This window comes from Salmo trutta, chromosome 2 (assembly GCF_901001165.1).
Source record: "Salmo trutta chromosome 2, fSalTru1.1, whole genome shotgun sequence".
Taxonomy (NCBI): domain Eukaryota; kingdom Metazoa; phylum Chordata; class Actinopteri; order Salmoniformes; family Salmonidae; genus Salmo; species Salmo trutta.
Genome location: NC_042958.1, coordinates 22,964,526 through 23,108,704, shown reverse-complemented (window position 1 = coordinate 23,108,704; position 144,179 = coordinate 22,964,526). Strand labels below are relative to the sequence as shown.

Below are 144,179 nucleotides of genomic sequence, written 5' to 3'. Positions count from 1 at the left end.
TAGCTGAAGGCCCATACTGGGAAATGTTTACACAGACAAGCATGCACAGTAGAACAAATCGCAGGCACTGCAAACTGCACACACCTAGTTATAGTTATGTGTTGGTGTACTGATGTTGAATTGTAGCCTAGACATACTTGCCTCTTTGGATTGACCTCAATAATAATGTTTTTCCCATGCAGGAAATGGCATTATGAGTTCTTGCACTACTATGTGGGCCTACAAGTTTCACCTGTGACATACTTGTCTCTCCTAGACAACCCTTATCCATCACAACAGCCATCCATGTCAAAACAATCTTAACCAATCAGCGGTGAGACAAACAAGTACCCCCCCCCCCCCAAAACTCACACAATATTTACTCCCAAACTCCTGTCACTTGCCTTTTCTCCTTCTCCACACTTTAATTGCAGTCTTGACATTCACATTTTCCCAAGGCCAAGTTTCTGGGTCTGCTATTCCAATTGTAATTGTAATAATAATTGTGGTTTGGGCTAATCTGTAGTCTCACTGTGCCACTGCTCTGGTGTTAGCAGGATTTCAGATAATGAAATAATTATGCCTAAACGCAGCAGTCCACTTTTCCTCAGCGCAGCAGTTGAAACCTCCTGCACCCCGGGACAGAGCATTATCATCATTCATTGAGCATCTTTAAACCCTGTTTTCCACTTTCATTGAAATGTAGATTATTGTTGACCCCTGGGGTGAGGGTTGGTGGACTGAAGAGGGAGAGGATGCTATAAACCACTAACGCGTTCTGTATCATTGAGATTGGAGGGGGATGCCATCTATCTTTAGAGTGTGTGTGTGTGTGCGTATGTATGTGCGTGTGTGTGTGTTTGTGTCAGTCGAGGATGGTGGGAGGAGCTATAGGAGGATAGGCTCATTGTAATGGCTGGAATGGAATTAATGGAACAGAGTCAAACGTGGTTTCTATATGTTTGATGTGTTTGATACCGTTCCATTTATTCCATTCCTGCCATTACAATGAGCCTGTCCTCCTATAGCTCCTCCCACCAGCCTCCTCCTGTGTGTGTGTTTTTTGTATGTGCGTGAATGTAAGGCTTAATAACTGAAGGGTGTTCTCTCTGTGTTAATTACCAATGCAGGCCTCTGGCCAGATAACCGCTCAACGGGGACGAGAGGCCAATCTCTGCAAAACTGGACATACTGTACAGTCACGACCTAAATTATTGGCACCCTTGATAAAGATGAGCAAAAAAGATGAGCAAAAAAAAATAATACAAATACTGAGCTATATTGTATACTAAAAAAAAGTTGGAAAGTTATATTATTTTATACTAACACAATTGCTCAGAGAAAGAGATTTTGTTTATCAAGTAAAAAAAAAAGTAAATAAATTATTGGCACCTCTGTTTTTAGTACTCCGGCACCCTCCCCTTGCAAGGACAACAGCACTGAGCCTTGTTTTATCCTGTAGTTAACAACAAAGAGATAGGATAAAACATTTTCTATATGTCTGAGGTTACTTACTTTGTCCTTTCACCCCAATAACTATTGGAGTGTTCTCTAAAATAACCTCATTAATATTTTTATTAACGACTTATACACCCTATAAATCCTTTATTATCATGGCAGAAGGACTGCACTGGGCAATGTCACACATGCATGCACCTAGACAAGCATGCACAGCAGAGCAAGTCACAGGCACTGGGATCAAGCAAACGGCACACACCTTCTAGTTATTATCCCATGTGTTTGTGTACTGATGTTGAACTGGCTTATTATCTGTCACTTTCCTCTGTCCTTTTCCCTGTCTTTCTCTTTCTGTCTCCTCTTCTTTATAACAAGACCTGAGGGATATCATTGGAGTGATCTCTATAAACACAACACCGACCGGTGGCCATGGCAGCTCTGCTAGCACCTCTCTCCCAGGGACCATTAGCCTGCTCTGTCTGTTTGCCTTGTTTTCTCTTTCAAGATCATCTCTAAAACAGGAGTCAGACAGTCAGAACGAGCTCAAATGGAAAATAATTGTATCGTAGAAATGTTTGTATTAAAATACTACATACAAATCCTAGTTTCTTATGTATACCTACCTCTGCTTTATTTTTTTTATTTAACTAGGCAAGTCAGTTAAGAACAAATTCTTATTTACAATGACGGCCTACCCTGGCCACACCCTAACAACACTGGGCCAATTTTGCACCGCCTTATGGGACTCCCAATCACGACCGGTTGTGATACAGCCTGGAGTTGAACCAGGGTCTGTAGTGACACCTCTAGCACTGAGGTGCAGTGCCTTAGACTGCTGCGCCACTTGGGTGCTTCCTCAAATCACTTCTGTAATTGTATGTGAAACAAGAACATTAAATGTTTTTCACTCCTAAATGGTTAACAAAATTTTAAATGGGGGGGGCCGCTACAGTATTTGGAATGGAAGATTTTGCATTGTCTTTCTAATCCAAAAGGTAAACTAAGATAAGGACATTGTCTCAAAATGAGGGCTGGTGGAGAGAATAACACACACACACATACAGTACCAGTCAAAAGTTTGGACAAACCTACTCATTCAAGGGTTTTTCTTTATTTTTTACTATTTTAAACATTGTAGAATAATAGTGAAGACTATGAAATAACACATATGGAATCATGTAGTAACCAAAAACGTGTTAAACAAATCAAAATATATTCTTCAAACTAATCACCCTTTGCCTTGATGAAAGCTTTGCACACACACACACACACACACACACCCTGTCTCCTCATGCAGCCCCATGTGCCTTGCCTTGTCTCCAGTTACAAGTCACAATGGGAATAATTATTTCTGTTAAGCCACTTCAGGGCCACTGTGACCTGAGCCTCCAGGAATCTATCTGGAAATCAGAATTATTGAATCCATGGAAAAGACTGGGGGTAATGGGAATATGGGACACCACTTAGGATTCAAGGACACTCATGTGGGGTAATAGACAGACAGAGACTAACCAGATATTAGTCTGGATCGGGCTACTGTAGCTACATGATTTGATCAGAGACGGACTGTCACACCCTGATCTGTTTCACCTGTCCTTGTGATTGTCTCCACCCCCTCCAGGTGTCGCTTATTTACCCCGTTTTATTCATCCCTGTGTTTCCTGTCTCTTTGTGCCAGTTTGTCTTGTCAAGTCAACCAGCATTTATTTCCCGTGCATCTGCTTTTTCTATTCTGTATTTTGCTAGCCCTCCTGGTTTTGACCCTTGCCTGCCCTGACTCTGAACCCACCTGCCTGACCATACTGCCTGCCCTGACCTCTAGCCTGCCTGCCACTCTGTACCTCCTGGACTCTGACCTTGTTATGATCTTTTGCCTGTCCACCACCATTCTCTTGCCTGGCCCTTGGATACTCATGAATATCAGAGACTCGAACCATCTGCCTCCCGTGTCTGCATCTGGGTCTCGCCCTGTGCCCTTATAGGACAATGTAAAAGGGCTTTGGTTTGATTCTTCCAGTATTGGTCCCTGGCTTGCAGAGTACTTGACGGATGTTGTACTGTTCTTGTTTATTGAATGAGGCTCCAGCTATTAGAATTATGTACAAGAGTTTAAAAAATGATGTTTAAAGGCCATTAGCAGTGCTAGAGTAACAGGGACATAAGAGATTTTATATTTCCCCAGTCAAAATGAATCATGATTTAACACGCCTATTGTTTCTTGAATAGCTGAAGAAGAACAGAACAAGCCATTTTTTTGTCTCCAGCTTCTATCTGAAGAACTTGTATGTCCTCGTTTTTCTGAAGACGTTCACTCAGCAATCTAATTAAAGTTTCTGAAGGAACAAAAAGCTGAGCCGAGTCGATTGAGGGCCATTAATTGCTTTTGACACAACACATAGCAGATCATGGTAGATCAGATCTAACCGTGGACTTAAGGCCGATTTTAATTAGCAGGGTTTTGTAAGAGCGATTTGTAAGGCCAAGAGAAGTCTCTGCACTGTCTTTATATTCCTATTTTAGACTATTACAGCCAGCAGTTTAAGGGAAGCCCTTGAGAGATAATGGCATAGAAACTTCTAATATTATCCTCAAGGTTTTATTGGAATATACAGTAATATAAAAATACTGTACAACTTTCACAAATTGGACTCTCTTGATACGTGGCGAAGGAGATGGAAGGAAAAGGATCTAACACTAGGTTATACTTTTCATAATACAGCTCATTATATAATCATCAAGCACTATTGTGTAAAGCCTAAAGTCAGCTGTAACCTGGGCAGAGGGGCGGACAGTTCGGGTTGGGTATTGATTGGTTCCAATTATTTTCAACTGTTTTTCAAAAGTAAACTTCAGAAGCTTGCTTACACCTGTACACTGTTGAATGTGATATGAAATTGAATGCTTCTGATATTACATTCTTAGACAGATGTTTTATGTGTGTTTATTTTAGGAGGGAGACCTTGGTAATTTAAAATGGCGCCCGGTTGTGTTGGCTGAGCCACATATAGCACAGATTGAACAATGAGACAGATATTTCACTGGATGTATAAATATGAAGCCTCTGCTTGGCGTTTCCACTCACTACCAAATATGGTAGTGAGAGGAAGCCCACTGGCGGGAAGTGGTGGAAGATTGAACAAGATGGATTTTGGCCTACATTCTGCACAGTTTCTCATCAATAAAACGTTTGATCTCAATACAGTTATCTGTTCCCTAAACTAGAATTTGTTATAAACAGAGCGGACATTAGCCTTTGCCAAATTTTTAAAAAATCTCATTGTTTAGAAGGAGTGCAAAGTCGAATTGAGTTATTGCACACGTGCATTTCACAGAGTAGACGTTCCCAAATGGAAATATGCAGATATATGCTAGAACGGGCCAATAAGATCTTGCTAGCTCGTGCTTGGCTCTGCCCACCTCCTTGCTTGTTCTGCCCACTATGACTCATCTGTTCCCATTCGAAAGGACAGGCTGCGGTCTACTGTATCTGTGGTTGTCTGTGGTGAACCTGATTGGTCAACCTCAATGAGGTCAGCAAGGCTACGCTGCCATCACTCTGAAATGACAGGCTTTGGGGATTTGGGAGGTGTCCATCATGAATCCCTGAGGTGTTCTAAAATCCCCTTAGGAATGGGACCATGGGTCTTTTTATCTCAGACTTTGTATGGTCTGTCTCCCTCTTTCTCTCTCACTCTTCCTTCTCTCGCTAAATGAAAGCATAAAATGAAAATTAAATGAAACATGCCCCTAAAATTTTTTTTTTATGAAAATAATGTGTCACTGTATGTACTCGACCAACACTATTTTACTGATAATTACCTAATAAGCAGTAGTCCTTTAAGGCTGCAGGTATGGGTATGGTTGGAGGTGTGTTCAACCCGCAGGTGCCATTTTGAATTGTTTGAGAGAGCCTAGCAGGGTTGTTCCACGAAAAGGGTGCCTATTGCATCCCTTTGATATTTTAACTAGAAATTGTTCACCAATATAACATTTTAAAAGCCTGTTATATTTAACTTAAGTGCCCTTTAAAGAGATTGTCTGGTACTTTTGTATACTTTTTAGCCAGTAGTTCTGAAAGTAGCACTTACAAGCCAAAAGTGGTCCCCGAAAATTGCGTACTACGTCACATAGTGTATGTGCAGATACTGTATGTGCACAACGTCATTGCTCTCCCTCTCTCTCTCTGTTGTGTACACTGAGCCTTATGAATGAAGGCTTGCTAAAATGTTGTGTACACTGAGCCTTATGAATGAAGGCTTGCTAAAATGTTGTGTACACTGAGCCTTATGAATGAAGGCTTGCTAAAATGTTGTGTACACTGAGCCTTATGAATGAAGGCTTGCTAAAATGTTGTGTACACTGAGCCTTATGAATGAAGGCTTGCTAAAATGTTGTGTACACTGAGCCTTATGAATGAAGGCTTGCTAAAATGTTGTGTACACTGAGCCTTATGAATGAAGGCTTGCTAAAATGTCCCTCCGTCAACCCCGTGTCATTTCTAGAAAGATTTCAACCCACTTAATCCCCAAAATTCTCAAAATGTCACCATCATTGCAAAGCCCTAGTTATTTTGTTGCTTTGACAAAGTAATTTCTGAAGATTATTATTTATTTCACATGATTAGTGATTCATTTACGTCTGTCCCTTGTTTTAACATTGAACATCTAATAATATATGTATGTATCTCTGTCCTTGACCTGGTCTTGTCTATTATTGTTCTGAATTACGTTATGTTTTATGTTTTGTGTGGACCCCAGACAGAGTAGCTGCTGCTTTTGCAACAGCTAACGGGGATCCAAATTAAATCCTAACTCCTAATCCTACTGTTCAAATCATAGTTTAAAAACAGGTGAGCTGGTTCTACTCTTTTTGTCCATTTCTTTTGTGTTTTGGGGTGTGAAACTAAGCGGGTCAAGCATAACACGTCAACCCTGTTACTCATAAATAGACACGCTAGAAATGTTTTGGCAATTATTGTTTTTTTAGGAAACTCCCTGTTGTACACAACAAGCTTACATTCCCACTGTCACGAGGGGATTTATGGGTAATTTAAGATGAAATTGTCAACCATGTTACTGTCAACCCTGTTACTTTATTTGGCACTTTAAGCACTTACTATAGTCATTTTTATTTAACCTCTTGAGATGTGAAAAAAAATGTATGAAGTGGAACATACCCACTGGGCACACAATGGTTGAATCAACATTGTTTTCATGTCATTTCAATGTAATGATGTGGAAACAATGTGGAATAGATGTTGAATTGACATCTGTGCCCATGTCACGTCCTGACCAATATTTAGGTATTATTTGTATTATATTTGGTCAGGACGTGGCAGAGGTATATTTGTTTTGTATTGTGGGGTTTTGTGTGTGGTGTAGTGGGGTGTGTTCGTTTTGGTATAGGTTCTAGGTTTGTTTTTCTATGTGTAGTGAGGAAGCCGGAGAGGCACCCCCAATAATTTTTTTGGGGGGGGCACACGGGTAGTTTGGCTGGGCGTAGGAAGAGCCATAAGCCAGCTACCCGTGAGTGCAGGAAGGTGCGAAGAAGGTGGAGAGCACCGTGTTTCGCCGAGGTGCGCACTATCTCGCCCATACGCACGCACAGCCCAGTCCGCCGGAACCAAGGGGGTCGGCCTGCGACCCGGGACTGAGGGAATCTGCCTGTGACCCAGAACCGGGTGAGTCTGGCTACGATCCCAAAATATAATTAATTAACTGTGAATGTAATGAGTCTGCCTACAGCCCGGGACCGAAGGAGTCGGCCTACGACCTGGAACCGAAGGAGTCTGCCTACTGTCCAAAGCCAAGCAAGTCTGTCTACGGTCTGGAGGGCAGTAGGCCAGAACCGGAGCCACCTCCAATATAGGTGGGTTGGGGAGGGGGGGTGTAGCACAGTGCCGTCGTTGACAGCAGCCACCCTCCCTTCCCTCCCTTTAGTTTAGGGGGTTTATTTTTGTATTGGGTTTTCTTTATGTTGGTGCATTCGGTGTATGCACCTTTAGGGGGGGGGGGGGGGGGGGTAATGTCACGTCCTGACCAATATTTAGGTATTATTTGTATTATATTTGGTCAGGACGTGGCAGAGGTATATTTGTTTTGTATTGTGGGGTTTTGTGTGTGGTGTAGTGGGGTGTGTTAGTTTTGGTATAGGTTCTAGGTTTGTTTTTCTATGTGTAGTTTTGGGTGCTGGACTCTCAATTGGAGGCAGGTGTTTCGAGTTGCCTCTGATTGGGAGTCCTATAAGTAGGTGTGTGTTTGTTTGGTAGGTTGTGGGTAGTTGTATTTTGCACTGCGTTTATTCTGCCTGTAAAACTGTCACTAGTCTTTATTTGTTTTCTTGTTTTTTCTCCGTGTTCTCTTTATTCAATTAAATAATAAGATTAGCATTCACATCCCGGCTGCGTTTTGGTCTGTACAACCCAACGTACTCTGTGACAGCCCAGCTCTTTATGAGAGAATTTAAAAAGTTGGTGAAGTCAAACCTTTTTTTGACCAAGTTACACTTCTCAAAAGGCACCAAATTGGTGGAACCACCCAGCATTGTTTGCTACGGAAAGGGAATTCACAATTCTTTTGGTAGAAAATAGAAATTTAATAGTTAAAGGGCGGCTGAACTCACCGTTTCCGCATGTGTTTTTCTGATGCTCATTTAGAAAAAGTGTGAAAAAAAGGGAAAAAAAGTGGGAGTGTGTTTCAATGTGGGTGTGTTATGTTGGCTAAATCGTAACCTGGCAGTCATTTTGCCCTCAAAATAGTCTGAATTAATATATTAAGATAAATAAAAAAATCTGTAATTAATGTTGACATTTTTGCCAAGGAGATCTTACGGCGTCCGCATCCTTCCGAGCCAAAACAGTTTGGAAGAGTTTGTACATATATTATGACAATATTTTGTGATGTTTTTTTTCGTCTTGGACTTAGGTGAGGGTTTTTTCAACTATTCGGGCAAACACATTTTTTTCTAGAGGCAAGCCAAAGTCGATACCTGAAGTCTACGCCCCTTCATCTGTGATTGGTCATCAGTAGGTATTCTTCAATAAAGTCTTTGACAAACAGAAAGGTTTTTTTGTTTAGAATCTATTAATTATATTTGATTAATGGCTATCAATCGATCTCTGATTGTGCTACCGTGATGAAACCCCTCTCTCCTGCTGTGCTACTATGTAACGATTGCAGGCATGTGCTTTGTCAGTGGCTGCAATGCAGGGTTCAGCCAGGAGTTGATGAACAGTTGGAAAAAGGAAAGAAATTGTAGGAGGAACATCCCAGCTTCAAGTGGTTTCAGATTCACATCCTACACAGTCTCAGAAAAAAATACTACTGTGATTGTGGGAACCAGGGCTATCGCTCGATGCAAGTCATTTCGATCTTCTGTGTCCACAGATCGATTTATAAGTGAAAATGTTGGTCAGAACTGGTACCAGTACCAGAACCATGCTGGTCCCCAAAATAGGGGACATGTTGTGGAAAATATTGAATCAAATACTTCTCAGATACTGGAGCTTGTGAATTCAAATAGACTTTATTACAGAGAGTAACAAAGCCAAGCAATTCCATGGAAGAACCAACTCTTCATTCTTAGTACTTGGCTTTTATACAGTCTTACCCTTACATAACATCGTCATCACTCCACTTTATGAATCTTGTTGTCTTACATAGTTTCTATTCTCTTATTGGCTCAGACATCGGGGCATATATTCTATTGGTGGCGTGACATGCATCACTGATTAGCTAATGTTCCTGACCAAAGGTCTTCACAAGTTCCGACCGAAGTTGTCTATGTATGATTAACCCATGTGTGTGTCCAGTAGTCTTCACAAGATCAGACATGGCCCAGACCAGACAAGTCTTGTTGGTTTACCTTGCCTAATCCACACAGATTCTGCTTACGTTCTGTTTTTTTACATGTCCAATGGTCAATTCGATGTTGATCTAGCTTTGTACACTCACATGGGCTTCAGCCTTCATTCTGCTTACACATGTCTAATATTTAAACTTATATCGATTATTCTTTCTATTTCAAAGAGAACAGTATAGTTACTGAGAATCATCAGATGACTGGAAAATCCTCCCACAGACCTTACATCTAAGAGGTTTTAAGGGAGTATGCAAGCTCGGAAAGGCGCCAGCCGAAGTGAAGCATGCTGATGCCTTGAGTCACAATTGAACATCTAGCTAAAGTGTTTGGTGCGGTATTTCTCAAGTAAAAAAATGGGCATGACTGCAGACCGTATCGAGTCAGCTGCTGCTGCACCCAGGAAAGATTTCTGAGAACATGTCAACAACTTCATCAGCAAGCTGTAAAACGATCTTAAATACTCTAAAGGCACAAGGTACACTCTCTTTATCAGTGCACAAAATCACTAGCCAGCTAAGCTCCATCTCTGTGTTTGTCAATGAAGCTGGCACATTGAGCAGACATTCCACGTTAGCTACTGTAAATCAGCTTACCAAGTCACAAGTGGCAAAGTGCTTTGGTCTCGTTTTTACAACTTTCTCACAATCTATTACCAGAGTGTGCGTCTGTCTAATATTGCTTCATAGCGAATCATGAACACAAGAATAGGTTTTGAATTTTGGAATATTGTCAAGTGGCAGTTAGGATGCAAGTGTGCACCTTCTCAAATCTTACTTTGCACAAAACAGTGGTAGACTCGAGTGATGACTATCAAACATATCAGCAAGTAGCCGCTCGATAAAAGGCTTAGGGACCAAGTGATGTTTTAACAGAACATTGGCGAGTGTTGTCTGAGGTTCTACATAATGTGGGCAGTTCTGTCTGCCATACGATTGGATAGAGCGTGCATGACAGTTCTCCGTAGGAGCGGTGGCAACCCATCATTCAGGGCATGTGAGGCAGAGCCCCACCTGTATTGAGCCCTACCTGTTTAGCAATTGATTATTTATTTTTTGCCTGTTTTGCATGTTATTTTGGCATTAATATGTGTCACATATCAATTTGAAAACAAAAATGTATTGAGTTAATAAAACAGCATACAAACATGGTCTCTTTTTTGGTTTCTTGAGTTTTGCAGCTGCAAAATGCAGATTTTTCAGCCTAGCTCTGTGCTTTCTGTGGTGGAGGGGCAGCCAGCGAAAAATACAAAGCGTAGGGGTTAACAATCTTCTCTAGTTGCGCCGTGATTGGCTCAGTGTTCTGTCACTCATGGGGACCCTACGTCACCGCAAAATCTACAGGGAGAGCTTGAAAGTTCAAGCCCTCTTGGGTGCCACCATAGATTTACGTTAGAGGTGCACATCCAAGATGGTTCAAGGTAATTGGCCACAGATTAAATGACATCAAATCACGTTATATCTACTGATTGGACTGATCATGTTAACAACATACCTTCAAAATCTTAGCTAGCAAGCTAGACAAGCAGTCATCATCATGAATCACGTCGACAATCTACTGGCAAATCCTTTTCAATCCTTTTCATATGAAGAGAAATTACAGATAAAACGTATCAGTGCTTATCGGCCATTTGACATAAAAATTACACAAGAAGTTGGAAATCGCAAATTCAACAATTTTGCTTCCCCTGCTATTCGGTGTAAAGTGTCCAAGTCTGGGTTTAAGGGTCTCTTTTCCAAGCCTGAAAGGATAAACATTCACCCGCAAAACCATGTGCCAGAAAAGGTTGAATACATTGGCCATGCTGTCAATCCAGCATGACACCTGCCGCGTTCAAATCAACTGGAAACTCGGTACTGGGAAATCTCAGACTTCAGTGAGTTCAAGACAACTGGGAACTAGGGAAAAAACTAGCTCTAACTGGAAAAATATGTTTTGAAAGGTCATCCAACTCAAAATTCCAAGTCGGGAACTCTGGCATCGTTCTAGAGCTCTGACCTGAAGATCACTGACCTCATGATTCAACCTTGTTTTATTCTGAGTTCCCAGTTGTCTTGAAAGCACAATAAATCCAGAGAATGTCAGACTTTGATGACAAAGTTTCATGACAAAATTTGCCCACAAGAAGGACTGCTGCACCGCCTTCCTGTTCAAGTGAGAACAGCACAACGGTGAGTCCAAAAATGTATTGTATGCTGCTGCATAAATTATGTAATATGCCAGGGAGATATCTTTACTGTAGCTAAGAAAGTAATACTAAGTGTATATTGTTTAGTAAGCTTCTAGTTGCCCATGTGCCTCACCCTAATAATTTGGTCCCTTTCCCCTCTGCTCTGACTTGGTGGTGCCAATGTAGCCTATAGCCTGTTTTAGAGAAATGTCATCATTGAACATTGTAAAAGGTTTCATTGTCTGCTTATATGCCCCCTTAATTTATCCTACTGTTCTGACTTGGTGTACAGGGAGAATACTGTAAGAACGGCCCATGTTCTGAATTCTGTCGCTGTACATTTCAAAAGTGCTGAACAAATAGTTATATTGACTACGTCTGTCTTAGCACGCTCATTAATGTCTTAATCAAAATTACGGATTGCCTTTTATCCACTCATCGTTCCCTTATGCCATGTTTACACTAGAATCATAAGCGTTTTCAACCAGATACATTTTAGTTCAGCTGCCCTTTTAAGAGCAATCCATTTTCCATTTCAGGAGCATAGACAAAAATTCGGGGGAGGGGGGACTGAGGAGTATTTAAAAAAAATAAAATAAAAATGTTGGGGTTTTTTCTCAATCTGATTGTGGGCCTTGCAGGGCCTGACTCCCCAGTGGGTGGGCCTGTGTCCACCCACACCCACTCATGTCTACAGCCCCTGATTTCCATTACATTTTTATTCCCCATTGGATTACAAATATTTATGTAGACTTGGACTTGGTTTTCCTTTCAGACCTTTTCATTTACATTGTGGGTTTGCTCTTTGGACTGTACAAGCAAATCAAGGGACAGACTGCAGGCTTATGGAGACAGATACTTTACTTGAGCTTACATGTTCCCGCACTCTCAGATTGCAGATCTGTGTGAAAGGCAACCAGCATTTCATAAATAGTTGAACACAGCCCATCTTATGTGTATACCTTCATGAAAAACCACATTATTTCACTTGTGAAATTATTCACAAAGTTTCACGTGGATATTTTTCACAGGTGATGCCCTGCAAACAAAAATGTGTCATTAGGATGTCCCCGGAACATTACGCAGTCAGTGTTCAACTTACATATTTGACATACACAAGTACATTGTTACATATTCGACATACAGTGCATTCGGAAAGTATTCGGAACCGTTTTACACATTTTGTTACTATCACGACTTCCGCCTAAGTCGGTCCCTCTCCTTGTTCGGGCGACGTTCGGCGGTCGACGTCACCGGTCTTCTAGCCATCACCGCTCCACCTTTAATTTTCCATTTGTTTTGTCTTGTTTTCCCGCACACCTGGTTCACATTCCCTCATCAGACTAAATGTATATTACCCTCTGTTTCCCCCATGTCTGTGTGTGGAATTGTTCTTTGTGTAGAGTGTTACGCTACAGGCTGGCTTGCGTTAGGTTTGTTTGTTTTGTTTAATCCGGTTCATGTTAACGTGGTTGTGCTTTGTGCTGCCTCGCCTGTGCCTTTGGGCCAGGGTGTACATTAAAGTTTTCCTGTTATCACCCATCTCTGCTCTCCTGCGCCTGACTTCCCGGCAACCAGTCACTCACCCCGTTACAGTTATATTACAGCTTTAATCTAAAATGAATTAAATGTGTTTATTTTCCTCACCAATCTACACACAATACCCCATAATTACAAAGCAAAAACAGTTTTTTTTAAATGTATTAAAAGAAAAAACTGAAATCACATTTACATAAGTATTCAGACCCTTTACTCAGTACTTTGTTGAAGCACTTTTGGCAGCGATTATATCCTTGGGTCTTCTTGCGTATGACGCTACAAGCTTGGCACACCTGTTTTGGACTCCCGAGTGGCACAGCGATCTAAGCCACTGCATCTCAGTGCTAGAGGCATCACTACAGACCCTGGTTCGATCGGAAGTCCAATAGGATGGCGCACAATTGTCTCAGTGTCGTAAGGGGAGGGTTTGGTTGGGGTAGGCTGTCATTGTAAAATAAGAATTTGTTCTTAACTGACTTGCCTGGTTAAATAAAATACAATTTGGGGAGTTTCTCCCATTCTTCTCTGCATAGTGGTTAGAGCGTTGGGCTAGTAACCGAAAGGTTGCAAGTTCAAATCCCCGAGCTGACAAGGTACAAATCTGTCGTTCTGCCCCTGAACAAGGCCATTAACCCACTGTTCCTAGGCCGTCACTGAAAATAAGAATTTGTTATTAACTGACTTGCCTAGTTAAATAAAAATAAATATATATATATATATATATATATCCTCTCAAGCTCTGTCAGGTTGGATGGGGAGCATCGCTGCACAGCTATTTTCAGGTCAACCCAGAGATGTTCGAACGGGTTCAAGTCTGGGTTCTGGCTGGGCCAACTCAAGGACATTCAGAGACTTGTCACGAAGCCACTCCTGCGTTGTCTTGGCTGTGTGTTTAGGGTCGTTGTCCTGTTGGAAGGTGAACTTTCACCCCCAGTCTGAGGTCCTGAGCACTCTGGAGCAGGTTTTCATCAAGGATCTCTTTGTACTTTTCTCTGTACATTTTTCCCTCAATCCTGACTAGTCTCCCAATCCTTGCTAGTGAAAACATCCCCACAGCATGATGCTGCCACCACCATGCTTCACCATAGGCATGGTGCCTGATTTCCTCCAGACGTGACTCTTGTCATTCAGGCCAAAGAGTTGAATCTTGGTTTCATCAGACCAGTGAATCTTGTTTCTCATGGTCTGAGAGTCCACAGTGTTTTTGTGGACCTTCAATGCTACAGACAATTTTTTGTACCCTTCCCCAGATCTGTGCCTCGACACAATCGTGTCTCTGAGCTCTACGGACAATTCCGTTCGACCTCATGGCTTGGTTTATGCTCTGACATGCACTGTCAACTGTGGGACCTTATATAGACAGGTGTGTGCCTTTCCAAATCATGTCCAATCAATTGAATTTACCACAGGTGGACTCCAATCAAGTTGTAGAAACATCTCAAGGATGATCAATGGAAACAGGATCCACCTGAGCTCAATTTCGAGTCTAATAGCAAAGGGTCTGAATACTTATGTAAATAAAGTTAAAAAACAAAAAAAATGTATATATATACACATAAATACATTTGCAAAAACAAAGATAAAATGGTTTTGCTGCTTTGTCATTATGGGGTATTGTGTGTAGACTGATGAGGACATAAAAAAAAAAATCTAATTTAGAATAAGGCTGTAACGTAATAAAATGTGGAAAAAGGGAAGGGGTCTGAATACTTTTTGAATGCACTGTACATGAGTACATTGTGTATGTTAATTTATACAGTAATTATTATTCAACATGTCCTCACCTGGGATTTCTAAGTGCAGAGATGTATTATAGGTAATAAATCTGTTGTGGACTTTGAAAGTGCTACAGACTTTGTGGCTCAGCAGAAAGATCAGCGTATTCTCAATCCAGAGGTTGTGAGTTCAAATCCCAGGTTGGGTCATATTGAAAAGTCAGTACTAAGGGATCAGGTCGAATGTAATCATATTGTTTAAAGATGTTTACACTAGCGTGCCACTTACCTTAAAACCCTCATACCATTTAAAATCAAATTGTATTAGTCACATGCGCCGAATACAACAGGTGAAATGCTTACTTATGAGCCCCTAACTAACAATGCAGTTTAAAGAAATATGGATAAAAAAGAAATAAAAGTAACAATTAAAGAGCAGCAGTAAAATAACAATAGTGAGACTATATACAGGGGGGGTAGCAGTACAGAGTCAATGTGCAGGGGCACCTGTTAGTTGAGGTAATATGTACATGTAGGTAGAGTTATTAAAATGACTATGCATAGATGATAACAGAGTAGCAGCGGTGTAAAAGAGGGCAATGCGATGCAAGAGGGCAATGCAAATAGTCTGGGTAGCCATTTGATTAGATGTTCAGGAGTCTTATGGCTTGGGGGTAAAAGCTGTTAAGTAGCCTCTTGGACCTAGCCTAGTCCATGACTAGGGTGGCTGGAGTCTTTGACGATTTTTAGGGCCTTCCACTGACAGCGCCTGGTATAGAGGTCCTGGATGGCAGGAAGCTTGGCCCCAGTGATGTACTGGGCCGTTCGCAATACCCACTGTAGCGCCTTACGTTCGGAGGCCGTGCAGTTGCCATACCAGGCAGTGATGCAACCAGTCAGGATGCTCTCGATGGTGCAGCTGTAGAACCTTTTGAGGATCTGAGGACCCATGCCAAATCTTTTCAGTCTCCTGAGGTTTTGTGGTGCCCTCTTCACGACTGTCTTGGTGTGCTTGGACCATGTTAGTTTGTTGGTAATGTGGACACCAAGGAACTTGAAGCTCTCATGGACATGAAGCTCTCTCTTCCAACAAGCTCTCATAGTGTCACGTCAGAATTAGACATTCATCCATGTTTATCAAACATCCAATTTCAAAATTGTTACAAACGTCAAGTTTCAAGGTGTTTAATTCTACTTCCCTTCCAAAAGAACACGTGAAATGTGCAATTTCACATGTGAAATAGCTGTTTTCACATTGAGCTGAAACTTTCACATGTAAAACAAAAGAGACACATGTGAGGGCAGTTGTTCACATGTTAACACCACCTTTTCACATGTGAGGAAAATGTCATATTTTCACCTCATGTGAATTGGAGATTCGCATGTGAAAGTCGAATTTGTATTTTCACATGCAAAAGACTTAAATGTTGTCACGTGTAGTTTCATGGTATCAGTTGTTGAAATTTTGCATCCCCATGTTGTCAGATTTATTTAATATGAGATCATGTTTTCACATGTGCTCAATGTTTTCATATGTGTAGTTTCATGTTATCACGTTGCTTTTACATGTTGTCACATGTTATCACATTAACTTCACATGTGATTACATGTTAAATGTAGGTGTTTTTTCAGTAAGGGTACTGTATACAAACCCATTGTCTTGAGAATGCACACACATTCATCATACATCATTTGTGAAATCTCTAATACAAGAAATATTCACAAGAATATTAATGTAATGTAATGTTGATACTTTCCGGTGGATAAAAAAAGATATGTCTAGACACACATACCCCCCCCTCCCCTCCCCCCCGTTTGAGATGCTAGGGTCTCAGGTCTCCATGGTGATGTTAGTTAGGCTCAGTAGTGGTCGTGACATGATGGCTGAGGACTGACCTGGTTTAGAGTCCAGCATCATGAATCATACATACAGGCCTCAGGGCAGAGAGATGGAGAAAGAAACTCTGCTGTCTGTCCGTCCATCCGTCCGTCTGTCTGTCTGACCATAGAGCACTTAACTGTTCTGTTGGATCACTGCAGTCATCTTCCACTGAGCTGAGCCCTCTCACTTACACACTGATACACACACCTTGGACCTGTCTATGTTGAGTGCTCTCTTTATCTCTCTCTCTCTCTCTCTCTCTCTCAATTTTTCCCCCATCCCCATTCTTGCTGTAGAGTCTATATCAGCATCCTCTCTTCCTCCACAGCAGCCAGGCATCATCATCATCATCATCATCTGTCTGTCTGTCTGTCTGTCTGTCTGTCTGTCTGTCTGTCTGTCTGTCTGTCTGTCTGTCTGTCTGTCTGTCTGTCTGTCTGTCTGTCTGTCTGTCTGTCTGTCTGTCTGTCTGTCTGTCTGTCTGTCTGTCTGTCTGTCTGTCTGTCTGTCTGTCTGTCTGTCTGTCTGTCTGTCTGTCTGTCTTCCCCTCTCTTCCCTCTATTCCTTCACGGCAGGCTTAATTAAGCAGAGATGTTTTGATTACCCCTGAGAGGGAGGGAGCAGGGAGAACAGGGACAAGAAGTGATGGTTCAAACAGATGGTGGAGGAAAAATACCACTTAGAGGAACAGACCATCCTTAATCTTAGCTCTCCATTCAGCAAACCATTTAGTAAACACCTTGGAATGATAGCTCATGTGAACATATACATGTTTTTAGCATCTCATTTGTTGTGTACCTATACTTTAACAAAGTGTCTGAATGTCAGAAGAACAAATATAATCTAGTATTTTCTAGTCACATGTTGGTAATATGGGGCTAGTAAGTGGTTCCTTCTAAGGTGTACCACAGAGCAAGAGGGAGAGTGCAGAGTGACACACACAGCATTTGATTTCATTTTAGCTGCCAGTGATTGGCAGGACTCGCAGGAGGTACAGTATGTTTGTAAATTAATTTGATCAACTATGTAGCCTATTCCTTCTTGATGAATAAATAATACTTAAAATGTTTTGTTTCTCTGTAATACCACCCACGTAGAAATGTTATGAAGTTGGCTTTAGGTAGCCAGCTAGATAGGTTCCTAATCTCCCAACCTCATACCTAGCTACCAAGCCATTTCAGGCTATCAATCATTTTAGCTGGCATGTCTGCTGGCAAGTTTGCTAGACTTTAGAAAAGCAAGCAATTAGTAAATGTACTGAATAAGACTCACATTCCTTGCAATCATTTCCCCAGATTTATTTTGCAGAGATGCAGAGATATTTAGTTTATTTAAAAAAAGAAAAACCAGTCAGGAAGATACAGACAGCTCAAGAGGTATGCTTAGATATGAAGAAAATACTTGGTTTCAATGTAATCTAGCACCTTATGATAATATCATGATATTTGTGTATTAATTCCGATGCCATGATATGTGCCTGTATTGATGATATGTATAATGATTCCATGTACTGTGCTGTAATTTGGATGTAATAGCCTATGCATGTAATAGCCTAATAACATGTGTTATTTACAACAGGCAGCATGACCCTGTCATTAAAATTACAATTGAACAGGTAAAGAGGTATGCTTAGATAACCTTTGCAGAAATGTTTTAATATATTTCATATATTTTAAATATAATTAGGCATAATGATTATGTCTCTAGATTGCAGGAAAAAGTTTCAGCTGTTTGAAAAATGCTAAATTATTAGTGCACTATAAAGGGAATAGGGTGCCATTTGGGATGTAATTTGGTGCAGCAGATTGCCACGAGGACACAGCTCAGTAGGACTAGAGCCAGGGACACACTCTCCAGACTGTCCCCTGGACAGGACAAAAGAAAATGTGTGAGCATAAAGCTGAGACAATTTTTCCGTGAGAAATGTAGACTTCGGTTTGCTATTGTAAAAATGATGGATCACTCATTCACTGAGTATGAAACTTGCTGTGCTCAGTGTAAAACTTTCAGCAAAAAATAATTGCTAAACACGAAACACTAAACTAAACATGATGGTCTGTTAGAGCTATACTGTACAATTGTAGATCTAGGGAGCCGAACCTCAACAGTGTAAGTGGATATGAGGCTAACATTGTTGCCAATAGCCTCCCCAACACAAAAATAACTGGAGCAAAGACCCAATTAACTTCACAAGGCTAGACACAACACAAATAAATGGAAAGTAAATATATCAGACTGCCGACTAACGAGTAGCCGGTGTTTTTCAGTTTTTGAAATGAACGCGTTACATTTCCTAAACCTGTGTTTCCACAAGGAACCCATGAGAAAATAAATGAGCAGAAAAATGTCTGAGGCTATGTTTGCTTAAAAAACGTGTTGCTGAGGTATTCAGAATGGTGCAGAAGATCACATGGGGCTGTAGACTAGCTAGCCCGTGTCTCTCTCATGTCTTCTTTTGAGAACAATCGAAAAAAAACTTCACAGAACGCAGAAAGAATTCACAGGACTAACAGCTGCATTCATTCAATATATGGATTTTTTGGAAATGGGCTATTTGACTTCTGTACATTGTCAAAAAGTCAATGTTGACAGAGTGGTTGGGTTACTTTCTTATATTTCTATGGAGATTACAGAACCACAGAAATTCAGATAAAGAATTGCCCTTAGGACTATGTTGTACCGTAAAAATATGTATCTCAACAATAGGCCTATGTGTACTTAATACTCCCCCGGCCCAAAAAAAGGTTTGGGACTTTGGGTCTGTAAAATAAGATATTTCTGTTGGCAGTGAAATAAATAACTAGTGTACATGGCAAAGTTGTATCCGGTCGTGATCAGTGGCAGCTGAAACATCTGCTGCAGTGATCACTGACCTCATCCACCCCTGCCAGTTTTCAGGGAACGTCTCTTCTCTCCTCTCCCACTCAGTCTTTTTTTCTTCATTCTCTCCCAGCCTTTCGTTTTCTTTTCCTCCTCTCTCATTCTCATGACTGAGACCAGAAACATAATTTCCCTTGGTCTCTTCTTCAAAGACTGAAGCAGGGATGGGAAAACACATAAATGGAAATCCCATCTACTATTCTTTTTCTCATGGAGAGAGGGAGCGTGAGAGACAGGGAGGGAGAGGGAGAGAGGGCGAGAGAGGAGAGCGAGAGCAGGTGAGAGGATAGATGGATAAGATCGATATCACCACATCATTTAGCCTGGCTGACCGCTCGTCTTTAGACAGGAGATCCCCATGACAACGGTAACAAAACACAGGTGAATCCACGCATTAGCGTCTGATGATCATCCAACCACATCCCACCTCTCAGACAAAGGAGATAACGTATCATATTCAGCAGAAACTATTGTTAACTTTCGTCTTAAGTCCATGCTTGAATTCTCACTGACTCCGTCCCAAATGGTACCTTATTTCCTAAGTAATGCACTACTTTTGACCAGGGCCCACAACTATTATTCAGTTGTAAGCCGGAGTCAGTGGTGTGAGTCGCCGGTGTGAATGCTCAATTGGTTCAGAAGACAACTGTGGAGTATTTCTATTTCTCTCAGACACACACAAGCACCATGGTAACAGTGTATTCCTCTGAAAGGTAGGAAATGCGATACATCAATCAGATATAAATCTTTCTCACCCAAAAGTTTGGCCCCTCAAAATGAGAGCAGTTAATGGTCTCTGAAAAAAACGATAGTCTCTGGTGTTGGATCTGACTGGTGTTGGATCTGACTGGTGTTGGATCTGACTGGTGTTGGATCTGACTGGTGTTGGATCTGACTGGTGTTGGATCTGACTGGTGTTGGATCTGACTGGTGTTGGATCTGACTCTGGCTGAGAGCTCTCTTGAAAGATGAAATGAGAAGTGTTTGGGGACAAATTATATTTGAGAGTCTCCTGCGAATGAACAAAGAATGGGGAAGTTTTCAAGCCAGATACTTAATCTAAATGACGACAGTTATTGATTGCAGATTTATTTCTGCAAATAGGAAAACACAAACCATTTCAAATTTCAAAGTATTTTTCCTCACTCTTGACATATACTTTAACATTTAACTAGTTTCAGTCCCCACTGACTGTATCCTTCCAGTAGCTGGATTGTGAAAGAGAGGAGAGAGGAGAGGAAGAGAGGGAGAGCGAGGAGGGACTGTAAAAGGGCAGGCAGGCGGGGCACAAAGCACAGCATGCTGGGTAGTGGAATGGTAGTGGAATCAATGTAGTGATAAATGGAGCTAATTTCACCTGGATGCTCCAATCATTACCTTAGCTTTGTCTCTCTGAATCCACAGAGAAGTGTAGTGTAGGGAAAGTCTCAAACCAATAACTACCTCCAATCATTACCTTAGCTCGGGTTCTGGCCTCTGTCTCCTCCTGTACGACCCTATGAAACCTCTCTACTAATGAGTTTTAAACATGGATGTATAGTGCATTGTACTGTATGACCAGTCGTATAGCCAGTCGTATAGCCAGTCGTATAGCCAGTCGTATAGCCAGTCGTATAGCCAGTCGTATAGCCAGTCGTATGGCCAGTCGTATGGCCAGTCGTATGACCAGTCGTATAGCCAGTCGTATAGCCAGCCTGGGAGTGTCCTCTCTCACTCTTTCCTTTTCAATTTCTTCTTTCTAATTATTTTCCCACTCGGCACACACTGGTTGAATCCACATTGTTTCTACGCCATTTCAATAAAATTACGTTGAACCAATGTGGAATAAGCGTAGAATTGAAAATGAAGATGGCGCTGCAGTGGATAGCTGCCGTTTTACTGGCTTCTGACCAATTTATTTACGCTGATCTTAACTTTTTTTCATATAATATTTCCGCCATCATTTCCTATGACCGAAAACAGCTTCTGGACATCAGAACAGCGATCACTAACGATCAGCTGGCAAGTGTCTTCACTGACATTTTCAACCTCTCCCTGACCCAGTTTCAAGCAGACCACCATAGTCCCTGTGTGCCCTCCAAGCTAAGGTTGGCACAATAGTGCCCTCCAAGCTCATCACTAAGCTAAGGACCCTGGGACTAAACACCTCCCTCTGCAACTGGATCCTGGACTTCCTGACGGGAAGCCCCCACGTGGTGACGCTAGGCAGCAAGACATCCATCACTCTAACCCTCAACACGGGGGAGCCTCAGGGGTGCACGCTTCATCCCCTCCTGTACTCCCTGTTCACCAACAACTGCGTGGCCGTGCACGACTCCAACACCATCATTACGACAGCCTATAGGGAGGAGGTCAGTGACCTGGCAGTGCGGTGCCAGGACAACAACTTCTCCCTCAATGTGAGCAAGACAAAGGAGCTGATCTTGGACAACAGGAACCATACACATCAACAAGACTGCACTAACTCTTTTCACTCATCACATATGCCCCTGCTACAGTTTATTATCATCCTGTTGCCTAGTCACTTTATCCCTACCTATATGTACATATCTACCTCAATGTACAATGGTACCCCGTGTACATAGCCAAGTTATCGTTTCTCAGTGTGTATGTACCCAGCTAGGACTGAGACCCACAGTATAGACAGTATAACTGTGGTTTTAGTTTGGGTCTCCTGTAAGACTATGTTTGCCCACTGCGCTAAAGCCTAGGCATTCTCTCGGAGAGCTAACACCAGACTTCAGGTCTCAAGCAACTCCTGGGAAACACTGAATCATGGGTCAGTGATTAAAACAGCTAAAGTACTGTACAGTCAGGAATCCTTTAAGTGATCGATCTCATTTGAGTATCTGGAACATATAACACATGTTAAATATGTTTTCATACCACACTAGATGTTGTTCTAAGTACATTTCAGTAAGTATCATTGAAATGGGGGAAACATTGGAACCATTGATAGAAATTGAAAACAGATGTCAGTCCAGTGCGTTCTGAACACCTTATTGGAGGCCAAGGGATACAGCCAGGCGTTAGAGTAGGGCTATGTCCCAAATGGCTACCTATTCCCTATTTAGTGCAATACTTCGACCATGGGCCCTGGTCAAAAGTAGTGCACTATATAGAGAATAGAGTGCCATCTGGGACACAACCTTATTTCTGGATCAGACCTTTACTTTACCACAGCTGGAGAGGAATGTACTGTACTGTATGGAAAGGAACTCTAATGTATAGTTTATATATGGAATGGAACTCAATGTACTGTATTTTGTTTCTATATGGGAGCTAACTGAAGACCTGGGAGAAACCTCTCACCTGTTACTTCCTTCCTATAATGGTTTTATCCTTGTGGGAGGTTCAGTAAAAGTACTGAGGTGCTGTGGGAAGATATTTGATTTAACATGACCCCTGGTGTGGTATTGTATGGATAGAGCAATAATGAAGATGTAAAAATAGTTAATTGACCAAACCATCCATGGAGGAAATAGTTCAAATGCTTTCCTGCCTTGATATACACTCTACTGCAGCCATAGTAAGACCTGGCTCATGACAGTGAAACACTGAAATGCCAATTGATTTAACTTATTTTATATTGCTGAGGTTGAATGAATATTAGTGAACATCAATGGAAAACAAACTGAAACTTGGACATGGAAAAGATGTGTTAGTATCACACATGCATGAACATGACAAAACGCAAATGAGGACATTTTCAAAATGTCTTTATTGATCAACAAGATGGATCCAGGCTCCATAGATACAACACAATGTAGAGAATGATGCTCAGTATGTATGCAAGATGGAAAATAGTATACAAAAGATGGTTAATGTGTTTCATTATGTTTCCTATTTAACTTAATAAGACCCTTCCCCAAATGTAATGACATGAATACAGGAATATTAAGACACAGCATAGTGTTTGTGTGTGTATGGGGGGGGGGGGGGGGGGGGGTCAGTCCCCTTGATACACACATACTGTACACACACATATACAATGAAACAGCATACATCTGACTCAGTACACACACACACGCACACACACACACACACACACACACACACACACACACACACACACACACACACACACACACACACACACACACACACACACACACACACGTCCTGTGGTTATCACTGTTAACCCCTCCACTCTCTGTCTGATACACAAGGTGATAACAGGTGTGGACGATGGTGAGAAGAGGTAAGAGGATGGTTGAACAATTATTTATATTTCTTAGCTATTCCAGAAAACAGAGGATCAACCTGTATTTCCAACCCGCTTACAATCGCAGGTGTATTACAGTGAAACATAAATAACCTTCACCTTTTCAATTTCTTGATCCCTCCTTTCTTTCCTCCCTCCATACCACCAGACCTTGTAAGCTATGGGAACTTACCAAATGGCACCCTATTCCCTTTATAGTGTCCTACTTTTGACCAGAGCCCACAGAGCACTATAAAGGGAATACGGTACCATTTGGGATGCATCCTATACACCACTGTGTCTGGGTGACTACTTGACCCTGTGACCTTTTAGTAGCGACCCTGGTCTCAGCAGAGTGGCTGCTGGGATACATTACATTAACAACCACCAGGATGATATGTGCTTTCCATTTACCTACAGCCATTAAACACTGCACCATAACGACTTGTGTTAAATGAAAATGTATTACTCTTGTTCACGTTGTAATCACTCAAGTTTAAGTCAATGACAGAATAGGAAGAAAAAAAAAGAAAAACGGAAAGAAAAACAGCACCATAAAACTAGCCCTGCACGGCCATAGCTCCAGCCCTGGCTAGTGTTCTGTAGGTTCGGTTAGCACCAATGTTTCAGCCTGCCTCCCAGAGCGACACGTCTCCAAGGGATAGTCCAGGCTCCAGTCTCGAGCTACAGAAACAGATACAGACGTAGATACACACACACTGTCTGACATGTAGACGTAGACAGAGACCCAGACATATATTTGTGAATAAGCACACAGTCAGTGGTAAGTAATGGTAGAGCGTTAAAAGGCAGACAGGCAGGCAGCAAACACGCCCGCACACACACACACACACACAGGCATTTGAAAAGAAACAGGAGTGTATTTGCATCACTGGGTAAGTGGTAAAAAGTGCAAACAGAAGAAAGAAAGCCCTAGAAGAAAGCCATGGCTGGATTGTGCTCTAAACATAACTGTAACCATTATGCCATTGTCTAAGTCAGACTCACAGCACAGACGCCATTTTGCAGCTGAGTTGTATTGTGACGGGGGAACAGTGAACTCTCTAGCCACAGAAGGGCTATCGTCTTACTACCGTATGTGTGTTCATGACCACAACCAAAGCCCAAGTAAGTGAACTGGGTCGACCTCTTTGTTGATGGCAGTTAGTTACCGTCTGGACTGGAGTGCAGTGGCAGTAGAATAAACACTACTGTCTGGCGTCTGCCCTTGTAGCCTGCTATCCAGCATGTTTTTAAATGATCAAAAACAGCTGTAAAATTCACAGAGTGGGCCTTTAAATGCCTGCATATCTTTAAAAGGTCTGATTTTTATCATGTGACTTAATGTGACATATAATACCAGTTAGAAGGATGTTGAGCTTTCAGTCTTGGTATTTCCCACATAAACATCAACATGGTTTAACTCTGAAATATAAATGTTGTCATTTTTCCTTTTGTGGTCAGATTAGACTAAGGAAATCCCCCTAGAGTTTGGAGAATATATTTAGAGTTTGTTTTATTTGTCCAGGCTGCGGTATACTTGCTGAGTGTCTGGTAAATAAGGTTTAAGTACATGTCTATTGAGAGCACTGTACTGTGTCTGACATCACAAACCAATTGAGTTGTTTTCTACACATCAGACACGTGTGAGTTAATCTCTGAGAGAAATGGATTGCGAGCAGAAGTAGTTTTGATTTGGTGAGGATTTACCATTAAGAACACAGCAAGGGGCAAGGGGAGAGCTTACACACATAGCTAAACCATGTGAAATCCCGCCTCACACCCCCATAGCAAAACTATTCACATAACACACCCTTACTCCACAACTTCATTGGGTATATCATGTATATATAAATATAAACAATGAGTTTCAAGGCATCATTTTTTAATCATATACTGATCAATTTATTAATTCTGTCAGGACATTTTCCATTGTCCCAATCTGTCTTACACGAAGAAGGAAGAAGGATGTCGCATTTGTTTTTGCAAAAAGAAAGAAAGTAGAAACCATTATCATGAAACAGACACACATTCAAACACTGCTCACCATGAAGCAACGACACTAGTAACTTTTTTAGGATTCGGTGACCAAATCAAATCAAAGTTTCCTCTGGCCAACCTAACCTAACTCGCCAATGACCAAGAAATGACCTAAACGCCTGCTTCCTATAGCTCAGGTGAGATATTTTCCATTTCAATCGTGAGGTTCCAATGACTCTTTTGTTTTTATAGTACCAGAAAGGGAACCCGCAGCCATGAAACATAAACAAATAGATGCAAACAAGGTATATTCAAGAGTTTGAGCATCGTCATCAAGTCCTTCCGTAAGCTTTGGGCAGAACCACTGGTCAAGCTGCATGCCACATGGTGTGTTCTATTCACATACAAGGAACCTGCAGGTTTGTTCCACCGAACTGTAACTGCAACCTGTTTTCAAGCACTGGAGGAACAAACTGCTGTATCTGTGAATCCGGTTTGTCCATATTGTTTGTTTTCACTTCTTCTGTTTTATTTTCGTAGAGGTTTTCTGAGCAGTCCAAAGTGGATGTAGATGCTTGCATGCACTTGGACACAGGAGAAGACACTGCATTGTCTTAACTGACGTCACTGTCACTCCTATTGGTCCTCGGTCGAGAGACAAGTGCATCATGGGTAGTAGGCGTCTGTGACTTAAGTAGAACTCTCTCAACAAGGCAGTCAAGAAGATTAAACACGGTCTGTCCGTACGTTTACAAAGACCATACAATTATTTTGGGATGCAAACTTAACCAATACAGAACTACCATTTCAGAGGGGTTTGTGTCGGTTGACAGGACCAAACAATAAGCAAATCTATAGTGTAACAGCATTTTCATCTCTTTAATTTATCAGTCTTTGCTATCAAACTGATATATATATATATATCAAGTCAGATACCATAACAATACCATAACACTCAACTTTAGTGGCTTTTTTTCAAGAACCTTCCTCCTCCCTATTTTGACTAATATCTTAAACTCTATATACAGGCAGAATCTTTCCCCTGTTCTGGTGGTCTGGCAAACCAGCGGTGAGGCCTCTGGGTAATATAACATGGGTTGCGTCCCAAATGGCACCCTACTCCCTAGATATTATATACTACTAGTATCTAGGGAATAGGGTGTCATTTGGCATGCAACCTTGTTTAACCCATGACTATTTATCTTGGATAGCAACCAATATGGCCCCAACAGCTCTTTCAAGAAACAAGTAAACAAATAAACAAACAAAGCAGTATACAAAATAGCAAAAAACAAGAAAATGAAACACAAGAAGAACACAATTGATCTTTAATTAAGGCGATTAAAAATATTGCAAAATATTTTGGCCCCTGTTTTTGAGACAGACTGCCACAACAGTCAAAGTTTCCACTGCATAAAGGATCAAGAAAAGCAGGGAGAGAAAAAAGAAAAGAAAATAAAAGAAAAAGAAAGTGATAGCAAAAATGATTATGAAAAAAAAGCATCCTCTTTAGAGAGAAAAAAGTATTTATTTGGTTTGGGTTGTACTTTTCTTCCTGACTGTTTTAAATGGGACTGTAAAAACGTTCATTTTTGAAAAATAAATTATATTTTGAAGGAAAAAAACAATAAAAAGAGACAGGAGTTGGTAACTCGGTGGTTAACTTCAGCAACATTTGTTATTGGGGGTCTTTTGTCTTTCTGAGCGCGTGCAGTAGGGGTTAAGACCTAAGATACTGTAGATAAGAACCGGCTGTGTTCCTCTGATTGGGCGACAGCCTGATATGACAACAGGAAGATGACTGACGCAGTGCACCATGGGAAGAGTTGAAAGCCACATGAAAGTTCTTCCCCGTTTAAGAGCGGTTGCACCAGGCGCCGTCCTAAAAGGGCAGGGCTAGGAATGGGGGTTGATGGGATACAAAATAACAGTACCCTCTGTTCAATCTCAGGGTGGAGGGGTATCTAGGCAAAGGCCCCACCCTCTCCCGCCCCCATTTAAAAAGACGGGGGAGTCTTGGGAGTAGGCCTAAAATTAGATCAGATCATAGTGGAGTCACCGACGTACTGCAACCACCACCACCTCTGTCTGGATGTAATTTCCGGACCATTGATTCCATTATACTGGAGGGTATAATAAAGTCATATTGGTCCAACTAGCGGACCCCTGTGTGTCACCCAGAGTCATCACACCCACTCCTGCATGGAGCGTTTGCAGTACAGTATGTGTCTGGGCGTTCCCTTCCTCTTAAACTGGAAGACGGTGTAGACCAGGACAAGAAGACAGAGCGCCAGGACACAGGGGATCACGATGGCAATGGCCTTCACTGTGTTGGCCTCGTTTTCCAGCTCAATGACAATGTCGACGTCCTCCGTGGGCGGCCACTCGGGGTCGATGGGGGTCAGGTCGCAGCCCATGAAGTCCTTCAGGATGGAGCGGGGGTAACCGGGTTCGACTCGCAACCTCTGATTGTTGAACTTCCAGTACTCCTTCCCTTTGTAGAAGTAGGTGAAACCTGGAGAGATAAAGTGATGGAGAGAAAGCGACAGAGGGGGATCAGAGAGAGAGAGAGAGAGAGAGAGAGAGAGAGAGAGAGAGAGAGAGAGAGAGAGAGAGAGAGAAAGAGAATACATTTAAGTACAATCTGTTCACAGTCTAAGTCTCCTAATATGGTCTCCACAGGATTCATTTGGATGTCAATCTGAGGTTGGTAAAGAACTTGTTTCCATGTAGTTTGTAATTCTCTCTTTATTCCAGGGGCCCAATATATCCCTGGGGGTTACAGGCCAGTAGAATAAAGCCCTGGCAGTGATAAAGACAAGTGCTTACTCCTCTCTGGAGGACCTGAAACACTGGACCACAAACACACTGTAAACCAGTGACATATCCCCAGCATGACAACCTGGCTAAACTCCCCATCTCTCCTCTCCTCTCCTTTCCTCTCCTCTATACCTCTCTGCATTATTCATGAATTCTTCTAAGAAAAGAGAGAGGGAAGAATAGATGAGATATACGCTCTATTTCCAAGTGCACAGAGGAGAGGAGGAGTCCTTTAGAAGGGAAGAGAGAGAGAGAAAGAGGGAGAGAGAGCGAGAGAGAGAGAGTAAGAGTCCTAGAGAAACAGAGAGAATGGGGTTCTAAATCACATGGGCAGCTGAGTTGTTTACGGTTAGCAACCCAGGGAGTGAGAGAGCGCGCGAGCGAGAGAGAAAGAGCAGTGTCCTGAAAGATTCATCTTGGGAAAGAAGAGAGGGAGAGACTTGGCTTTTAGTTGAGCTCTGACTGGTGTGGGCGAAAGAAGAGTTTCATTCCAAAACGCTATATATCCATTTTCTATTTACCATATCCATTTTCAGAAATGTTGGTAAATTAGGTTTTATTGTTTAAAGAAATTATAGAAGAGATTGGTGTGTTTTTTCACTATCTAATCATGGCCCAGTTGTTCAATGACAGACAAGTATTTGTTTAAAATCTATCACTTGATGGTTTCATTTCAGAAAGACAAATAATCACACTATAAGACCGAGCACTGTGTGAAGGTGTGTGTAGGAGAGGATGAGCATTACAACACACACCTTTGTTCAAGCATCCCAGCTCCCAGTCACACTGACCCAACCAAACATCTATAAAGAGTGGAGTATAGCCTACTGTCACCTGACCTGATAACGGCTGATGATCAGGGTACATTTTCCAGGTGACTTGTTTTCCCGACATCGTCATTACATTTACATTTCAGTCATTTAATCAGACGCTATCCAGAGCTACTCACAATTAGTACATTCATCTTAAGATAGCTGGTCCATTTTCTGGGCATTTTCCATGTGAAAGGACCCATGAGCACCAACGTGAGAAGTTCATAGGTGCATGTCAAATTGGGTGTCAAATGAAAGCTAAGAGCCTATATTTTTGAGAAATGAAGGCATATATAGATTTTTTGAACAATTTCCCATCTTATAAACTTAGAAATAAGCAAAGGTTTTGATTTCTGGTCAAAAAGATGGAAAAGGGGTATTAGACACTCTCTCCCTGTTCTCTCTCTCTCCAGTTAATGTCACCTCTCCTGGCTCTTACTGACACCTACCATGACACCTACCACCTATCCTCTTTCCATTTACTGGAACAAGCATCCTCACCCATTGAGCACTGATCACACCGGATGTCCATTGACGTTGAAAAGAAGTTGAAATTTGCTCAGTCCGGCCTGGCCGGACCAAATCTGAACCAATCATAGACATCTATGTTTCACAAGTTTAGGCAGCACAGTAAAAAAATGTCTTATTTAGTTCACCTTTATTTAACCTGGTAGGAACAAGTTTAACCAGTTGAGAACAAGTTCTCATTTACAACTGTGACTGACCAAGATAAAGCAAAGCAGTGCGACAAAAACGACAACACAGAGTTACACATGGGATAAACAAACGTACAGTCAATAAAACAATAGAAAAATCTGTATACAGTGTGTGCAAATGAAGTAAGGAGGTAAGGCAATAAATAGGCCAATAGTGGCGAAGTAATTACAATTTAGCAATTTACACTGGTGTGATATATGTGCAGATGAGGATGTGCAAGTCGAAATACTGGTGTGCAAAAGAGCAGAAAAAAATATATACATATGGGGATGAGGTAGGTAGTTGGTTGGTGTCACGTCCTGACCAGTAATAGGGGTTATTTGTTATTGCAGTTTGGTCAGGACGTGGCTGGGGGTATTTGTTTTATGTGGTTCGGGGTGGTTGTGTGTTTAGTGGTGTGTTTAATTTATTATTCCGGGGTTTTGGGCACTGTTCTATGTTAATGTATTTCTATGTTTAGTCTAGTTCTTTGTATTTCTATGTTTAGTTTATTGGGGGTTGAACCCTCAATTGGAGGCAGGTGTTTTCTCGTTGCCTCTGATTGAGGGTTCTATTTATAGGTATGTGTTTGTTTGAGTATTTGTGGGAGATTGTGCTGTGTATAGCTTTGTGCCTTACTGGCCTGTTATTAGTCGTTGTGGTTTTTTTTGGTGTACGTGTTTTTTTGGTTCACCTTCTTATCCATTTAATAAAAAGAAGATGAGTGCACATTTCCCCGCTGCGTCTTGGTCCACTTTACCCTACGACAACCGTGACAGTTGGATGGGCTATTTACAGATGGGCTGTGTACAGCTGCAACAATCGGTAAGCTGCTCTGACAGCTGACGCTTATAGTTAGTGAGGGAGATATAAGTCTCCAACTTCAGTGATTTTTGCAATTCGTTCCAGATATTGGCAGCAGAGAACTGGAAGGAAAGGTGGCCAAAGGAGGTGTTGGCTTTGGGGATGACCAGGGAAATATACCTGCTGGAGCGCGTGCTACCTGTGGTGTTGCTATGGTGACCAGTGAGCGGAGATAAGGCAGAGCTTTACCTAGCAAAGACTTATAGATGACCTGGAGCCAGTGGGTTTGGCGACGAATATGTAGAGAAGACCAGCCAACGATAGCATACAGGTCGCAGTGGTGGGTAGTATATGGGGCTTTGGTGACAAAACGGATGGCACTGTGATAGACTGCATCCAATTTGCTGAGTAGAGTGTTGGAGGCTATTTTGTAAATGACATTGCCGAAGTCAAGAATCGGTAGGATAGTCAGTTTTACGAGGGTATGTTTGGCAGCATGAGTGAAGGAGGCTTTGTTGCAAAATAGGAAGCCGATTCTAGATTTCACTTTGGATTGGAGATGCTTAATGTGAGTCTGGAAGGAGAGTTTACAGTCTAGCCAGACACCTAGGTATTTGTAGTCCAGAGTAGTGATACTAGTCGGGTGGGTGGGTGCGGGCAGAGATCGGTTGAAGAGCATGCATTTCGTTTTACTAGCATTTAAGAGCAGTTGGAGGCCACGGAAGAAGAGTTGTATGGCGTTGAAGCTCGTTTGGAGGTTTGTTAACACAGTGTCCAAAGAAGGACCAGATGTATGCAGAATGGTGTCGTCTGCGTAGAGGTGGATCAAAGAATCACCCGCAGTAAGGGCGACATCATTGATATACAGAGAAAAAAGTCGTTCCGAGAATTGAACCCTGTGGCCCCCCCCATAGAGACTGCCAGAGGTCCGAACAACAGGCCCTCCGATTTGACACACTGAACTCTATCTGAGAAGTAGTTAGTGAACCAAGCGAGGCAGTCATTAGAGAAACCAAGGCTGTGGAGTCTGCCGATAAGAATACGGTCGAAAGCCTTGGCCAGGTTGATGAAGACGGCTGCACAGTACTGTCTTTTATCGATGGCGGTTATGATATCGTTTAGGACCTTGAGCGTGGTTGAGGTGCACACGTGTCCAGCTCGGAAACCAGATTGCATAGCGGAGAAGGTACGGTGGGATTCGAAATGGTCGGTGTTCACTTGGCTTTCGAAGACTTTAGAAAGGCAGGGCAGGATGGATATAGGTCTGTAACAGTTTGGGTCTAGAGTGTCTCCCCCTTTGAAGAGGGGGATGACTGCGGCCGCTTCCCAATCTTTAGGAATCTCAGACGATACGAATGAGAGGTTGAACAGACTAGTAATAGGGGTTGCAACAATGGCGGCGGATAATTTTAGGAAGAGATGGTCCAGATTATCTAGCCCAGCTGATTTGTAGGGATCCATATTTTGCAGCTCTTTCAGAACATCAGCTCTCTGGATTTGGGTGAAGGAGGGGGGGGGCTTGGGCCAGTTGCTGCAGGGGGTGCAGAGCTGTTGGCCGGGGTTGGGGTAGCCAGGTGGAAAGCATGGCCAGGCATGGAGAAATGCTTATTGAAATTCTCGATTATCGTGGATTTATCAGTGGTGACAGTGTTTCCTAGTCTCAGTGCAGTGGGCAGCTGGGAGGAGGTGCTCTTATTCTCCATGGACTTTACAGTGTCCCAAAACTTTTTGGAATTAGTGCTGCAGGATGCAAATTCCGATGCTAGCGCAGTACGTCATAGGGTGTTTTTGTGCTGGTCAAGGGCAGTCAAGTCTGGAGTGAACCAAGGGCTATATCTGTTCTTTGTTCTACAATCCACTTCACCTAATGTAGGTCAATAACCAAAATACATTTTTCAAACTAAAGGTGTCGTGTCATAGCTGACACCCCAGTCTTTATGCAGACATCTTTGAATCTTAATTCAGAGCAGATATTTAACATTGTTTTAGGAAAATGTGGTCACATAAAAACCTGATAAAGAGTTTACCATCATTCCGTTACAAACTTCACATCTGCACAGTTTTCCAGTAAATGTGTTTTTGTAAAATATTCAGTGTAAAATGTTCAAAATTGTCTTCTGCATAGAGTTGTATGGTTTGTTAAACTTTGAAATCAATGGTTTTTGTTTGGCATACATTTTAAAGTGAAAAATCTAAATCAAAGCTCAATTCCGTTATCGTGGAATTTACCTTCCCTCAATAAAGCAGTTATCAGCTAAGTCAGTGCTGGTATGAAAATACCATGGTACCAGACGTTTACCTAGGTTCAGACGTTTACCATGGTACCAGACGTCTACCTGGGTTTCAGACGTTTACCATGGTACCAGACGTTTACCATGGTACCAGACGTTTACCTGGGTTTCAGACGTTTACCATGGTACCAGACGTTTACCATGGTACCAGACGTTTACCATGGTACCAGACGTTTACCTGGGTTCAGACGTTTACCATGGTACCAGACGTTTACCTGTGTTCAGACGTTTACCATGGTACCAGACGTTTACCCGGGTTTCAGACGTTTACCATGGTACCAGACGTTTACCTGGGTTTCAGACGTTTTCAGAAGATGGGCAGGGACTCTGCTGTCTGAGCTTCAGGGGGAAGCTGGTTCCACCATTGGGGTGCCAGGACAGAGAAGAGTTTTGACTGGGCTGAGTGGGAGCAGTCCTCCAGTAGGGTTGGGAGGGCCAAGAGACCAGAGGTGGCAGAACAGAGTACTCGGTTTTGGGTGTAGGGTTTGAGCATAGGGACGGGGACAGATGGCATGAGTGTGCTCCGCCTCCCAACCTGGCCTGTTTTTTTCCCCCATAGAGGCACTGCCAGGTCCGCTCAAACCCCGCCCTGCTGGCCATTACCAACCAATAGGAGCCATTCTCAGGCTTTTTGTACAATCCACTTGTCTAATAAGTCTAGGCCTGACAAAAAAAAATAGAAACCTCATCTTTCCCACCCTCTGTGCAGACCAACTGGCCTCAACCGGATTGGGCAGCAGACTGTGGTATTTTGTTTTCTGCTTCCCTGTCATATTCCAACTGGGTCTTACAATATACTGTCAAAACATGACTACTAAATCATAGCTTATTGTAGCTACAAGGTCTTAAAATGTGTAGTTACGAGGCTGAAGTAAAGGCTATGTTTGGTATACATTATGTGAGTGTTACTGTCTAGCGGATGGAAGGAGAGGATTAATAGATAGGGAGACGTGAGTGTCATTATGTTACTGTCTAGTAATAATGGTATTATGGGATAGATAGGTGGACATACCATTGGCTTTGTCTACGAAGGCTCCTTGTGGAGAGTCTGGGACGCCCTTCCAGACAGTGATGGATTTAGGGTAGCCTGGGTCCATTGTCCTCATGTCCTCATTGTAGCGCCAGTACCTGAACAGACAGCCATGGGGATTAGGGTGTGGGATAATCAGACATCAAAACACACATCTCACAATTTCATAGGCATCCCAGTCCCAATACATTAGAAACACACACACACACACACACACACACACACACACACACACATGAACTGACACACACACACACACACAATTCCCCACGAAGGCACACACACACACACACACCACTCCACACACACACACACAGCTCAGCTCAGTGTACACACCTGTCCCCTTTGAAGAAGTACGTCTTGGCTACGTCCTCCCACCAGACGGCGGTCTCGATGCTCTGGGTTGGCATGCCGTGGCCGAACATAGAGATGTCCTGGGGGTAGCCGGGCTGGAGCATGGTGTCCTTGAACACCCAGAACTGCTTCCCTGGAAGAGACACAAGGACAACAGGGCTCAGAGGGACTGCTGGGACATTACACGTCTCAAATAGCACCCTACTTCCTTTATAGTGCACTACTTTTGCCATAGGGCTCTGGTCAAAAGTATTGGACTATATAAGGAATAGGGTGCAATTTGGGACGCATCCACTCACTCACCAGCACTGAAGGTATTTAACCCAGGGATGACATTTGGTTGGCCAGGAGGGGTTACTAAAACCTGGGGATGACATTTGGTTGGCCAGGCAGGGTAACTATAATCCAGTCTGCCTAATGTGAGCCATACCAAATCAGTTTCAGAACCCCAAGGTGTACAGTATCTGAAGCTGTAGTGTTGCTAGACTACTACATCACTGGAGATCATGAATGTTACAGTACAGTGAGTCATATCACATTGCACAAGAGTTGCAGCATTTTAAATTTTGGTTATATATAACCACATGATAATATGTTAGGTGCAATAGTCACATTATCATTGAACAGAACATTCTCTCTGGAACAATCAATAATCTCAAAATGCTGGTTCAGTAGGGAACTACAATATCTAAGCATTAGTCTAATATTTGCACGTTTCAGCCTCATATTTGGTGGAGTTCATGATGCCGTTGACCTTAACAATGGCCCCAGGACCAGTGGACGTAAAAAAGCCCCAGAAAATCAAAGATCCACCACCGTATTTTAAAGTAGGCATGAGGTTTGTTTTTGCATACTTGTATGCATCCTTATTTTGAGGCCAAACCCACCACTGGTGTGCGTGGTCAAAGAGCTCTATTTTCACCTCATCTGGCCATAGCACCGGTTCCAATCAAAGTGTCAATGGTTTAAGCAAACTCCAGGCATTTACATATGGTGGTTGCTCTAAATAAATTATTTTTTTTATGGCAACACTTCCAAATAGCCTACTGGCATGGAGTGGGCATCGAATTGTAGATTTAGAGACTTGTTGACCCCAAGATAAAACCAAGTTCTGTAATTCTCCAACTGTGGCCCTTGGTCTTTTCTTTGCCTCCCGAACCATCTTCCTCACTGCTAGTGGGGACAAGATACACTTGGGTCTTCTACCAGGCAAGTTTACCACTGTTCAAGTAGTATTCAACTTCTTAATTGTTGCCTAATTGTGGTAAGTGGCATATTTTTTTTTTTCAGTTGTTGATTTTCTACCTCTCACAAACCAAGAGGCAGTCCCAAATGGCACCCAATTCCCTAAAAAGTGCTCTACACGTGACCATGGCTCAGGGATAGGGTGCCATTTGGGACAATGCGTTAAGAGTCTAGATGCCAGGGCCTGTATTCAAGAAGTATCTCAAAGCAGGAGTGCTGTCCATATAGTGTTATTCATTATGATCAGGTTCGAGAAGTGCAAAGCCGAGACTTGAGGAAGTGATGTCTTGTGTGAGGAATGGAGGGAGGAGGAGGGAGGTAGAGAGGGATGGAGAGAGTGGAGGGGGGAGTAGAGAGTTATGGAGGGAGGTAGAGAGGGATAGAGAAAGAGGAGGGAGGTAGAGAGGGATGGAGGGATAGGAGGAGGAGTGATATGTTTCTGGTAATTAGGTTGTGGCACGGTTTTGACTTGGTGACCCCAGGAAGTGTTTTTTTTTTATTCACTGGCATAGGTCTGGGGAGGACTCGAGGAAATGAACTGGTTTTAATGTCTATGGAAGAGAAGGGCAACTGTGATTGTGGTGGGAGGAAGGGATGGAAGAAGGGAGAGGGAGTGAGGGTGGGCCATAGGGATGTGTGAGGGAGGGTGATGGTTTTAGGGGAAGAGGAAGGGGAGGGAAGGTCGCAGGAGTACAGCCTAGCTCTCGTGGCAGGGCCATGTGACAGGAAATGCCTGTCATTACACCTGTTTTATTCTCATGCTCCAAACATAGCAGGCTCATGGTTACCATGGTTACTCCAGCCCTGCCAAGCCCCTCTCCCTGGCACAGGCACTAAGGAAGTCTGGGTAAACTGGGTCAGGGGGCATTGGGGGGTGTGTGTGTGTGTATGTATGGGTGTGTGTGTGTGTTAAGACGGGTGTGAAGGATATTGGACATAAGGGACTTCTCAGAACTCACCAGGGTGAGATATTTGGGGAGTAAATAATGATTCAGACTAGACTGACTACATCTTTTAACTTTAACTGTCAGTATTTAATGTTAGCTCAGATGTTCCTCCTGCAGTGAACACTGCTAATCTCCTGCTATCTCCTAACAATGTCTAAACAGTGTTGTACAGGGGATGGTGATCATTGAGTCTGGGCAAGGTGCCAAGAACAACAGGCTCCTTCCTCCTCCACATGGACCACACAGAGTGTATTGTACACACACATGTATATGTGTGTAGATCACACACACACATTACGTAAACACACACACACACACACACACACACACACACACACACACACACACACACACAGGGTCCCATGGCCACTCCACTCTACCCTAAGCCCTGATTGACTTCAATTGTTCAACATTTTCTTCTGTATGGGACCAGTAATTGAAAACAGATCAAACACACGCACGCACGCACGCACGCATGCACACACACACACACACACACTTTCGCTACACTCTTTCACATAGTGACCACACAAAACATTACAAAACACAGGGCATGCATTGACCGTGTAGGCTAGCTTTCTCTGTATAAACAACGAAACATAATCAAGGCCAAGCTAAATAAATCATTGATTGGCTCTAGCAGTATACATAGCTAAATTGTCTCTCTCTCCCCCGAGTGGTAGATTGTATAGATGCATAATTCTCTTAGAACCAAGCATTGATATACCCATTGTGTGTGTGTGTGTGTGTGTGTGTGTGTGTGTGTGTGTGTGTGTGTGTGTGGAGGACATGTACACACACTTTCTCACACACACACACACACACACACACACACACACACACACACACACACACACACACACAGCGTCCCATGGCCCCTCCACTCTACACTAAGCCCTGATTGATTTCAATTGTTCAGCGTTTTCTTCAGTATGGGACTCAGCCCGGTAATTGAAAACAGTGTGTGTGTGTGTATATATGTGTATGTATGTGTGTGTGTGTGTCGGGCTAATCAGAAAGACCATGGATGCAGTGCTACCGAATTAATGGGTTGATGCAGTTATTCTGGTAGCTCTTCTACATTTAGTTTAAGTCTCAAAAGGAACCCAATTCCCTTTATAGTGGACTACCCATAGGGCTTTGAACAGAACCCATAGGGTTCTCTTCAAAAGTAGTGCACTATATAGGGAATAGGGTGGCAATTGGGACACAACCTTATAGTCAGTGCACTTTGATACTATAACTTCCTATCTTATCGCATTGCTCCCATTTAAAGGTCAGCAGGGTATGAGTGGACAGGGTATGAGATTTCACCACACCCCTAGTCCTAAAGGCAGACAGCTAAGGAACAAGGTTGTTATGAGTGATGCATATTTATTCAAATGAGGGTCTAATTTACATGCCGATTCAGTGTTTGTATAACACAGCTTTAAAAACAGGGAGTCTGCGTCACAAATGGCACCCTTTTTTCTAAATTAGGACTCCCGAGTGATGCAGTGGTCTAAGGCACTGCCTCTCAGTGCAAGAGATGTCACTACAGTCCCTGGTTCGATTCCAGGCTGTATCACATCCGGCCGTGATTGGGAGTCCCATAGGGCGGCGCACAATTGGCCCAGCGTTGTTCGTGTTTGGCCGGGGTAGGCCGTCATTGTAAATAAGAATTTGTTCTTTACTGACTTGCCTAGTTAAATAAAGGTTAAAGATAAAAATTCAAAATATATATTCCCTGGTCAAAAGTAATGTCCTAAATAGGAAATGAGGTGCCATTTGAGTCTGCATGAGTCTGTTGCAAACAACGTCAGAACGTCTTTATAAGCTTTGCCTTATAAGGCATTCAAAGTCAATTAATAAACATTCATGAAGGCTTTTCTCCACAGTCACCTACATGAATATGCGTTGCCTACATTGTTACCTATAGAGTCACTTTCTTCTGGTTGAAAGCTCACTGTTGTTTTATTACAGGACAGTAATAAACCCTCTTATTTCATGGAAATCTCAATGCTACAACCAGAAAAAGAAAAGAAAAGAAAAAAGGGATTTCAGGAGCCCTTGGGTACACAGGGGACAACTATTCTGTTTTTCGAGGAACTGTGAAAAATAGAAATGTGTTTGCGAGCCATCTGTGATTTGTAGTTATTATCAAGACAGACCCAGATTTACACCCGTCTCCTCGCTTCCCCACATCCCTCCCTTCCTCTCTCATGGGAGTATACAAGTCTGTTTGTTTGTTTATTTGCTGTCTCAGTAAATGTATATATTAAGACATCCCCTTCTTCTGCTATAGGTTTATATGATGTAAACACGTTCAGAGAAGAGACTAATCTGTGCTGCAGTGGGGCTAGTGAGGTCATACATTCAAATAGACTGATTATGGAAGAGACAATGCATGAAAGCACACGCACATTTTCAAAGGACAAACTGCTTTTGACTGTCTGAGATTAAGAGGCAAATTGCCTGGGTTACAGTAAGTACAGGGTCTATAGTCACGTAGTCTAGAGAGATAAGCCTCTGGTTAATCCTTCTACTACAGCAACGTCACTCCACGCACACACGTACGCATACACACACACATAACCAAGAATAAGGAGCAGGACCCATCCTACTGTATCCTATTGAAAATGCTTTTTGGTCCAGGATTTGTCTGATTATGCAGATCAGGGAAGGGCAACATTGGTCGGGGGGAAAAGAGAAAAATGTGCAGTTTTACAGCTAATTTCCTGCAATTCTACACATGTTGCTATACTGTAGGTTGGAGGCAAATGCGTGCAGCTTTTAATATGATAACTGATGATCAATGGTCCACACGCTGGTCGGTAATTGGACCATGCTTACTACAAGTTTAGATAGCTGGCCGTTAGACTAACTTACCAAACCCCCCAAAATAAGCTGACATGGGCTAATTGAGTAACTGCTGATGCACAACCAAATTTCGAAATTGCACTTTGTGTACTATTATTCTAACTCTCAACAGTAAGTAAGAATGAGCTCCCCCAAAAACCTACAAAAGGGGGGCCATGCGACCCGCGGGCCGCCAGTTGCCCATCCCTGATATAGATCATGTATAATACATCTGTGGGCATCCTCACCTTTGAAGAAGACAAATTTCCCCTCGCTGTTCTCGTAGACGGCGTCTATCTTGGGGGGCAGTCCTCTCCAGAAGACATTGATGAGCATGGGGTACCCCGGCATCACTGCATTGTCCCGTACCCTCCAAAACCAGTGATCCTGAGAGGAGAGAAGAGGAGAAAAGGGAGGGAGAGAGAGGAGAGAGAAAGGGTCATTAACACACTGGCATACCAACATATCAACACAAGCTAAAATGTGTTTTTGGAAATCAAAACCCAGCTGGTTAGTTTGACAGCTGTGAAGCTTAATGACCGAGAGATGATTCCATTACTCTGCATCAACATCCATTAGGCGTATTAGTATGTAACCTGTACACTTCAATGTAAACATGCTAAACTATTCAGGTCAAATGGCTCCGTTTTTTTAAAGAAACTTGAGGAAAAATAAAACAATCTAAGGAAAAATGCGCATAGCCAAGTTTAAGGTGTGCCTGTCTTTTTGATGCTGGATGTAACCTGAAGATAAGAGAGTTGGGCCAAAACTCAAAGGAAAGAGCTCACAGGCCCAGCTGAGAAAGACATTATGGCTCAGTAAGACACCACACCCTTGGCACGGAATGGCCGCTCTAGCCTTTCACAGAGGCCAAACACACAGTGACCTGCCCTCAGAGAAGTAGAGACAGAGAGAGAGAGAAAGAGAGAGAGACAGAGAAAGGGGGGGTAGAGAGAGAGGGTAAAGAGAGACAGTGAGAGAAAGACGGGTGAAAGAGGGAGAGAGAGAAAGAGAGGATGAGGGGAGTGAGGGGGAAAGAGAGAAGGGTAGAGATACCTCATCACTGGCATCATCACAACACCACGCCTTATTCACATTAAAACCTGCACAGCCCATTTATCAAACTCTCTCTGTCTCTCTCTCGTGTGTGTGTGTGTGTGTGTGTGTGTGTGGAGGACATGTACACACACACACACACACACACACACACACACACACACACACACACACACACACACACACAGCGTCCCATGGCCCCTCCACTCTACACTAAGCCCTGATTGATTTCAATTGTTCAGCGTTTTCTTCAGTATGGGACTCAGCCCGGTAATTGAAAACAGATCAAACTGTGAAATCGGAGCTATTTGATTCCTTTAGACTCTGTAGAAGACAAAATGTTCCAATCTCCCTCTTTCTCCTGCTCTGAAAATATGGACAGTGAGCCAACCTGAGATGTAGGCAATTTCTGCTGGCAATTGGAATTACCCAAATGTCCAAACTAATCAAAATAACTCCTATAACCTCTGTAACAGAAGATTATGGCTCTGTTTCATTTCTGCTTTGTTTGGGAGAACCTGTTACAAATGCAGACAAACAGACTCACAGTGCTACCTTGCAATACTGATGATGCATTTAGACAGTGGTACAGCTGTAAAACAGGACAGCAACAAAATAAAAAACTCTTAACACTGAATGTTTGAGTTCACAGATGTTCCTCAATGTAGTGCAAATATCACTGCATGTATGCATGTAGAGCTATAAGTCAACAACTGACATCTATAAATGATCTGCATTAAAAGTGCTGTAAGTAAGAGCACCTAACCACAGAACAGCCATAAAGCAGCATAAGGGCATCCCTGAGAGACTGAACATGACAGAGGTCAACAATGAGCTCAGCTGAGGCTAAACAAGCCAATTGGGGTTGATCTGATGTGCGTGTGTGTTAAGGTGAAAGGACAGTGGGGAGAAAGGAGTGGAGATTAAAGAAGCCAGGTCCTGGGTTCCCCTCAGAGGGATAAGCACAGATAATACACACACTTTGTTACCCACTTCCTAGTAGACCTCGTACATCAACGCACATGTACGTATACATTATGGTCATTTAACAGACGCTCTGATCCAAAGCGACTTACAGGAGCAATTAGGGTTAAGAGCCTTGCTTAAGGGCACAACGACATATTTTTCACCTAGTCGGCTCGGGGATTCAAACCAGCGACTTGTCGGTTACTGGCCCAACGTTCTTAAATGCTACGGCTAGCTACCGCCTCAGAGAGGGGAAGTCAGGCAGTAGAGACAAGCACACTACTCTAGTTAAGACAAGGAGGAAGGGAAGAATGGAGAAAGATGGGTGGGGATGGACGAGTGAAAGACACTTGGTTAAGTGATGCACGCTCTTCTCTTCAAGCCCAACTGAAGAGGAGAGAGGAGGGGAAGGGAGAGAGCAGTGAGGAGAGGGCGGAGAAGGAGGGAAAAGAGGGTGGGAGGCGAGAAAGAGAGAGAACAAGAGAAATAACCCCCATTTACAAAACAAAAGGTGTAGTAACAGTAAAAAAAGAGATTGAAAGGTGGAGGGATAGAGGGACGAATCAGATGGGTCTTCCTGCTCTGCATCCTAGTGTGACCAGCCAGTCCAGCACTAAATCTGTTCACACATTCAGGACAGGAAGGAAGCGTCTCTCTGCTGCTCTAGTCTAAATCGGGCTCTCGCATGAGAATGTGTCCCTCAATCCCTGTACGCAGGGGCACGGGAGAGGAGGGGGTAGGAGGAGGTGGGTGGGAGCCAAGGGGTAGCATAAGGAAGTGTGCAATTTTTGGGGGCATGTACGGTATCATGTGGTGGTGATTGCTGGACGCAACATGTCATGTCTGTACAGTTTTACTGTTCTCTCTGAAACCTTGCCGACCCTCTTCAACCCCTCCTCTCCACCACTGAAGATGGCAGGGTCATAATAACTGTAAATCCAGACTTGGCTGTATGGTTTTACCGTTGGCTCTGAGCTCCGTCAAGGACACTGGAAAGCTACTGAACAGCATGTGTTTTCCTTTCATCCGTTCCCTCCTCTTCCTGTTGAAAGCAGAGCGGAGAGGAGGAAAGGTAACTCCTTCTAAATGCAGAAAGTCTCCGTTATACATCACTGTGGTACGTCAGATAGGCAGGGGGTACAGAAGAGGCCCCAGAGTTTGAGACTGTAACTGTAGTTATGATGAGAGATACTCCCTCAAGGGGTCTCTTGATGTTTGATGGAAGTGTATGATATTTTCCTTCATGGTTTCATATAACTTACAGCTGAAACGATTGTAGGTCTACCACACCATCCTCTCTAGTCCTATTTCCCATTATGGGAACACCTGTGTTTCAGTCTTTCAGGGCTGAGGAGATTTCATCTTTAATGACTTGGCAGGTAGCGACAACGTGTCTTCCAACACAATCAACTGGAGGACGAGGTGAGCCAAAATAGCCAAAGCTCGCTCGTACTCCCTCCCTCCCTCCCTCCTCAGTAACCCATCAACCAGACAGACTGTCACTCTGCACACAGACCTGCTTCAGAGGAAATACCACAGACACAGACTAATGAAGATTCCAACTCTACTTGTTACTGGCGCCAATTCATGTACATTGCAGAGTACAGCCCTAAGTATGAGTAGTAAACATCCTTCCAAATTGCTATTCAATTAGAGGACTTATTTGTTCAGGAAACTGTTTATCTCTATACATCATGTATTCTATCTACTTACGTATCCCTCCCTCCCTCCCTCTCTCCCTCTCTCCCTCTGTTGTTATTCACCCACTCTTGACCAGTCAGTCTCCTCCATGACAACCTCAGTTACCCTGAACAGAACATCCATACTCTCAGCGTCCTGCTTCCTGTCTGATGTGTGTGGGAGGGATTGTGATTGGCTCTGAGTAGCTGTGAGCCAGTCAGAGAGTAGCACTAGCTTCCTCTTCATCTCCCCTGCTGCTGGTTAAGTGATGCTAATAGAATCCCCCACACCCTCTCTCTCTCTCATAATACCTAGCTTAGATGTGTCTTGACCATGCGGAGCACATTTGGATTTGGGAGAAAACATGCATTGTGCTTTTGTTGCAAATGATGGACAAGCTGAGAGCTTCTCTTGAAAACCGGATTCAAGCCACACACTATAATTACAATGAGCTCAAACGCATAGTGTAAAAAACAACTTAGAAACACAATTCATATACATAAAGGAAGTTGCATAATAGGTGATTTTGTGTTGTCTCTTCACGAGAGGAGATAATGATGATGGTTAGAACAGGAAATGTGATTTATTTTCATTTTAGCTTCGTTAAATATGCTCATTGACAGCTTAAAAACAGAACAAAAAAACAATAGTACAACAGCCCTTGAAACCAACTCTTTCTGGAGTTGAAAAATTGGAGGGAAATACCACTAAACCAAACCAATAAATAAAATGGGTCAATGCTCTCTTTGATCTGCGAGTTAAATATGACCTCTATCCATGGCCTGAATCATGAGTAGTTGGCCAGTGTTTTGATTCATATCCACAGAGTCGTTATTGTGGAAATCTATCCATCCATCCCTGAGCTAAGCTGAGGTGCCAAACTCATAAACGATCAGACTGAGACTTCCTGTGTTCCTGTGTACATCCAAATAGCACCCTATTCCCTATATAGTGCACTACTTTGTCAAGAGCCCTATGGGCCACTATTTGACGTAATATCTGTCTTTCTTAGCTCTGTCTTGAAATCTTATGTCTCTCTCCACTACTGACTATCACCAAGGCCGGGTCGTTCCACGCCAACTTTTGCCAGGGGAGAGGAGGGAGAAACCATGTGAGGGGGGTTCTTAGGCAGACATTTCCATGGAGACACAGGTCACTGAGACTGATGGCCTGAAGGTTTTTCCTACACACAAATATTATACATTTGTCCTTTTATCTTGTCTCCATGATTAAGTACAGCGGACTGAGACAGGAGAAGAGAAGAGAAAAACCTGCAATGGCTGTTACTGTTTTTTGGAAAGCCGAATGAGAATGAGGATTTTTCCAAGCAATGTAAGACACAAGTAGAATCACTGTTGAAATGAAATAAACCAAACCACAGTGTAAGTGTGTTTGGCAATATTCTATGAGAGGGGTATTTCCCCAGTGAGTTCCACGTGTCTTAGCCTACTTAACCAATGAATACTAGCTATTTATAACCCCTGAAAAATACACACAAAAGAACAGCCGCTCTCTCTCTTTCTCTTTCTCTTTGGTGGAGAACATAGCTGATCTTTGTGTTGCCTGGAGGGCTTTCCCCTTTTCTCCTGTGTGTGTGCATATGTATATGTGTGTGAGGGCGTGCATTAGCTGACTGTGAGCTGCCAGGGCCTTGTACTCGGAGACTCTGAGTTTCTGGATGAGGATACATAAGCATAGACACATCACGACTCTGTGTAAAACTGGACAGAAAGCTACTGTGGGGTTTGTTACTGGACAGAAAGCGACTGTGGGGTTTGTTACTGGACAGAAAGCTACTGTGGGGTTTGTTACAGGACAGAAAGCTACTGTGGGGTTTGTTACTGGACAGAAAGCTACTGTGGGGTTTGTTACTAGACAGAAAGCTACTGTGGGGTTTGTTACTGGACAGAAAGCTACTGTGGGGTTTGTTACAGGACAGAAAGCTACTGTGGGGTTTGTAACTGGACAGAAAGCTACTGTGGGGTTTGTTACAGGACAGAAAGCGACTGTGGGGTTTGTTACTGGACAGAAAGCTACTGTGGGGTTTGTTACTGGACAGAAAGCTACTGTGGGGTTTGTTACTAGACAGAAAGCGACTGTGGGGTTTGTTACAGGACAGAAAGCTACTGTGGGGTTTGTTACAGGACAGAAAGCTACTGTGGGGTTTGTAACTGGACAGAAAGCTACTGTGGGGTTTGTTACTGGACAGAAAGCTACTGTGGGGTTTGTTACTGGACAGAAAGCTACTGTGGGGTTTGTTACCGGACAGAAAGCTACTGTGGGGTTTGTTACAGGACAGAAAGCTACTGTGGGGTTTGTTACTGGATAGAAAGCTACTGTGGGGTTTGTTACAGGACAGAAAGTGACTGTGGGGTTTGTTACAGGACAGAAAGCTACTGTGGGGCTTGTTACTGGACAGAAAGCTACTGTGGGGTTTGTTACTGAACAGAAAGCTACTGTGGGGTTTGTTACTGGACGAAAAGCTACTGTGGGGTTTGTTACTGGACAGAAAGCTACTGTGGGGTTTGTTACTGGACAGAAAGCTACTGTGGGGTTTGTTACTAGACAGAAAGCTACTGTGGGGTTTGTTACTGAACAGAAAGCTACTGTGGGGTTTGTTACTGGATAGAAAGTTACTGTGGGGTTTGTTACTAGACAGAAAGCTACTGTGGGGTTTGTTACAGGACAGAAAGCTACTGTGGGGTTTGTTACTGGACAGAAAGCTACTGTGGGGTTTGTTACTGGACAGAAAGCTACTGTGGGGTTTGTTACTGGACAGAAAGCTACTGTGGGGTTTGTTACTGAACAGAAAGCTACTGTGGGGTTTGTTACTGAACAGAAAGCTACTGTGGGGTTTGTTACTGGACGAAAAGCTACTGTGGGGTTTGTTACTGGACAGAAAGCTACTGTGGGGTTTGTTACTGGACAGAAAGCTACTGTGGGGTTTGTTACTGGATAATCTCTCATGGACAGACCACGTAAACATAAACCAAATTATGCACCATTTTTTGTTCTGGGTAAACTGAGATGAGTTTGCTACTGTGGGGTTTGTTTGGGAAGAGAAAACCATATTCCATCTGGACTAGATGTTATTTCTATGTAAGCTAATAGATATCCAAACAAGTCCTGGGCTTGCGTCCCAAATGGCACCCTACTTCCTATTTACGGCACTACTTTTGACCAGGGCTCTTGTCAGAGGTATTGCACTATATAGGATATAGGGTGCCATTTGGAACGCATCCCTGCCATAGCGTACAGACCTCACATTTAGAATGTGTGAGTCACTCAGTCACTTACATAATCACTATAAAGTGCTATGTGTAGACTATCCTACAGTGCAGTCTGATAAATTCCTCTTAAGAAAATGAATGTGGAGGAGAGTTACATTTTAGAGATGTTAAAGTGCTAATTACATGAGCTACAGTGACGTACATATGTCCCCTTGAGTTTCAATGATGATAACGCTTGAAATCTCCGGACCAACAGAAACCACTGACTACTCTGTAGCTATATATAACTACGGGTATACCCACTACCCAGAGTGCTTCAGTTATCTGCTACATTAGTACATATTAGGCACATATATGAATCCCTCCCACACAGAGCCTTTACATTAGTTCGACTCTGAGATCTGACTTACTGAAAGCACACTTTCCGAAATAAAGGTTTCTATTTGTTCTTAAAGGGGTACAAATGCTTGCCACTGTAGTGGTATCCTGTAAGGTATTCGTTTGTACCTTTAGTATATAATTGTACCCTTGCAGTTCGTACCTTAAAAGAGCCAATAGTGTACCTTAGGGGATGAGATAGTACTTTATTATATGTAGTCCACAGAAGCATACATTTGGAAAAGGTAAACGTTTCCCTTTTTTTGTTGTTGCCTTTTTTCTTTTTAAGGGGCAAAAATGTATGTCTTAAACGGGTTTTAGGTGTTGTTTTAACACTGTAGGGTGTAAAACCTTATTTGAATATTTCCCAGGGTGTCTGTTTTGTGCATGCAAAAACAAACGGGTGCAATAAATCCAACTACTAACAGATCAGTTTTGCTATATTACATGTAAAACCATATTTTGACAGCCTAGTTTTATCCCAACACAGTGGTCTGAAACTCCTGGTTTGCTGGCCACATCGGGCAAGTCACATTATGCTGCTTGCAAAGTGATAAGTAGTTCTTATTGGAATCCAGCCAACTTCTTTTCACCTGTAACCTGCATTTAGAATGACTGCCAAGGTAGGGAAAATTGATAAATGAGACTACCTAAACCATCTAAATGGAAACAACCATCTCAATAACGGGTGCAATAAATCCAACTACTAACAGATTCGTTTTGTTATGTATGTAATTTAACTTTGTGTAGCATAAGATCAATCAATCAATTCATGTGCATGCAAAAACCCACATATTGAAACAAAAAAAATCTAAAAATCAACCTGGAATAGAGCATGCTGGGAAATAATATAATAATGGGAAAGGTTTTGAGAGTGTGTGATGATTGTAGCTTTATATTCAAAATATTAAGTACAAAAATGTACCATTATAATAGATTCTCAGCACATGTATGCTAAAATGTACCAGGTGAGAAACGTGTACCTCTGAAGATATATTATGTGTATTTTTATATTTTTGTACCCCCGGGAACAATACTGTACCCTAAAAGTACCTTGTGTGCAGCTGATCCACAGTGTTTCCCTTAAGGCTTTAACTTAAGGAATAATTCTACCTTACCTAAGGGAATTGTTTAAGTGCATAGAGCCCCTCAAATAGTTCCGTAGGTAAAGGCAAACTTAAGGGGTTTTACGGTAGTTTGAAGGCATGTATGGCAGAAAGAGTATCTGGTTACCACGGAGACGGCCTGACTAAACGACTAGTCAAAAAGGTTGCTTTCATTTTGTAAGATAACAAAAAAGAACTTCTAAAATCAAGATAGGATAACCATATTGCTTCAGAAGATAATGAACAACGTTTCTTGTAGTTACTTTTTTCTCAACTTACATGATATTACTTTCTCGTACGTCAAGCTAGCTTACAGAGTAGCTATAGCTAACTAGCCAGCTAGCTTTATAGCCATGGATTGTGCACCTTCCATTGTTTACCTAAGTAGCTAAGTTAGTTGGTTGACCTTTTTCTTTTGTAACCAGAGCAGATGAAAACAACATTCATCTCCACAAATGCTGTTTAAATTGATATCCATACTGAATGAAGCAGTTACAGTAAGTGACCTCATGGGCACCCTTACATTTTTCAATTAATTTAAGGGGGAAATTCACATTAACATGTTTTGTGCAACTAACTTAAAGTTAAGGAAACTTTAAGGGAAAATATAAGGGGAAAAGTAACTGAAGGTGTTTTATGCAACTGGGCCCTGGTCCTTTGAGCTGGATACACACACAAGTATGCACGCACACACACACCCAGGAACATGCCATGTTGATGTTGTGGTATCTTGCTGTGAAGTTGCTGTGTTGGTCATATGTGGTTTGTTTGTTGTATGCCGTCATGATGTTGTTGTTTTTCTTGTTGTTGTTGCCACTCAGGTAGTTATTTTGAATGTAGTTGAAGTGGTGGATGGTTAAACACAGTGACTTCCTACCTTGAACACAAACATCTCTCGTCTCAGAATGGCCAGGGTGTTGAAGCCCCCATCACAGATGTTAGGCTTGGCGTTGGGCTGGCTGGGCTTGTCCCCCGTAGGTATCCTGGGGGGTCGCGTCTGCCTGTCAGGCTTGCGAGGGTCCGAGGGGGGTTGTGAGCGGTGTGGGGGGGCTGTTGGTAAAGGCTTGGTCGGCTGGGGTACCTTATCTGGTGGACCTGAATGAAAACAACATCAACAATATTACTAAACAAACAAACAAATTAACAAAAACAATCAAAAGACTACAGAACATTTTAGTAATTTAGCAGAAGCTCTTATCCAGAACAACTTACAGTACATTCATCTTAAGATAGCTAGGTGGGACAACCACATATCACAGGCAAAGAAAGTACATTTTCCCTCAATAACGTAGCTATCCGTAGACTCAGAGCTAGAAGGTGGGGTGGGGTCTACACAGCATTGTACTCTCAGGTTGAGTCCCAAATGGCAGCCTATTCTCTACGTTATGTCCATAGGGCTCTATAAAGTAGTAGTGCACTGTAGAGGGAATAGGTTGCCATTTGAGATGCGGACCTAAGGGTATCTGAAACTTTTGGTCCTGACGCAATAGCCGACAGACACAGGACACAGGACACGCATAAGTCATTCTCCTCGGAGCTTTGTGTCGCAGGGTTCCACCAAAACACTCGACTTTAATCCTCTCTAACTACCTGTTACAGAGAGGTGGTGTAATTGGCTTAGCAAATGTAATAGTCATTTAGATTGGTAATAAAGGACAGAGAAACACAGCGTGACACACTGTCATCATTAACACATCAATTACAGTCCAATGTAAACCTAGCTAGACTACAGCCATTAAAAGGAGACGAGACCTGGCCTGCATCACAAATTACACCCTATTCCCGATATAGTGCATATGGCTCTGGTCAAAAGAAGTGCACTTTACAGGGAATAGGGTGTCATTTGGGACTTAGCCCTGCTATCCAACCAGACTCAACTCTCACTTTGTTCTTATTAAATGAATTGACTGTGATTCTTTGACATTATTAGTTCAGTAGTGTTATTGAATGTTAAGCGGCTTGTGTTCAGTGTTGGTGTACTTATTTAGTTTATATAAATAAACAGCTGAAATTCTATAATGGATGTCTGTCCATAGCTGTGGGTTATTAAATCATTAATCCCATTTGGACAGGACCGGTGCCAATCATGCAGCCGGATAACAAGGCCAGGGCCAACAACAGTGATAGGACTATTACACAGAGGTGACAGCTTTAGGAAATAGAGAAAGAGAGGGTGAATAAATTCATTAGCGAGTGAGTGAATGACTGAATGAACGACTGAACCAAAAAAACGAACGAATGAATGGACAAACTAACCAACAAATGAATACATGGACGAACACATGACCTTGGGCAATCATCCCCAGGGATTGTAGGACCATGGGATCAGGAGATTACAGTGCTACTCCACTAGTTATCATCATCATCATCATCATCATCATCATCCCAGTCAGTCAGTACAGTGAACTGATCAGCTGCTTTCTGGGAGGACCACGGGGATTTATTCATTGACTGAATTAAATCTCTTGAAATAGACCCTGGATTAGCGGGGGCAAAGCACTTTGCAATTATATAATGATAGCGAGAATGATGGAGAGATAAACCACACACACCATAAACAGAAATAGAATCTGCACTCGATGCTATCCCTTATGACGGTAGCCTTCCCTTTAGCCTTCCCTGTAGCTCAGTTGGTAGAGCATGGTGTTTGCAACACCAGGGTTGTGGGTTCGATTCCCACGGGGGGCCAGCACAGGAAAAAAAAAAAAAAAAAAAAAAAAAAATGTATGAAATGTATGCATTCACTACTGTAAGTCGCTCTGGATAAGAGCGTCTGCTAAATGACTAAAATGTAAAAAATGTAAACCCTCATGTTGGTACGCACACACACACATGCCTCCAATACAACCCTGATTTTAAGAGGAGGAAGAGGGGAAAGGTTAAGACCCATCCGCTTTATAAGAGTCCTGTCCACTTCCCTTGAAGACCAAAATGACAAGGAAAGGAAGGACGAGGAGAGGTTTGATGGTGTACCCAGGTCTGCCCTCCCTCCCTCCCCCCCTCCTCCCTCCCTCCCTCCCCCCCTCCCCCCTCCCTCCTCCCTCCCTCCGGCAGCACACTGATGATATAAGCAGATGGTTGTATTTAACGAGAGGAAGGCTAGCCTACCGTAGATCTTCTGGATGCCTTGGAGGTCGTCGTGGGGCAGCTTGAAGTTCTCTGTGTCCATGTACTGGTAGAAGGGGGCCATGATGGCTGTGGGATCGTTGGAGTGTTCCAAACCAAGGGCATGGCCCAGCTCATGGACTGCCACTAGGAACAGATCATTACCTAGAGAGAGAGAGAGATGTGTGTGAGACATGTGTAGTGTGAGATCAGATCAGAGCACTAAGGGTGACATCTGCCTTTCGCACACATACAATCCCTATGAGTAAATGCACAATCATACTTCAAATGGACGGGATGTGTGAATTATAATCTGCAGCGCAATTTATTCTGAAACTTTTCTTGGAGTTTTACTATACACCCAAGAAACCCACAATCGCTAAATATGCACACACAGAAAGAGATGAGTGATATGTGTGTGAGAGGCGAGCAGGGTCAGAGTAGGGTCAAAGCAGGGTCGGAAGGGTCAGAGAGTGTGTGTGACAGCGACAGAGAGTGTGTGTGATCCACCACTGATCCCCCAAATGAAAGGATAATGCAGTAAAAACAACCACTACCACTGATGGGAACCATTATGGTCTTAACACACACACACACACACACACACACACACACACACACACACACACACACACAGATCAAAATGAACTGGAGTGTCTTCCCTCTGTGAGAGCATGGGAAGCACTGGTCCCCTTTCTAATTATGCGGGTAAGCCGGTGATTTTACGCTGCGTTGAACTCTGACCCCAGAAGGCTCCAGTGGCAACCAGCCGTGTCCCAGTCAGAGTGTACGTCCCAAATGACACCCTATTCCCTATATAGTGCACTACATATGGAATATGATGCCATTTGGGACGTAGCTTTAGAGTCATTCACTAACTGGGACAGAGGAGGACAGGAACCAGAAAACCCAGAATAAATAGAGAACAGTCGGAAAGCCACATTATCAATTAGTCTCTCTCTTTCTCTCTCTCTTCCGCTCTCTCTATCTCTCTCCCTCTCGCCCTCCTACCGTCTCCCTCTCTCTTCCTCTTTGTCCCCCCTCTCTCTCTCTGTCTATCGCTCTCTCTCTCTCCCTCCCTCTCTTCCTCCTACCGTCTCCCTCCCTCTTCCTCCCTCTTCCTCTCCCCCTCACTCTCACTCTTTCTGAAGCACCCGGCATGGATAAAAGGAGAATAGTTTATTTATTCTGTTCTCATTGACTTGAAGCACTTATCTACAGAGGAACGTATACCATGAATAACAGATCTAGTAACACAGAGCACACCCCTGGCCAGATGTGCTCTCTCAATAAGTATGCTGCTATAGACAAACACACAAATGACTGGGTCTGGATTTGTGTATACAGCAAATAAAATAGATGCCAGTATAAAGTCATATATAGTACCCACTGGGCACACACTGGTGGAATCAACATTGTTTCTACCACATTTCAATGAAATTACTTTAAACCAAAGTGGAATAGAAGTCGAATTGATGTCTGTGCCCAGTGGGTAGTGTCTCACAGTGCTATAATAGGCAATGTAAAAAATGATTCCAGCTGTATTTTATTATGTAAATGACTGTTATGGTTTAGCTGACATCAAAATGAAAATGTGAGCAAAATGCTAACAATCACAGAAAAGATTTATGCAAGAATATAATGAGGGTGAACGAGATAAATAATGATAGAGAGAGAGAACGAGAACGAGAAGAGAGAGAGTCCAATGGTTTAAGAATCACTTGGGAAATTGGGGCATATTGCTATGCAAATGAAGAGCGCGAGATGTCTACTCCAATCTATTTCCCTGATGGAAAGCAGAAGAGAAGCGAGGAGAAAAGAGAAGAGGAAAGGTGAGTAGAAGAGAGGAGGTGAGGAAAAGACAGGAGAGGACAGGTGAGGATAAGAGAGGAGCGGTGAGGAGAGGTGATGAAAAAAGAGCAGAGGTGAGGAGAGGAGAAGAGAGGTGAGGAGAAGAGAGGTGAGGAGAAGAGAGGAGAGGTGAGGAGAAGATAGGTGAGGAGAAAAGAGGAGAGGTGAGGTGAAGAGAGGTGAGGAGAAGAGAGGAGAGGTGAGGAGAGGTGAGGAGAAGAGAGGTGAGGAGGAGAGGTGAGGTGAGGAGAAGAGGAGAAGTGAGGTGAGGTGAGGAGAGGAGAGATATCGTTGGAAGTGGTTCTCCTGAGCTGGCCCATGTGGACCAACTGAGGACAGAGTTGAGACCGCCTTGAAACGAATCTTAATCACCAAAGCTTTATTTTAGGGAGCAGCAAAACAGTGAGCGGACGTTGCCATATGTCCATCATGGAATGAGAAATGCGTTGATGCCGTTGACCCTGGTATTTCGAAACTTTTACGTTTTTTTCCTGTAACAATTGTAACAGAAGCTATTATTAGGGGTTCAAACAGTGAAGCTTGCGAGTCAAGTTAGAGATTATCCTGAAGCATGTTCCTCTTAAATCATGGAACTGGGTGATGTCAAGTGGATTGTTCTGGTTACCAACAGGGATTAACTCCCAAGAAGGACGCTCTGAACTCTCAGCCAGAGTCTGATTGAGGCTGCGCTGCTCCAGTGAACTCAGGAGTTCCTCAGAGGTTGAAGGGGCCACCTGGGAGCCGCCCACTGAGAGAAGTCCCAGGACAACAGTCACAAACACCACCAGCATCATTTCTCAAATGTCTCACTATAATCTCTCAATATGTCTCCGTTTGTCTCTGTACAGAAAGTCTCTCACTCTAGCTGTTGATATTTTAATAGTTGCAGTCTTTTATCCACTGTGGTTTGCTCTCCTGTCCCTCTCTACCGCCAGATTCCAGGGACATTTGCTGTTTGCGCTGTCTGGGTCTTAGCACTGTTACTAAATATTAACAAGGTGAAAGTTGGGAATCAATGTAGGCCTGGATTCATTCAGATCCAGCGTTAACCAGCAATAGCAGACACCCACATAACGGATGTTTTGGCCGTGTCGGAGGTGGAACTTCAGGTGGAACTTTTGAAGCCGTCAAATCAGTGAGCAGCTGCTCTTGACCATTGTCACAAAGCCACACCCGTCCCACTCTGTTAATTAGTCAGAACGAGAAAGTGTAGGCTATACAGAAAGAATGCCGCTCAAATAGAAAAATGATTAAATTAAATAATGAGGGTTTCTATCATCCTAATAGAGGTGTAGATTACATCTCTCATTCCAACTCGTAAACAAGGCTGCATGGGATTTCTGTTAATGTGCAGCCAATGGCAATGTCCGCTTTAGGTGTAATGCCAGGAGCCACTTGTGGATTTGACAGCTCTAACGCAGTTCTATTTTCGACACCACCAAAACCACCGCCATGCGGATTTTGGCTCAATTGAATTGAGTAGCAACCAGAGATTCTTTGATCACGCCCATATATGGACTAATATATGGACTGATATGTGTCAATTTGAAAGCTTCTTTAACAAAGCTTATCTACTGGACAGCATGTGATTATTCTTCCGAAGAACTGTATCAAAAACATTTAAGCCACTTAAATGTTGCTAAAAGAAATTAGGTCATTTTAAAATCCTCTGAAAATGAAGAGTATTCTCTTTACTGCCCTAACTCACAGATAGTGATAACATGGACCAACAAGCTATTTGATTCTCTATTTTAGCAAACAAATGTGTACACAATTATTTAAAGAGGGAATCAGCAGTTTATACCTGTTAGGGACAGATGTTCCGCTAGCGGAACGTCTCACCAATATCCAATGGTAGAGCGTGGCGCGAAATACAAATACCTAAAAAATGCTATAACTTCAATTTCTCAAACATATGACTATTTTACACAATTTTAAAGACAAGACTCTCGTTAATCTAACCACATTGTCCGATTTCAAAAAGGCTTTACAGCGAAAGCAAAACATTAGATTATGTCAGGAGAGTACCCTGCCAAAAATAATCACACAGCCATTTTCAAAGCAAGCATATATGTCACAAAAACCAAAACCACAGCTAAATGCAGCACTAATCTTTGATGATCTTCATCAGATGACACTCCTAGGACATTATGTTATACAATACATGCATGTTTTGTTCAATCAAGTTCATATTTATATCAAAAACCAGCTTTTTACATTAGCATGTGATGCTCAGAACTAGCATACCCACCTCAAACTTCCGGTGAATTTACTAAATTACTCACGATAAACGTTGACAAAAAACATAACAATTATTTTAAGAATTATAGATACAGAACTCCTTTATGCAATCGCGGTGTCAGATTTTAAAATAGCTTTTTGGCGAAAGCACATTTCGCAATATTCTGAGAAGATAGCCCGGTCATCATGGCTAGCTAATTTGACACCCACCAAGTTTGGCCCTCACCAAACTCAGATTTACTATAAGAAAAATTGGATTACCTTTGCTGTTCTTCGTCAGAATGCACTCCCAGGACTTCTACTTCAACAACAAATGTTGTTTTGGTTCCAAATAATCCATAGTTATATTCAAATACCTCCGTTTTGTTCGTGCGTTCAAGTCACTATTCGAAGGGTGACGCGCAAGCGCATTTCGTGACAAAAAAATTCTAAATATTTCATTACCGTACTTCGAAGCATGTCAAACGCTGTTTAAAATCTATTTTTATGCTATTTTTCTCGTAAAATAGCGATAATATTCCAACCAGGCGACGTTGTTTTCATTCAAAGGCTGAAAGAGACTGCAGAGACGTCATTCCACTTTCTGGCGCCTTCTGAGAGCCAATGGAAGCCTTAGAAAATGTCACGTTATAGCAGAGATGCTGTATTTTCGATAGAGATGCCACAGAAGGAGAACAAATTGTCAGACAGGGCACTTCCTGTATGGAATCTTCTCAGGTTTTGGCCTGCCATATGAGTTCTGTTATACTCACAGACACCATTCAAACAGTTTTAGAAACTTTTGTGTTTTCTATCCAAATCTACTAATTATATGCATATTCTAGTTTCTGGGCAGGAGTAGTAACCAGATTAAATCGGGTACGTTTTTTATCCGGCCGTGAAAATACTGCCCCCTATCCCAAACAGGTTAAACAATGACAAAGTGCTTCCCCGCCCCTGTTTCCATAAAAAGCTGAAGGATGGAGCTGGAGAAATGTAACCACTCTCAAATTCATAGACAGAACTAGGGAAGCAAGGATTGACCATCCATGATATCAACATGATAGTTTTAATTAATACATTTTTTATTAATGTTCAGAACTGATCAAGAGGCCAGCCGAAATTGATAAAAGGGCCAGATCTGGCCCGTGGGCTGCCAGTTGAAGAGCCCTGCTGTACAGTATATGGTACAGAGTGCAGAGAGATTCACAGGCTACCTTGACTCTCACCTTGACCCCTGACCCCTGTAGTCTCTGTGACATCATATCCTGTCAACAGCCATATCTCATCCTCCAACAATGGAACCGGATGAAGGGAGGAGCACTGTCCTTCAGATATCAGTTTAAAAATCACTACCGTATATCTTCTCTATATCTCCATCCCGCGTGACCAACAGACAGTGTCATTGTGAAAACCTGCTGGAGCTCTCCTCTCCTCCCCATGTCTCCCTTTTACCTCTCATCTCTCCCCCTTTCTCCTCTCCGCTCCTCTCCTTCCCTCTCTCCCCCATTCTCCTCTCCGCTCCTCTCCTTCCCTCTCTCCCCCTTTCTCCTCTCCTCTCCTTCCCTCTCTCCCCCTTTCTCCTCTCCTTCCCTCTCTCCCCCTTTCTCCTCTCCTTCCCTCTCTCCCCCTTTCTCCTCTCCTTCCCTCTCTCCCCCTTTCTCCTCTCCTTCCCTCTCTCCCCCTTTCTCCTCTCCTTCCCTCTCTCCCCCTTTCTCCTCTCCTTCCCTCTCTCCCCCCTTTCTCCTCTCCTTCCCTCTCTCCCCCTTTCTCCTCTCCACTCCTCTCCTTCCCTCTCTCCCCCTTTCTCCACTCCACTCCTCTCTCCCCCATTCTCCTCTCCGCTCCTCTCCTTCCCTCTCTCCCCCTTTCTCCTCTCCTTCCCTCTCTCCCCCTTTCTCCTCTCCTTCCCTCTCTCCCCCTTTCTCCTCTCCTTCCCTCTCTCCCCCTTTCTCCTCTCCTTCCCTCTCTCTCCCCCTTTCTCCTCTCCTTCCCTCTCTCCCCCTTTCTCCTCTCCTTCCCTCTCTCCCCCTTTCTCCTCTCCTTCCCTCTCTCCCCCTTTCCTCCTCCCTCTCTCCCCCTTTCTCCTCTCCTTCCCTCTCTCCCCCTTTCTCCTCTCCTTCCCTCTCTCCCCCTTTCTCCTCTCCTTCCCTCTCTCCCCCTTTCTCCTCTCCTTCCCTCTCTCCCCCTTTCTCCTCTCCGCTCCTATCCTTCCCGCTGTCCCCTTTCTCCTCTCCTCGCCTCCCCTCTCCTCTCTCTGCCACTACAGTCCTCTCCTACTGAACAGACACTGGAGGTCATACTGTTATAAATGAGGCAGGGAGGAAGCTAACCCTCTCGCACAGAGAGAAGAGATAGGGAGGGAGGGTGGGAGGGAGGGAGGGGAAGACACTGGAGATTTATGATCACCATCTCATTTTCTATTCTCTCTCTCTGCCCCCTCTCTCTCTCTCTCTCTCTCTCTCTCTCTCTCCTCCTCTCTCTCTCCTCTCTCCTCTCATCTCTCTCTCCTCTCTCTCTCTCTCTCTCTCTCCTCTCTCTCTCTCTCTCTCTCTCTCTCTCTCTCTCTCTCTCTCTCTCTCTCTCTCTCTCTCTCTCAATTGAATTCAATTCAAAGGGCTCTATTGACATGGGAAACATATGTTTACATTGCCAACGCAAATGGAATAGACAATAAACAAAGGGGAAATAAACAAGGGAAATAAACAAGGGAAACCGTAGTGAACGTTACACTCAAAAGTTTCAAAGAATAAAAGACATTTCAAAGGTTATATTATTGGCTATGTACAATGTGCAAGTAGTTGAAAGGGAAAGTAAATAAACAGATCTCTCTCTCTCTCTCTTTCCTCCTCTCTCTCTCTCTCTCTCTCTCTCTCCTCTCTCTCTCTCTCTCTCTCTCTCTCTCTCTCTCTCTCTCTCTCTCTCTCTCTCTCTCTCTCTCTCTCTCAGCAGCAGCAAAATATACAGGAGCTGTGATTAGGAACCTGGAGCTCCACTAGATCTGCCCTTTCCTCATAATTGATTGGTTACGTGGCTAGCTGCACATGCCACAGTGCAGGGCTGCTCCCGGGGACACACGTGACTCAGTCTGTTTCTTACTCACCAGACTGACTCTGAGTCCTTCGTCTTTCCACTAGATCTAGGGCTCTCGACACACAGGAGTTCTATTGCTCTGCATGGCAGTGCTGGCCTCTACCTGCGGTTGTAACTCTGACCTCCTATTCCCCATACAGTGAGAGGGACGACAGTATTTCACCACAATAAACTTTCGCTTCGACAAGAAACAAAGTCATATGGATCTGACCGTGGTTTACTGTACCTTTCTCTGCTCTACCTCTTTACGTACAGTACTGTACTGTACTCTCTCTCTCTCTCTTTCTGCTCCTAACTTAACAAAATAAAAGCATATCATTGCTTTTGTCATGAATGCTGTTTCAGTTGCTCTGTATTTATCTACTCATTCAATTCATCATGGGTTTGTGAAAGGGCATGCGAGAGAGGGAGAGGAGAGAGAGAGAGAGGTAGGGAGACAGGGAGTGAGAGGGAGAAAGAGAGTGAGGGGGAGACAGAAACAGAGACAGAGAGAGGTGTTTGTACGATATTAAAAGGCTGACACTGCATCTTCTGCAGGAACTAAAACAACAACAATTGAACTGCATCATCCACATGCCATATAATTACCAACGATGTAGTACAACACTCCCATCTCTAGCAGAGCTCCCCAAGGAAAGACAGATCTGCCGCCCATCAGCCTTCCCCCACTCAAGGCCTGACACTTGTGTTGACAACTGTGTTATTATTGCATGCTTGCTGTTGCTGCTGTTGTTTACGCCCGAGTCTTAGCACTGAGAATAAGCACTTCCTTTGTCCCTGGAGGAGCTAAATGTTCCCATTGTCTTCCTCCTACCCAGAATTCCCTGGGTCGAGGCCCCTGAAGAGTAGAGCGGCCGTCTGAGAGGTGTGAGTGTGTGCGCCGGCGTGCGTGCGTGTGAGTAACTGGTTGTGGTACTAAAGGACTGGAAGTGAGTGGGAGGAGGAAGAGGAAACGGGAGAGGAGAGAAACGGAACGGAAGAAAGATGAGAAAGAAGCTGAAGAAATACAGGGAAACAGTGATTCCCAATATTTTGACAGCAGTGCCGCTTCAGTCAATTGTCAATAACATGTCACGCATATGTACTGGAGAGTCAAACCGAAAGAGATAAAGTGTGAACGAGAGCAAGGCGAGGGAGGGAGGGAAGGAGTAGCTGAGTGCTGAGATTCCAGGAGCAGTCTGAGAGTTTGGTGCCCCTGCCTGCCTGTGCTGTTGCCAGCAGGGCTCAGGTTCTGTTTCTTATGCTGCGCCTGGCCTGGTTTCTGGGTGTGAACAGACAGACTGGCCATTATGGCTGCAGCCAAACTACAGCACCCCGCCACAATGTTATCTCTCTATCTCCCTGATTTACACTCTCTCTCTTTTCTCGCACCACCTCTCTCTCTCTGTCCGCCCCCATTCTGCATACCTGTGCTCTCTGCTTTGGGGAAATTCCATGCTTACAGAATTACGCTGAGTATATCACACAAAAAACGGAAAAATGCGATTCTCAGCGTAATTCCCTTTCGCAAAAACCTTATCAGTGATCTCCTGTTAAAACACAATTGTGTTGAATGAATCCATCTTCTCTACAAAAGAGCTGAAAGAGGAGGCAGGAAAGGAAAGAGGGGAAGTGGCTGTGTATGGAGGTTGTTTAATTAATGGCCTTGTTGGGGAGGTTATGAGTTTGACTTCCAGCTCCCTGCCTGAAGTGCTGTGGCAGAAAGAGGCATGTGAGATAAACTATGTAGAGAGAGGTCTGTGTGTGCGTGTGTGCGTGCGTGTGTGTGTGTGGGCGGAAGAGGCTGATGCCACCCACATAGCAGCTAGTGCTAGTGTCAGTGGGTGAGCGTCTATTTCTAGAGGCAGCCTGGTGGGGTAGAGAATGGTGCTAGCTTTCTCTCTCTCTCTCTCTTTCTCTCTCTCTCTCTCTCTCCTATATCTCTCTCTCTCCTATATCTCTCTCTCTCCTATACCTTTCTCTCTCCTATATCTCTCTCTCTCTCTCTTTTATATCTCTCTCTCTCTCTCTTATATCTCTCTCTCTCTCTTACATCTCTCTCTCTCTCTCTCTCTCTCTTATATCTCTCTCTCTTATATCTCTCTCTCTCTCTTACATCTCTCTCTCTCTCTCTCTCTCTTATATCTCTCTCTCTCCTATATCTCTCTCTCTCTCTCTTATCTCTCTCTCTCTCTCCTATATCTCTCTCTCTCTCTATGCCACACACTGTGTTAATAAAACAAATCAAGTTAGTTCTCACTGCATAGATTCATTGCTATACAAACATTTGGAAAAATCATTCAAAATCAAGTTCTTCTAATTATTTTGTCTGCTAGTTCATGTATTTGTTTGCTTTTCCCTCAGTACAGTACAGTACCCTAGCCTCCTCAGTTCCCTCAGTACAGTACAGTATCCTAGCCTCAGTTCCCTCAGTACAGTACAGTACCCTAGCCTCCTCAGTTCCCTCAGTACAGTACAGTATCCTAGCCTCCTCAGTTCCCTCAGTACAGTACAGTACCCTAGCCTCCTCAGTTCCCTCAGTACAGTACAGTACCCTAGCCTCCTCAGTTCCCTCAGTATAGTACAATACCCTAGTCTCCTCAGTTCCCTCAGTACAGTACAGTACCCTAGCCTCAGTTCCCTCAGTACAGTACAGTACCCTAGCCTCAGTTCCCTCAGTACAGTACAGTACCCTAGTCTCCTCAGTTCCCTCAGTACAGTACCCTAGCCTCAGTTCCCTCAGTACAGTACAGTACCCTAGCCTCCTCAGTTCCCTCAGTACAGTACAGTACCGTAGTCTCCTCAGTTCCTTCAGTATAGTACAGTACCCTAGCCTCCTCAGTTCCCTCAGTACAGTACAGTACCGTAGTCTCCTCAGTTCCTTCAGTACAGTACACTAGCCTCAGGTCCCTCAGTACAGTACCCTAGCCTCCTCAGTTCCCTCAGTACAGTATCCTAGCCTCAGTTCCCTCAGTACAGTACAGTACCCTAGCCTCCTCAGTTCCCTCAGTACAGTACAGTACAGTACCCTAGCCTCCTCAGTTCCCTCAGTACAGTACAGTACCCTAGCCTCCTCAGTTCCCTCAGTACAGTACAGTACAGTACAGTACCCTAGTCTCCTCAGTTCCCTCAGTACAGTACAGTACCCTAGTCTCCTCAGTTCCCTCAGTACAGTACAGTACCCTAGCCTCCTCAGTTTCCTCAGTACAGTACAGTACCCTAGCCTCCTCAGTTCCCTCAGTACAGTACAGTACCCTAGTCTCCTCAGTTCCCTCAGTACAGTACCCTAGCCTCAGTTCCCTCAGTACAGTACCCTAGCCTCCTCAGTTCCCTCAGTACAGTACAGTACCCTAGTCTCCTCAGTTCCTTCAGTACAGTACCCTAGCCTCAGGTCCCTCAGTACAGTACCCTAGCCTCCTCAGTTCCCTCAGTACAGTATCCTAGCCTCAGTTCCCTCAGTACAGTACATTACCCTAGCCTCCTCAGTTCCCTCAGTACAGTATCCTAGCCACCTCAGTTCCCTCAGTACAGTACAGTACCCTAGTCTCCTCAGTTCCCTCAGTACAGTACAGTACCCTAGCCTCCTCAGTACAGTACAGTACCCTAGCCTCCTCAGTTCCCTCAGTACAGTACAGTACCCTAGCCTCCTCAGTTCCCTCAGTACAGTACAGTACCCTAGCCTCCTCAGTTCCCTCAGTACAGTACAGTAACCTAGCCTCCTCAGTTCCCTCAGTACAGTACAGTACCCTAGCCTCCTCAGTTCCCTCAGTACAGTACAGTACCCTAGCATCCTCAGTTCCCTCAGTACAGTACAGTACAGTACCCTAGCCTCCTCAGTTCCCTCAGTACAGTACCCTAGCCTCCTCAGTTCCCTCAGTACAGTACAGTACAGTACCCTAGCCTCCTCAGTTCCCTCAGTACAGTACAGTACAGTACCCTAGGCTCCTCAGTTCCCTCAGTACAGCACATTACCCTAGTCTCCTCAGTGCCCTCAGTAGAGTACAGTACCCTAGCCTCAGTTCCCTCAGTACAGTACAGTACCCTAGCCTCAGTTCCCTCAGTACAGTACAGTACCCTAGCCTCCTCAGTTCCCTCAGTACAGTACAGTACCCTAGCCTCCTCAGTTCCCTCAGTACAGTACAGTAACCTAGCATCCTCAGTTCCCTCAGTACAGTACAGTACCCTAGTCTCCTCAGTTCCCTCAGTACAGTACAGTACCCTAGCCTCCTCAGTTCCCTCAGTACAGTACCCTAGCCTCAGTTCCCTCAGTACAGTACAGTACCCTAGCCTCAGTTCCCTCAGTACAGTACAGAACCCTAGCCTCAGTTCCCTCAGTACAGTACCCTAGCCTCCTCAGTTACCTCAGTACAGTACAGTACAGTACCCTAGCCTCAGTTCCCTCAGTACAGTACCCTAGCCTCCTCAGTTCCCTCAGTACAGTACCCTAGCCTCAGTTCCCTCAGTACAGTACAGTACCCTAGCCTCCTCAGTTCCCTCAGTACAGTACAGTACCCTAGTCTCCTCAGTTCCTTCAGTACAGTATCCTAGCCTCAGTTCCCTCAGTACAGTACAATACCCTAGCCTCCTCAGTTCCCTCAGTACAGTATCCTAGCCACCTCAGTTCCCTCAGTACAGTACAGTACCCTAGTCTCCTCAGTTCCCTCAGTACAGTACAGTACCCTAGCCTCCTCAGTTCCCTCAGTACAGTACAGTACCCTAACCTCCTCTGTTCCCTCAGTACAGTACAGTACCCTAGTCTCCTCAGTTCCCTCAGTAGAGTACAGTACCCTAGCCTCAGTTCCCTCAGTACAGTACAGTACCCTAGTCTCCTCAGTTCCCTCAGTACAGTACCCTAGCCTCAGTTCCCTCAGTACAGTACCCTAGCCTCCTCAGTTCCCTCAGTACAGTATCCTAGCCTCAGTTCCCTCAGTACAGTACAGTACCCTAGCCTCCTCAGTTCCCTCAGTACAGTACAGTACCCTAGCCTCCTCAGTTTCCTCAGTACAGTACAGTACCCTAGCCTCCTCAGTTCCCTCAGTACAGTACAGTACCCTAGTCTCCTCAGTTCCCTCAGTACAGTACCCTAGCCTCAGTTCCCTCAGTACAGTACCCTAGCCTCCTCAGTTCCCTCAGTACAGTACAGTACCCTAGTCTCCTCAGTTCCTTCAGTACAGTACCCTAGCCTCAGGTCCCTCAGTACAGTACCCTAGCCTCCTCAGTTCCCTCAGTACAGTATCCTAGCCTCAGTTCCCTCAGTACAGTACATTACCCTAGCCTCCTCAGTTCCCTCAGTACAGTATCCTAGCCACCTCAGTTCCCTCAGTACAGTACAGTACCCTAGTCTCCTCAGTTCCCTCAGTACAGTACAGTACCCTAGCCTCCTCAGTACAGTACAGTACCCTAGCCTCCTCAGTTCCCTCAGTACAGTACAGTACCCTAGCCTCCTCAGTTCCCTCAGTACAGTACAGTACCCTAGCCTCCTCAGTTCCCTCAGTACAGTACAGTAACCTAGCCTCCTCAGTTCCCTCAGTACAGTACAGTACCCTAGCCTCCTCAGTTCCCTCAGTACAGTACAGTACCCTAGCATCCTCAGTTCCCTCAGTACAGTACAGTACAGTACCCTAGCCTCCTCAGTTCCCTCAGTACAGTACCCTAGCCTCCTCAGTTCCCTCAGTACAGTACAGTACAGTACCCTAGCCTCCTCAGTTCCCTCAGTACAGTACAGTACAGTACCCTAGGCTCCTCAGTTCCCTCAGTACAGCACATTACCCTAGTCTCCTCAGTGCCCTCAGTAGAGTACAGTACCCTAGCCTCAGTTCCCTCAGTACAGTACAGTACCCTAGCCTCAGTTCCCTCAGTACAGTACAGTACCCTAGCCTCCTCAGTTCCCTCAGTACAGTACAGTACCCTAGCCTCCTCAGTTCCCTCAGTACAGTACAGTAACCTAGCATCCTCAGTTCCCTCAGTACAGTACAGTACCCTAGTCTCCTCAGTTCCCTCAGTACAGTACAGTACCCTAGCCTCCTCAGTTCCCTCAGTACAGTACCCTAGCCTCAGTTCCCTCAGTACAGTACAGTACCCTAGCCTCAGTTCCCTCAGTACAGTACAGAACCCTAGCCTCAGTTCCCTCAGTACAGTACCCTAGCCTCCTCAGTTACCTCAGTACAGTACAGTACAGTACCCTAGCCTCAGTTCCCTCAGTACAGTACCCTAGCCTCCTCAGTTCCCTCAGTACAGTACCCTAGCCTCAGTTCCCTCAGTACAGTACAGTACCCTAGCCTCCTCAGTTCCCTCAGTACAGTACAGTACCCTAGTCTCCTCAGTTCCTTCAGTACAGTATCCTAGCCTCAGTTCCCTCAGTACAGTACAATACCCTAGCCTCCTCAGTTCCCTCAGTACAGTATCCTAGCCACCTCAGTTCCCTCAGTACAGTACAGTACCCTAGTCTCCTCAGTTCCCTCAGTACAGTACAGTACCCTAGCCTCCTCAGTTCCCTCAGTACAGTACAGTACCCTAACCTCCTCTGTTCCCTCAGTACAGTACAGTACCCTAGTCTCCTCAGTTCCCTCAGTAGAGTACAGTACCCTAGCCTCAGTTCCCTCAGTACAGTACAGTACCCTAGTCTCCTCAGTTCCCTCAGTACAGTACCCTAGCCTCAGTTCCCTCAGTACAGTATCCTAGCCTCCTCAGTTCCCTCAGTACAGTATCCTAGCCTCAGTTCCCTCAGTACAGTACAGTACCCTAGCCTCCTCAGTTCCCTCAGTACAGTACAGTACCCTAGTCTCCTCAGTTCCCTCAGTAGAGTACAGTACCCTAGCCTCCTCAGTTCCCTCAGTACAGTACCCTAGCCTCAGTTCCCTCAGTACAGTACAGTACCCTAGCCTCAGTTCCCTCAGTACAGTACAGTACCCTAGTCTCCTCAGTTCCCTCAGTACAGTACCCTAGCCTCAGTTCCCTCAGTACAGTACCCTAGCCTCCTCAGTTCCCTCAGTACAGTATCCTAGCCTCAGTTCCCTCAGTACAGTACAGTACCCTAGCCTCCTCAGTTCCCTCAGTACAGTATCCTAGCCACCTCAGTTCCCTCAGTACAGTACAGTACCCTAGTCTCCTCAGTTCCCTCAGTAGAGTACAGTACCCTAGCCTCCTCAGTTCCCTCAGTACAGTACCCTAGCCTCAGTTCCCTCAGTACAGTACAGTACCCTAGCCTCAGTTCCCTCAGTACAGTACAGTACCCTAGCCTCCTCAGTTCCCTCAGTACAGTACAGTACCCTAGTCTCCTCAGTTCCTTCAGTACAGTACCCTAGCCTCAGGTCCCTCAGTACAGTACCCTAGCCTCCTCAGTTCCCTCAGTACAGTACAGTACCCTAGCCTCCTCAGTTCCCTCAGTACAGTACAGTACCCTAGCCTCCTCAGTTCCCTCAGTACAGTACAGTACCCTAGCCTCCTCAGTTCCCTCAGTACAGTACAGTAACCTAGCCTCCTCAGTTCCCTCAGTACAGTACAGTACCCTAGCCTCCTCAGTTCCCTCAGTACAGTACAGTACCCTAGCCTCCTCAGTTCCCTCAGTACAGTACAGTACCCTAGCCTCCTCAGTTCCCTCAGTACAGTACAGTACCCTAGCCTCCTCAGTTCCCTCAGTACAGTACAGTACAGTACCCTAGCCTCCTCAGTTCCCTCAGTACAGTACAGTACAGTACAGGACAGTACAGTACCCTAGTCTCCTCAGTTCCCTCAGTACAGTACATTACCCTAGTCTCCTCAGTTCCCTCAGTACAGTACAGTACCCTAGCCTCAGTTCCCTCAGTACAGTACAGTACCCTAGCCTCAGTTCCCTCAGTATAGTACAGTACCCTAGCCTCCTCAGTTCCCTCAGTACAGTACAGTACCCTAGCCTCCTCAGTTCCCTCAGTACAGTACAGTAACCTAGCATCCTCAGTTCCCTCAGTACAGTACAGTACCCTAGTCTCCTCAGTTCCCTCAGTACAGTACAGTACCCTAGCCTCCTCAGTTCCCTCAGTACAGTACCCTAGCCTCAGTTCCCTCAGTACAGTACAGTACCCTAGCCTCAGTTCCCTCAGTACAGTACAGTACCCTAGCCTCAGTTCCCGCAGTACAGTACCCTAGCCTCCTCAGTTCCCTCAGTACAGTACAGTACAGTACCCTAGCCTCAGTTCCCTCAGTACAGTACCCTAGCCTCCTCAGTTCCCTCAGTACAGTACAGTACCCTAGCCTCCTCAGTTCCCTCAGTACAGTACAGTACCCTAGCCTCAGTTCCCTCAGTACAGTACCCTAGCCTCCTCAGTTTCCTCAGTACAGCACAGTACCCTAGCCTCCTCAGTTCCCTCAGTACAGTACAGTACCCTAGTCTCCTCAGTTCCCTCAGTACAGTACAGTACCCTAGTCTCCTCAGTTCCTTCAGTACAGTACCCTAGCCTCAGGTCCCTCAGTACAGTACCCTAGCCTCCTCAGTTCCCTCAGTACAGTATCCTAGCCTCAGTTCCCTCAGTACAGTACAGTACCCTAGCCTCCTCAGTTCCCTCAGTACAGTACCCTAGTCTCCTCAGTTCCTTCAGTACAGTACCCTAGCCTCAGGTCCCTCAGTACAGTACCCTAGTCTCCTCAGTTCCTTCAGTACAGTACAGTACCCTAGCCTCAGTTCCCTCAGTACAGTGCAGTACAGTACCCTAGCCTCCTCAGTTCCCTCAGTACAGTACAGTACCCTAGCCTCAGGTCCCTCAGTACAGTACAGTACCCTAGCCTCCTCAGTTTCCTCAGTACAGTACAGTACCCTAGCCTCAGTTCCCTCAGTACAGTACAGTACCCTAGCCTCCTCAGTTCCCTCAGTACAGTACCCTAGCCTCCTCAGTTCCCTCAATACAGTACCCTAGCCTCCTCAGTTCCCTCAGTACAGTACAGTACCCTAGCCTCCTCAGTTCCCTCAGTACAGTACAATACCCTAGCCTCAGTTCCCTCAGTACAGTACAGTACCCTAGCCTCCTCAGTTCCCTCAGTACAGAACCCTAGCCTCCTTAGTTCCCTCAGTACAGTACCCTAGCCTCAGTTCCCTCAGTACAGTACAGTACCCTAGCCTCCTCAGTTCCCTCAGTACAGTACCCTAGCCTCAGTTCCCTCAGTACAGTACAGTACCCTAGCCTCCTTAGTTCCCTCAGTACAGTACCCTAGCCACTTCAGTTCCCTCAGTACAGTACAGTACCCTAGCCTCCTCAGTTCCCTCAGTACAGTACACTAGCCTCAGTTCCCTCAGTACAGTACAGTACCCTATCCTCCTCAGTTCCCTCAGTCCAGTACCCTAGCCTCCTCAGTTCCCTCAGTACAGTACAGTACCCTAGCCTCCTTAGTTCCCTCAGTACAGTACCCTAGCCTCCTCAGTTCCCTCAGTACAGTACCCTAGCCTCCTCAGTTCCCTCAGTACAGTACCCTAGCCACTTCAGTTCCCTCAGTACAGTACAGTACCCTAGCCTCCTCAGTTCCCTCAGTACAGTACACTAGTCTCAGTTCCCTCAGTACAGTACAGTACCCTATCCTCCTCAGTTCCCTCAGTCCAGTACCCTAGCCTCCTCAGTTCCCTCAGTACAGTACAGTACCCTAGCCTCCTTAGTTCCCTCAGTACAGTACCCTAGCCTCCTCAGTTCCCTCAGTACAGTACCCTAGCCTCCTCAGTTCCCTCAGTACAGTACCCTAGCCTCCTCAGTTCCCTCAGTACAGTACCCTAGCCTCCTCAGATTCCTCTCTGTGTGTTCAGCTCTTCACAGTAACCGTCCCTGCTGCTGGCCTCCAGCAAGGTATACCACTGACAGTCATCAATATCAATACCTCTTCTCCAAATGTCACTACACTGGGTGTTTGTAGAAGCAAACTGTTTGTGCACACACGCATGCGCGCGCACACACACACACACACACACACACACACACACACACACACACACACACACACACACACACACACACACACACACACACACACACACACACACACACACACACACACACACAGTAAAGAGACAGAGATCAGTCCCAGTTCCCTGGCAGCCGAGCAGCATCAGTGTATAAATGACTGTTTTCTGCTGCTGCAGTTTGAAGGCTGCTCCATCTTATCAAAGCTCCACATCCCGTCACTGGCCGCATGCTGAGAATCCAGGCCTAAAAATAGACCCACAAGGACACCATATGTTCCTTCACAACACAGCCTCCTTCACTGCCACATCTACAACATCCACAACACCAAAGCCTGAAACGGTGTTGAACCATGTTCTACAGTAGGTTATCCCTGTGAGTCTTTCATGAGACACAAGGACTGTATTTCAGCTGCCGGCATCTGAATAAGGAATCAGTTCAACGACAGGGAAAACAGATTGGAAATAGACGATTAGCAGTTCATTCAATCAATGGAAATGTTTTAAGCTTCCTGCTATGTTGCAGGGTGACAACCAATCAATAAACCGACGAGTCAATGGCTATCAACTCCCACGTGCCTGTATGGCCCATCCTCAAACATGTTATTACAGATCTAGGATCAGCTTCCCCTCCCCCAATCCTAGCCTTAACCATTAGTGGGGGAAATGCTGAACTGATCCAAGGTCTAGGGGCAACCCCACCCTATTCCTGTTATTCCATACGATCTCCAACCCAGCAGGATGTGACCCATGTAGAATGTAGACTCATAAAGTCTTGACATTCTATCTCCTAGTGCATTGTTTAGCTAACCCCTACATTCATCGTAGGTTCAGAGTGAAGAAATGCCACCCTGGAACCTTCATTTCCTGTTAGGCACATCAGCTAATATGTATGTAAAGTTGAAATAGTTTCCACTGCGTTAGGCTAGTCGATGCTATCGCCACATGAACGCAGGTTGTAAAGCATACCACTCCTTATAAGTCACTATGGGGATGTCAGTATGGGAAATACCAGTTTGGCACTTTATCTGGTTTGACTGTTATCGTGTTGATCTCGTGCCAGTCTTTTGCCAGTCGACTGAACATCAAAGATTAGGAGTACATACGACTGATTGCTCACAGGGTGATGTGGCCTGTAGAAGGCCACAAATAATCCCACAGCATGCCATGTGGCCAGGTCTGCACCGGATAGTCAAGGAATCTTGGCTTTAGATTTCACTTTTTCTTTAAGTATGTCTGAGCTAAGGCTCTCCGCACTATACGAGATACTACACACCAACGTTGCAAGTGCATTTGGAACTAACACTACAAGCCCTGCTAGAGATCAACCAACCAGATCAACTACATTTGATGTGAATGTTACTTCAAATGTTACTTCACGACTTCAATGTTTTTCTAAGTACCTACGAGGTTGAACACGTAACATGTGGTCCTTGTTATAACAAACCTTTCAGCAAACCAAAGGGTGCTCAACTATAATCCATCCCTGACCAAAATACTTCCCTGTTTCCCATCGCAACCCCTCCCTCCCCTGTCCTCGAACTCTCCACACTGCCTAGGGTGTGTGTAGAACAGCAACAGCCGTGGTAGCTCCAGAGCTCCAGGACAAGAGGGGATGGATCTCTCTGTTCTAGCCCCCAGGCCTCCCACCCTCACTCTGGCTACAGCAGCTGAACATCACCCCCTCTCTGGCTCTCTCCTCTCTCCCACCACCGCCTGTGCTAGCACGACGCTGGCAGGTGTTACTGTTCCCTCTCTCTGTCTGTCTGTCCTCCTGCACCTCAGGGAGTTGAAGACACTGGAGATAGATAATGTTTTGAGAGAGAGAGAGAGAGAGAGAGAGAGAGAGAGAGAGAGAGAGAGAGACTACTGTAGTGTATGGATGCATGTTGTTTTAATGAGGTTGAGCTATAAGACTGTACACCACCTCCATACTCCATGCTGGGAGAGTTATGGGGATGCTAGAGCTAATTATCGCCTCCCTACCATTAGCATGTGTCTACTGTATGTCAATGCATGCACATGTCCAGTACCAACAGAGAGAGGCATAATCACTTAACTGGCAAACACCCAGACTTCCACTCAGGTTACATGGATACACAGCCTCTCTCTCATAGAAATGCATCTAGGCAATAATGCAGAGCAGGAGTGGTTGGGATAGGTATGATGATGGGACATGGTAGATAGAGAGATGGATGTGGCATGAGGAATAGCTTCATCCCCATCTGGCCAGGCCAGCTACTGGAGACAACCACACACACACACGCACGCACATAACCACACACACACAGACACACACACACACACACACACACACACACACACACACACACACACACACACACACACAGACACACACACACACACACAACCACACACACACACACACACACACACACACACACACACACACACACACACACACACACAGACAGACACAGACACACACACTCTCCCCTGCCCTCATCCTCACCCACTCCCTCTCCCAAAATGTTGTATATCGTTATATAACCATCATCTGACTCAGCTTTCTGCTCTGCATCGCTACCTCTCTTTCTCTCTGTCTCTCTCAGTACTGTCTCTGTCTCTTTCTCTCTGTCTCCCTCTCTCCATCTCCCTCTTGCTCTCTTTCTCTCAGTGTTCTATAAGCATCAGGTCATTGTAACTAACAAAGGATTTCATATACTGTATAATACTGTATATTAAATATAATATCAGTACTAATATTAATATGCTGTATTATCTAATATAATGGTCAGGTATGTTCAACTGTATAGAGATGGACACACATTTTTGGTGGTGGTTGCCTTGACGAATGACACAGTGTGAAAAATGTCATCTTCTCCTTGAATCTCTCTTTCCCTTTCTACTGCAGCACTCTCCCCTTCCTCATCTTCCTTTACCTCTCCTTTCTTCAATCTCCATCCATTCCTTTTAATGCACTGCACACACTACAGCCCTTTCTATTTTTGCCCTATCGCTTCTTTCTTCCATTCCTTCCTGGCATCGCTACAGTTCATGAGTGGGTCACAGAGTCCAGATTATAATCAAGGTTTTGGTAATACTGTTCATTTTTATCCTTCAAGGCAGACAAAAATGGAAATACATTTTTATTCTGAAGCTCAAGGATTAGTCCATAAAGTATGGGATTGGGGGCAGTTATACTTAAAAATGTAGGGCCAGACAGAGACCTATATTTGATCTGTTGCAAAAAAGACGTTACAATTTTTACATATATTTCTTGGTATAAAGCTTTAAAGTGTGATATGTGTTACTGAGTAATGATATGTTGAGACATGGGTGTAATCCTATCTGATGTAGAGTGGACACAGCCTAACAGTACCCCTCAGGAGCAAAGACGCTGAAAGAACGAAAGAGAGAGCGATAAAAGGAGCGTGAAAAAAGGAGGAGAAGAAGGGGACCGCGAGGAGTGGCTTCAATGTTCAGATTAAAGAAGGATTGCATGGCAGCTGCCCTTCTAATGTCTGTCTGTCTGCCATTCTGTTATTCTGTCGCTCTGTTTGTCTGTCATTCTGTCTGTATATCTGTCTGTTTTTCTGTCTGTCATTCTGTCTGTCTGCCTGTTTGCAAGTCAGACGGTTGTATAAAAAGAGGGAGGAATGTGATTTCTAATGAGTTGAGTAAGGCTGCTAGTTAAGTTTCTAGAGAGGAAACGGGTATTCTATTCTCTGGTTAACCAGGTTTCAGTATAGGACTTGTTCCCCAGGAGATGTATAGCTAGTAGCTAGGGGAAAACTCAGGAGATGTACAGCTAGTAGCTAGGGGAAAACTCAGGAGATGTACAGCTAGTAGCTAGAGGAAAACTCAGGAGATGTACAGCTAGTAGCTAGAGGAAAACTCAGGAGATGTACAGCTAGTAGCTAGAGGAAAACTCAGGAGATGTACAGCTAGTAGCTAGAGGAAAACTCAGGATATGTACAGCTAGTAGCTAGAGGAAAACTCAGGAGATGTACAGCTAGTAGCTAGAGGAAAACTCAGGAGATGTACAGCTAGTAGCTAGAGGAAAACTCAGGAGATGTACAGCTAGTAGCTAGAGGAAAACTCAGGAGATGTACAGCTAGTAGCTAGAGGAAAACTCAGGAGATGTATAGCTAGTAGCTAGAGGAAAGCTCAGGAGATGTACAGCTAGTAGCTAGAGGAAAACTCAGGAGATGTACAGCTAGTAGCTAGAGGAAAACTCAGGAGATGTATAGCTAGTAGCTAGGGGAAAACTCAGGAGATGTACAGCTAGTAGCTAGAGGAAAACTCAGGAGATGTACAGCTAGTAGCTAGAGGAAAACTCAGGAGATGTACAGCTAGTAGCTAGAGGAAAACTCAGGAGATGTACAGCTAGTAGCTAGAGGAAAACTCAGGAGATGTATAGCTAGTAGCTAGAGGAAAACTCAGGAGATGTATAGCTAGTAGCTAGGGGAAAACTCAGGAGATGTATAGCTAGTAGCTAGAGGAAAACTCAGGAGATGTACAGCTAGTAGCTAGAGGAAAACTCAGGAGATGTACAGCTAGTAGCTAGAGGAAAATGTATAGCTAGTAGCTAGGGGAAAACTCAGGAGATGTACAGCTAGTAGCTAGAGGAAAACTCAGGAGATGTATAGCTAGTAGCTAGAGGAAAACTCAGGAGATGTACAGCTAGTAGCTAGAGGAAAACTCAGGAGATGTACAGCTAGTAGCTAGAGGAAAACTCAGGAGATGAACAGCTAGTAGCTAGAGGAAAACTCAGGAGATGTACAGCTAGTAGCTAGAGGAAAACTCAGGAGATGTACAGCTAGTAGCTAGAGGAAAACTCAGGAGATGAACAGCTAGTAGCTAGAGGAAAACTCAGGAGATGTACAGCTAGTAGCTAGAGGAAAACTCAGGAGATGTATAGCTAGTAGCTAGAGGAAAACTCAGGAGATGTACAGCTAGTAGCTAGAGGAAAACTCAGGAGATGTACAGCTAGTAGCTAGAGGAAAACTCAGGAGATGTACAGCTAGTAGCTAGAGGAAAACTCAGGAGATGTATAGCTAGTAGCTAGAGGAAAACTCAGGAGATGTACAGCTAGTAGCTAGAGGAAAACTCAGGAGATGTACAGCTAGTAGCTAGAGGAAAACTCAGGAGATGTATAGCTAGTAGCTAGAGGAAAACTCAGGAGATGTACAGCTAGTAGCTAGAGGAAAACTCAGGAGATGTACAGCTAGTAACTAGGGGAAAACTCAGGAGATGTACAGCTAGTAGCTCGGGGAAAACTCAGGAGATGTACAGCTAGTAGCTAGAGGAAAACTCAGGAGATGTATAGCTAGTAGCTAGAGGAAAACTCAGGAGATGTACAGCTAGTAGCTAGAGGAATACTCAGGAGATGTACAGCTAGTAGCTAGGAGAAAACTCAGGAGATGTACAGCTAGTATCTAGAGGAAAACTCAGGAGATGTACAGCTAGTATCTAGAGGAAAACTCAGGAGATGTACAGCTAGTAGCTAGGGGAAAACTCAGGAGATGTATAGCTAGTAGCTAGGGGAAAACTCAGGAGATGTACAGCTAGTAGCTAGGGGAAAACTCAGGAGATGTACAGCTAGTAGCTAGGGGAAAACTCAGGAGATGTACAGCTAGTAGCTAGAGGAAAACTCAGGAGATGTATAGCTAGTAGCTAGAGGAAAACTCAGGAGATGTATAGCTAGTAGCTAGAGGAAAACTCAGGAGATGTATAGCTAGTAGCTAGAGAAAAACTCAGGAGATGTATAGCTAGTAGCTAGGGGAAAACTCAGGAGATGTATAGCTAGTAGCTAGAGGAAAACTCTGGAGATGTACAGCTAGTAGCTAGAGGAAAACTCAGGAGATGTACAGCTAGTAGCTAGGGGAAAACTCAGGAGATGTACAGCTAGTAGCTAGAGGAAAACTCAGGAGATGTACAGCTAGAGGAAAACTCAGGAGATGTACAGCTAGTAGCTAGAGGAAAACTCAGGAGATGTATAGCTAGTAGCTAGGGGAAAACTCAGGAGATGTACAGCTAGTAGCTAGAGGAAAACTCAGGAGATGTATAGCTAGTAGCTAGGGGAAAACTCAGGAGATGTACAGCTAGTAGCTAGAGGAAAACTCAGGAGATGTATAGCTAGTAGCTAGGGGAAAACTCAGGAGATGTACAGCTAGTAGCTAGAGGAAAACTCAGGAGATGTACAGCTAGTAGCTAGAGGAAAACTCAGGAGATGTACAGCTAGTAGCTAGGGGAAAACTCAGGAGATGTACAGCTAGTAGCTAGAGGAAAACTCAGGAGATGTATAGCTAGTAGCTAGAGGAAAACTCAGGAGATGTATAGTTAGTAGCTCGGGGAAAACTCAGGAGATGTACAGCTAGTAGCTAGAGGAAAACTCAGGAGATGTACAGCTAGTAGCTAGGGGAAAACTCAGGAGATGTACAGCTAGTAGCTAGAGGAAAACTCAGGAGATGTACAGCTAGTAGCTAGAGGAAAACTCAGGAGATGTACAGCTAGTAGCTAGAGGAAAACTCAGGAGATGTACAGCTAGTAGCTAGAGGAAAACTCAGGAGATGTACAGCTAGTAGCTCGGGGAAAACTCAGGAGATGTACAGCTAGTATCTAGGGGAAAACTCAGGAGATGTATAGCTAGTAGCTAGGGGAAAACTCAGGAGATGTACAGCTAGTAGCTAGGGGAAAACTCAGGAGATGTATAGCTAGTAGCTAGAGGAAAACTCAGGAGATGTACAGCTAGTAGCTAGAGGAAAACTCAGGAGATGTACAGCTAGTAGCTAGGGGAAAACTCAGGAGATGTACAGCTAGTAGCTAGAGGAAAACTCAGGAGATGTATAGCTAGTAGCTAGGGGAAAACTCAGGAGATGTACAGCTAGTAGCTAGGGGAAAACTCAGGAGATGTACAGCTAGTAGCTAGAGGAAAACTCAGGAGATGTATAGCTAGTAGCTAGAGGAAAACTCAGGAGATGTACAGCTAGTAGCTAGAGGAAAACTCAGGAGATGTACAGCTAGTAGCTCGGGGAAAACTCAGGAGATGTACAGCTAGTAGCTAGAGGAAAACTCAGGAGATGTACAGCTAGTAGCTAGGGGAAAACTCAGGAGATGTACAGCTAGTATCTAGAGGATAACTCAGGAGATGTACAGCTAGTAGCTAGGGGAAAACTCAGGAGATGTATAGCTAGTAGCTAGGGGAAAACTCAGGAGATGTATAGCTAGTATCTAGGGGAAAACTCAGGAGATGTACAGCTAGTAGCTCGGGGAAAACTCAGGAGATGTACAGCTAGTAGCTAGGGGAAAACTCAGGAGATGTACAGCTAGTAGCTAGGGGAAAACTCAGGAGATGTACAGCTAGTAGCTAGGGGAAAACTCAGGAGATGTACGGCTAGTAGCTAGGGGAAAACTCAGGAGATGTATAGCTAGTAGCTAGGGGAAAACTCAACTGTGGTTCTGGGGTTATTTTTCTTTATAAACAGTACATTCTGAAAAGTTTTCAGACCCCTTGACTTTTTCCACATTCTGTTACGTTACAGCCTAATCATTCTAAAATGGATTAAATTGTTTTTGTTTCTCATCAATCTACACACAATACCCCATAATGACAAAGCAAAAGCAGGTTTTTAGATTTTTTTGCAAATGTATAAAAACAAAAAAACTGAAATATCACATTTACATAAGTATTCAGACCCTTTACTCTCTACTTTGTTGAAGCCCATTTGACAGCGATTACAGTGTCAAGTGTTCTTGGGTGTGACGCTACAAGCTTGGTAGACTTGTATTTGGGTAGTTTCTCCCATTTTTCTCTGCAGATCCTCTCTGTCAGGTTGGATGGGGAGCGTCGCTGCACAGCTATTTTCAGGTCTCTCCAGAGATGTTTGTTCGGGTTCAAGTCTGGGCTCTGGCTGGGCCACTCAAAGACATTCAGAGACTTGTCCCGAAGCCACTCCTGCATTGTCTTGGCTGTGTGCTTAGGGTTGTTTTGGCATTCAGGTCAAAGAGTTCAATCTTGGTTTCATCAGACCAGAGAATCTTGTTTCTCATGGTCTGAGAGTCTTTAGATGTCTTTTGGCAAACTCCAAGCGGGCTGTCATGTGCCTTTTACTGAGGAATGGCTCCGTCTAGCCACTCTACCATAAAGGCCTGATTGGTGGAGTGCTGCAGCGATGGTTGTCCTTCTGGAAGGTTCTCCCATCTCCACAGAGGAACTCTGGAACTCTGTCAGAGTGACGATCGGGTTCTTGGTCACCTCACTCAAGTTGTAGAAACATCTCAAGGATGATCAATGGAAACAGGATGCACCTGAGCTCAATTTAGAGTCTCATAGCAAAGGGTCTGAATACTTATGTAAATAAGGTATTTCTGTTTTATTTTTAATAAGTGTGCAAACATTTCTAAAAAACTGTTTTTGCTTTATCATTATGGAGTATTGTTTGTAGATTGATGAGGTATTGTTTTTATTTTATCAATTTTAAAATAAGGCTGTAACGTAACAACATGTGGAAAAAGTCTATGGGTCTGAATACTTTCCGAATGCACTGTATAATATAATATAATATAATATACTGTATCGTCACTGTCTGATGAAAAATGTAACTCAAATGTACTCAATATGTACTCAATATACTGTATGAGTACTCTAGGATCAAGAGATTGTATTCGAAATAGCTTCTGAAGTTTCGTAATTGTATGTTCGTTAATGGGAAAATATGGCCGTTTTAAAACATTTCCTGAAAAGTTTTTGTTTTGGAGGGTTTCATCAGACAGACAATATAATTCAGTGCATGCAACTTAACTGTAGCGTTTTATCCAAAGCGACTTACAGTAAATCGAGTGAATCCCTTTTTAGTATGTGATCCCTGCAGGTGTTGAACCCAATGACCATGGTGTTGTTAGAGCTGCGCTGATACCAACTGAACCACACAGGACCTTTTACATATAGCCTAGCTGAGAGGTTGCCACATGTCTTCACCTAGTAAGACCTTCTTATGTAGACTCATGAACACAGACATGAAGCCTAGACACATCCTCAGGCACATGGCAGACCCATAGAGTAAAGCCCATGTTTTAAAGTACTGTATCAATTGTATTAACCAAAAATCAATCCCTAATCAACCAATCATCCAACCAACCAATCAATCAACTCACCTGTATGTGATATGCTTATGCTACCAACCAACCAACTAATAACAAACCAACCAAACAACCAATCACCAACCAACCAATCACAAACCAACCAACCAACCAACCAACAAACCAAGCAACCAATCACCAAGCAAACAATCAACTCACCTGTATGTGATATGCTTATGCTGCCACTTCTGCCCCGTAAGGGCGTACCGCTTTTTCCGGACACTGAATTTGGACGCCCCTCCTAGCTGGTCTGGTACACCACATCGGGGCTTCTTCATCCAGCTAGGAAGAACAGAGAACACCATTAGTCAAAACAGGGTGTATACTTGGCCTTGGCTGAACAAACTTTGTAATGCAATCCTGTCATTACTTCCAATAGACATACTAGTTATCACAAAGTCACACACACACAAACACACTCGTGGACACACACACATCTGCAAAGAAATAGACATAATAAGAGATATGCCTCACCTTACTGTGTAATCGCTAACATCATTATACGAAGCACAAAGAAACAAAAAATTAGACTTTAGCATGCAGGTTAGTCATCACAAATTCCACCACATTGTTGTAACTGATTTGATACACACATCATACAATTGATCTCAGCAGCAAAAAAGGTACTTGTTTCTCTAATCCTTTTAACACAACCAAACTGCAGCTTCTTAGACTCCTTTTGTGCATCCCAAATGGCACCCTATTCCCTATTAGTGCACTACTTTTAACCAGAGCCCTATGAGCCCTGGAGAAAAGTAGTGCACTATATAGGGAACAGGGTGCCATTTGGGATGCAACCCTAGGGACTCTTACACATGTTGATTGGTTCAACGAGCAGCAGAGAGACAGACAGGCAGACAGGAAGACTGAAGCTTTCATTCCCTTTCTAGGCTTCTAGGTTCAGAGTAATACTGTGGCATTTACCCTGACTTTGATCTGCTGGTGTAGGTGTATCTGCTGTAAAAGAGCCCTTTGATCACATTAAAACGGGACACTTAACCTGTGTGATGCTAACTCTCTGTCTGGGAAACGCTCCCGTCTGTTCTCTTCTCTTCCAGAATGTCAAGCAGCGAATCAGGACAGCATTACAGGTATGTTTATAAAGGTCTGTGACTGTTTATTGGACGTTTAGGGACGTTCATTAACCTACAATGAAGTTGTACTGCACAGACTGAATGATTTATAAAGCACCTTGCATCCCAAATAACTACTCATTCTGTGATCAAGATGAATAATTATGTGCATCTTCCTTCTCAAACCGATCCCCTACAACATACAAAGTGGTGAGGCTCACTCTATAGTGTTCCTGTCCAGCGATCCTGTGACGTTGAGGCCATAGAGACGCTGCATGGCAGCGATAGCAGACTGCATGGTCTGGGCCGTCCGCAGGACCGACATCCTGGGGTCTGTAGGGGGAAGGTAGCCATACCTCTGGAGCCATGTCTGAAGGGGGGAGAGGGGGAAGGGGGGGGGGGGGGGGGGAGAGAGAGAAAGGACACAGAGGTGAGTGGTCAGCAAATGGTCAAATAATGTACAATTCCAATAAGGTAGGCTTTATGTATAGTACTTTATAAGAGCCATTGAAACCCACACAACCATGAAACAGTGGTGTAAAGTACTTAAGTAAAAATACTTTAAAGTACTACTGAAGTAGTTTTTTGGGGTATCTGTACTTTACTATTCATATTACTGACAACTTTTACTTTTACTCCACTACAATCCTAAAGACAATTATGTACTTTTTACTCCATACATTTTCCCTGATACCAAAAAGTACTGGTTACATTACGAATGCTTAGCAGGACAGGACAATGGTCCAACTCACGCACTTATCAGGAGAACATCCGTGGTCATCCCTACTGCCTCTGATCTGGCGGACTCATTAAACACAAATACTTTGTTTGTAAATTATGTCTGAGTGTTGGAGTGTGCCCCTGGCTATCCGTAAATTTAAAAAACAAGAAAATCGTACTGTCTGGTTTGCTTAATATAAGGAATGTGAAATGTTTTATGCTTTTACTTTTGACACTTAAGTATATTTTAGCAATTACATTTACTTTTGATACTTAAATATATTTAAAACGAAACACTTTTAGACTTTTACTCAAGTAGTATTTTACTGGGTGACTCACTTATACTTGAGCCATTTTCTATTAAGGTTTACTTTTACTCAAGTATGACAATTGGGTACTTTTTCCACCACTGCCATCAAATATGATTAAAGTGAAAAAGTAATATACTATAAATTCAACCATAACCCTGCATGTAAAAAAAACTCTTAGTTGGAGAAGCAATGCCATTTTCAATTTTGGTAGTTGTTGGCACTTTAAATAATTTCCAAAAAGCGCCCATGCTAAAAATGTCAAGTGTCCATCCAGGCAGGAGGACTTCAGCAGCCAGACAGCAGCCTCTAGCCACAGTGTTAGTGAGGAGACAGGCAGAGAGACAGAAAGAGAGATCCTCTGATGACCTTTCAGCGTGGGAATGTTATCTATTATCACATCGTCTGCTTGTCAGAAAGCACTCTGATGTAATGGAGCTTTCAGGGCACCCAATAAAACCTGAGATCTCTATACCAAGGGAGGAGAAGAGAAGAGAGGCGAGGGCGAGGGCGAGGGCGAGGAGAGGAGGGGATAGGAGAGGAGAGGGCCTTGGTCAAAAGCAGTGCAGAATAGAGGGAATAGGTGTATTTGGGACACAGTCATAGAGTAGTAAGCCAACAGCACTGAGCTGGAAGCAGGGAATAACCAGAGCATAAACACACACCTCCCTACAGAGCTATTATGGGGCTGCATTACTGCATTACACATGAAAAAGACCCAATCCTCTCATCTTCTCTCCTGCCTGGGAGTAAAACACAATCTCACACATACTGGAGCTCAAATCCATATCCACTCCACTCAGAGAGAGGGGGAGGGGAAGACACAGAAAGAAAGAGGGAGGGAGAGAGAGAGAGAGAGAGAGAGAGAAAGAGAGAGAGAAAGAGAGAGATATCTGCACAGAGAAAGGCTTGGATTAGAGTCTCACCAACAGAGAGTCTCATTACTCCAGCAATGTGTTCACACACTCTTTTACGACCAACACAACCAATAGGCTACAGTGGAACACAGACAGGCCTAGTGGTAGAAAGGAAACAAACAGACATACAGACATGTGTGAAACGTGTCCAATACTCGTATATTGAGGACAAATGTGTCCAATACTCGTGTATTGAGGGCAAACGTGTCCAATACTCGTATATTGAGGACAAACGTGTCCAATACTCGTATATTGAGGGCAAGCGTGAAAATACTGCCATCGCAGCAGAAAAACCCAAGGAGACAGCTATTGTAGTATTACAGTATGATGTCTAAATTGACATCCCATATTTCAATCAGATATAGTGATTGGCACGTAACAGTACAGGAGGTTGACTGATCCTTGATGCACTGACTTCCTGATCCCAAAAGACTGGGTAGGGAGTGAAGTAAAGAGAGTCCCACACACAGTGGCAGTGACAGTTTGTCACTTGACTGTCTTCTACATGGCAGGTGTCAAACTGCTGTGTGGAGACATGGTGTGAGAAGAGGAGAGACGAGGAGAGGAGCCAGGGGAATAGAGCAAAGACTAGGTTAAAGCCTTGTGATTGCTCTGATTCATCACAGGAGAGCACAGACTACTACTGTGCTGTATGCATACGCCACACTTACATTCAGAAAGACAGAGAGACCAGCGAAGAGCGGCGAATGCGACAGACAGACAATGAGACAGATCTCCGACAATTGTCATCCTCCTCACATTCATTCTCAACCTGCATCAACCCACTACTGACCTTATAGCAAGACTCACACACTATGATATTGTTCTATTCGATCCAGACCTGGTGTGAGGGATAATGCCGACTGCTCCATGCTTCAGGACGGTAGTGAGCTGTAGTACAGTGTGAAGTATGCAGGCTAGTTTACGTTCCACAGAGCACTCACTACATCAGACATTGAACTGTTGAGAGGGCTTATTCTGCTCCACTGCTCCTCCTGAATCACACACACACACACACACACACACACACACACACACACACACACACACACACACACACACACACACACACACACACACACACACACACACACACACACACACACAGAGCGAGGGAGCCTTTCAGGATAGGATTCAGTGTGGAATAGACATGTCATCAGTCCTTCCACATCCCTGCACCTCCATCACCTCTCTGTGTTCTTCCTGCTGGATAGAGTCCCATATGTCACCCTATTCTATATTCCCTATTAACTGCACTCCTTTTGACCAGGGCCCATATAAGCCAGGAGGAGAGGGAGATGTTTTTTTATTTAAACAACCTCTTTCTTTCTTTCTTTCTTGATACTTTCTGTGATGTTCTTATTTGTCCATGCAAGGGTTAAAATACAGCGAGCTGTTAAAGTGTCTCTCTCTCGCTCTTCTCCATCTGTCCTTTGAGCCTTTCTCTCCTCGTTTTTAACCTCACCTATTCTCTCCATCTTTCCCCCTCTATGCGAGGGGATGATAACACATACGGCGTGTGCCAGTTATTCTCAGGGCTGAAACGGCCCCTGGGGGGGAGAGAGGATAGATACAGTCCAGTGTGATTCCCAGTGAACTAGTCAGGTAATGACACTAGACACCACCTATAAATACACAGAAACAGACACACTGTACTGCACAATACCCAATAAGGAAAACTACGCAAATAGACTGATCATCGAATTCAGTGAACGTTGTATTTTATAACTTGCTAGTGTATTGGAAAGCCACAACCCTCAGCTTTCAGGTACACTTGATAATCAGCAGACTATACACTCATGAGACAAGGATTGATCCATCACTGTAAACTTGTAGAAAATCACATGAGGGATCTGCAGGCCCTGAAAAAATGTACTATAGAGGATCTCTATTTCTCTATCTCTGTCCTTTTTCTTCTGTATATCTCTCTCTCTCTCAATCCCTATTTCTCTCTCCCTCTCCGTCTCCCTATCGCTCTTTCTTTCCCTCCCCCCACTCCCGCTCTCTCTCTCTCTCTCTCTGCCCTTCGACCACAGCTCCTGGACGACATGGAAGCTATTACAGTAAAAGACTATCTATGATTGTGCTGTCCCAGCACTTTTCTGGTGCTTCGGGGGGTATAACAGAAGTTAGGATGAAAAGTGCACCGTTTAAACATTAGGTAAACAACGCCACCACTATTCACAAGCGCTATCTCATTGTTTCCTGTGAGTCAAATGGGGCTCAATTGTTTTGCTAGGAATTAAAATATACATATATTTCAATGCTCAGCACAGCTAAAAGCAGGGAATTGCTTTGAATTAGAAAAATGATGTTGTACCACTGTCGATGTGCTGTTCCAGAAGAATGTGTTCTGTGTGGAGGAGTATTATGTAAAATGTAAAAGCTATAAATAAACAAAACAACAAACATCTGGGTTGGAGTTGTATTTATTGTGAGGCATCTACATCCCAAATGACACCCTATTCCCGATTTTGTGCACTACTTTTGACCAGCACCCATAGGGTCCTGGTCAAAAGTAGTATACTAAATAGGGAATAGTGTGTCTTTTGGGATGAAATTAAGTCCCCTAACACACAGCTCTTAGTTCAGAAGCTAATAAAGTGTAGTCTAGGCCGTTAGCACTGTGAAAAATGTGCTTTCAGGCTATGAGAACAAACTTTCTTATCTAAAAGCACAAGTGTTGCAGAAAGCTGAATTAGTATTTTAGAAAACTGGGGCTCACAGTCACAATTATGATATAGCCCAAGGGATTGCAGTAACACATTGTCAACAAAAACAAAAATAGTCTTGTTAAAATTTCCATTATGATAGTTGTGTCTTTGCATTAGGCTAAGCTATGTAGGCTACTTAAGCATTAACCTATTTAAAAATCTTGCCAGAAGTCAAGGTGTGTGTCCCAAATGACACCATGTTTCATATTTAGTGCACTAACTTTGACCAAGGCACATAGGCGCCTCTTAGAAAAATGGGTTTGAAAACTGTTCTTCGACTGTCCCCAACCCTTTTTAGTTCCCTGTAAAAGCCTTTTTGGTTCCAGGTAGAACTCTTTTGGGTTCTATGTAGAACCCTCTGTGTAAATGGTTCTACCTGGAACCAAAATAGTTATACCTGGAACCAAAAAGGGTTCTTCAAAGGGTTCTCCTATGGGGACAGCTGAAGAACCCTTTTAGGTTTTAGATTAGAGTTATGATTTTTCAGCAGCAACACCGATACAGATTATTGGAGGACCAAAAAAAGCCGATACCGATTAATGGGATGATTTATATATATGTATTAATAATAATAATGACAATTACAACAATACTGAATGAACAATATATACAAAATATAACAAAATATAATACATAAATAAAATAAAATTAGTCTCAAATAAATAATGAAACATGTTTAATTTTATTTAAATAATGCAAAAACAAAGTGTTGGAGAAGAAAGTAAAAGTGCAATATGTGCCATGTAAAAAAGCTAACGTTTAAGTGCCTTGCTCAGAACATGAGAACATATGAAAGCTGGTGGTTCCTTTTAACATGAGTCTTCATGTAGGACTATTTCTCTCTACACCATTTGTATTTCATAGACCTTTGACTATTGGATGTTCTTATAGGCACTTTAGTATTGCCAGCCTAATCTCGGGAGTTGACAGGCTTGAAGTCAGAAACAGTGCTGTGCTTCAAGCACTGTGAAGAGCTGCTGGCAAACGCAGCAAAGTGCTGTTTGAATGAATGATTACGAGCCTGCTGCTGCCTACCACCGCTCAGTCAGACTGCTCTATCAAATATGAAATCATAGACTTAATTATAATTTAATAAACACACAGAAATACGAGCCTTAGGTCATTAATATGGTAAAGTCCGGAAACTATCATTTCGAAAACAAAACATTTATTCTTTCAGTGAAATACGGAACCGTTCCGTATTTTATCGAACGGGTGGCAACCGTAGGTGTAAATATTGCTGTTACATTGCACAACCTTCAATGTTATGTCATAATTATGTAAAACTCTGGCAAATTATTTACGGTCTTTGTTAGGAAGAAATTGTCTTCACACATTTCGCAACGAGCCAGGCGGCCCAAACTGCTGCATATACCCTGACTCTGCTTACACTGAACGCAAGAGAAGTGACACAATTTCAGGCACCACATTGATTATATGCAACGCAGGACAAGCTAGTTAAACTAGTAATATCATCAACCATGTGTAGTTAACTAGTGATTATGTTAAGATTGATTGTTTATCATAAGATAAGTTTAATGCTAGCTGGCAACTTACCATGGCTCCTTGCTGCCTGCACTCGCATAACAGGTGGTCAGTCTCCTCGTGGATTGCAATATAATCGGCCATAATCGGCGCCCAAAAATGCCGATTACCAATTGTTATGAAAACTTGAAATCTGCCATAATTAATCGGTCGACCTCTATTCTAGATAGCACCTTTTTTTTCTAAGAGTACAGTGCAAAGGGTGCCATTTGGGACAAAGATCAGGGAAGTAAAATATGTATACGTAAAGCTTGCGTTCCTGTCAAATCAGCCATCGTACCAGCTACATTCTACTGCCATCTGCCAGATCCATCAACATAGACAGATTGATTTAGAGGGATCGGCTCTGTCGTGGTTTCCCCATCTCCCTGTGGGACAATAACGATGACAATCACATAACCCTTTAGCATTAGAAGGGAAGAGGAGGGGGAGGGAGGGTGGCGAGAGGGGAGACGGTTGGATATACGGGAGCCCACCGTCAGTCATTTAGTGTTCCTTTGTACAGTCGTCCAGTCATGTCTCTCTCTTCTGTCAGCCTGTGACTTACGGCTGTCCGTGTCACGCTATGACACCACTTCAACTATTTGAATCTTGCAAGAGCAGATGCAGAGAGAGCAAATAATGACTGTTACACACGTGTCTCTGTAGTGTGGACACTCTCTTTCGCTTTCTCATTGATATACAGTATTCATTCTCCTCTTGATCTGGTGTCCTAGCACCGTTGTCTATGTAAGGGTTCAGGACTAAAGCACTGGCGTTTGGCTTTTCATGTCAGACAGGCTCCCACTCAATATACTAGTATTTCTCTCCCTGTCCTCCTTTTCCTAACTCAATAACGATCAAGCTTGTAGGCCCAAACAACTGTGTTCAATAGAATCGGAATGGGCAACTCTTGGCCTTCTGTCATTGTGAATCACCTCAACATGACTCGGACTATTTCAAAGGCCACAAAACTGCACAAAAGAGCAACCTAAAAGTGTCACACAAAGAACATGTACCAATCAGAGATTACACATTACACAGATTCATCACAAACTACACACAATGACAACATACACCGAGCTACAGGTAGTTAGTGACAGACAATAATGTATAATATGAAAATTAACTACAGCAGCTCCTCTGTCAGTGTCTGTGTGTTGGTCACCTCAGTAGCTCCTCTGTCAGTGTATGTGTGTTGGTCACCTCAGCAGCTCCTCTGTCAGTGTCTGTGTGTTGGTCACCTCAGTAGCTCCTCTGTCAGTGTCTGTGTGTTGGTCACCTCAGTAGCTCCGCTGTCAGTGTCTGTGTGTTGGTCACCTCAGTAGCTCCTCCGTCAGTGTCTGTGTGTTGGTCACCTCAGTAGCTCCTCCGTCAGTGTCTGTGTGTTGGTCACCTCAGTAGCTCCTCCGTCAGTGTCTGTGTGTTGGTCACCTCAGTAGCTCCTCTGTCAGTGTCTGTGTGTTGGTCACCTCAGTAGCTCCTCTGTCAGTGTCTGTGTGTTGGTCACCTCAGTAGCTCCTCTGTCAGTGTCTGTGTGTTGGTCACCTCAGTAGCTCCTCTGTCAGTGTCTGTGTGTTGGTCACCTCAGTAGCTCCTCCGTCAGTGTCTGTGTGTTGGTCACCTCAGTAGCTCCTCTGTCAGTGTTTGTGTGTTGGTCACCTCAGTGGTGAACTCATATGAACTTCCTGTGCCTGTCCCAGCTGGGTAGTGTCAGTGGATCGCTAGATAACGAGCTAGCGCCACATCATGTAGGCTCACTAATTAGCCTGGCCAGGAAATCAAAGGCTAACCTTTAAGGCAGTGGGAATACTTCATTAGAGAAGAGAGAAGAGACACACACTTCCAAGAAGAGGTAGCCATAGCAACATGCTTCTGGGACAGTGGCTGTCAACAAACAGTGGTGCACATGGCTGGTATATCAAATCAAATTCTATTTGTTACATGCCTTACAGTGAAATGCTTACTTACAAGCCCTTAACCAACAATGCAGTTTAAAAAAAAAATTGAATAATAAAATACCACCCCAAAAAATAAGAATAAGAAATAAAAGTAACAAATAATTAAAGAGTAGCAGTAAAATAACAATAGTATGACTCTAGGAGAGATGATGATTTGCTTGCCGTGTGGCTGTGACCCGTCTTTAGATCGTAAACAGATATTCTCATGCAGACTGCCTTTTAACAAATGACATTTCAGAACATGACACCGGCCTCTTGGGGTAGCTGACGTCACCTCTCTGCTCCTCGATTTCTCACACTCGCCTCGGCCTGCTTGAATAATACAGTAGGACACACGCCAACCGACCAGCAAGTAGTGCCAACCTTACCCAGGGTCGCCAAGGCTACACAGCCTGACCCACCAACAAGTAGTGCCAACCTTACCCAGGGTCGCCAAGGCTACATAGCCTGACCCACCAACAAGTAGTGCCAACCTTACCCAGGGTCGCCAAGGCTACACAGCCTGACCCACCAACAAGTAGTGCCAACCTTACCCAGGGTCGCCAAGGCTACACAGCCTGACCCACCAACAAGTAGTGCCAACCTTACCCAGGGTCGCCAAGGCAACACAGCCTGACCCACCAACAAGTAGTGCCAACCTTACCCAGGGTCGCCAAGGCAACACAGCCTGACCCACCAACAAGTAGTGCCAACCTTACCCAGGGTCGCCAAGGCAACACAGCCTGACCCACCAGCAAGTAGTGCCAACCTTACCCAGGGTCGCCAGGGCAACACAGCCTGACCCACCAGCAAGTAGTGCCAACCTTACTCAGGGTCGCCAAGGCTACACAGCCTGACCCACCAACAAGTAGTGCCAACCTTACCCAGGGTCGCCAGGGCAACACAGCCTGACCCACCAGCAAGTAGTGCCAACCTTACCCAGGGTCGCCAAGGCAACACAGCCTGACCCACCAGCAACAGGGCAACACAGCCTGACCCACCGGCAAGTAGTGCCAACCTTACCCAGGGTCGCCAGGGCAACACAGCCTGACCCACCGGCAAGTAGTGCCAACCTTACCCAGGGTCGCCAAGGCAACACAGCCTGACCCACCAGCAAGTAGTGCCAACCTTACCCTGGGTCGCCAAGGCAACACAGCCTGACCCACCAGCAAGTAGTGCCAACCTTACCCAGGGTCGCCAAGGCAACACAGCCTGACCCACCAGCCACCCATTGAAGAGATCGCTACTCCGTGTACTGAGGCTGTAGCGCTATTAGGACAAATTTCAACAAATATCACAATGTGGTCATGATACTAGCGATACTAATGATTATTTCCTGTTCCTCTTTGAAAGCGGACATTCTGAAATACTGACTAAATGTTTACGTCCTGCTTCACAGGATTCTGTACTTAACAGAGCGCTCTATCACTTCTGAAATTCTAGGCTTTGTTCATTTTTTAAATGTAGACACACAAATCCAACTACTATTAAGTAAACGATAGTGTAATCAAGAAAGAGAACAAGCTAACAGCATAATCAAAGATATTTTATAACTAGTTAATCTGTGTCGTTTTCAATGGGAGCAAATGAATGAAAGTGGGCAGAACAAGCAAGGAGGTGGGCAGAGCCAAGCACGAGCTAGCGAGATCCTATTGGCCCGTTCTATTATGTATTTGCATATTTCCACTTGGGAACGCCTACTCTGTGACGTGCACGTGTATGATAACTCAATCCACCCTTGCTCTCCTTGTAAACAACTTTTAAAAACTTTGGCAAAGGGTAAAGTCTACAAAACGTAGTGCTCTCTGTTTGTAAGAGATTCTAGTTTTGGGAACAGAAAACTGTATTGAGATCAGGCTTTTCTTAGACGCCAAAATCTGCAGAATGTCAGCCCAGTTCCATCTCGCTACATACTCTCCCACTGCCGGCTCCTGGGCTTCCTCTCATCACCATATTTGGTCGGGAGTGGAAATTCCAACCGGATGCTTCAGAATTATTCATCCAGTGAAACATCTGGCGCCTTGTTCTATCTGTGGCGTAATGGCTCTGTCTCACAGTGACATGTTCCCATGACAATGGATAGTACTGAAAACACACAACAGGCCTACTGCTGGTGACGACTACAGACAGCTTCGCCTGTGACAGTGTGACTCTACCCTAACTAAAACTGGACTCTTCAGTTTCATGAAAGACTTAATAGCTCACAGAACTGCTACTAACCACAACCTCGATCAATGTATGAGAGAGATGCAGAGTGTATGAGCAGTAGAGAGGATGGTAGATAATGGAAGAGAGATTAATGAAAAGAGAGAAAAGTTTGAGCAGGAAGTAGAGAGCAAGGGGGCTGGTAGAGAGAGAGAGAGAGAGAGAGAGAGAGAGAGAGAGAGAGAGAGAGAGAGAGAGGTGTGGTGATGGGACTGGACAAATAAACATACACCAAACCAAGCAGCCCCTGCCCTGACCATTGAGCAGCCATTAGTACAGACCTCAGCATTGGCCTCGGTCCCACCATGGAATCATCATAACACTGTTGGCCGTTGGCAGTACGAGACACACACACAGAGACACACACCACACACACACCACCCGCTTTCAATTATTCAGTCAGCCAGGCCTCCCAGGCAGGGCATGCCAACTGGTAACATGAGTCATGTCAGGAATGGGCTCTGTCGTTACACTTGTGCCTATGTTGTGAGTCCTAGTGACAACACCACATCATACCCCATGCTAGATATTTAGCATTTGGGACTGAGATTGGCATAGCTAGCTACCTGTTTGTGCTTATTAATGCATTGTATTCAAAGACACTTGCAATTGTATTGAGGTGTAAGGTCATTGTTGAGTTCATAGTTTATTTCTATCTGAAATAGTACAGTATAGATACAGTAGGTATACTTCATCTCTATATTATATACATATATATATATATATATATATATATATATATATATATATACACACCTCTCTCTGAGGTGATTTCTGTGTCTAATGTCTTGGTATAATTCAAACCCTTTGAGACTAATCATGCAACAGTTTTACACCTGATTCTGCGCTGAGGGAAACCTTCACTGTATGCTAGATGTGGAGTGCCAGATAGTGGGGTCACGAGGTTATACTACCTCAGTGTACGTCTGTAAGCATAAAGTGCCTTCGGAAAATACCCCTCGACTTTTTCCACATTTTGTTATGTTACAGCCTTATTCTAAAATGGATTAAAAAAAAATTTAAAAACCCTCAGCAATCTACACACAATACCTCATAATAACAAAGCTTAAACAGGTATTTAGAAATGTTTACAAATGTATAAAAAATAAAAACAGAAATACTGTATTCAGACCCTTTGCTAAGAGACTCGAAATTGAGCTCAGGTGCATCCTGTTTCCATTGATTATCCTTGAGATGTTTCTACAACTTGATTGGAGTCCACCTGTGGTAAATTCAATTGATTGGACATGATTTGTAAAGGCACACACCTGTCTATATAAGGTCCCACAGTTGACAGTGCATGTCAGAGCAAAAACCAAGCCATGAGGTCGAAGGAATTGTCCGTAGAGCTCCTAGACAGGATTGTGTCGAGGCACAGATCTGGAGAAGAGTACCAAAACTTTTCTGCAGCATTTAAATCCCCAAGAACACAGTGGCCTCCATCATTCTTAAATGGAAGAAGTTTGGGACCACCAATAGTCTTCCTAGAGCTGTCCGCCCATCCAAACTGAACAATCGGGGGAGAAGGGCCTTGGTCAGTGAGGTGACCAAGAACCCGATGGTCACTCTGACAGAGCTCTAGAGTTCCTCTGTGGAGATGGGATAACCTTCCAGAAGAACAACCATCTCTGCAGCACTCCACCAATCAGGCCTTTATGGTAGAGTGGCCAGACGGGAGCCACTCCTCAGTAAAAGGCACATGACAGCCCACTTGGAGTTTGACCAAAGGCACCTAAAGGACTCTCAGACCATGAGAAATAAGATTCTCTGGTCTGATGAAACCAAGATTGAACTCTTTGGCTTGAATGCCAAGCGTCAAGTCTGGAAGAAAGCTGGCACCATCCCAACCGGTGAAGCATGGTGGTGGCAGAATCATGCTGTGGGAATGTTTTTCAGCGGCAGGGACTGGGAAACTAGTCGGGATTGAGGGAAAGATAAATGGAGCAAACAACAGAGAGATCCTTGATGAAAACCTGCTCCAGAGCACCTCAGACTGGGGCGAAGGTTCACCTTCCAACAGGAAACTCCCCAAATACAGGTGTGCCAAGCTTATAGCGTCATACCCAAGAAGACTCAATGCTGTAATTGCTGCCAAAGGGACTTTAACAAAGTACTGAGTAAAGGGTCTGAATACTTATGTAAATGTGACATTTCAGTTTTTTATTTGTAATAAATTAGCGGGGGAAAAAACAGCTGTTTTGGCTTTGTCATTATTGTGTGTAGATTGATGAGGGAAAACATGTTTTTTAATACATTTTAGAAGAAGTCTGTAACCTAACAAAACGTGGAAAAAGCCAAGGGGTCTGAATACTTACCGGAGGCACTGTAACTGTTACAGCTGTGGTTATTCAATAATGTCGTCTTCATTTCCAGGAAAAATGGGGTCTATTTGTATGACTACAGTCATAAAATGTAAAGAAACAAGTGCTGAATGAGAGCGAATGAAAATGCTGCCTTGAACTTGATTCTGTCAATGTATACAGTATATACACACACACACACACACACACACACACACACACACACACACACACACACACACAAATACACCATAGAGTAGAGGGCAAAATATATCAAGTACCATGCCAGCAATTCGATTTTTTGCCATTTACTCTACAGAGAAATAACGACCTTGAACATAAAGTAGTTCAACTTTACTGGTTGAACCTTACTAGTAGTTTGTAGTAAAGTTGTTTCACGTAAGGCAATGACATGTATGCTTGTTGAATCAGTACACTGATTCCTTTTAGTCTCTCTCCACCAGGGTCTTATTCATTAGCGGACACTGTAGCAAAAGGCTTTGCAACAGAAAATGAAAACAACCGTTTGTTATTGGTCAAGTTCGGGTAGTCCCTCCCCGTTTTGGCCCTTTTGCTTCCGTTTCGTGCCTAGTGAATACAACCCAGATAACATCACTGTGGTACTGTAGCCTACAGTCAGAGGAATGATTCTTATACATGTCTATTACCTTACCAGTCCCAGACACAGACAGGGAAATAAGCTTAAAAAATCCATTGTCTCACTGTAATTACTTTGTGTCTATAGTTCTAGTTTGGTTTACATGCATAACAATAATGCACCAGTAGATACGTCGCTTTACTGACAGACACAGTACCCAATGCTTCCTTTGTCCATCACACAATGTTAATGATGTCTATTCCACACATATTTTTGATTATCCAATGGGAAACATGCCACTTGAAAAGACACGAAACCATAATAACATAAACGACATAATTTGGGTCTCTCTCTTCCATTATAACAAGGGCAGACTAATGTGGGGAGAATTGGTTTTTAGCAGAGTGGGAGACGGACCAAAAGAGTGAAAATGATCAGAAATGCTCTGCAAAATAAATACTGCACAATGCCTGCTGCATTGGAGAAGAAGTAAGCAAGTTCAAGTTCAGGTTCTCTGGGGTTAAAGGACTCTCAACTAACAACCAACCAGATACAGGAAGTTGGGACCATTATTACACTTTTCTCCAATCCCAGTGAGGATTTCTCTTGAAAATAGTCTGACCACCAATTACAGAGCAGCAGGTTTATGTCAACCGTCATCTTTTATTGTCCTCTGTGACCTATATGTGTGTGTGTTTGTGTGTGAGTATAAAGAGTTGCAGGAGAGACAGGCTTCCAGACCCACCCTGTACTGGCCAAACCACACCGATTCACCACAGTACTCCAAACCAACAACCATTTTTAGTATCAGAGGGATTTAGGGATATGAATCATAGTATGTTGGTTCTCTTTCACTTCCTTGCGTAACAATAAATACCACACACTGTACACTGTATGAGCTTATATTCCAATGCCCATTCATTGTGTTGTGAATTTTCAACAAAGGAAAAGGTTTAATCTTAGTGCAAATAGAATAATATACCTATTGAACTTTTATTGGTCATACAAATGTATTTTGCTGTGGAATGACAAACATTTCCTTCCTGCTTTATAATGCAGTTTATCTGTTAGCCTTCTCTCCATGCACTGACTGCAGAAAGAAGGGACTGAAAGCTCAATGTATTTGCATTACAATATGCTCTCAGTCATCTGATCTGATCTCAAGCCAGATCACAATGATCAAGGTTCTTCAGTTTCAGGCTCCTGGCTATGCTTTTGACCGTGCACCAAGACATGACTGCTTCCTAAATGGCACCCCATTCCCTTTAAAGTGCACCACTTTTAACAAGGGCCCATAGGGAGGGCTTTGGTCATAAGTAGTGGCCTATGTAGGGAGTAGGGTGCCATTTGGAATGCAGACATGAGGTGGGGGAGAGGGAGGGCCCCAGCCCCCTTGTCATGTTGGCTTTGACATCTATTACTGCATGACCTGTAGCATCTGTTTCTCATCTTCACAGGTTTGTATATGTTGGGCTTGCAAATCATGTGGATATAAACCTTCTATTAGCAGTGTTAACATGCTAAATGCATAGAGATCCTAGAATTCATCCTATATGTAAGTATATGGGTAAATGCTTGGTAATGGGATTATGTCCATTCAATTGCAAAGGAATGACAGAGCCATTTGTTCACTCACCCTAAAATGGACTATTAACATTTTACTCTATACATGTTCTATAGTTTTGGCACACATGTTATGGAGAAAGTCTACTTTTGGCACAGACTTTGACTTTACCACACCCTCCTTTAATTTTAGGGAATGCAGGCCAAACTTCAGCTGGCACCACCCACTTGGCAAAATATTGACAGTGATAGTGGGTAATAATTTTGAATTTTTTATGAGTACCCGGTGCAGGATGGGGAGACATGAACCTTTTGAAAGAAGGCTATGTTTTTGTTTTTATTTGATTGATGTTTAATGACAGAAACATCTGTGTAACATCAGAAATAAACTAGGCTGTGTAGGCCTATAGCCTATTGTAAACCCGTTATAACAATTCATTACCATGTTATAAGCACTCCCTTGTTAAGTTTTGAAACACCAGAAATAGTTGAACACTAAATATTACTGACGAATGCGTCAAGCGGTTAAACCAATGGATAAATAGTTGAGAACCATTCTGACAATTAGATATGTAGGCTACAGATGTAGGATGATAATTGTATCCTGCAGCAACAGAAAATCTGAATTATTATGTGGATTATAATTATTGGACATTTTTGTAGGGGTTGATACATTTTTCGTAAGGGAAAATGAAGTCTCAAATTTCAAGTGGAAATTACAAACTTCAGAAGCCTTTTTAAACCTCAAATATACTACAAGTTTAACATTTCCTGTATTGCAGGACATTTCTCCTACAACAGGGTAATCAAATTAAGATCCTGATCTGTAAAGTGGGGAGTTTAAATAAATGTTCTCTAAATCCCATTCTCATTTGCCTTGAGTTGTGTGGGACATCACAAATCCAATTCCCACTCTTGCAGTATAGGTAATGGCATCACCAAATGCGCTAATAGCCTATGATGCTGCGTTATGAAAATATAAGTTATATTTGAATTAGGATACATCATCACAAGTTAGATCTCAGTTCATTATAATACCACTCCAATCAATGTTCAAAGTTAGTGACCAGATATATCAGGTGAATTTATTTAACAACAACCATTGAACCATAGAAGCATGCTTTGCTTCTAAAATTGCCTAACATATGGCAATAGGCACATTCCACGTATAAAATAGTAATAGCGTGAGGGAAAGGTGGACAGAATGAACAGTACTGTTGTAGCCTATCTAGTTCGCACCTCGTAAACACTCACAAAGAGGTCTGCTGTTGAAGCTAAATTCAACTCCATCCCTAAAGCATGGAGGGCTCATAACGGTTCTTATTCAAAACCCTGGCATACATTGGCATGCATTATGATCATATTTGTCTTGGTAACTTGGAATTATTATGCATAAAACACAAGATGTTTCTATTTTTTTATTGAAATAACAATGAATGGTCACCACCAGTGAGAAAAAGCTAGCAGTACCCCCGTTCCCATTCTTACCTCTACGCTGAACGCTTGTTCCTCTCCATTCACGGCACATAAAATCCACAGCAAGAATTGCAAGCACAACGTCCCTAGATAAAAGCTATTCAAACGTCTTCTAGTGTGAAATGCTAACAAAATCATAATGAAGCCCCTTAATTGTTTCTGCTTGTTTTATTAATAGTCAATCAAAACAAAAGGACAAGGAGTAATCCCTGGCGTCTCAGGCGGAGGCTAGGAGGAACATTGTTGGTGACGGTATCTCTCTCGCATGCCCGGGGAAAGAATGCTCGTCGCCTCGCCTCGTCGAGGGTTGAAGAGGAAGTTATCCGGAGAAGACAATAACTCGCAATTGTTTTTCAGATGTTCCGTTGTATTTGTCCACTGCTCAGTTCTCCTCAGTGGATCCACATCTAATGCAGTTGTCAGACACATTTACCTGGGGTCCTACACTGGGCACGGCATAGCAGCTAGTTTTCAACCAGAACTCGGATGACTGCGCCTGCGCTCTCTCTCTCCGAACCCCCCCACCAGAGCCGCATATTATAACACTCCCATTTTGGAGCCTGCGCGGCTCACCGCGTCACGGAATCTGGGATCATATACCAAACTATAACATCGCTATGTCGTACCTTATGGACAGTAGTGGAAAAGGGAGGCGATAAAGGAGCCCGAGGTTGTTATTCCTGGGGCCAAACACAAACGTGCTACCTTAACCAAGCCAGTATGACAGAATCTGTGTTGCCCATAACATCGGTGGTTGCTGATGACGATGAAGCTTTCCATTAGGATTTTTACTTGGATTATGATTAGCCTATATAATTGCACAGACGACCTATTTCACTCATTATGACATGTTATCAGCCTACATGTTGCCCGTTCCATTGATGCTCTTACACAAAACTATTTTTAACATTCTAACACTTGGCTACTGTCAAGCAGCAACACTTTCATTTCAGATGTTCTCTGTACACTTTGTTAATAGCTAATGTTCAAAATGTTTTCTGTTGAATGACTTCCGTATAGTCCGTGACAGCCCAGCATAAACATCTTATATGTGGTTGTATTTGAAATGACACTCTATTCACTTTATAGTGCACGACTTTTGACCAGGAGCTATATGGCTTTGGTCAAAAGTAGTGCACTATGTAGGGAATATGGTGCCATTTGGGATGTATACACAGTGATTGTACAGTAGTAGGCTATGATAAAAGCAGAGGAAATGCACTGTACGTTGTTGTCTGTCAAGTCCACCAGAGGGCAATGACAAGCTAAATGTGATATTAGATGAAAGGGAACGTGCCAGCTTACTACTGTACAGTACAATAGTTACACTTATGTATATGCAAACACACAATGTCACAGTCCCATGGATTTGTACAATAGTTGCATTGAATAAGAAAATATACACACCAATCTAATTGGAGTTAAAATTACTATTGCCCCAATCCCTTTCCCGTACAACCCCTCTCTCTTTCTCTCTTTCTGGCTCTCTCACATCTCTTCAAATAATAGATAAGGAATCCTCCAAAAGTGTGAGAGCTGCACAGTTGAGAGCATCTTAACTGGCTGCATCACCGCTTGGTATGGCAACTGCTTGGCATCCGACCGCAAGACGCTACAGAAGTTAGTGTACCGCCCAGTACATTACTGGGGCCAAGCTCCCTGCCATCCAGGACCTCTTTACCAGGCGGTGTCAGAAGAAGGCCCTAAAAATTGGCAAGGACTCCAGCCACCCAAGTCTATCTGTTCTCTCTGCTACTGCAAGGCAAGCGGTACCGGAGCGCCAAGTCTGGGACCAGAAAGCTCCTGAACAGCTTCTACCCCCAAGCCATAAGACTGCTGAACAGTTAATCAAATGGCTACCCGGACTATTATCTATTGACCCATTTTTTTTTTGTTTAACTGACTCTATTGCACTGGCTATATGCACACTCACGGGACTCTACCCACACACTCACACATATTACACTGACACTCGATCACACACACTCGCACACTACATATGCTCACACACACAAAACACACACACACACATGCATATATACAACAGTGGTAGGCCTGATCACCGACAGCGACGAGACAGCCTATAGGGAGGAGGTCAGAGACCTGGCCGTGTTGTGCCAGGACAACAACCTCTCCCTCAACGTGATCACGACAAAGGAGATGATTGTGGACTACAGGAAAAAGAGGACCGAGCACACCCCCATTCTCATCAACAGGGCTGCAGTGGAGCAGGTTGAGAGCTTCAAGTTCCTTGGTGTCCACATCACCAACAAACTAACATGGTCCAAGCACACCAAGACAGTCGTGAAGAGGGCACGACAAAACCTATTCCCACCAAGAGACTGAAAAGATTTGGCATGGGTCCTCAGATCCTCAAAAGTTTCTACAGCTGCACCATCGAGAGCATCCTGACTGGTTGCATCACTGCCTGATATGGCAACTGCTCGGCCTCTGACCGCAAGGAACTACAGATGCTAGTGCAACCGGCCCAGTACATCACTGGGGCCAAGCTTTCTGCCATCCAAGACCTCTATGCCAGGCGGTGTCAGAGGAAGGCCCTAAAAATTGACTCCAGCCACCCTAGTCATAGACTGTTCTCTCTGCTCCCGCACGGCAAGCGGTACTGGAGCGCCAAGTCTAGGTCCAAGAGGCTTCTAAATAGCTTTTACCCCCAAGCCATAAGACTCCTGAACATCTAATCAAATAGCTACCCAGACTATTTGCATTGCCCCCCCCCTCTTTTACACCGCTGCTACTCTCTGTTGTTATCATCTATGCATAGTCACTTTAATAACTCTACCTACATGTACATATTACCTCAACTAACCGGTGCCCCGGCACATTGACTCTGTACCGGTACCCCCCTGTATATAGACTCGCTATTGTTATTTTACTGCTGCTCTTTAATTACTTGTTACTTTTATTTCTCATTATGCATATTTTTTTAAACTGTATTGTTGTTTAGTGGCTCGTAAGAAAGCATTTCACGGTAAGGTCAACACCTGTTGTATTCGGCGCATATGACTAATACAATTTGATTTGATTTGATATTGATGCCACACTCTTTCACACTCTTCACATATGCTGCTACTACTCTGTTTATTATCTATCCTGATTGCCATGTCACTTTTACCCCTACCTACATGTACATATTACCTCAATTACCTCAACTACCTCGTACCCCTGCATATTGATTTGGAACCGGTACTCCTTGTATATAGCCTTGTTATTGTTATTTCATTGTGTTACGATTTCCTTTTTTAATTAGCAAATTTGTCTTACTTTTTAACTCTGCATTGTTGGGAATGGGCTTGTACGTAAGCATTTCACGGTAAAGTCTACATCTGTTGTACTTGGCCCATGTGACAAATACATTTGATTTGATTTTTGATTTTCATTTGAATCTAGTTTAATGAAGCAGACCAATGATTTTCCACTTAGAGTCAAATGTGATGGGGAAAAAACAACCAGAGAGTGGGTAGAGGGTGGCCTCGACACCATTAGTTGTGTTGATGAGGTTTCAATTTGCCTGGCCTCCCCCTTGGGGGTCTTGTTGTACACAGTGTGTGTGTGTGTGTGTGTGTGTGTGTGTGTGTGTGTGTGTGTGTGTGTGTGTGTGTCTGCTGATTTCAAATGAGCCAATGGTTGAAATCCGCTGTAACTGTATGGTGTATAACTTTAGCAGGATAGCCTGCAATTATTTTGTTATGATCATTATATGCTGTATGTAGGTACGTATGGTAGTGTAGACTTATTTTATGGGAGATATTATTGCTTTCTAAGTAACTGTTGTGTAGTTCTAAAATCCGATGAATCAGTTGTTGGGAATTGTAATGGTAATTTATTATCTACAATACCTACAAACTACTTTGTTCTATTCCGATTGGTCAGGTGTTAGTTAATTGTTGGAAGAGAACAGGAAGTAGGTGAGTTGATGAATGGGTGTAAGTGTGGTCAGTTGGTTCTTCATAAAATCTACTAACGAGTAATCGGTCCCCACCCAGTGTTTGTCTACATAGAGAATTATCCATACACCATCTAAAGAACCCTCAAATACAGTAGACCAAATTCACCAGGTGAGCCATGGGAGCATACAATTGGATAACATTCTTGTTTTGAAGGTTTCAGCTAGCAATCGCTGGAGTAGCACACAATATACACTACCGTTCAAAAGTTTTGGGTCACTTAGAAATGTCCTTGTTTTTGAAAGAAAAGCAATTTTTTTTGTCCATTAAAATAACATAAAATACAGTGTAGACATTGTTAATGTTGTAAATGACTATTGTGGCTGGAAATGGCTGATTTTTTATGCAATATCTACATAGGCGTACAGAGGGCCATTATCAGCAATCATCACTCCTGTGTTCCAATGGCACGTTGTGTTAGCTAATCCAAGTTTATAATTTTAAAAGGCTAATTGATCATTAGAAAACTCTTTTGCAATTACGTTTGCACAGCTGAAAACTGTTGTTCTGATTAAAGAAGCAATAAAACTGGCCTTCTTTAGACCAGTTGAGTATCTGGAACATCAGCATTTGTGGGTTCGATTACAGGCTCAAAATGGCCAGCAACAAATAACTTTCGTCTGACACTCATCAGTCTATTCTTGTTCTGAGAAATTAAGGCTATTCTATGCGAGAAATTGCAAAGAAACTGAAGATCTCATACAATGCTGTGTACAACTCCCTTCACAGAACAGCGCAAACTGGCTCTAACCAGAATAGAAAGAGGAGTGGGAGGCCCCGGTGCACAACTGAGTAAGAGGACAAATACATTAGAATGTCTAGTTTGAGAAACAGACGCCTCACAAGTCTTCAACTGGCAGCTTCATTAAATAGTACACGCAAAACACCAGTCTCAACGTCAACAGTGAAGAGGCGACTCCGGGGGGCTGGCCTTCTAGGCAGAGTAACAAAGAAAAAGCCATATCTCAGACTGGCCAATAAAAATTAAATATTAAGATGGGCAAAAGAACACAGACACTAGTACAGAGGAACTCGGAGTCACCTCTTCACTGTTGACGTTGAGACTGGTGTTTTGCGTGTACTATTAAATGAAGCTGCCAGTTGAGGACTTGTGAGGCCCACCTGTTTAGCTCTAAAAAAATGTATATATATTTATTGCCTGTTTTGCACATTATTTTGGCATTAATACGTGTCACATATCAGTTTGCAAACAAAGTAAAAAAATATATATATTGAGTTAATAAAGCCGCACACAAACATGTTCTCTGTTTTGCTTTCTTGAGTAAGGCAGCTCCAAAATGCAGGTGTTTCATTCTAGCTCAGTGCTTTCTGTGGTGAAGGGGCAGAGCCAGCGGAAAATACAGAGTGTAGGGGTTGGTCATCTTCTCCAGTTGTGCTCAGTGTTCTGTCACTCATGGGGACACTACGTCACCGCAAAATCTACAGGGAGAGCTTGAAAGTTCAATCCCCCTTGGTTGCTGCCATAGATTTACGTTAGAAGTGCATGGTGTTTGCAACGCCAGCATGGTGTGTGCAACGCCAGGGTTGTGGGTTCGATTCCCACGGGGGGCTAGTACAAAAATAAATAAAAAATGCATGAAATGAAATGTATGCATTCACTACTGTAAGTCGCTCTGGATAAGAGCGTCTGCTACATGACTAAAATGTAAATGTAAATGTAAAGGTTCAAGGTCATTGGCTACAGATAAAATTACATCAAATCGCATTACATCTACCGTAGCTTTGATTGGACTGATCATGTCAACATCATACTTTCAAAGTCTTAGCTAGCAAGCTAGACAAGCAGTCATCATCATGAATCACGTCGACAATCTACTGGCAAATCCTTTCAATCCTTGTCATATGAAGAGAAATTATAGATAAAACGTATCGGTGCTCATTGGACATAAACATTACACAACAAGTTGGAAATCGCAAATTCAACAGTGGGTGGTTTGGAAGGAATCAGTGGCTAACAGAAAGCGTTGCCAAGGAATCCCTATTTTGCTTCCCCTGCCTGCTATTTGGCGGAAAGGGTGTGTGGTCCAAGTCTGGGTTTAACGATAAACATTCACCCTCAACACCATGTGCCAGAAAAGGTTGAATACATTGGCCAAGCACGACTTCTGCCGTGTTCAAAACAAATGGAAACTTGGAACTGGGAAATCTTAGACTTCTGTGAGTTCAAGACAATTGGGATCTCTGAAAAAAACTAGCTCCGACTGGGAAAATACGTCTTGAATGGTCATCCAGCTCGGAATTCCAAGTCGGGAACTCGGGCCACTTTCTAGAGCTCCGACCTGAAGATCACTGACGTCATGATTCAACCTTGTTTATTTCAGAGTTCCCAGTTGTCTTGAAAGCACCGTAAATCCAGCGAATGCCAGACTTTGATGACAAAGTTTCATGACAAAAATTGCCCACAAATGTTCAAGTGAGTCCAAAAATGTCTTGTATGCTGCTGCATAAATGATGCAATATGCCAGGAAGATATGTATACTGTAGCTAAGAAAGTATGTATATTGTGTAGTAAGCTGTTTGTAGCCCATGTACCTCACCCTAATAGTTTGGTCCCTTTCCCCCTCATAACTTAGCCTACTGTTCTGACTTGGTGGTGAAATGTCATCATCGAATATTGTAAGAGCTTTCATTGTCTGCTTATATGCCCCCTTTATTTATCGTTGGTTATTACTTGGTGTACAGGGAGAACACTGTATGAATGGCCCATGTTCTGAATTCTGTTGCTGTACATTTCAAAAGTGCTGAACAAATTGTTATATTGACTACGTTTGTCTTAGCTCACTCATTAATGTCTTAATCGAAATTACGGATTGCCTCTTATCCACGCATCGTTCCCTTATTCAATAGTTTGTACATCTCAATTGTCAGTAGAAACCACAAGTCAGCCATAAAAGCAATGTTTTTTTTTGTTGAAAAGGCTGTAAATGACTCTGAATGAACTGTTTTGCTAACAGATAAGGCTGATAGCAAGTGTAGGAGTGGTAAGGATTCACTCCATGGTGCTGAAAAGAAAGCTCTGCTGTTGGGAGAGCTTTATGTAGGCCCTAACAGTGTGTAGGCACCGTTTGTCACCGTTATAGTGCATTTCCTGTATTGTTTATTGTTGTGTTGTGGCTTTGCTGGCATGCACCTAAAAAAAAAAAAACAGTTTGCCCCACCAATATTTACATGCTAAAATCCCCACTGTTAAAGCAACATTAGAAATGTCATATTTGTTTTTACAGTATGTGTAATTAATGAGCAGAAAACAGGCAATGATGAATATGGAATGCAAGCTATAGATTTGCTTGTTGTGTCTGTTGTGTTGATTGAATTACATAATCGCCATGCTAATTGTAATCAATAGCAAATATTGAGTGAAAAGGCTGCTTTCTGAATAACTACAGATTGTTACATCAGACAATGTGATTTAACAGAAAAGTTTTGGTATCCATTACTGGGAGTTACAGGTACTGTTTAGTGTAGCACAGATCGTGTTTGGCTATACTATCTTCATTCTCGATTCGGAAAAACATATATCTTTTATAATGTCCGTGTCCAGTTGCAGGTGGTGCGTTTGAAATTAGAAAATGCTCTGTTATGAAAATACTTTCTTTTTTTTTTTAAATAGACAAGACGGCGGTGTACACATTGTTGGATTGTTGGAGCAAAACGTTTATTCATTTTAATAACGGAGTCCATTCTAGTTTCAAACGCACCACCTGCAACTGAACTCAGACATTTTAGAAGATACATGTTTGACTCGAGAACGAAAATAATATCACCAAGTTAAGATTGATCGAAAATTCTCTGTGCTACACCAAACAGTACCTAATCTATAACTCCCAGTAATGGATACCAAAAATATTTGTTTAAGTCACATTATCTGGTGTAACAATCTGTAGCTACTTTTTGAACTGCTAGTAGAACGAAGAAATAACGAACCTTCAGAAGCTTCAAGAGACAAATGGATAAATTAACTCTAAATTTGTTATTAAGCTAATATACACTGAAAAAAAAAATAAACGCAACATGTAAAGTGTTATTAAATGTTCCATAAGCACAAAAAGATTATTTCTCTCATATGTTGTGCACACATTTGTTACCATCCCTGTTAGTGAGCATTTCTCCTTTGCCAAGATCATCCATCTGCCTGACGTGTGGCATATCAAGAAGCTGATTAAACTGCATGATCATTGCAAGTAGCATTTACACACTATTCTTGTTCAGTATACTGCACATATTCTTTACTGTAGTGGGTAGCTATTCTTTACTGTAGTGTGCATTTGTCTTTGATGTTATCTCAAGCTGGTGGTATTGAACACACACACACACACACACACACACACACACACACACACACAGGCAGCAGAACAGAGAACAGGTGCAGCAGACTCATGGAAGGTCTGGTCTGTGTCCCAGACGTTCAGTGACGCCACACAGCATCCTAAAACTAGAGCACATGCAGTCAATTTACCTGCCATCTGCACCACAGGCCCCTTTAGTCTCTCTCTCACTCACTCTCTCTCACTCTCTCTCACTCTCTCTCACTCTCTCCCACTCTCTTCCACTCACTCACTCACTCACTCACTCACTCACTCACTCACTCACTCACTCACTCACTCACTCCTATTTCCCCGTCTCTCTTTTTCTCTCAAATCCTATTTTTTTCCCATTTAATTTCCTGCTCTGTAATCTTCAGAGGAGTCTTTAGCCTGCACCACCACCAACACATTGCTCCTCTCCTCCACTCTCCCTGTTCCTCCCACGGTGCAGTCCTGCCAGGGCTAGGCAGGGCCCCACAAACCTCCAACCTCCCTCTCCTCCTGTCCTTTCAATCTCTCTCCCTCTCCCCCCCGCCTCATTTCCTCTCTTCTGCTCTCCCTCCATCTATCCTTCTCCAAATGTGACTCTACATGTAATATCTGCATCTGTTCTTCATTCACCCAGCCTAGTCATATTGGCAGCTCTGCTCCAAAGCCTTCCTTCTGCTTCCTCCTCCTTCTGAGGGCCAGAAATGAATGAAAAAAAGCCCAGAAGCCTGCTGTAGGCTTCATAGGTGCACCACATTCTGCTCAGGTCAAGTAGTTGGAATTTGTTTATCCCTTCTCCTTTACTCTATCTTTCTCTACCCCTCTCCTCTCTTTTTCTGTCTGTTTCACTCTAGTTCCTCAGTTCAATATCTCCCTCATAGGATTTATGGATCTAAATGTATTGGGACTTTATCCAACAAGGTTTGCAGCCACATTAGAGAAAAACAATGTCCATGTAATTCTGATGGTGTCTGCCTGATGTAAGACGAACATTAGCTTGGAAGCTAACATCCATTTAGGATTTAGGTATAGGCAACATGGGCAGCCGCCCAGGGCGGCATCTTGCCGGGGGCAGCACGGGGCGCCCGCACAGAAAACAATTGGAATGGTGACATTTGCGCTATCGGTTTTCTATCGCTCATTTGCACGTCACGTCAATGATATTATGTCACCGTGTGGGACTGTGTGTCAATTAATCTTGTCGGAGTGGGCGCCCTGATTCTAGTTTGTGAGCTAGGCAGGCTACTGCCTGGGAAGGTCTCCCACTCAGAAGTACAAGATGGGGAGGGGGGCGGGGGTAGGTTGACATCAGGTCTCCCCACTGGAAGCCCGAGGTAGGGGTTGCGGGGGAATCTATCAAATAGCGCACCTCTAACTTTGTACAGTACCAATGCAATTAGTAAAATCAGTCACACTACGAAATGCTACCAAATAAACAACAATTCATTCATAATACTGTGAATATATAGTTTCACAGAGATATTGTTGAATTTTTCTCTGGTTTGTGCGAAATCATTAAGAATAATATATAACCAGTCTGCACATTACCAAGGTGAATTGTTTTAGTCAAGACTCTTGGTTGACAGTGTTGGGGGATGGGTAATGTATTGATGCTCGAGTGCAAAATCAGCATTTGTCTTTGTTACTTTTTTTATATTTATAAGTCGTATTTTTGTACATATTTTTATATTTATATAGTTTTAAATATTAGGATTATTTATTTGTGTTGTTCCAAATGTCAGAATAAAAATTACAGTTAATGCAGAATGGTGTTTTCTTTGGGGGTGGTGGGGGTGGGGGTGAGGAGGACGCTGAAGGGGGGGGTTCGCCCAGGGAGCCATACAAGCTAGAACCGCCACTGCTTTACACCCTCACCACTGGTCAAGTCTTCCAGGAAGAGACAAGCCATATAAACCGGTGGATCAGCATCCAATCAACATCCAAGACCAGCTGACAGAGGAAATTGACATATCAGAGTCTCTTAGAAAGATTTGACCGTCTGTTAGGTCGTTGGACTTCATTCTAGGAAGTTTGAAAGGAGACATAAGGCATTGCACTGATCGGCCTGTTACTCTAACCATAGCTTGAGAACTATCAGTAATGGAAAGGATGCTTGGCTGTTTAGGCTTGGCCAGAGAGAGTAGGACAGACAGACAGACAGTGTCGCAGTGCATGGTATAAAAATAACCTGATTACATCCCACACGTTCCCATCACTGTGAACAGACTGGGTATTTACATAATAAGCTTAACCATGCAGTCAGATTTACACGAGCCAACTCTCCAAGAAACCAGCTAGAGTTTGTGAAAGTGATGGGGCCTCTGCCATCTGTGGTGAGAATTGAGAGTGTGTGAGTTTGTGATCGTGTACAGCGTGTGTGTTCATGTGTGTGTGTTTAAGTGTGTTCATGTGTGTGTTTTCTTCTAGGTTGTACTGCTTGGAAATTAGAGTTGCTATAATGGATACAGTCCCTAGAGAGCCTGAGAGTGAGAGGCTAGCAGCTAGCTATTCTCAGAAAGTCACTTTGAGTCATAGTAATTGGAGCATCACCCAGGCTTAACCCACACTATCCACCAACAAGATGATGATGAAAGTCTACTCTCACTGGGGTATAGTTTGGAGAGGGAAACCCTGGGTAATTGGCCCTTCTCCCAGAGAAACACAGAACATGTCATCGTTTTTTATAATTGCTGTGTCAAACATACTTACAATACATCAGCGCTTTGCTCACTGCTCACTTTTCTCCAATCTGATCCACACCAGAATTGGAAGTGGGACGATTGCTATGGATGCTGTTCTGCTGGTGCTTGTGGCGAGTGTGTCTCAGTGACCAAGAGAGTTTTCTTGAAGACTCCCCAAGTCTGTGAAAATATGGAGGACGGCTGCCATCCCAAATCTGTTTATAGCATAGCACACAGTCATAGTATAACCAACCCCAGTGAGTGATAGTTCCCATTTTCTCCTGCCATAACTGGATATACAAACCAGATGGTGGGAATGAAGATGTGGGCTTTAAAGAACACATTTTAGACTCACTTCCACTGTAACATCAGAATAATCTTCATTTTATTATATGAAGCTGTAGTGTACATAGTAAGCTTCTGGCGTATCTGATCTGTAAATACATTAGTTGTGTATATTTTCCCCTTGTCACGGCTGTTTGAAGGAGCGGACCAAAATGCAGCGTCTGTTTCGTTCCACATATTTATTAGATTGTGAAACTAAATGCAATGCCAAAATAAACTGAAAGACAAAACAACAAACCGTGACACTGGAGGAACAAACACACTCACAAAATATAATCACCCACAAAACAGGAAGAGAAAAACCCCTACTTAAATATGATCTCTAATCAGAGGCAATGATGATCAGCTGCCTCCAATTAGAGATCAACCCCAAACAATCCCAAAATAGAAATAGAACAACTAGAACTAAAACATAGAAACAGAAAACATAGAACAACCAAAAACACCCCCTGTCACGCCCTGCCCTACTCTACTATAGAAAATGACATCTTACTAGGGTCAGGACGTGACACCGCTTTACATGGGAGGATCCCTTCCCCAGTTTAAAATGTTCTTGATTAATAAAGGGGAGACTGGGGAACAAAGTAACACTTATAGGCTTTTGCTTTTTATGAAAATATTATTCGAGTTAGATTAATGATGTTTTTCTGTGAACACCATGCATCTCAGCTACCATTACAAACAGCAACACGGTTTCTAGGACATACAAGTCGTTTACAATTCAAACGAAAGTAGCGGAAGCTAAATGTTATAATTGACCCAGTAGGCGGGGTTAAATTAACAAGCTACGGGGTTAAATGTAACATTGTCTTCAATAGCAAAAAAAAAAAAGGGTAATTGAAAATGTTATGATTTGATGTCATATTGACCAGTGAGAAAGTTGCAGAATCTTAAATATCATACCCCCTCCAAAAATGCTAACCTCCCCTGTTATTGTAATGGTGAGAGGTTAGCATGTCTTGGCGGTATGATATTTGTGCATGTAACTTAATCGCTCATCATTATTCACGATTCATGCAGGATTATCTGTCATCATGGTAGCATCCACATTAATGTAGAAGTTTTCAGAAACATATTCTACCCTTATTTACAATAAAAGTGACTCCAAAATGACACAATATATTATTTACCATTAATTTCAATTGGGAACAAAATAATCTAAAATACAACCAAAACAAACTGCAAATTCATCCAAAAAGTAGTAGAGTCACAAGCTCGATTTAGTCATTGCGTGCTAGGAATATGGGACCAAATACTAAACTTTTGACAAAATGTAATACACTATAAGTGAATTTGTACAAATACTTATGACACCTTCAAATGGGGGGACAAGATACAGTGCATTCATTTGTAAATGGTAAAAGAGAGATGTATGAAAATACCCTCAAATAAAAGGTAACATTCTGTACTTTCGACTCTTATTAGACATTTGATCTCAAATCCAAAATGCTGGTGCATACAACCAAATTAAAAGTTTTACATTCACTGTCCAAATAAATACATAGGGAAGTGTATATTTACTTTAGGGTCTCAAAACAAAAAATATTGTCGATAAAACACTAGATTTATTGGTAATTACTTCTAATATGTTTACATTATTTATTTGATTCATTTCCCACTGTTTTCTAAGTCAGAACACAAAAAAGCACTGTTCTAGGACATTCAGACGCTTCTCTGTCGAATAAACATGTCTCTGGCTCTATCCAGTTCTTGGCTGAGTCATTACAATCCATTTTGTCAGCTCTTTGCCACGTCAACTCAAACGGGCCGTCTTTAGAAAAGGTTGACACCCACTGTCACACAGCCATCGCTGGATTCCTACCGAGGATGTGGTTCTAAATATATAACTTTCATAGCTGTACGATAACGAATGTGACCGACACACTTCTCTAAACCTAAGATAAGTAAAGAAGTCATTTTGTGTGGAGACGTAATCGGAGACGTAAGCACAGTAGAACTAAGAAAAAGCGAGCTTTTTTGACTATCACTAATGCCATGATATTTCGGGTAAAGTAATAAAGAATGTGAAATATTTTGGGTAGATGTTGCTAAAACTGATTGCAACTATATATAGACATTATAAAGTATGAAAAGGGCTAATTCATTCACATGTCATGAATTCACTATAATATTATCAGATTTGTATATGGTTTATTATACTTGCATTATGTACTGGATCATATGGGCTTTCTTTCTCAGACATAAATAATACATTATTCCAAATATTGCCTTCTTGCTAGATTGATGAATTGAGCCATAGCAAATGAACTGTCAGTTCAAGAGACACTAACCAAGCATTAGCACACTGGATAAAAGCTTTCTAAGTAGTTTCTAATTTGAGTTATTAAGCTGTTACAAGTGACCCAATTACTTTGTTCCCCTGGTCTCTCCTACTGCCCAACATAGTCTCCTAAGCAAAATGCTCAGTTGGGCAGTTTTTCTCGCTTCACTTAAAGCATACAAGAGTGCAGTGTGGATTATTGCCTTGTAAACATTTCAAAATGAGCTAATAACATCACATCATCAAGTACACATCACCACAAACTCAGGAAAAAAATGACTAGTATAAATCCCACTGTTTTATTGCCGCCAATATATTATTAATTGTTAGTGTAATCTTTCTTTAAAAACGTTGTGGTGAAGGAAAAGGAACCTTTGCAGGGGAAAGAAAGAGCTGATCCGTGGTGTTTTCAGCAGACTTGCAGATTGATCTATAAATCTACCAGTCAGGGTTTAATGTTTGCCATTCAGATATCTGCACCATTTATCTAAATAGAGTCTCACATGCATCAGGAAAATGAATTGCCCAGTAGGACATATATGCAATGGTGGGCACACAATGAGACTCTGGGAAAATGGATGGGTCTTCGGCTGGGCTGTGCATCTCTGTATCATGTCCAACTAGTGTCATAGCCTTAAGACTAAAGACCTCAAGTGAACATCAATAAGAACCACATCCACAGACTGTTGTAGTGAATGGGTTGGCTAGAATGTGGATCTAGTAAAGTTTTTTGCTGGTGATTATGGTGTCTAACCAGTGTCATAGCCTGGAATCCACATTGTAAAATAACTCTCCGCTTCACTGTTGTTTCACTTCACTGATTCATTCTGGGGCAGCTCCATCAGAGGGTTTGTATCCCAGGCTACCAGTGGCAGGTTGCCGTTTTTTGTCATGATTCGACTTCTGGAGGCAGCTCTGCAGAATAGTCACTAGCTGGCACAGCCACAAAGTCAAAAAAACAGATTTAAACCTAACCTTAACCTTAACCACCCTGCTAACCCTATTGCCTAACCCTTACCTTAAATGAAGACCAAAAAGCACATTTTTATTTTCATGAATTTTTACAATATAGCCAATTTTGACTTTGCAGCTCGCCCATCTAGTGGAAATCGCTCAGTTCTGCTTCCAGGACCAGACTCATCCCCAAAAACTGCCTACCATTGTATAACCAGGTATAACACTCCCTCACCTGCACTTGCTGACTGGCACGGCACAGTTTAGTCAGTGGGTCAGGGTTATCAAGAAAAGGCACATTTCCTATGATACGTTTACACATGGGGCTGCTGGGAGGGGAAGTGACATGTGTACAGGCTCTGTGTGGAGGTCTGGTGGTGCCAGATCACCCTCGGAGAAAACAGATTACACACAGTCACAATGACATCATTGTATTTCTGTCCATGCAACATGGAGGTAAAAACCACAACACACGGACAAGACAGGCATGTAGTATGTTACATCCCTGGGACATTACAGACAATACAGTCATATCACACGTGAAAAGCAACCAACATCCAACATGGGAAACCAATGCTGCAAAATGGGAGATTTTTGACTCTATGGGAGGTTTTTGACTCTATGGGAGGTTTTTGACTCTATGGGAGAATTTTGACTAAATGGGAGATTTTCTACTCTAGCTGATCCTTATAAGGAGGGACCACATGAAGAGAATCATGATGTAGATGAAGATTATAAGAATTGGTAGCAGCTGGCAAGACCCATGGCACCAGAACCACGTGGCGGTGGAGGATGGGGTGGGGGGTGTTGGATTATACCATGTAATGACAGACCCAGGGGGATCCTGGGATTATACCATGTAATGACAGACCCAGGGGGATCCTGGGATTATACCATGTAATGACAGACCCAGGGGGATCCTGGGATTATACCATGTAATGACAGACCCAGGGGGATCCTGGGATTATACCATGTAATGACAGACCCAGGGGGATCCTGGGATTATACCATGTAATGACAGACCCAGGGGGATCCTGGGAATATATCATGTAATGACAGACCCAGGGGGATCCTGGGATTATACCATGTAATGACAGACCCAGGGGGATCCTGGGATTATACCATGTAATGACAGACCCAGGGTGATCCTGGGATTATACCATGTAATGACAGACCCATGGGGATCCTGGGATTATACCATGTAATGACAGACCCAGGGGGATCCTGGGACCATGTTTTAACAGGCCATCACCAGGAGGACTGTGGGAATGTATTTTAAGAAGCCAGCCTTCGTTACATAATGACAGACAGGTTGTTGGATTATCAGAGGATTTGGTGACAGGAGGAGGGAGAGGAAATATTCTGTCTGTCTCTAGTTTAGATTTCCTATTTTAATATCACACATAGGCACACACACACACACACACACACACACACACAAAAATCGATGGTTTCTTAAAGCTAATCTGTTGTCAGCTCAGATATATAATATAATTTGATGATATATTAAACCCCCTGGCCTTACCTATTAACCATTAATACTCACATTAACTCTGAGGTCAAGCCGTATACAGTAGGCAAACCTTTCGCATACAACCATGACACACATGACAGTCAGTCAGTACTATTAAGGCCAGAGACATTACAATAACCTAGCCATTATCGACATACAGTAGGTCTTCCGAAACAAGTACACGTGTTCAGGGAAGATGCACTGTAGCTAGATAATCAAAGTGAATGTCAATGATATGACAAGTGGCTCAAAGCTAATATAAACACATTGGATACACTGAATTGGATTATTAAAAGTAAATGTAGCCTGCAACATTCTAATGCCACAAGGAATACAGTGTAGAGGGCACGGGAGTGTGTCGGCGTGATAAGCAAACACGCTAGAATTCAGGTGATCAACAATAGGTAGCGCTTCTGAATACAGATGAAGGAAGGAAGGCCCATTGTTAACAGCCAAGCTTTATTTCTCCTCATTTATTTATTTCCTAACGGGAATGAAACATGAGCGAGCGAGGGGAGAGATGTGTATCGCCGTGGCTCCTCGTTCGGCGCTAATCTTGTTATGTGTAGTGGGAGAGGAGCGCTAACTGAATTGTTGTGCGTGTTGAGATAGTGGGGGGGAGTAGAATATGGCCGCACGTTTCTCAGATAACATCGATCAACGTCGTGTTTCAGACGGACTTTGATAGGTCTCTGGGTTTTGTGTTTCTCTGTCGGGGGCCAAGCCCTTTTCCATGTCAGGCTTTCTTCCTTGTCTTAATCTGCTGAGCGTGGACCTGTACAGTGTAGTCTGTCTGCCCTCTACATGTTATCAACCAGGAAGGCCACATTTTTACTAACATGATTTGTGGACAATATGATTTTGCTTCTGTTTGCATTTTGGTGTCTAGGGCCAGGTTATTGTAAATCACTTTATGACAACTGCTGATGTGAAAATGTCTTCACAAATACATTTGATTGATAATTCAGGTTGAGTATCAAATTCCAATGGGCAATGTGGATAATAATCATATTTCACTAAATAGAGTAAAGCTCTGCACCAGCTAGAAAAGCTTTATCTTAAACTATAATAGCATTTCCAAGAGCCTCTCAAATCAATTACTTATAACCTTACACATCCAGCTCGTTGGATCAATGTAGAGTATAGTCAGGTTCAATTGAATGATCTAATCTTGCCATTTACAATTACGGGTGGTGCAGTTATTGACTTTGGCATAGGGAACAAGAGTGACGCCACTCTGAGAACAGGATACTAACTGTACAGTACTCTAAACCCTGCAGCACACATGGCGAGGTGGCAGGGGACCATATGTGTGCCAGTGGGGGTTGAAGGACAAGACATATAGTCTGCAGACAAGCACACAATACACACACACAAGCATGAACTCACCGCACGCATGCACACGCGCACGCATTCACGCACACACACGCACCATCCATTATTTCACCATATGCCAGGTTATACAATAGGATAACATCTTATTTTTCCTTAGCAACCCAATATTTCATATTCGTTTCGGTCTCAATTTTGAATGGAGGACTTCATGAACTGTAATCATGGGACAAATCCTACCAAAACAGTTTGTTGTTTTATGTTTGTTGTTTTGAAAGTGTTCCCCTGTGCATGGTGTTATTGTGAAACCAATTTTGGCTGTGAATGAGCTCATCATCATCATCCTCTTTCCAATTATATACCTCCTCTTTCTCTCTCTCTCTCTTTCTCTCTCGCTCTCTGATGGCCTGTTTGACTGAGTTTCAGAGCCTGCTGTCATCTGGTCTCTGTGTTACTCACTTTTAGAAATGGGACACATCCCTCCATCCCTCTAACCCTCCATCCCTCCATCCCTCCTACCACAATCTGTTCTTATTATGGCACTGACTGACTGACTTTTAGGAAGGCTGTGTCAGTGGCCAACTCTGGTCCTTTCTTCACACCTCCCTCTATGACTCTCCCCTCCTCCTACGTCCCGTTCGGGCATCCAGATGGATCCTTGCTCCGGGTTCACACAGCCTCAGCTGGTAGCCCACTTTACAAGGAGGACATGACCGAAAAATATATCTCAACGAATTAAAGAAGAACATTTCAGGGATGGTACTTTTATAACAACCAAAAAATAAGTGTACCCTGAACTGTTGCATTTAACAGTATTCGAGTTGGTCAGCTACATATTTTGATCAATGGCTGCGCTTTTCAGAAAAGCATTGACTTGAGGCTCTTTACACAATAGAATTTAGAAGTGATCTCCCCAGAGAATTATATGTGCATGTGTACTGTACCAGTGAGAAGTTCTATAGGGAGACATTGACACGATATGAGTGAAAACCTCCATTGTCTTACATTAGATAGCGCTCCGTGGTCTGTGGTATCACAGTTCTACAGACCATAGATGTTGTGCGTTTGTAGTGAAGTCTTTAGGTAGACTTGCTGTCTGCTATACAGTAAACAGCTTTTAATAATGTGAAGCTTTTAAATGGATGGCAATGGCAATACTATGGTTCTTGAAAAAGAGGTGTTCTATAATCTATCATACACTACGGAAGAGCTATAACCCAATCACATCAGACTAGAAAAGAGAGATGATTTGAAACATTAGGAAATGCAAAAATGCTCTCATTCTACAAAGGCAATTTCAGTTATGGGGGAATGGCAAATGACCAACGGTGAACATAAAATGTGAGTGAACATACAATACATAGGCGATTAATAAAACAAAATAAGAGGATATGATAAGGTATATTGTGCTAAATTAGTTTTGTGTATGAGTGGATGAAATCAAATACTTTTAGTTTAGTTCAATACAATCAAGGGGGTAATAGACAAAATCTGAGATGGTACTATAGCCAAAAATACTTATTTGGATATGCCCTAGCTGTGGTGCCGTTATCCCAAAATACCTTTTTTTCACTTAGCCGCTGGACTATACTTCAGCATTGAACATTCAAACCTCTGTATCAATGTGATAAAAACAATCATTGCACAAAACCATATTTGGCTCAAGTGGCAACTTGTAGTCAGTGAACTTGCATTAGGCATTGTGTGTATATTCTGTTGATACCAGTGAAAGTGAAACAGGAAACAAAACGACGAGTAACTCCAAAAAGTTTTCTCGTTTGGCAAATTATCAAGAGGGCCATTTGAAACAGCAGATTTTCTGTTTGCACAGTTCTCTATTATTTTTTATCTCCTCTTTCCTTTTGGCCAATGTTTGATTTATATTATAAACCTGTCGCAACGATCTTCTTGACTCTAGCCATTTGCCATGGATCACTGCTTTGAGACAAACTTTAAGGATGACACTCCACCCAGTGAGAACCATAACAAGCTAATTGTATTACTGAATTGCACTATGAAAACAAAGCCATAAAAGACATTCAACTCTTTGGTTACTATCTTTTCGCTGACGGTAATTTCCATGGTGGTTGGAAACACTCCAATTTTCTATCATCATTAACATCATCAATAAAACAATAACACACCAGCAGTCCGGCCGATACTTGTTATGAAAGGACATGAAGATTTTATGGAAGCTAGCGGAGACAATTGTGTCATAAAAATCAAGTTGGAAATCGTCGCCTGCGGATTGATTATTGCATATGAACTTCAGGAAACTCTAAAAACGCATCATAATAGTGGTAGGAGTTATTGATGTGTTGTACATTGCCAATCCTACTTCCGAAATTCTAACGATGCAGAACCAGCGCACTGCAGGAATTGTTCCACATTCTCCTTCAAATCCCAGTTTCATGACAGGGCGTAACATTTATGTTTTGTCGTCGTTAGAGACTACATAGCAAGGTATCGGAATACACTTGTACTTTTCTTGGAAAGGCTTTTCTGTGAAATGAACGGAATACATTCAGTGACGTGTGTTTTATTTGTCACACATCTATGTTGTCTAACACACAAATGAAGGCTACCAAGAAATCTTTCAGTATTGCTCCTTGTCAGCTTAGCCAATTGATCTACACTTACAATGAAGTACCTTCATGTCAACGTCCAAGGACAAGCATGCCTTAAATCAATGACTGACATGACTACACTGCAGAGATATGCTACACGCCCCTGTCTTAGCGTTGAGTTACTGCCGTCATATTCCTGATGAGGTTACTATTGACCTATAGACACCTCGTCTCTCTCTCCCTCTGTGTCTCTCCCTCTCGCTCTCTCTCTCTCTCTCTCCCTCCCTCCCCTTTACCCCACCTCCCATGTAACCTATGTTACCTAGGTTTCCTCAGCGATATGATTCAATGATAATGCTGTAGTAGCTTTATAGATACGAATTAGTGCCTCAAAGCAAAGTAACCATGCTCCTCTCAACCTCTAAATTCCCCGTCTTGGTAAAGCATTCCTAGCCACCCCTGGGACTCAAGTCTTGGTGATCACCTGTGATCGATGGGGATATTATTATGGGACTCAATGGCTTATCACACCATCTAGCAGAGGGCAATAGGCATGGACTATGTGTTCATATATGTATTAGTGAATATAAGATGCAGCTCTACTAGGTTAATTGCTATGCTCAAGGGTACTGCCGCTTTCAAATGGTTTGTATTCAATAGAGCTGATGTGTTTAATGGGACAGTGAAGAATAGGCTCTATTATGCCTACTAGTGAAGAGGGTGAACAAGAGGACACCGAGGCTATATTGGGCGATAGCCGTATTCAGTAACTGAGTCATCAGTCGCTCTGGATAAGAGCGTCTGCTAAATGACTTAAATGTAAATGTAAATCTGTCAGAATTAAATCTGGTATCTTAATACAAAGGGCCAGGATTATGATGATATAGTTACACGGTATGTTGTAAACGTGTAGTGTTCTCAATAAACTCTGCGAGCTGCTCGTTCAACTGTGCACAAATCCGGTTGTAGACGAGATGACTCTGACTCTAGAATGACATGATATGATGACCATTCTCCCTGTAGTGTAGTCTCAAATGACACTGTATTCTCTACACGATGTAGGGCTCTGGTCAAAAGAAGTGCACTAATAGGGTGGATTTGACCAAATGCTTCCTCTCATGAGATTTGGGTTATGTGATAGCTTCACTCATTGGCCTAAATTAGACACCTCTCTAAAAGCTTAAGGGAACTTCTCCACAAGTCTGAGTCACTGCTCTTCCTGATGGAATCTCTTTCTTTTCTTCAGTGACAATATCAACCGTGTTCTGTCTGGCTGGGAAAGTGAAGAGGATGATGGTTCTTCTGCCAGTTTCGTCCACTGGAAGATGTTCTCTCGCCTCCACATTATGGTGCATTAAGGTACTCAACTTGACAATCTGTTGCTGCTGGTTCCCTTCAACAACATGAAACAGATATTAGGTTACGTCCCAAATTGCACCCTATTTCCTATGTAGTGCACTACATTTGACCAGGGTTGCCATTGAGGATGTAGCCATAAGACTCCGGCCGTATTCGAGTTACATTATACAATACATACTTTCCAAGAAAAAAATAAGTTGCAGTAAGGACAAGACTGAACAATTCTGTGATGTGGTTTAAGGTGAAAGTATATGCTGTTATTTCATGTATGCCTTTGGATCATTATGTCTGGGTACTCGAATGGGAAGTATCTACGTCAGCACCCCAGATGGCACCCTCTACTCTACCTACATAGTCCATTCCTTTTGGCCAGAGCCCTATGGAAATAGGGTGCTATTTGGGACGCAGACTAAATGTTAAAACATTCAGGTTGACTGACCTTTCACTCTACGCAGACGTGCATTCTTTGGATGCTTAAACATTTTCATACATTTCTATACTTCTTTACCACAAATATGCATTCTACAGTATACCTTGGGCTTTTCAATAGAGCCAATGTCTCAGAGCTCTTAGAATGGAAGACAGCTTTATTAGAGATGGAAGGGGAGTGAAGAGCAATATGAAGTGGCCAAGGTAGGTAGAGATACAATAAGATGAGAGATAGAAGCAAATTCTATTCATAGAGAACAAGATATGCGTCCCAAATGACAGCTTATTTTCTATGGACCCTGGTCAAAAGTAGTGCACTGTATAGTGAATAGGGTGTTTTGGTACGATTTGGCTATTTTTCTATGAACAGTTAGTATGAACATGCTTTCCCTCCAAATGTGAATAGTTATGCTAAACGCTAATCACACACACACAGGTTCCAATCTGGGCCATTTCTTGAAGTACATTTTGGCTTTGGCTTTCATGGTTTGAAAGCAAACCTCCAATAAAGATACAACAGTAAATCAAACCCTCCAGTCTCCTCTAACCTGGGCCTCTGTTTCTGGGCAGGTGTTTTAGTTTAAAATCCTCAGACAGAAACAATGGCAATAATGTTTTACACAGACAAAAGGATCTTGCTCACAGAATGGTATTTCCTCTTCGAAGCTGCTGGAAACAATTTGGGAAGTGGGACAGTATGCCCTCTCACTCACTCACTCACTCACTCACTCACTCACTCACTCACTCACTCACTCACTCACTCACTCACTCACTCACTCACTCACTCACTCACTCAATCACTCACTCATTCACTCACTCACTCACTCACTCACTCACTCTCTCACTCTCTCTCTCACACTCTCTCTCTCACACTCTCTCTCTCTCTCAAAACATATGTTTGCCAATGCAGGTAAAATAGATAAACAAAAGTGAAATACATGTAAACAATCAAAAATGACCAGTAAACAGTAAACAAAAGGGAAAATAAATAAACATAAATGTGGGTGTATTTACAATAGTGTTTGTTTGCCCTTTTCCTGTAGCAACAGGTCACAAATGTTGCTGCTGGGATTGCACACTGTGGTATTTCACCCAATAGATATGGGAGTTACAAAAATTGGATTTGTTTTCAATTTCTTTGTGGGTCTGTGTAATCTGAGGGAAATATGTGTCTCTAATATGGTCATACATTTGGCAGGAGGTTAGGAAGTGCAGCTCAGTTTTGTGGGCAGTGTGCCATAGCCTGTCTTCTCTTAAAAGCCAGGTCTGCCAATGGTGGCCTCTCTCAATAGCAAGGCTATATTCACTCAGTCTGTACGTAGTCAAAGCTTTCCTTAATTTTGTCAGTCACAGTGGTCTGGAATTCTGCCACTGTGTACTCTCTGTTTAGGGCCAAATAGCATTCCAGTTAGCTCTGTTTTTTTGTGTGAAGTAATTATCTTTTTGTTTTCTCATGATATGGTTGGGTCTAATTGTGTTGCTGTCCTGGGGCTCTGTTTGTGTTTGTGAACAGAGCCCCAGGACTAGCTCTAGGACTCTTCTCTAGGTTAATCTCTCTTTAGGTGATGGCTTTGTTATGAAAGGTTTCGGAATGGCTTCCTTTTAGGTGGTTGTGGAATTTGAAGGCTCTTCTCTGGATTTTGATCATTAGCGTGTATCAGCCTAATTCTGCTCTAAAATGGATGAAATAAAAAACAAATCCTCATCAATGTACACACAATACCCCTGTCACGTCTACTTCCGCTCCGCCTCTGGCGCTCATTGTCGGCAGTTTCCTCATTATTATCTACACCTGTCACCATCGTTACGTGCACCAGCACCTCATGACACTCACCTGGACTCCATCACCTTCCTGATTACCTCCACTATATCTGTCACTCCATTTGGTTCTTTCCTCAGGCGTTATTGACTCTGTGTCTGTTTCAAGTCTGTACGCTTTTCATGTTTCTTGTTTTGTTCCATGTTTGTTTGTTTATTAAATTATTCACTCCCTGTACTTGCTTCCCGACTCCCAGCGTACACGTTACAACCCCATAATGACAAGGCAAAAACAGGTTTTTAGAAATGTGTGCAAATGTAAAAAAACAACAATTGAATCCATTAAAGAATAAGGCTGTAACGTAACAAAATGTGGAAAAGGTCAAGGGGTCTGAATTCTTTCCGAATTAACTGTTATAAATATATATATATATATATATATATATATATATATATATATATATATATATATATATATATATATATATATATGTGTGTGTTACAACCCCATATATATATGATGACAGTTTTGCAAACTCTTGGCATTCTCTCAACCAGCTTCATGAGGTAGTCACCTGGAATGCATTTGAATTAACTGGTGTGCCTTGTTAAAAGTTAATTTGTGAAATTTCTTTCCTTCTTATTGTTTGAGCCAATCTGTTGTGTTGTGACAAGGTATCCCTATTTGGTAAGTCCATATTATGGCAAGAACAGCTCAAATATGCAAAGACAAATCATTACTTTAAGACATGAAGGTCAGTCAATATTGAAAATTTCAAGAACTTTTCAAGTTTCTTCAAGTGCAGTTGCAAACACCATCAAGGACTATGATGAAGCTGGCTCTCGTGAGGACCTCCACAGGAAAGGAAGACCCAGAGTTACCTCTGCTGCAAAGGATAAGTTCATTAGAGTTACCCGCCTCAGAAATTGCAGCCCAAATAAATGCTTCACAGAGTTCAAGTAACAGACACATCTCAACATCAACTTTTCAGAGGAGACTGCGTGAATCAGTCCTTCATGGTTGAATTGCTGCAAAGAAACCACTACTAAAGGACACCAATAAGAAGAAGAGACTTGCTTGGGCCAAGAAACATGAACAATGGACATTAGGCCGGTGGAAATCTGTCCATTGGTCTGATGAGTCCAAAGTAGGTGAACAGATGATCTCCGCATGTGTGGTTCCCACCGTACGGCATGGAGGAAGAGGTGTGATGATATGGGGGTGCTTTGCTGGTGACTCTGTAATTGATTTATTTAGAATTCAAGGCACACTTAACCAGCATGGCTACCACAGCATTCTGCAGCGATAAGCCATCCCATCTGGTTTGTGCTTAGTGGGACTATACTTTTTGAACAGGACAATGACCTGGCACACCTCCAGGCTGTGTAAGGGCTATTTGACCAAGAAGGAGAGTGATGGAGTGCTGCATCAGAAGACCTGGCCTCCACAATCACCCTACCTCGACCCAATTGAGATGTTTGGGATGAGTTGGACTTGTCAAGTCGCGTCAATTCGAATCTGGTATTAGGATATAAACAAACCATGCCACTTAGTTTTGCAATGATTATTTAATTCATAAATAGAATGATAGTACAAATGGAAAATATGATGTTCGTATATATACGGCCTCGCTGTGACACCACGCAGGGCAGACAGAGAAGAGAACGTCACATCCTATTGTTCTCCCTTATATACTCTGACAGAGATAGTTCCCGCTCAATGCTGGCCTGTCAGGGTGAGGATGAGCGTGGTTTAAACTTCCTCATCCTGTCGTCGGCGTGCAGGCTGGTCCCAGCCTCGTGACGCACTTCCTGTCGCCGGGTGTAGATCTTGTCTTCAGCAGTTGACTTATCCGTAGTTTATATACTTAATATTGTAGCATAGCTTCCCCGGTATATTATATAGGTTATGCAAACAAATAGCCAGTTCAACCCTAACAGACTGCAGAGTGAAGTAAAAGCAGCCAACAAGTGCTCAGCATATGTGAGAACTCCTTCAGGTCTGTGGGAAAAGCATTCCTCATGAAGGTGGTTGAGAGAATGCCGAGATTGTGCAAAGCAGTCATCAAGTTAAATGGTGGTTACTTTGAAGAATCTAAAACATAAAATATATTTTGATTTGTTTAACACTTTTTTATTTTGGGGGGGGGGGTTCATAGTGTTGATGCCTTCACTATTATTTTACAAAATAGAAAATAATAAGAATAAAGAAATACCCTTGAATGGTGTGTCCAAACTTTTGACTGGTACTGTGTGTGTGTGTGTGTGTGTGTGTGTGTGTGTGTGTGTGTGTGTGTGTGTGTGTGTGTGTGTGTGTGTGTGTGTGTGTGTGTGTCTGGATGGGATGTATAGACATTATGGACAGTACGTGGATAGAATATTTTGTATATCTGTAGAATACGTAGGATAGAATAGTATATGTACAGCAATAGTTGAATAGGATGGCATTAACTAGAATACAGTATATACATATTAAATGAGTGACCAGTTTCCATTATTAAAGTGACCAGTGATTCCATGTCTATGTAAATAGGTCAGCAACCTCTAAGGTGCAGGGTTGAGTAACAGGGTGGTAGCCGACTAGTGACAGTGACTAAGTTCAGGGCAGTGTACTGGGTGGAGGCTGGCCAGTGATAGATAGAAGCTGTTTCCAGTCTCTCGGTCCGAGCTTTGATGCACCTGTACTGACCTCGCCTTCTGGATGACAGCAGGGTGAACAGGCCGTTGCTCGGGTGGTTGATGTCCTTGATGACCTTTTTGGCCTTCCTGTGACATTGGGTGCTGTAGGTATCCTGTTCCTCCGGTAATGCATTGGGCAGAGCGCACCAGCCTCTGGAGAGCCCTGCGTTTGCGGGTGATGCAGTTGCCATACCAGCCAGGGACACAGCCCAACAGGAGGTTGTCAATGGTGCATCTCTAAAAGTTTGTGGGTCTTAGAGGCCAAGCCGAATTTCTTCAGCCTCCTGAGGCTTCCTTCTTCACCACACTGTCTGTCTGGGTGGACCATTTCAGTTTGTCAGTGATGTGTACACCGAGGAACTTGAAGCTTTTTACCTTCTCCAATGTGGCCCCGTCATTGTGGATGCTCCCTCTGCTGTCTCCTGAAGTCTGCAATCAGCTCCTTATTTTCCTGGCACCACTCCGCGAGGGCACTCACCTCCTTCCTGTAGGCTGTCTCATCATTGTTGGTAATCAGACCTACTTGTATTGTGTCTTCTGCAAACTTGATGATTGAGTTGGAAGCATGCGTGGCCACGGGCCCTGAGCTTAATGATGATCTTGGAGGGTACTATGGTGTTGAAAACTGAGCTGTTGTAAATGAACTGCATTCTTACATAGGTTTTCCTCTTGTCCAGATGGGATAGGGGATAGGGCATTGTGCATTGCAATGCATAGTCTGTGGATCTATTGGGGCGTTGTGCAAATTGAAGTGGGTCTAGGGTGTCAGGTAAGGTGAAAGTGAAATGATCCTTAATTAGCCTCTCAAAGCACTTAACGATGACAGAAGTGATTGCTTTGGGGCAATAATCATTTAGTTCAGTTACCTTTTCTTTCGCTGAAACAGGAACAATGGTGGACATATTGAACCAAATGGGGACAGCAGACTGGGATAGAGAGAGATTGAATATGTCCGTAAACACTCCGGCTAGCTTGTCTGTGAATGCTCATATTTGCTTTGTTGTACGTTGTGCACAGAGGATGTTTTTGCAGAATTATGAATGCAGAGTCTCAATTTGGTGTTTGTCACATTTTGTGAAATCTTGGTTGGTGAGCGGACTGTGGTGGAAATTCTAACCAGAGCCTGTAGAATTCTTCAAACAGCAACTTTATTATAAGATTTGCAAAAATGGAGCGGTTAACAAACCACTCAACAGTGCAGAGTTAAGAGCCCAACAAACATAGTTGGGTCTCAGCTTTTATAGAAAAAGTACAACCTCTTTTGTCTATGTGGCAGTTAGCAGATGTGTGGAAACAGCGAGAGAACATGGTGTAAAAGGCGATTGGTTTGTCAGTACAGATTAAGATAGTCCGAGGTTGATAGCACGAGGGCTCAACAGTATATCTGCGTTTTGTCGCAGTTCACACTATAATGTGCTCCTTCCTGCAAGTTTCCATACAGCTGACTTCCTGCAGATAGTAAAACCATGGGATGTCTCACATACTGCGGTCACACCCAAACGGATCTTAGCTATGCGCCCAGTCTTACAGCTAAGTCACACAAAGACAAGTTTATATCAGGTTAGAAAAAAACACTAGCATATAACAAGAGACAACCTTTTAAGTAGTAAAACACAGGATAGCATGACTAATAATTTGACTGTAATTTTCCATGACTGGACCCCAGACCTCACAACCATAAAGGGCAATGATTCAAGTATTTTAATCCAGATCCTAATTGGGATGTCAAATTTGATGTACCTTTTGATGGCATAGAAGGCCCTTGCCTTGTTTCTCAGATTACCTGTGGTGCTGATGTTTAGGCAGAGGAGGGTTAAAAAAAATTGTTTGCTTTAGGGCAACGGTGTCTAGATGGATTTGTATTTGTGGTCCTGGAAAATTTACCTTTTTTGGAACACCATTATTTTTGTCTTACTGAGATTTAACAGTCAAGGCCCATGTCTGACAGAATCTGTGCAGAATATCTAGGTGCCCTCCTTGGTTGGGGACAGAAGCACCAGATCATCAACAAACAGTAGACATTTTACTTCAGATTCTAATAGGGTGAGGCCGGGGGCTGCAGACTGTACTAGTACCCTCGCCAATTCATTGATACATACTGTACATTGAAGAGGGTGGGGCTCAAGCTGCATCCCTGTTTCAATCCAAGGCTCTGTTACTTCCAGACAGTTCCAGACAGTTACTTCCAGACATTTAAGAGAGAGAGAGAGAACAGCTCACTGAACATTACTCGCCCTAGCAGAGCTGGTTAGTCTGTTATGTTATCCAGAGTGTTGGTGACTGCAACTGTGCTGTCAGATTGTTCGTTCATAAATGCAGAGAGTTGAGTTTCGTGTTAAGAGAGCACACTGCACACTCTGGCCAATAAGTAGTGTTGATCCAAAAGCTCTGACCTCACAACAACAGTCAAGCACCCTAGCTAACTGGCTAACATTGGCTAGCTACTTACAGACACATAATGAGAGAACACTCCACTCTGACCATGTTACTCACACAGCAGAGCTGGTTAGGCTGTTTTCATGTTATTTAGAGTGTTGGTGACAGCAATTGTGCTGCTGGCAACAATTGAATTACACTGTGTTGCCGGCTATACTGACATCAGACATATTCAACGGGTGTTGAGCGTTCAAATTTCATCAGTTATTCTGCGCTCTGGCACACTAAGACGAGAGTCTTTTCTTAAGAAATGTAGCTAGATGCAGTTGAAGTCTGAAGTTTACATACACTTAGGTTGGAGTCATTAAAACTCGTTTTTCAACCACTCCACAAATTTCTTGTTAACAAACTATAGTTTTGGCAAGTCGGTTAGGACATCTACTTTGTGCATGACACAAGTAATCTTTCCAACACTTGTTGACAGACAGATTATTTCACTTATAATTCACTGTATCGCAATTCCAGTGGGTCAGAAGTTTACATACACTAAGTTGACTGTGCCTTTAAACAGCTTGGAAAATTCCAGAAAATGATGTCATGGCTTTAGAAGCTTCTGATAGGCTACTTGACATCATTTCAGTCAATTGGAGGTGTACCTGTGGATGTATTTCAAGGCCTACCTTCAAACTCAGTGCCTCTGCTTGACATCATGAGAAAATCTAAAGAAATCAGCCTCAGAAAAAAATGGTAAACCTCCACAAGTCTGGTTCATCCTTGGGAGCAATTTCCAAATGCCTGAAGGTACCATGCTCATCTGTACAAACAATAGTACGCAAGTATAACCTCTCTGGGCTAGGGGGCAGTATTTTCACGGCCGGATGAAAAATGTACCCAATTTAAACAGGTTTCTACTCTGGCCCAGAAACTAGAATATGCATAGTATTAGTAGATTTGGATAGAAAACACTCTGACGTTTCTAAAACTGTTTGAATGGTGTCTGTGAGTATAACAGAACTCATATGGCAGGCAAAAACCTGAGAAAAATTCAAGCAGGAAGTGGAAAGTTTGAGAATTGTAGTTCTTCTTTTGATTCTCTATCGAAGCTACAGTGTCTGTGGGGTGACGTTGCACTTCCTAAGGCTTCCATTGGTTGTCTAATGCCTTCAGATTGAGCATTTACCTGTCACTGGGCAGAGTATAGGAGCTCATTCACTGAGTGGTCTGCCTGGCAACAAAGGGATTGGACGTGCGCGGTCACACGAGCACGCCGTTCCTTCTTTTTCTTCTTGAATGAATATGCTATTGTCCAGTTGGAATATTATCACAATTCTACGTTAAAAATACCATGAAGATTGATTTTAAACAGCGTTTGACATGCTTCTAAGTACGGTAATGGAACATTTTGACTTTTCGTCTCTCGTTCCGCGCTCGCGCATTATCCCTTTGGATAAGTGATCTGTACGCACAAACAAAACGGAGGTATTTGTACATAAATATGGACTATTTCGAACAAAAACAACATTTCTTGGAAGTAGCAGTCCTGGGAGTGCATTCTGACGAAGATCAGCAAAGGTAAGAGAATATTTCTAATACTAATTCTGAGTTTAGGTTGCCCTGAACTTGACGGGTGTCTGAATAGCTCACCGTGATGGCTGAGCTATGTACTCAGAATATTGAAAAATGTGCTTTCTCCGTAAAGCTATTTTAAAATCTGACACAGTGGTTGCATCCAGGGGTAGTCTATCTATAATTCTTAAAATAATTGTAATATATTTTGCCAACATTTATGATGAGGATTTTTTGTAACTTGATGTGCACATTCACCGGACGTTTTGATGGGAATACATTTTCTGAATATCACGCGCCAATGTAAAATGCTGTTTTTGGACATAAATATGAACTTTATCGAACAAAACATACATGTATTGTGTAACATAATGTCCTAGGAGTGTCATCTGATGAAGATCGTCAAAGGTTAGTGCTTCATTTAGCTGTGTTTTGGGTTTTATTGACACATGTCCTTGCTTGGAAAATGGCTGTGTGATTATTTTTGTCTATGTACTCTCCTAACATAATCTAATGTTTTACTTTCGCTGTAAAGCCTTTTTGAAATCGGACAATGTGGTTAGATTAACGAGAAGTTTATCTTTAAAATGGTGTGAAATAGTTGCATGTTTGAGAAAGTTGAATTTTGACATTTTTTTGTTTTTGAATTTTCCGCCCTGATATTTCACTGGCTGTGTCCCACCTAGCCCATAGAAGATAAACACCGTGAGACCACACAGCCATCATACCGCTCAGGAAGGAGACGCGCTCTGTCTCCTAGAGATGAACGTACTTTGGTGCAAAAAGTGCAAATCAATCTCAGAACAACAGCAAAGGACCTTGTGAAGATGCTGGAGGAAACAGGTACAAAAGTATCTATATCCACAGTAAAACGAGACCTATATCGACATAACCTGAACGGCCACTCAGCAAGGAAGAAGCCACTGCTCCAAAACAGGCAGAAAAAAGATAGACTACAGTTTGCAACTGCACATGGGGACAAAGATCATACTTTTTGGAGAAATGTCCTCTGGTCTGATGAAACAAAAATAGAACTGTTTGGCCATAATGACCATCGTTATGTTTGGAGGAAAAAGGGGGAGGTTTACAAGCCGAAGAACACCATCCCAACCGTGAATCACGGGGGTGGTGGCATCATGTTGTGGGGGTGGTGGCATCATGTTGTGGGGGTGCTTTGCTGCAGGAGGGACTGGTGCACTTCACAAAATAGATTGCGTCATGAGGCAGGAAAATTATGTGGATATATTGAAACAACATCTCAAGATATCAGTCAGGAAGTTAAAGCTCGGTCGCAAATGGGTCTTCCAAATGGTCAATGACCCCAAGCATACTTCCAATAAAGTCAAGGTATTCCAATAAAGTCAAGGTATTGTTAGCTAGCCATCACAAAGCCCGGACCTCAATCCTATAGAGAATTTGTGGGCAGAACTGAAAAAGTGTGTACGAGCAAGGAGGCCTACAAACCTTACTCAGTTACACCAGCTCTGTCAGAAGGAATGGGCCAAAATTCACCCAACTTATTGTGGGAAGCTTGATGAAGGCTACCCGAAATGTTTGACCCAAGTAAAACAATTTAAAGGCAATGCTACCAAATTCTAATTGAGTGTATGTAAACTTCTGACCCACTGGGAATGTGATGAAAGAAATGAAAGCTAAAATAAATAATTCTCTCTACTATTATTCTGACATTTCGCATTCTTAAAATAAAGTGGTGATCCTAACTGACCTAAGACAGGGATTTTTTACTAGGATTAAATGTCAGGAATTGTGGAAAACTGGGTTTAAATGTATTTGGCTAAGGTGTATGTAAACTTCCAACTTCAACTGAAGCTAGTTAGGTAAACAATGAATCCCAACACATGACGTAACGTAACGTTAGTTAGCAAGCCAGCCATCTAATGTTAGCTAGCTAGATAACAGTACACTTTAACTTGAAATGAAAATATTTAGTCAAAATGAGAAACACGTAATATCTGAAAATGTAGATAACTAGACTATCTTACCCGTGGTCTGAAATCCGAGTAGACTGCCAGAGCGAATTTACCAGCTAGTACATCTATCAACAGTTCCAGTGACATTCTATTGAAATGGATACTTGCATAGTGGAGTCTTTTGTTAAGACATGTAGCTAGCTAGCTAGCTAGCTACCTAAACAATGGACCATAATCGCAACTCATGACGTTCCTACCCTGCATGAATCTGCAGGTAACTAACCAACCAGTTCTATGGCTATAACTAGTCAAGCAAATGTGTCTGATATACAAAGAATAAGATCATACACATAACGTTAGCTAGCGACCCAGCCAACTAATGTTAGCTAGCTAACAGTACACTTGAAATGAAACCACTTTTAATCAAAATTAGAAACATCTCCTGTCTGATGCCATGCATGGTTGCCCTTGTTTGAAGATGTAATCCAGACTGGTATTTTCTCCATCTCCTTAGCTATCATACTCGAATTACACTGATTTCAAAACTCGGTCCTTCAGAAAGTGGAGAGCATACACATAACGTAAGCTAGCGAGCCAGCCAGCTAACGTAAGCTAGCTAACAGTACACTTTAACTTGATATTAGGTTTATGCAGTTTTACTATGCAATACATTTGTTTAAAAGCAGCGTTCGACACGATTACCTAGACATACTGACCAGCTCCAATAGACAGACACGTGCTATATGGCAGACCAATCCAAACTTATCTCTCGGCATGTCCAGCCCACTCATTATCTCAGCCAATCATGGCTAGCTGGAAGGTTGCTCCCTTGTTGCTCCCAATTAGGCTTGTAATTTAACAATTTTATTTGTATTTACAGATGGCATACAAGTTTGATGTTAAGGCACATGAAAGTTCACATGTTCGAGAAGGCATTTCTGCCAAAAAACACACTTTGATAAAAACATTTTTTTACATTCAAACGGCTCTCCTGTGAAGTTGTGACTTGCGACATATGCCTAGTTTGCTGAATCGGGTCACAAATGTGTGTAGATTTTGCCAATTTTAACTGCACACCTGTTGTTTGTGTACATGGATTTAATCATGTTGAATGTTTTTCCCCCAACACCACTTTCCCTCAATTTGTATAGCAAACCCTCATGCCAAATTGAGTCCAAAGCTTTTTGGAAATCAACAAAGCATGAGAAGACATTGCCATTGTTTTGGTTTGTTTGTTTGTCAATTAGGGTGTGCAAGATTAATACCTGGTCTGTCGTACGGTAATTTGGTAAAAAGCTAATTTGACATTTGCTCAGTACATTGTTTTCACTGAGGAAATGTATGAGTCTGCTGTTAATTATAATGCAGAGGATTTTCCCAAGGTTGCTGTTGATACATATCCCACGGTAGTTATTTGGGTCGAATTTGTTTCCACTTTTGTGGATTGGGGTTATCAGTCCTTTGTTCCAAATATTGGGGAAGATGCCAGAGCTGAGGATGATGCTAAATAATTTAAGTAAAGCCAATTGGAATTTGTGGTCTGTATATTTTATCATTTCATTTAGGATACCATCAGCACCACAGCACCACAGGCCTATTTGGGTTGGAGTGTTTGTATTTTGTCCTGTAGATCATTCAATGTAATTGGATAATTGGATAATCCAGTGTGTTCTGATAGTATTTAATAGCTGATTGATCATGTATACAAAGAAAAAATATAAACGCAACATGCAACAATTTCAAAGATTTTACTGAGTTACAATTCATATAAGGAAATCATTCAATTGAAGTAAATTCATTAAGCCCTAATCTATGGATTTCACATGACTGGGCAGGGGTGCAGCCATGGGTGGCTCTTGGAGGGCATAGGCCCACCCACTTGGCAACCAGGCCCTGCCAATCAGAATGAGAATTTCCCCACAAAAAGGGCTTTTTGTCCCCCACCACCCCTCAGATGAACCCGCAGATGAAGAAGCCAGATGTGGAGGTCTTGGGCTGGCCTGATTACATGTGTTCTGTGGTTGTGAGGCCGGTTGGACATAATGCCAAATTCTCTAAAATGACGTTGGAGGCAGCTTATGGTAGAGAAAGGAACATTCAATTATCTGGCAACATGGGGTGGTAGGTAGCCTAGGGGTTAGAGTGTTGGGCCAGTAACCGAAGGGTTGCTGGATCGAATCCCTGAGCTGACAAGGTAAAAATCTGTCATTCTGCGCCTGAACAAGGCAGTTAACCCACTGTTCCCCACTAGGCCGTCATTGTAAATAAGAATTTGTTGGCCAAAAAAATAAAAGCGTCTCTGGTGGACCGTCCTGCATGCCAATTGCATGCTTCCTCAAAACTTGTGACTAAACTGCACTTTTTAAAGTTACTTTTTTATTGTCCCCAGCACAAGGTGCACCTGTGTAATGATCATTCGGTTTAATCAGCTTGCCAGATATGCCACCCCTGTCAGGTGGATGGATTATCTTGCCAATGAAGAAATGCTCACTAACAGGGATGTAAACAAACACTTTACATGTTGCGTGTATATTTTTGTTCTGTATATATGTTTTTGCAGTTTGTTCTTTGTTATAAAGTCAAAAAGATTGGAGAAGTGGTTTATCCATTCATCTTCATTTCGGATAAATAACTGTTGGTGTTGTTGTTTGTTTAGTGTTTTCCAACTTTCCGAGAAGTGGTTAGATTCTATGGATTCTTCAGTTACATTGAGTTGACATCTGATGTGCTGTTCCTTCTTTTTCCGTATTGTATTTCTGTATTGTTTTAGTGTTTCACCATAGTGAAGGCATTGGCTCATGTGTGCTGGGTGTCTATGTTTTGGTTGGATAGGTTTCTCAATTTCATTCTAATGTTTTTGCATTCTTCATCAAACCATTTGTCATTGTTTTTAATTTTCTTAGGTTGTCTGCTAGAAATGTTTAGATTTGATAGGGAAGCTGAAAGGTCAGATATACTGTAAGTATTCAGACCCTTTACTCAGTATTTTGTTGAAGCACCTTTGCCAGCGATTACAGCCTCGAGTCATCTTGGGTAGGATGCTACAGGCTTGGCATACCTGTATTTGGGGAGTTTCTCCTATTCTTCTCTACAGATCCTCTCAAGCTTTGCCAGGTTGGATGGGGAGCGTCGCTGCATTGCTATTTTCAGGTCTCTCCAGAGATGTTCGATCAGGTTCAAGTCCGGGCACTGGCTGGGCCACTCAAGGACATTCTTGTCCTAAAGCCACTCCTGCGTTGTCTTGGCTGTGTGCTTAGGATTGTTGTCCATTTGGAAGGTGAACCGTCGCCCCAGTCTGAGGTCCTGAGCGCTCTGGTGCAGGTTTTCATCAAGGCTCTCTCTGTACTTTGCGCTGTTTATCTTTCCCCCGATCCTGACTAGTCTTCCAGTCCCTGCCACTGAAAACGTCCCCACACCATGATGCTGCCACCACCATGCTTCCAGGTTTCCTCCAGACGTGACGCGTGGCATTCAGGCCAAAGAGTTCAATCTTGGTTTCATCAGACCAGAGAACCTTGTTTCTGTTTTTACTTCTTTTTATATATATTTTTTAATTATTGCCCCCTTTTTCTCCCCAATTTCATGATTACGATCTTGTCTCATCCCTACATCTCCCCAAAGGGCTCGGGAGAGGCGAAGGTGAAGTCATGTGTCCTCCGAAACATGACCTGCCAAGCCGCACTCCTTAATACCCGCGAGCTTAACCCAGAAGCCAGCTGCACCAATGTGTTGGAGGAAACATTGTTCAACTGATGACCGAAATCAGCCTGCAGGATCCCGGCCCATCACAAGGAGTCGCTAGAGCGCAATGAGCCAAGTAAAGCCCCCCCGGCCAAACCCTCCCCTAACTTGGACGACGCTGGGCCAATTGTGTGCCGCCCTATGGGACTCCCGTTCACGGCTGGTTGTGACACAGCCTGGGATCGAACCTAGGCAGTAGTTACGCTGCAACACTGCGATGCAGTGCCTTCGACCCCTGAGCCATTCAGGAGACACAGAATCTTGTTTCTCATGGTCAGAGAGTCCTTTAGGTGCCTTTTGGCAAACTCCAAGCGGGCTGTCATGTGTCTTTTACTGAGGAGTGGTTTCCATCTGGCACTCTACCATAAATGCCTGATTGGTGGAGTGCTGCAGAGATGGTTGTCCTTCTGGAAGGTTCTCCCATCTCCACAGAGGAACTCAGGAGCTCTGTCAGAGTGTCCATCAGGTTCTTGGTCACGTCCATGACCAAGGCCCTTCTCCCCCGATTGCTCAGTTTGGACGGGCAGCTCTAAGAAGAGTTTTGGTGCTTCCAAACTTCTTCCATTTAAGAATGATGGAGGGCACTGTGTTCTTAGGCACCTTCAATGCTGCAGACATTTTTTTGGTACCCTCCCTCACATCTGTGCCTCGACACAACCCTGTCTTGGAGCTCTATGGACAATTCCTTCGGCCTGATGGATTTGTTTTTGCTCTGACATGCACTGTCAACTGTGTGACCTTATATAGACGTATGTGTGCCTTTCCAAATCATGTCCAATCAATTGAATTTACCACAGGTGGACTGAAGTTGTAGAAACATCTCAATGAGTCTCATAGCAAAGGGTCTGAACAAGGTATTTCCGTTATTTAATTTTGAATACATTTCTAAAACATTTCAAAAACCCTGTTTCCACTTTGTCTTTATTTGGTATTGTGTGTAGATTGATGAGGGGGAAAATGATTTAAGCCATTTTAGAATAAGGTTGTAATGTAACGAAATGTGGAAAATGTCAATGGGTCTGAACACTTTCCGAATGCACTGTATTTGGGAGGGAATACTGTCACCTCCAAGTAGGTGTTTGTCCACCTGTGTGCTGAGAGTGTCAGGTTCTTGTCCAGTTCTGGCATTTAGGTCGCCACAGACAAGTACATGTCCCTGCGCCTGGAAATGGTTGATCTCCCCCACTTGGATGGAGAAACTGCAATTGTTAAAGTCTTTCTCGGTCCCTGTCTCTCTCTCTCTCTCCCTCCCGCCTTCTATAATCTGCGAGACTTATAGGAAATCCCAGACGGCATGTTTCCCCTCTCTGCTTGTTCTGCAACTCTTGGAGTTCTCCTTTCTACCTCCTCCTTTCTTCACCTTTCTCTCTAGATCTCTCCTGTAGAGACTAGAAAGGAAGCCCCTCCCTAAAGAACTGGGGCTTTGTCCTTCTAGATCTGTGTGTCATCGCAACCTTCAAAAGCCTCCAGGGTTGTTGGCAGGGTGTGTAGTGGAGGGTGGGAGTGAGGGTTGCTCTGTGTGTGTGTGTGTGTGTGTGTGTGTGTGTGTGTGTGTGTGTGTGTGTGTGTGTGTGTGTGTGTGTGTGCGTGCGTGTGTGCGCGCGCAGTGGTGGAAAAAATCCCCAGTTGTCATACCTGGGTAAAAGTAAAGATACCTCAATCGAAAATGACTCAAGTAAAAGTCCCCCAGTAAAATACTACTTGAGTAAAAGTCTAAAAGTATTTGGTTTTAAATATACTTAAGTATAAAAAGTAAATGTAATTGCTAAAGTATGCTTAAGTATCAAATGTATAAATCATTTCAAATTCCTTATATTAAGCAAACCAGATGCCACCGTTCTTGTTTTTCAAATTTATGGATAGCCAGGTGCACACTCCAACACTCAGACATAATTAACAAACAAAGCATTTGTGTTTAGTGAGTTCGCCAGATCAGAGGCAGTAGGGATGACCGGGATGTTCTCTTGATATGAGCGTGAATTGGACCAATTTCCTGTATTGCTAAGCATTCAAAATGTAACAAGTGCTTTTGGGTGTTAGGGAAAATGTACGGAGTAGAAAGTACATAATTTTCTTTAGGAATATAGTGAAGTAAAAGTCTTCAAAGAGATAAATAATAAAGTACAGATACCCAAAAAAACTGCTTAAGTAGTACTATGAAGTATTTTTACTTAAGTATTTTACAACATTGTGTGCGTGTCTGTGTGCATGCGTGCATGTGTGTCTCTGTCCGTGTGTTATATCTGCAGACTGTGCAGAGAGAGTTAACCAGGCTCTTTTTGACATTATTCAGGGGTAATGAAAGTGGAGCAGTACTTTACATGCATGAGTCTGTCTGGGCTCCACAACCTTAGATTGCTTTCTTTATCAGTCGTCAGGGTTCAGTGAATCAGGAGGGGGGACATAACTGCATATTTCATAAGTACATTTATTCAATTGATTTCTGCAGAGCGCTGGCAAAATGCCTAATGTAGCCCAATTACTTGCTTTCCACCCTGTGTGTGTGTGTGTGTGTGTGTGTGTGTGTGTGTGTGTGTGTGTGTGTGTGTGTGTGTGTGTGTGTGTGTGTGTGTGTGTGTGTGTTTAAACTGAGTAGGGACCTGGCACCATAACAAATAGAATCCATAGAACAGGCTGCCATTTTGAGTGTACCCATAGGAGCAAAGCTAGGTTGAAGATGCCCAAGTAATCATTCCATACGGAAGCTTTTGAAAAGAAACAGGGGACCAGCGCCTTTGCTAACTAGCCTTGCTGGTCCCTTAGTTTAGAATTCTTCCTCATTAATGCAAAGAGTTATGGGATATTATACAAAGGGTGGGTCTAATCGTGAATGCTGATTGGTTAAAAGTGCATTACAGCCAGTGTCTATTCCACAAGTTACCACCGGCTAAATCTATGACGTTAAAATGCCTATTTACCCTGTTCCATCTGACTGGGCAATCCACTGTCTCATCAGTCCAGGCAGGGAAGTTATAAACTTGATCTCCACTATAAAAAGCATCTAGACATTATCTTACATTTCTTTTAGACTAACATTTAGTTTTCAACAGCGGAGATTTGTATAAACCTTACTGTCTGTCTCTCCGACATTTGCAACATTGTTACAATATTCAAATTCGATCTCTAACTGTCCCATAGTAATGAACGTATAGGAGTCGGGATGAGAGAGGCAGGCAGCGTTTCTCAGCCTGTCAAAATCATGAATCAGCTGGCATCATTTTTAAGGATATATACAAAGAAATGTAAATTGGAAAAGCTAGTTTGCAGTGTTTCCAGCTTCAGTTTGAAGTGATGGTGTTACCTGTGTTGTTGGCTAGCTCCTCTGAACAACAGTGTCCTAACGAGAGAGCCCATTTTCTATGCCAGGCGAAATCGTGCCTCATTAGATCATTGTTATGGATGTATCCAAATAAATGTGACTAGAAAACAGCTTGAACAAATGCAACTACTGTTATTATTCAGTCGTGACTGTAAGTTAGCTGTAGTTGGCTAGCTAGCAAGCAAGCAAAGGATAAGAACATTGCCAGCCAGCATGGCAATAGAACATTTAGAGCAAACAACTGGGTACATAAATACAGAACAAAAAGACAAAGACTGGGTCAATATATCCTCCAAACACCAGCTTCGAGAGCATTATAACTTAATTAGAATCCTCTTGTCTTAACCTTTGTTATCTTCAACTTCATTGTCTCATGTCAGATGGTGTCACTCCTATGTGACGCTCTTCCATCAACCAATCTGTCTTGTTGGATGTGGAACTCATTACATTTGAATAATAACGATCATCCGCCATTCAAATACTAAGACATAGTTCCTTTTTTATGATATCCCTGCGCTCTCATTCAATCTTTATGAAATATGCGGAATAGCTAGCTAATTTATTACACACGTTGTGACAGTGATTTAATAATAAGCCATTGCAATGTCACCTAGCAGGTTACATTTTTTAATGTTAGACAGCACATTGTAGCTGAACGACTTTTGATCTACCCCAAGTCTCTTTGTGAGATACGAGACAGATCATATCAGTCGGAATCGATGCGCTATCTGATGTAAAACAATGCTTCAACCTAGGAGCAAATTAGGAAGTGAAGGCAGGAAGTGTACCCTTCAATCTCTGCTGTTACTTGTTGAGTCAACTCAACTGACATTTAAAAAAAATACATTCTCTTCCATGAGCCACATCAGTTAGCATAATTTCAATGAAAATTCTACAGTAGCCTACCATGGCAATCGAGCATAAATTGATAGAACATCCCAAATTACCATGGGAAAAATTGCTTCACAGGTCAGCCATTGTGAGTGTACCCCATTGTGAGTGTACCCCATTGTCAGCCATTGTGAGTGTACCCCACAGGTCAGCCATTGTGAGTGTACCCCATTGTCTTATGTCAGATAGCGCATCGATTCCACTAATCTGTTTCGTATCATGCAAAGGGTAATGGGATAGCTTGAAAGTAGTTCTGCTATTCGAAAATATTATCTAGGTGACATAATCTGCTAAACCCCATTTCTGCCTCAAACGTCTGAATAAATATAAACTAAAACAATAAATATGTCAATAATGTTGATGCTTTTTTGGTGAGGAAGTCTTAGTCGCCCCTTTTTACATTTAGCTAATAATTATTGTGCTTCATTGAGCAGTATTTCTGAAGTTTTACTATGGCACGAAAGCTAGCATAAATTTGTCCAACATTAACCTTAGCTTGCAAACGTTATTTTAGCCATTCACTATAAACCTAATTTCATTAAAACGATGCTGCTAACCAACCAGCTACCTACTTAGTACAGCACACACAATGTTGAATCTTCCGACAAAAGCTAGCTGGCAAGCTACTGTAGGTAGTAGTGCTTATGCTTACATTATTATGAGTTTTCATGAAGCAGCTTTTCTTCTGCCACGAGTCATTGCTGTAGCCTCCAAAGTCAGCTGCTGACTGTGCTCAGATGACCCAATGATACAATCGTGGAGAAACATGCTGATCTACGGACTGATTTCTGATAACAGTCAATTCCTCTTAATTGTGGGGCTGCATGTCTACAACTCCGGGATAATTTAGACAGGCTAACCAAGCTATTTATGTCAGTGAAGGAAGAGCTAGAAACTGTGTCAGTAAGCTCGCTAGCTACAACAGTTAGTTAACCAGCTGCACAGCAAGTCACTGCAATGGCGACCAACATCCTGGCACAGAATTTGCACCACTAGGTTTTTATTTTCTCACAATTGCAAACTATTACATTACTGTCACAACGTTTAATAATGTATCTACCTAGTTATTCTGTCTATATCATGGAGAGTCATACGGGAGCGCAGTGATATTGTGAAATTTGGAACTATCTTTTAAACATTTTTAAGGGGATGCTCTATTTTAACATTTGAATATGAGTTCCACGTCCTACAAGACAAATTGGTTGAGAGATGAGCGTTGCGGAGGAGTGACGCCATCTGACATGAGACAATGAGTGTACCCATGAGTTTACCAGTCAAATTGCCATGGTTTAGAAGATCCAAACCCATTCTTTGGATTCTATTTCTATCCTGGCAAATCTTCCCTCCGTTTCCCTTGCATCTCTATCTGTTTCTCCTTCTTGTCTTTCTCCTCTTTTTTATTTATTTATTTATTTCACCTTTATTTAACCAGCTTTGCTAGTTGAGAACATGTTCTCATTTGCAACTGCGACCTGGCCAAGATAAAGCATAGCAATTAGACACATACAACAACACAGAGTTACACATGGAATAAACAAAACATACAGTCAATAATACAGTGGAACAAAAGAAAACAAAAATGTATATATACAGTGACTGCAAATGAGATAAGATAAGGGAGATAAGGGAGATAAGGCAATAAATAGACCATGGTGGCGAAGTAATTACAATATAGCAATTCAACACTGGAATGGTAGATGTGCAGAATATGACTGTGCAAGTAGAGATACTGGGGTGCAAAGGAGCAAGATAAATAAATGAATACAGTATGGGGATGAGCGCATGCTACGAGTGGGTGCTGCTATGGTGACCAGTGAGCTGAGATAAGGCGGGGATTTACCTAGTAGAGACTTGTAGATAACCTGTAGCCAGTGGGTTTGGCGACGAGTATGAAGCGAGGGCCAACCAACGAGAGCGTACAGGTCGCAATGGTGGGTAGTATATGGGGCTTTGGTGACAAAACGGATGGCACTGTGATAGACTGCATCCAGTTTGTTGAGTAGAGTGTTGGAGGCTATTTTATAGATGACATCACCGAAGTCGAGGATCGGTAGGATGGTCAGTTTTACGAGGGTATGTTTGGCAGCATGAGTGAAGGATGCTTTGTTGCGATATTGGAAGCCGATTCTAGATTTAATTTTGGATTTGAGATGCTTAATGTGAGTCTGGAACGAGAGTTTACAGTCTAACCAGACACCTAGGTATTTGTAGTTGTCCATGTATTCTAAGTCAGAGCCATCCAGAGTAGTGATGCTGGGCGGGCGAGCAAGTGTGGGCAGTGATCGATTGAATAGCATGCATTTAGTTTTACTTGCGTTTAAGAGCAGTTGGAGGCCACGGAAAGAGAGTTGTATGACATTGAAGCTCGTCTGGAGGTTAGTTAACACAGTGTCCAAAGAGGGGCCAGAAGTATACAGAATGGTGTCGTCTGCGTAGAGGTGGATCAGAGAATCACCAGCAGCAAGAGCAACATCATTGATGTATACAAAGAAGAGAGTCGGCCCGAGAATTTAACCCTGTGGCACCCCCATAGAGACTGCCAGAGGTCCGGACAACAGGCCCTCCGATTTGACACACTAAACTCTATCAGAGAAATAGTTGGTAAACCAGGCGAGGCAATCATTTGAGAAACCAAGGCTGTCGAGTCTGCCAATAAGAATGTGGTGATCGACAGAGTCGAAAGCCTAGGCCAGGTTGATGAATACGGCTGCACAGTAATGTCTCTTATCGATGGCGGTTATGATGTCGTTTAGGACCTTGAGCGTGGCTGAGGTGCACCCATGACCAGCTCTGAAACCACATTGCATAGCGGAGAAGGTATGGTGGGATTCTGTTTGTTAACTTGGCTTTCAAAGACAGGGTAGGTCTGTAGCAGTTTGGGTCTAGAGTGTCACCCCCTTTGAAGAGGGGGATGACCGCGGCATCTTTCCCATCTTTGGGAATCTCAGATGATACGAAAGAGAGGGTGAACAGGCTAGTAATAGGGGTTGCAACAATTTCGGCAGATAATTTTAGAAAGAGAGGGTCCAGATTGTCTAGCCTGGCTGATTTGTAGGGGTCCAGATTTTGCAGCTCTTTCAGAACATCAGCTATCTGGATTTGGGTGAATGAGAAATGGTGGGGGCTTTGGCGGGATGCTGTAGAGGGTGCCGGGCAGTTGACCGGGGTAGGGCTGGCCAGGTGGAAAGCATGGCCAGCCGTAGAGAAATGCTTATTGAAATTTTCAATTATAGTGGATTTATCAGTGGTAACAGTGTTTCCTAGCCTGAGAGCAGTGGGCAGCTGGGAGGAGGTGCTCTTATTCTCCATGGACTTTACAGTGTCCCAGAACTTTTTTGAGTTAGTACTACAGGATGCAAATTTCTGTTTGAAAAAGCTAGCCTTAGCTTTCCTAACTGCCTGTGTATATTTGTTCCTAACTTCCCTGAAAAGTTGCATATCACAGGGACTATTCGATGCTAATGCAGAACGCCACATGTTTTTGTGCTGGTCAAGGGCAGACAGGTCTGGAGGGAACCAAGGACTATATCTATTCCTAGTTCTTTTTTTTTGAATGGGGCATGCTTATTTAAGATGGTGAGGAAGGCACTTTTAAATAATAGCCAGGCATCATCTACTGACGGGATGAGGTCAATGTCATTCCAGGATACCCCGGCCAGGTCGATTAGAAAGGTCTGCTCGCAGAAATGTTTTAGGGAGCGTTTGACAGGGATGAGGGGTGGTCGTTTGGTCGCTGACCCATTACGGATGCAGGCAATGAGGCAGTGATCGCTGAGATCTTGATTGAAAACAGCAGAGGTGTATTTGGAGGGCGAGTTAGTTAGGATGATATCTATGAGGGTGCCCGTGTTTACGGCTTTGGGGTTGTACCTGGTAGGTTCATTGATCATTTGTGTGAGATTGAGGGCATCAAGCTTAGATTGTAGGATGGCCGGGGTGTTAAGCATGTCCCAGTTTAGGTCACCTAGTAACACGAGCTCAGAAGATAGATGGGGGGCAATCAATTCACATATGGAATCGAGGGCACAGCTGGGGGCAGAGGGAGGTCTATAGCAAGCCGCAACAGTGAGAGACTTGTTTCTGGTAATGCCCCTGTTTTGGCTTGATGTTTAAAGTAAAGAGTTTAACTTGGTCAAATGTCTCTCACAGTGGAGGCTGATGGATTGAATTATAGGAGGACGGGTTCATAGTAATGACTGGAATGGAATAAATGGAACAGAGTCAAACATGTGGTTTCAGTATGTTTGATGTGTTTCATACCGTTCCATTCATTCCAGTCCAGCCATTACAATGAGCCCGTTCTCCTCCCACTAGCATCCATTGGTCTTTCATCATGTGTCTTGCTCTCTCTCTGTCTCTCTGTCTCTGTCTCTCTGTGTGTGTCTCTCTCGCTCTGTCTCTCTCTCTCTCTCTCTCTCTCTCTCTCTCTCTCTCTCTGTGAATCTCCTCTTTTTACTGCCTGTATGTTTCTCTCCCTGTAGTGACTCTGAGTTTTGCTGTCCTTACATCCCTCCTCATCTCCCCTCGACACACCCAGCCACCCCTACTCTTTCTTCTGTCTTCCTCATCCTCATCAAGCTCTCTCTCTCTCTCTCTCTCTCTCATCCTCTCTCCCTCTCTATCCCTGTCTCTCTCAAGCTCTCGTTCTCTCTCGCTCATCCTCTCTCCCTCTCTCTCCCTGTCCCCCTCTCTCTCGCGCTCTCTCTATTTCCCTCTCTCTTGCCTGCCCCCCCCCTCTTTTCCTGTTAAGCTGTATTCCATCACACAAGTGACCTGCAGGCAAATGAAGACAACCGAGGCTCTGCAATCCAACAACCCCCTTTCCTCTCCTCCATCCCTCCCTCTCCCCAGTCACACCCGCGTCATAAGCCACTGCACTCTGAGCCACAATTAACCCCTCAGGCTCTGAGCTCCCCAGCTGTCGCTACGGCAGCATCACTATCCGTAAACAGACAGCTATTGGTGCTCAGCCAGGGTGGCGATGCTATTTTTTTTAACCCCAGACACACACACACACACACACACATATGTACACACACACACACACACATATGTACACACACACGTACAGTGCGTTCAGAAAATATTCAGACCCCTTGACTTTTTCCACATTTTGTTATGTTAAGTCCTATTACAAAATGTTTTAAATAATTTCTTCCCCCTCATCAATCTACACACAACACCCCATAATGACAAAAATTTAAGATTTTAAACAGAAATATCTAATTTTCATGTAATACCAATCAAAAGTTTGGACATACCTACTCATTCAAGGGATTTTATTTATTTTTGCTATTTTCTACATTGTAGAATAATTGTGAAGACATCAAAACTAGGAAATAATACATATGCAATCATGTAGTAACCAAACAAGTGTTAAACAAATCAAAATAGATGAATTATTTGAGATTCTTCAAAGTAGCTACCCTTTGCCTTCATGACAGCTTTGCAATCTCTTGGCATTCTCTCAACCAACTTCATGAGGTAGTCACCTAGTATGCATTTCAATTAACAGGTGTGCCTTGTTAAAAGTTAATTTGTGGAATTTTTTCTCTCAACCACCTTCACCTGGAATGCTTTTCCAACAGTCTTAACAGTTAACCCGGACGTGCTACCTATCCCAGACCTGCTGTTTCCAACTCTCTAGAGACAGCAGGAGTGGTAGAGATACTCTGAATGATCGGCAACTGACATTTACTCCTGAGGTGCTGACCTGTTGCACCCTCTACAACCACTGTGATTATTATTATTTGACCCTGCTGGTCATCTATGAACATTTGAACATCTTGGCCATGTTCTGTTATAATCTCCACCTGGCACAGCCAGAAGAGGACTGGCCACCCCTCATAGCCTGGTTCCTCTCTAGGTTTCTTCCTAGGTTCTGGCCTTTCTAGGGAGTTTTTCTTAGCCACCGTGCTTCTACACCTGCATTGCTTGCTGTTTGGGGTTTTAGGCTGGGTTTCTGTACAGCACTTTGTGACATCAGCTGATGTAAGAAGGGCTTTATAAATACATTCGATTGATTGATTGAAGGAGTTCCCACATATGCTGAGCCTTTGTTGGCTTTTTTCCTTCACTCTGCAGTCCAACTCATCCCAAACCATCTCAATTGGATTGAGGTCGGGTGGATGTGGAGGCCAGGTCATCTGATGCAGCATTCCATCACACTCCTTCTTGGTCGATAGCCCTTATACAGCCTGAAGTTGTGTTGTGTCATTGTCCTGTTGAAAAACAAATGATAGTCTCACTAAGCACCAACCAGATGGTTAAGTGTGTCTTGGATTCTAAATAAATCACAGACAGTGTCACCAGCAAAGCACCCCCACACCATCACACCTCCTCCTCCACGCTCCTCTACTCTGCGTCTCACAAAGATATGGCGGTTGGAATCAAAAATCTTGAATTTGGACTCTTCCGACTAAGGACAGATTTTCACCGGTCTAATGTCCATTGCTTGTGTTTCTTGGCCCAAGCAAGTCTCTTCTTCTAATTGATGTCCTTTGACCATGAAGGCCTGATTCACAGAGTTTCCTCTGAACAGTTGATGTTGAGATGAGTCTGTTACTTGACCTCTGTGAAGCATTTATTTGGGCTGCAATTTGAGGAGCAGTTATCTCTAATAAACATCCTCTGCAGTAAAGGTGGTCTTCCTTTCTTGTGGTGGTCCTCATTAGATGGCAGGTACCCTAGTGGTTAGAGCATTGGACTAGTAACCGAAAGATTGCAAGGTCAAATCCCCGACCTGACAAGATAAAGAAATCTGTCATTCTGCCCCTGAACAAGGCAGTTTTCCCAGTGTTCCAAGGCTGTCATTGAATATAAGAATTTGTTCTTAACTGACTTACCTAGGGATATACAAATTAGACCCAGTTTCATCATAGTGTGTGATGATTTTTGCGACTGCACCTGAAGAAACATTCAAAGTTCTTGAAATTTTCTGGATTGACTGACCTTCATGTCTTAAAGTATTGATGGACTGTTGTTTCTCTTTGCTTATTTTAGCTGTTCTTGCCATAATATGGACTTGGTATTTTACCAAATAGGGCTATCTTCTGTGTACCACCCCTACCTTGTCACAACACTGACTGGCTCAAACGCATTAAGAAGCAAAAACATTCCACAAATTAACTTTGAACAAGGCACACCTGTTATTTGAAATGCATTCCAGTTGACTACCTCATGAAGCTGGTTGAGAGAATGCCAAGTGTTTGCATAGTTGTCGTCAAGGCAAAGGGTTGCTACTTTGTTTAACACTTTTTTTGGTTACTACATGATTCCATATGTGTTATTTCATAGTGTTGATTTCTTCACTATTATTCTACAATGCAGAAAATAGTAACAATAAAGAAAAACCCTGGAATGAGTAGGTGTGTCCAAACTTTTGACTGGTACTCTAAGTATTCAGACCCTTTGCTATGAGACTCGAAAATGAGCTCAGGTGCATCCTGTTTCCATTGATCATCCTTGAGATGTTAATACAACTTGATTGGAGTCCACCTGGGGTAAATTCAATTGATTGGACATGATTTGGAAAGGTACACACTTAAGGTCCCACTGTTGACAGTTCATGCCAAAGCAAAAACCAAGCCATGAGATCAAAGGAATTGTCCGTAGAGCTCCGAGACAGGATTGTGTCGAGGCACAGATCTGGGGAAGGGTACCAAAAATAATATGCATCATTGAAGGTCCCCAAGAATACAGTGGCCTCCATAATTCTTAAATTAGCTGCCCACTCATCCAAACTGAGCAATCAGGGGAGAAGGGCCTTGGTCATGGAGGTGACCAAGAACACAATGGTCACTCTAACAGAGCTCCATAGTTCTTCTGTGGAGATGGGAGAACCTTCCAGAAGGACAACCATCTCTGCAGCACTCCACCAATCAGGCCTTTATTGTATAGTGGCCAGATGGAAGCCACTCCTCTGTGAAAGGCACATGTCAGTCCGCTTGGAGTTGCCAAAGGGAACCTAAAGGACCCTCAGACCATGAGCAACAAGATTCTCTGGTTTGATGAAACGAAACTTGAACTCTTTGGCCTGAATGCCAAGTGTCACATTTGGAGGAAACCTGGCACCATCCCTACGGTGAAGCATGGTGGTAGCAGCATCATGCTGTGTGGATGTTTTTCAGCGGCAGGGACTGGGAGACTAGTCACGATCAAGGGAAAGATGAACAGAGAAAAGTACACAAATCGATCCTTGATGAAAACCTGCTCCAGAGCAGACCTCAGACTGGTGGGAAGGTTTACCTTCCAACAGGACAACAACCCTAAGCACACAGCCAAGACAATGCAGAGTGGCTTTGGGGCAAGTCTCTGAATGCCTTTGATTAGCCCAGCCAGAGTCCGGACTTGAACCCTATCAAACATCTCTGGAAAGACCTAACAATAGCTGTGCAGCGACGCTCCCCATCCAACCTGACAGAGCTTGAGAGGGTCTGCAGAGCAGAATGGGAGAAACTCCCCAAATACAGGTGTGCCAAGCTTGTAGAGTCATACCTAAGAAGACTTGAGGCTGTTATCGCTGTCAAAGGTGCTTCAACAAAGTACTGAGTAAAGGGTCTGAATACTTATGTAAACGTGATATTTCAGTTGTTGTTTTTTTTATATATTTGCAAGAATTTCGAAGAACCTGTTTTTGCTTTGTCATTATGGGGTATTGTGTGTAGATTAATGAGGAAAAAAACTATTTAATTAATTTTAGAATGAGGCTGTAATGTAACAACATTTTGAAAAAGTCTAAGGGTGTGAGTACTTTCCGAATGCATTGTATGTACACATACACAAGCACACACGCATGCACACACACTGTCATTTGAAGGGTTGCATCGCCCCTCCTCTTATACCTCCACCTCTTCCCTCGTCACTCACTCACTCACTCACTCACTCACTCACTCACTCACTCACTCACTCACTCACTCACTCACTCACTCAATCACTCTCTTCCATGGAAGCCTTGTACCCTCCTGCTCTGTTGCATCACAGGTCTTCCATTCAAACTCCCCTATATGAACGCATGTAGCTAACACTCAACAGCCTGTGTGAGAGCCGCTGAGGTACAGGGGGGTTCCCATATTGATGTTGAGGTGAAACGTTACCCAGAATACATTCCTGCTACAGGGGAACTGAATGTCCGAAGCTGTGCTGTGAAGGGGAGTGAGCTAGGCCTGCCTTGGTTTGGTTTATTTATACAGAGTTGGGAAATGGTGAGTGGAGACTGAGCTTGTATATATCCAGGGTGGGTTGTGGTGTAGTAGGAGCACTGGAGAGGGGGTTTGGAATGGACACACATGTCATGTCAGTAGCTAATGGTGATTTGGAGGTTGAGTTAGTGTTAGAGAAAAACTCTGCGGTCATAACAACCATGATTTCCATGTATGATAGGCATGCTTGCTATTTTCCATAATTTCAATGTGGAGGCCTGGACAAATATTTGTATCATCAGTTATGAGTGATGTTTTTGACTTGGTATGTTACTGAAAACAGATTGCCTTACATGCAGAAGGAACATCATCATTTCAAAACCTCTCCTTTCTGTTGAGATTGTACATTTTTTTGTTTGACTATGTTGCACGAAACACATTTCTTCTGTGACTTCATTCTGATGTCTTGGTATGTCATCCATCACAACATGGCACAATCATTTCCATTAATAAAA

General features: G+C 43.1%; 1 protein-coding gene across 1 annotated transcript; it reads right to left on the bottom strand.

The window, feature by feature from the left end:
- Positions 1–25,556: 25,556 nt before the first annotated feature.
- On the bottom strand, positions 25,557–95,023 carry mmp16a (matrix metallopeptidase 16a (membrane-inserted)). Its single transcript, XM_029691199.1, has 11 exons — positions 94,537–95,023; positions 78,481–78,629; positions 77,346–77,468; positions 77,026–77,048; positions 53,499–53,621; positions 51,026–51,187; positions 48,795–49,012; positions 39,750–39,888; positions 34,454–34,604; positions 34,100–34,215; positions 25,557–28,179 (listed from the first exon to the last, which is right to left on the bottom strand). The coding sequence occupies exons 1-11, from the start codon at positions 94,660–94,662 to the stop codon at positions 27,851–27,853; spliced, it is 1,659 nt and encodes a 552-aa protein (XP_029547059.1). The 5' UTR covers positions 94,663–95,023; the 3' UTR covers positions 25,557–27,850.
- Positions 95,024–144,179: the final 49,156 nt, after the last annotated feature.

Bases quoted from the DNA above. Each gene is read 5' to 3' on its own strand.
- mmp16a (XM_029691199.1), bottom strand. From the start codon at position 94,662: ATGATTTTGTTAGCATTTCACACTAGAAGACGTTTGAATAGCTTTTAT. The intron at 49,013-51,025 runs GTAGGCTAGCCT...GTTTTCATTCAG, and splicing joins AGGCATCCAGAAGATCTACG to GTCCACCAGATAAGGTACCC. The intron at 34,605-39,749 runs GTGAGGATGCCC...TGTCTCTTCCAG, and splicing joins GAAATTTGTCTTCTTCAAAG to GGAAGCAGTTCTGGGTGTTC.